This window comes from Trachurus japonicus, chromosome 2, assembly GCF_045865225.1.
Source record: "Trachurus japonicus isolate A0001 chromosome 2, Traja_1.0".
Taxonomy (NCBI): Eukaryota; Metazoa; Chordata; class Actinopteri; order Carangiformes; family Carangidae; genus Trachurus; species Trachurus japonicus.
In genome coordinates, this window is record NC_140908.1 from 561,708 (window position 1) to 704,635 (window position 142,928).

The window sequence follows — 142,928 nt, forward strand, 5'->3', positions numbered from 1 at the left end:
AAAAGTAGGAAGGAAGGAAGGAAGGCAGGAAGGACAAAGGAAAAGTAGGAAGGAAGGAAGGAAGGAAGGAAGGCAGGAAGGACAAAGGAAAAGAGGAAGAAGGGGAGGAAGAAAGGACAAAGGGAGAGATGGGAGGAAAGCAGGAAGGAAAGATAAATGGAGGGTCAACTGGATCAAAAGAGGAAGGAAGAAGAAGTAAGGACGAAGCGAAGGAAGGAAGGAAGGAAGGAAGGAAACAGATTGGGTCAATTTGACCCAGAAAGACAACAGGAGGGTTAAAACACAAAAATCTAGACATTTTGTCTCTGAAGAACTTTCTAATGTGCTGCTGGATTTAAACTAGAGCTGCAACTAATGATTATTAACATTATTGACTGATCTATTGATTATTTAAAGAATTAATCGATTATTATTTGGTCAATAAAATGTTGAAAAATGTTAAAAACATCAACCAGTGTTTCTCAAACCACCAGACGACGTCCTCAAATGTCGTTTTGTCCACAAACCAAAGAGAGACTCAGTTTATTGTCATAAAGGAACAAAGAAACCAGAAATATTCACATTAAAGAAGCTGGAATCAGAGAATCTGGACTTTAAAAACGACTCAGACTGATTATTAGAATTATTAGAAATTAATTTAATAATCTATTATTGTTCAATTAACTGATTAATTGTTGCAGCTCTTAAAAGCGTTGTGTCTTTTAAAGGGGACCTATTATGCTTTTCCAGCTTTTTCCCTGCATGTTGTAGCGCTGTAGCGTCACTTTACTACGTTTTATTTAGAAGTTTACGCCGACGTTTCATGTAAGTGAAGCTCTGAGCAGCGACGTACCGCCGGAACGCTGGATCGACGTAATGGTACAGACACACCAACTCCGGCAGCGACGGATCCCGACGCAACGAATCGCCGAGCGCACCGGCGAGTGGGCGGTTCTGTGTGACGTGATGCGGAGCTTGAGCTTCGCTGCCGTTTCCAACATGGCGGCCGGGTCACAAACAATCTCATTTTACAGTTAAACAACCCACTAAAGTATGTTTCTGAAAACATTTGAGGTGGGAAATGTGTAGTGCAGTAACAGAATCTGGATTCATATTTGATCAACACTGCCTAGTTTGATAGTTTGAACAGAGTTTCTGAGCCGGCCGCATTGCGTTGGACGGACGTCATTTGCATAAAGTTCAATCTATCGAACTTTATGCAAATTCACATACGGCGCAGGCAGAGCCCGTCTGCAGGCCTCCTTGGCCGGGCAGACGTCCGTGCTCATCGCGGTAGAGAAAACGGTCGCTAATAAACATACCCGCAGGTTTTTTAGACGTTTACCACCGTGTGGTTATTCTTTTTAGGAGATAAATGTTGGTCTCATTGATGAAATCTTACAGTTGAATTAGTTTGAATGAAAAGTGAAGCTGTGAGAAGGAGGACGTCACAGACATGTCTTTAAGACACCCAGGAACTATTTTAGTTTGTGGAAAAAGGAGCATAATAGGTCCCCTTTAATAAAAAGCAATGTCTTCTGTATTTTTATGGAACCGATTAATAAAACAGTTTTTCAGGTCTTTTTTAGTTTAGTTTAGTTTTCTGGACTAAAGTAAATGAGACTTGAAGACGTCAGAGTTCTAGACCTGGGGGGTCTGGACCCCCCCCCCCCCACACACACACACACACACCTGGTGGAGTAATATGAAAACACTGAAAACATCCCATCTCACTGGAGCTGTATGTGTGTGTGTGTGTGTGTTACATTATGGGATGTTATGTAATAGGTGGTTGGTTTCCTGTGTGGAGTCTGGATCCGATCCGATCCTCTGACTGGATCCAGATGTTCCAGTGGTTTCACTGACTTCATCGGTCCTGGTCGGGGGTTTTCCCCTCGCCGCTCGCCGCTGGGGGGGTCCAGGCTGATCTGGTCCTCCTGGTCCCAGTCCAGGATCCAGGATCCAGGATCCAGAACCAGAACCAGAACCAGAACCAGGACCAGGTCCAGGTCTAGATCCAGGTCTAGCTGATGGGGGGAAACAGTTTGAGCTCCTCAGAGCGTCGTGTTTACGGCTCAGTGGAGTTTTATTGTGAAGGGCTGAGGGACAGGAAGTCTCTGCTCTGTGTGGAAATCTACATGCATGTTCCCGTGTGTGTGTGTGTGTGTGTGTGTGTGTGTATGTGTGTGTGTGTGTGTGTGTGTGTGTGTGTGTGTGTGTGTGTGTGTGTGTGTGTGTGTGTGTGTGTGTGTGTGTGCGTGTGTCCTAACTGGACTCTGAACTCTCAGCCAATCAGCAGCCGCGGCTCCGACCTGCCAGGACCAATCAGGAGCGGCGTTGTCCAGGCAGCAGCGGCGGTCCGGTGGCGGTTTGGAGCCGGGCCTCTAATCTAATAGTCTCCGTAACCACGGCGATGAGAGCCACGGATTGGAAACACGTGGAGAGAGAGAGAGAGAGAGAGAGAGAGGGAGAGGCTGCGTTCACTGACCCGCTGCAGAGGAGGAAACCACAGCGTCACAACAACACCAGGGAGTCGATGTGATGACGTGAGGCATTCAGGGGAGCTGGGACGTTTCTAAACTCAGTCTTCAACAGGGGCCATGAACGCACCATGCCGCCGCCGCCTCCACAGCGCCTGAGTCCCTGTGGTGGACGTTAAAGGGATAGTTCACCCAAAATTGAAATTTCCCTCATTATCTCCTCCCCCTCATGTGGACTAAGGGCTGGGAGAAGTTTCAGAGTCCTCCGTGGCTTCTCTGAGTTACAGCGGGGCTCCGTGCAGCACTGCATGTCCATGTGACGGTTGAGAACGGAGCTCACTTTTTTTCGTCCAAAAAGACACACCAAAAAACATCCAAATACCTCCATGCTGCTCGTCTGTAATGTCCCTCTTGTATTGAAGCCCCGACATGAGAAATTGTTCCGCCGGTGACACAAGCAAAGCAGTGAACTGAGACACTGGGAACTTCTGCTACAGACAAGCTTAAAACATAGACTTATTTAATGTTTTTCGGAACAATTTCTCATGTCGGGGCTTCAATACAAGAGGGACATTACAGACGAGCAGCATGGAGGTATTTGGATGTTTTTTGGTGTGTCTTTTTGGACGAAGAAAAGTGAGCCCCGCTGTAACTCAGAGAAGGCACGGAGAACTAGATAATGAGTGAAATTTGAATTTTGGGTGAACTATCCCTTTAACGCTGCTGTATTTTCCAAGTGACCATGAACGCCTCATGTCAATCACTGTCATCACACCTCACAAGTCCCTGAACACATCACGATCAACTGACAATAAATAACGACGCTCTGATAATCTCCCCCTGTCCCTGAACGCATCACGATGATGAGCTGACGGTCCCTGAACGCCTCATGACTGTCACAGTGATTTATCGACGTGGCCCGCGGTCCCTGAACGCCTCACAGCTGAGTGAGAGGATGAAGTTTTATTTTCCGAGACTGGAGGCGATAAAAGGACGAGGACGTAAATCTCCTTCTTCTTCTTCTCTGTTCTCTAAATCTCCGTGGGAACCAGGCTCCGCCCCCTCGCCGGCTTCTCCAACGCGTCTGTGAAACACATCAACTCGTCACCGCGACGACAACATCATCAATCTGAGCTCCTCGCCGCTGGGGCCACGGTTTCCCTGGCAACCAGCCTCAAGAGACCAGAACCAGGACCAGAACCAGAACCAGAACCAAGACCATGTTTCAGATACTGACAGGAGATCTGAGACCAGATTCTGGTCCCACGGTCTGGGAGGCACCTGAACGCCTCACACCCACTGAGTCCTGGTCCAGGTCCAGATGAAGTCCAGACCCGCTACACACACACACACACACACACACTCACACACACACAGAATCTGGTTTTCATTTAGAACAAACAACAGAAACAGAACTCCCTCAGACCAGGACCAGGTCTTTCCTCCTGGGGGGTCCTGGTCTCAGCTCACGTGTTCCTGTGGTCATGTTATGTAAGCGTGTAGCGTGTTGCAGCGTGTAGCGTGTGGTAGCGTGTATGTGAGGTCACGGCCTCGCCGCCGCGCTCTTATTGTGACGTCACCGTTTCCTTTTCTCTTATTTTGTTAACTCTCCTCCGTCACTTTTTTTTCTTTTCCCCCTCGCTGCAGTTTATCCCCCGGTTACCGAGGCGACGGGACATACAGCCCATCATATCTGAGCCCTGCGGTTTGAGAGCGGCGTCGGGAAAAATGATGTCATCTGTCACATCACCAGGGAGATGAGGAGAGGGGGGGATTCCCTGGAATAACATAACACATTCACACGATGCGTTCAGGGACCGCTTATAATGCGGTGCATTCAGGGACAGTTTATAACGTGGTGCATTCAGGGACTGTTTATAAAGTGGTGCATTCAGGGACTGATTATTAAGTGGTGCATTCAGGGACCGATTACAACATGGTGCATTCAGGGACAGGTTATAACGCGGTGCATTCAGGGACAGTGACCAACATGGTGCATTCAGGGACAGTGACTAACGTGGTGCATTCAGGGACAGTGACTAACGTGGTGCATTCAGGGACAGTGACCAACACGGTGCATTCAGGGACAGTGACCAACACGGTGCATTCAGGGACAGTGATCAACACGGTGCATTCAAGGACAGTGATCAACACGGTGCATTCAGGGACAGTGACCAACATGGTGTATTCAGGGACAGTTTATAACTGTGCGTTCACACCAAAAGCTTCCAAAGCGTCCAAAGCGTCACCAGATGAGAAGTTGAGCCATGGTTAACTTTAGGGTAATTAGCTATGACGCGGTTCAGCGGCAACTGGCGGCAGCCTGTCAGAATAGAGATGTCCGTCGGCTGCCTTTTTTCCCCTTTTTTTGTATTTCGGCTCCCCAATGACCAGCGCGATCAAACTTTGACGTCAGTCACGTGACGAGCGGCCAAAGCGGCTGAAAATATTTGCCGTTTTGGGAGCTGTCTTGTCTGACGCCCACCCTCGAGCGTTTTCGACGCTTTGGAAGCTTTTGGTGTGAACGCACAGTAAGATGGTAGCCAAGGAAGAAAACCAGATCTCAGTGGATCTTTAACTTCTCTGTAAACGTGATGTAACTCATATAATTCAGGGCCAAAGTTAGATTTAATTTGCATATATATGTATATAGCCTATATATACGTCCTTATTTTGGTTTTAATAGAATATTTTCAAACCGTTTCTCTTCGTATTTCAATAGAAGCTTATTTTTAATGGGTTAGATAAAACAGAATGTCCACCTCCTCAAAAATGGAGTAAATCTCTTTTGACGAGGGGGAACTACGTCATTTGCTCCATGTAAATACTGTTTTATTTAGTCAGTTTATCTGTAGCTTTGGACTCAGTCCCGCAGCATAGTTCAGTAGCCTACTACATTACAAGAGAGATGTAGGAGGGGCGCTTGTTGCCATGGTGAATCATATGATCTTTTCATCTCCACGTGCTCAGGTTTTAACTTTCTGAAACGGAGCTGCAGCATCACGTTCAGGTCGTAACACGTTTTATTAAATACAGCACACGAATAAACAAACCAGTGTGTGTGTTCGTTTACCTGCTGTGTCGAGGCTACGGCAGTGTTAGCATGTTAGCTCCGGTTAGCTCCCTCTTCTTCCTCTGATGAGCGATTCAGCCGTAAACCGGAAGTCGCTGTGCGGCAGCCATGACACCGGAAGTAGTTTTTTGGTAACACTTTACAATAAGGTACACAAAATTAGAGTAGTTAATGAGGAACTAATGAGTAGTTAGTGAGGAATTGAGGTACACAAAATTACAGTAGTTACTGAGGAACTGAGATACACAAAATTACAGTAGTTACTGAGGAATTACTGATTAATTAACTATTAGTTGATGGTCAGTTCTTCAGGAACCCCTGATCACATTTCAGAGGAGTAGTTACTGAGGAACTAATGAGGAACCAAAATAATCATTTGCCTCCATGTGCACCAAAATTAGCCTCGTAAACCAGCCTCTCGCGGAAATGCATTTCATTTAATTTCTCGGGAGAGTCTGGCCTCATCCCCCCTGCAAGCGTTTGGGGTGGGCGGGAGCTGGGCGGGAGTAGTAGCAAAGACGGTTTAATATCTTTGGTAGTAGCGTTGACAGACAACCCCATTCAGCCAATCAGCAAGTTGGTGTAGTGACGGGCCTTTGCACCAGTCGGTCCCTGATTGGCCAACGTGCTGTGTCAATCACAGCGGGCGACGCTGATTGGCTCGGCCTTCTGAGGGTTTCAGTCCAAACGCTTAGAATGGGGATGAGGCCAGACTCTCCCTCGGAATGAAATGAAATGCACTTCCGCGAGAGGCTGGTTTACGAGGCTACACCAAAATGACATAGAATTTAAAACAACAACAACAACAACAACAAAAACCTTTGTAGCTTACTTGCTTAAGAAAAAAAAGTCATTTGTCTTTTATTTTGGAAACAAGATCTTCAATTCCGGTGGCTCACCTGTGCAGCTTTACTGTGAGGAGCAGTGAATTCATTTGACGACGATGAGAGAAGTAATGGACAGAGCAAGGAAGAGCAGAAGCTCCCGTCTCAACTATATCAGAGACGTTCTATATCTCGAGGATGAGGATGTGACCGTACAGTATAAGTACATTTTAATAGTATCTCTCTCTTTTTTTTTAATATATACAATTTCGGTAAGATTGCTCCTAAAATTTACTGTAAGATAACTTTGTCAAAAGTGAATTTAGCCCTCTAAAACCGACCGTAGTTTGGTTAACCGAACGTTACATCGATGCTACTGTCGTAATAAATAAGCTCGTCCTTTGGGCCGTGAACTTGTCCGACATTTACTTCAAAGACTCCAATTAAACGCTGACCAAAGATGGATCCGACATAGAGTTGTCTTTTATTTACTCTTGAACAGAAGTAAAGTAAAAGCATACACCCCGAGTCACTTACAAAATACAAAGTACAGGAAAAAGAGTTTCGACAGGAACAAACCAAACGAAGTGACTGACTTCATATCATCAAGGTGTGGTTTATATACTGGTGGGCAGGTGTTGATCTCAGCACTTTTCCATCCCACCTGTTTGAAGTCTGATCTGCTGACTGTGCACTTTATTCTGCGACCTTGGTTTCACCCTGATACTTTTCTCCGGATGTTTACCACTTTACTAGCCTTATTTGGACTGTTACCATAGACTTCCATACACTAGGCGCACCTTCTCGATCCTTGCCTGGTGGCCATTCCATGTAAGTGCGCCGGAAGCCAAAACTACTAGCTCAGCAGAAAGTATTATGAGGGTCATACATAGTTCACATCCATCCCTGTTCACCACTATCGCCTTGGCCTCCTTCAGATCCTGTCGAAGTACACACTCTCATTCATTAGGTGGTGCTAAGGAGCATGTTGTAATTTTGGAGATCAAAATGGCTGCCAGTAGTGATAATGCAATGTTGAAATGAAGCAATATAAGAACACAAAATAACTATACTTTAACTGTTCAAACCCACACAAAATGACATTAAATGTAATGTAGTCATTATTGAAATAATAACACAGTTCATACGTGATCTTTAAAGGTGGCATAACACTCTGTTCACTGGTCTTGTTGTTATCAAACTTTTATGTCATTTCTCATGAAAAAATACCACCACACTACGCTTGCACATGTTTTACAAAACATTAAATAACTTATGAACCGTTTATGATAGAGATGAGCTGTGAACAGCATCTGAATCTGGGGGTTATCTGCTTTCCGAAGGTCCTTGAATGGTGCCTCTACGACAACACGTGACACTGGAAGAGAAGCTAAACCGAGCATAGCATTGATGCTGAGGTTGCACATTTTTGACAAATATTAAATAACTTACGAACCGTATATGATAGAGACGAGTTGTGAACAGCATCTGAATCACGGGATTTTTCGAATGGTGCCTCTATGACAACAAGGGACGATATGCGTCATGTAACCACCAAGGGGGCAGTTGTCGGTCTGAGAAGTGAAGCTCACTTCCGCGTTCAAAAAACTGCAATCCCCTCGGTTGTCGCTGGGGGCTGGCTCCAGAAGGGAGCAACTCCAATTGAGCCCCATGTTAAAATAGCCGATTTTACAGCTTAAAAAAACATATTTACAGCCTGGTACATTTTATTTTTTTGGTCTCAACCGATAGTTTCTACCCCCGCACACAATCTGAGGGGGGTGAATTTTTTTTAAAAACTCTACCGTTTTACTATTATTAGGTTTAAAGTTCTGGCCAATTAGGGCGCAGAACCGTTGAGTGACAGGTCCGGAGACCACTGCTACGAGGCCAGTGGGCGGGCTCTCGGCCGGCCAACGGCCGCACCGCTCCAAATATGGCAAGTAGAATCCAACATGGCGTGGTTCAAACCCCCGTAGTAGCGGCACGAAACAGACTCCCCCAAACCAATGGGTGACGTCACGGGTGCTATGTCCATTCTTTTTACAGTCTATGGTAACCACATGGTAAGGAAACAGAGCTAAACCGAGCTAGCATCAATGCAACACTTGAGCATACTGTGATTCAGATGCAGTTAACAGGTTATTTAATGTTTTGTACAATGTGTGCAAGTGTAGCATCGATGCTACATTCTGTTAACCGACCATAGCATCGATGCTATGCTAGGTTTTAGAAGGCTACATTCACTTTGGAGAAAGTTAGCATAGGAGTCATCTTACACATCTTCCAAAAAAAAAAAAAAGACAGATATCATTAAAATATCACTGTACGGTCACACCCTCGTCCTCGAGATATCGTCGAAATGGGATTTTCTTTCTTTTGCTTTTCCCTGCATGGTCCATTGCTTCTCTTGTGCCAAGTGAATTCACTGCTCCTCACAGTAAAGGTGCACAGGAAATGATGATCTCGTTTCCAAAATAAAAGACAAATGACACTTTGTAAATGACCTTAAATATGATAAGAACATTACTTCATTTGTTGTTTTTATGTTTATTTATTTAGTTTCTGAACATTAGTCAAGGTCAGGGCTTTATTTCTTACATATTAAGCAGATGTTATATTCAATGCTTTTATTTTGAAAGCGTCTCGCCGAGACTTCATAAACTTCCAGTGCTACGGATTTTACCCGGCAGTGTGTCTGCAAGGCCAAGAGTGTCTTCAATGCTAAAAGTGTGGCTAACTTACATGAAACGCCCTAGCACCTTTTCATGCTATATTTATGTCCGGCTCGGGTTTAGTCGCCGTTGATAGTCTCATGTATGGAGCGTGTTGTGGTTAGCGCAACCTGATCTCACAGAAATGCGTGAAATGACCACGAACACCTAGTACCAGATTCCGTGCTCCTTTCACGTAATGTGTTATATTACGTGAAAGAAGCACGGAAACAGTCTCCACTGAAAGCCAATGAGTCCAAATTCCGTGAGATGGCCACGCAAACCGTGTCGTGGTGGATGCACGCATTTTCAGCTTCAAAGACAACACCCCCAGTGCGTCAACAGCCTGACGAACGGTCACTGTCCCTCCTCGTCACGTGCTTAGGTGCCCGTTTTTTGTTTTTGTTTTTTTTACTTTTCCTTAAAGCTTTATTGAACCTGATGCTGCTGTGTCTGTCGTAGTTTACAGCAAGGACGTCCTTTCGGTTATCTATTTATTTATTTATTTAGTGATCATGGTGTTTGGTGCAGAATAATCAATCAATAAATAAATAAATTAGGTCGGAAGCTACGTCAGACCGGGGGGGGGGGGGATTCTACAGGTGAAGACCACTTCCGCGTTCAAAAAGCTGCTCTGTTTAATCAATATTCTGAAGAAAGATCTGATTATTAGCCATAACGCTGTAACCATCCAAGGAAGACTGTGTAACAATATTATGTGCTTCTGCTGAGTCCAAAAGCCCTGTGTAATATCAACTTTATTTTAAGAAAACACGTTTTGTTTCCAATGTCATATCACGGAGAAGCACTACATTACCCATAATCCTCATATTTATCAGCGACGTGTCTGATTGGTTGAGCTTGCTGTTACCAGCAAATGAAAGAATAAAACAAATTGAGCTTATATTATTTTCTTAGTAACTAAAAGGTCTTAACATCTTTTTTGTTTTCAACATTGAATAAAAAAACGGTGCTATATTGTTAAAATTCAACAATAAAGTGCATACAAGTTGGCTTGACTTCTTTCTTTTTTTCTTTTTTTTCATAATTTTCACCAGCATCTTTCTGGTCCACATCACATCACATTTAATGTAATTTAATTCAATGAGTGACATTTTATTTTTTATCTGAAAAACATTATTATGAATTCAAGGGTCAGAGGTAACTGATTAGTGTTAAATTTAACCTTTTTGACCCTGTTTCCTTGAATAAATCACTAAGACTTTGATGCGGGAAGCTGAGATTTTGATTTGATTTTGTTCAGAGCACTAGGGACAAAGTTTCTGTAGAATTTCAGACCTGTCGGACGTCCAGAAGGGTCACAGCTGACCGCCCAGGCTCGTTTCTCGGCCTTCAAAGCCTAGATTTAGAAGCCTTTTGTCTAATAACGTTATACATCCTTGGGGTTATAAGGCTGAAAGTTTAATGCATTTGTCCGGGGGCCTAAGGCCATCCACCATGTGCAATTTCAAACCCGTGCGACCTTCACAAGTGTCAAAGGTCACTGATTTGTGACCTTTTTGACCCTGTTTCCTTGAATAAATCACTAAGACTTTGATGCGGGAAGCTGAGATTTTGATTTGATTTTGTTCAGAGCACTAGGGACAAAGTTTCTGTAGAATTTCAGACCTGTCGGACGTCCAGAAGGGTCACAGCTGACCGCCCAGGCTCGTTTCTCGGCCTTCAAAGCCTAGATTTAGAAGCCTTTTGTCTAATAACGTTATACATCCTTGGGGTTATAAGGCTGAAAGTTTAATGCATTTGTCCGGGGGCCTAAGGCCATCCACCATGTGCAATTTCAAACCCGTGCGACCTTCACAAGTGTCAAAGGTCACTGATTTGTGACCTTTTTGACCCCGTTTCCTTGAATAAAACACCAAGACTTTGATGCGGGAAGCTGAGATTTTGATAGGTTGTCCAGAATGTCTAGTAGATTGTGTGTGCAAAGATTCAGAGCTCTGTGACATTCAGAAGGGTCACAAATAGCCAAAAAGCAATGCTGCTTTCTCTGACCTCTTATTAAAGGAGAAATGTTGCAATTCTTTAATAGCTTCCAGGTGCTTTGGCCTATCAGGCTGAATTTTTAGCTAAAGGAGCTGGTGTACGATCAGGAAGTAGGGGAGCTGTGCATAAAGCCAATTGGTAAGTGTCAAAGGTCACAGGGGTCAAACATCAAAGTGAATCCAGCCATTCCTGCTTTTTCTCAACAAAACATACACGCTTTAAGTTATCATCATGAAATATTAATAGGTTGTATATCAGAGAGTCCTCTATCAGAATATTTTGGTCCCGTTGCTCTAGGGGCCCCGGGGGGCCACTTGGCTTTCCCATGCTCCCACAGAGTTGGGCCTCGGGGTGATGGATAAGGGCCTCACCATGAGTCCACAGACCAAGTTTCAAGTGATTTGGTCGGTTTCTATGGAAACGGCGGCCTCAAGGATACAGAGGAATGCGGCTGTTTGAAGCCCCGCCTCTCGAAAAGTAATGGCTCAATCAGGACCGAACACACATCTACGCGTTCGTCTTGGGCCCCCGAACCATATATTACGAAATCAGAACTGTACGACTTTTGGAAATGTGTTTTGTCTGTTTCGGCTTTTCTGACTCAGTGTCTGTCAGACTTATAGCGTGAGAGACCCTCTTAGTCAGAAAAGCCAAAATAGACAAAACACATTTCCAAAAGTCGTACAGTTCTGATTTCGTAATATATGGTTCGGGGGCCCAAGACGAACGCGTAGATGTGTGTTTGGTCCTGATTGAGCCATTACTTTTCGAGAGGCGGGGCTTCAAACAGCCGCATTCCTCTGTATCCTTGAGGCCGCCGTTTCCATAGAAACCGACCAAATCACTTGAAACTTGGCCTGTGGACTCATGGTGAGGCCCTTAACCATCACCCCGAGGCCCAACTCTGTGGGAGCATGGGAAAGCCAAGTGGCCCCCCGGGGCCCCTAGAGCAACGGGACCAAAATATTCTGATAGAGGACTCTCTGATATAGAACATATTTATATTTCATGATGATAACTTAAAGCGTGTATGTTTTGTTGAGAAAAAGCAGGAATGGCTGGATTCACTTTGATGTTTGACCCCTGTGACCTTTGACACTTACCAATTGGCTTTATGCACAGCTCCTCTACTTCCTGATCGTACACCAGCTCCTTTAGCTAAAAATTCAGCCTGATAGGCCAAAGCATCTGGAAGCTATTAAAGAATTGCAACATTTCTCCTTTAATAAGAGGTCAGAGAAAGCAGCATTGCTCTTTGGCTATTTGTGACCCTTCTGAATGTCACAGAGCTCTGAATCTTTTGCACACACAATCTACTAGACATTCTGGACCACATTTTAAAATCTCAGCTTCCCGCATCAAAGTCTTGGTGTTTTATTCAAGGAAACGGGGTCAAAAAGGTCACAAATCAGTGACCTTTGACACTTGTGAAGGTTGCACGGGTTTGAAATTGCACATGGTGGATGGCCTTAGGCCCCCGGACAAATACATGAAACTTTCAGCCTTATAACCCCAAGGATGTATAACGTTATTAGACAAAAGGCTTCTAAATCTAGGCTTTGAAGGCCGAGAAACGAGCCTGGACGGTCAGCTGTGACCCTTCTGGAGGTCCGACAGGTCTGAAATTCTACAGAAACTTTGTCCCTAGTGCTCTGAACAAAATCAAATCAAAATCTCAGCTTCCCGCATCAAAGTCTTAGTGATTTATTCAAGGAAACAGGGTCAAAAAGGTTAAATTTAACACTAATCAGTTACATCTGACCCTTGAATTCATAATAATGTTTTTCAGATAAAAAATAAAATGTCACTCATTGAATTAAATTACATTAAATGTGATGTGATGTGGACCAGAAAGATGCTGGTGAAAATTATGAAAAAAAAGAAAAAAAGAAAGAAGTCAAGCCAACTTGTATGCACTTTATTGTTGAATTTTAACAATATAGCACCGTTTTTTTATTCAATGTTGAAAACAAAAAAGATGTTAAGACCTTTTAGTTACTAAGAAAATAATATAAGCTCAATTTGTTTTATTTTTTTCATTTGCTGGTAACAGCAAGCTCAACCAATCAGACACGTCGCTGATAAATATGAGGATTATGGGTAATGTAGTGCTTCTCCGTGATATGACATTGGAAACAAAACGTGTTTTCTTAAAATAAAGTTGATATTACACAGGGCTTTTGGACTCAGCAGAAGCACATAATATTGTTACACAGTCTTCCTTGGATGGTTACAGCGTTATGGCTAATAATCAGATCTTTCTTCAGAATATTGATTAAACAGAGCAGCTTTTTGAACGCGGAAGTGGTCTTCACCTGTAGAATCCACCCCCCCCCCTGACGTAGCTTCCGACCTAATTTATTTATTTATTGATTGATTATTCTGCACCAAACACCATGATCACTAAATAAATAAATAAATAGATAACCGAAAGGACGTCCTTGCTGTAAACTACGTCAGACACAGCAGCATCAGGTTCAATAAAGCTTTAAGGAAAAGTAAAAAAAAAAAAAAAAAAAAAAAAACGGGCACCTAAGCATGTGACGAGGAGGGACAGTGACCGTTCGTCAGGCTGTTGACGCACTGGGGGTGTTGTCTTTGAAGCTGAAAATGCGTGCATCCACCACGACACGGTTTGCGTGGCCATCTCACGGAATTTGGACTCATTGGCTTTCAGTGGAGACTGTTTCCGTGCTTCTTTCACGTAATTTAACACATTACGTGAAAGGAGCACGGAATCTGGTACTAGGTGTTCGTGGTCATTTCACGCATTTCTGTGAGATCAGGTTGGGTTAGCGGTAGCTATTAGCATTGGCAGCTCGGCTTACTTAGCTTAGTTTATTTTAGCTCCATCTCACTTCAATACATTGAAGTGAGATGGAGCTAAGCTAACTCGTTGATTGTTTTATTAATGCAACAGGACGTATTCTGTCTGTTTGATGTGACGTCTGGTAAGGTTAAAAACAGTTTATTGGATTAAAAACAAATGGTTAAAAATATTTATTTCATGGTAATACAGCACTCCATTTGGATATTGTCTTTTGATTAAAATAGATAAAAAGGGAGTCAACTTCTGATTGTTTATGTGATAAAAGCAGTTAAAAATAATTTCATGTATGTAAAAGGAAAGGTAACTGTATTTTATTTTCTTCTTCTCATAGCTCTTACGGTGTGTCTGCAACTGAATACGGTCCAGGAATAAAGGAATGTGAACCATCAGTTTCATCATTTGTGACCATCATTTAGCTGGGGATGCTACACACTTGTTATTTTTTATTAGGCTATTATTAAAACAAGAAAGCTACAAAGGTTTTTCTTTTCTTTTCTTTCTCTTTTTTTTTTTTTACATTCTATGTCATTTTCTTATGTGTGGACATGAAAAAAAAATATTATTTTGGTGTACCTGTGCAGGTAAAATCTTATTTTGGTGCCTGTGAAGACAAAAGTTATTTTGGTGCACATGGAGGCAAATGATTATTTTGGTTCTTCATTAGTTCATCAGTAACTAACTACTGTAATGTTTGTGTACCTTACACAAAAATAGTAACTAATGACTAGGTAATGATTCAGTATTTATTACCTACTCATATTGATGTCTCACTTTACTATAAGGTACACAAAAAGAGTAACTAATGATTCAGTAATGATTCAGTACTCATTACCTACTCATTTTGATTTCTCACTTTAGGTACACAAAAACTTAAGGTACACAAAAAGGGTGACTAATGATTCAGTACTCATTACCTAGTCATTTTGATGTCTCACTTTACCTTAAGGTACACAAAAAGGGTAACTAATGATTCAGTACTCATTACCTACTCATTTTGATTTCTCACTTTACTATAAGGTACACAAAAAGAGTAACTAATGATTAAGTAATGATTCAGTACTCATTACCAACTCATTTTGATGTCTCACTTATCCTTAAGGTACACAAAAAGGGTAACTAATGATTCAGTACTCATTACCTACTCATTTTGATGTCTCACTTTACCTTAAGGTACACAAAAAGGGTAACTAATGATTAAGTAATAGTGCGTTCCTCATTCATTCCAAATTTGTTTCATAGATAACTACTCTAAATTTTGTGCACCTCAAACAACTTTACTGTGAACCACGGTGTGATCAGTATACAGTACTACACAGCCCCATGATACCTTCATTTAGCCTACCAAACATGTGACAAACTATCATATTTATTTCGAAGGCAACATGGATGGTCATATTGATGTGTATGTGGTCTGAAATGAATGAATAAAATCTTCTCAAGAATCCTGCTGTCTGTGATTTTTTTTAAGGAACTACTAATGTAAAGATGAAGATGAAGAAATGAAAAACCACTCATTATGTGTCACTTTAGGTCATAAAGGTTAACTACTGGACACGTTATTGAGTAATGATTCTGTACTGATGAAGTAACTAGTTCACTAATCATCAAGTTGTGATTAACTTTCTATGAAATTTGATCATGAGTTAATGAAGAACTGATCATTAATAGTTACTCATTAGTTCCTCAGTAACTACTCCTCTGAAATTTGATCAGGGGTTCCTGAAGAACTGACCATTAACTAATAGTTAATTAATCAGTAGTTCCTCAGTAACTACTGTAATTTTGTGTACCTCAATTCCTCACTAACTACTCATTAGTTCCTCATTAGTTCTTCATTAGTTACTCATTAACTACTCTAATGTTGTGTACCTTATTGTAAAGTATTATCCCTTGTGTTGTCCTCCCGACAGAGTTACAGAGTTGACCAACTTGTTTGACTGTTATATTATATTGCCTCCATTTGTTCTCCAGTTTAGTGAAACACAGTTACATGTTGTTGTGTTGTTCAAGAAATAATGGATTTTCTGTATTATCAAAGTAATCTGTTACTGGTGTAAATTACTTATTTATTGTGGAGTGTTACCAGTCATTCCAACACTGGTGAAAACAGAGTTTGATCTCAGTTTAATGTTAAATGATGAGTTTTCTACTGAGGGTGTTGTGTTGTGTTGTGTTGTGTTGAGGCCACGCCCCCTTTAGGAGACAGAAAGTGAAGAGAAACAGACTCAGGGTTTTAAAAAAGGAAACAAAACTTTATCTTTATTATGAAAACTCCATATAGAAACAACACCAGTATAAAACACCACCGGCCTGCAGCAGGCTGCAGCAGCCGGTGGGAAAATGCCCTGCATCGCCATAACAACGGAACGCCGTTCCATCCCAGCATCTGGTCGGCTCGCCAGATGTTCGATGGAGCTTTTAATGAAGACGTTATGAACCATGGGGAACAGCTGTTGCCACGGAAACAGTTACCCCATGCTAACCTGTAGCCAGCCATTTCTTTGATGGAGACTGACACGCCCACCAGGAAGTGGTGGTCAGAGGTCGTTTACGGTTTGGTTTAGAAGGAGAAGAAAAAGAAAAAGAAGATGAAAGGATGAAAAGAAGACGTTTGTGTGGAAACGTCTCGGTGACGTCGCTCTCTCTCCTTTTACACATAAATTTACATCTGTGTTGTGCAAACTGCAAGTGAAGAAAGAAGCCGGAGCTCTGAACATCTACCAACATCTGGTGGCTCCAGCTCCAGCTGCTCCGACAGAGTGAAGTCTCTGATGTTCCCATAGCAACGGACGAAGAGGATAATCAATAATCTATAATAACCACGATGATGATGATGATAATAATTATACAACAGGAAGAAGATCCAGCATGTGAAACAGGATGATGTCATCATCATCATCATCTTCATCTTCATCTTCGTCGCTCTGAGTCGCGGCAGAAACAGAATCAAGATCTTTGATAAATAAAATCTCACATGTAATGAACCGGTCGTCCAGGGAGCCAGCTTCCCTTCAGCGACACTAAAACATCTGGAGCGTGTGTGGTTAACCCCCCCCACCCACCCCCACCCCCATCCCTACCCCCCCTCACCCCCCCCTCCCCTCCAGCAGGTGTCTTGTAGCTCCGCCCCCTCGTGGCGTGATGCTCTTTACGTGTTTTAAATGTTCTCGTTACAGTTTTGTCCTGTACATGTTTTTACAGCGCCAGAAATAGGCTCCGCCCCCTCCTCCTCCTCCTCCTCCTCCTCCGGTCCGGTTCACCACTTCCCGGGGATCGGCGTCCCACACTCGTACCAGGAGACGTAGTTGACGTGTGAGTGTCCTCCGATCTGTCCGTAGTGGACCGGCTCCTGACGCACGGCGCGGTAGAAGCCTGCAGAGCACAAATTGACACAAATTAGACCACGGACCCCCATTGGACAAAATTTTGAAGCAAACACCAGAAATACACAAACATCAATGTAATGTACGTTTAAATTAGGCGTACATTTTTGAAAGATTATAGAGAAGTTTCTGGAAAAAAAGTGGTAGCCTACAATTTCTCAAAAAAAGTGGTAAAAATTCTCACAAAAAATTAACAAAAAAGTTTTTAAAAATTAAGAAAAAAGTGGTAAAAAATTTTTTTGTGAAAAATCTGGTAAAATTTCTCAGAAAAATTCTTGGAAAAGTGGTAAAATTAAAAAAAAAAAAAGTCAAACAATGTGGGTTAAAAAAAATAAAAATAGTATATAGTAAATAGTAGAAAGTTTTTTTTTTACTTGAGAAGAAACTGGTAAAATTAAGAATTCTAGAAAATGTGGTAAAATTTCTCAAAAAAAAGGGGGGGGCAAACAATAATACAAAAAGGGGTAAAATTTCTTTAAAAAATAGTAAAAAGTAGAACAGAAAAATTGAGAAGAAACGAGTAAAATTTAAAAAAAAAAAAAAAGAAAGAAAAAAGAAAAGAAAACAATAATTAAAAAAGTGCAAAAATTCTAGTAAAAAGTGGTAAAATGTCCAGAAAAAGTTGTGGACCCCCTTGAACCCTGTCAAGCCCTCCACTTTGAGAACCACTGACATTTACTTTAGTGAGGCCTAGATAGTTTTGTTGTACTGGGTATACTGAAGTATTTATACTGAGTATACCTGAGTATCACATACTACACACTACACCGCTGGTCGATTCTTTCGCTCCGTAGCAAAGTAATTTTTATTTTTATTTAGTTTTTATTTTTCACTACTAGTGAGACGTCTTGACGGTGATAGAGGATCTCTGGCGGTCTCACCTGGTCTGGCGGGAAGCTGGTCGGCGCTCAGCTGGCGTCCCGTCCTCCCGTCCAGGAACGAGTCCACGAACTGACAGTGGTCCTCGCCGAAGCCGCTCTGGTCGCCCAGGTTGTAGAATTTACCTGCACAGGAAGTCACATCATCATCATCATCATCATCATGACCTGTGAGGCTCTCTGGGCTCTGATTGGACGGTCGGCGTGGGCGTGTCCACTCACCGTTGAGCGAGTCGCTCAGGTAGATCTTGTACCTGAGCGAGTTGCAGAGCTGGACGCCGACGAACTTCCGGTACCAGGTTCTCTTCACAAACTGCTTCCCGTGGCAGTCCGAGTACGAGTCCGTCTTGAAGGGGAACTGCGTCCAGATGGCGTCCTTACCTGGGGACACACAGGACAGGTGAGACAGAGGACAGGTGAGACAGAGGACAGGTGAGACAGAGGACAGGTGAGACAGAGGACAGGTGAGACAGAGGACAGGTGAGACAGAGGACAGGTGAGACAGAGAACAGGTGAGACAGAGGACAGGTGAGACAGGAGAGGTGAGACAGGAGAGACAGGTGAGACAGGAGAGGTGAGACAGGAGAGGTGAGACAGGAGAGACAGGTGAGACAGGAGAGGTGAGACAGGAGAGGTGAGACAGGAGAGGTGAGACAGGAGAGGTGAGACAGGAGAGACAGGTGAGACAGGAGAGGTGAGACAGGAGAGGTGAGGACAGGTGAGACAGGACAGGTGAGACAGGACAGGTGAGACAGGAGAGACAGGACAGGGGAGACAGGACAGGTGAGACAGGAGAGACAGGTGAGACAGGAGAGGTGAGACAGGAGAGGTGAGACAGGAGAGACAGGTGAGACAGGAGAGGTGAGACAGGAGAGGTGAGACAGGAGAGACAGGTGAGACAGGAGAGGTGAGACAGGAGAGGTGAGACAGGACAGGTGAGGACAGGTGAGACAGGACAGGTGAGACAGGAGAGGTGAGACAGGAGAGACAGGACAGGGGAGACAGGACAGGTGAGACAGGAGAGACAGGTGAGACAGGAGAGGTGAGACAGGAGAGGTGAGACAGGAGAGACAGGTGAGACAGGAGAGGTGAGACAGGAGAGGTGAGACAGGAGAGACAGGTGAGACAGGAGAGGTGAGACAGGAGAGGTGAGACAGGAGAGACAGGTGAGACAGGAGAGGTGAGACAGGAGAGGTGAGACAGGAGAGACAGGTGAGACAGGAGAGGTGAGACAGGAGAGGTGAGACAGGAGAGGTGAGACAGGAGAGGTGAGACAGGAGAGACAGGTGAGACAGGAGAGGTGAGACAGGAGAGGTGAGACAGGACAGGTGAGGACAGGTGAGACAGGACAGGTGAGACAGGAGAGGTGAGACAGGAGAGACAGGACAGGGGAGACAGGACAGGTGAGACAGGAGAGACAGGTGAGACAGGAGAGGTGAGACAGGAGAGGTGAGACAGGAGAGACAGGTGAGACAGGAGAGACAGGTGAGACAGGAGAGGTGAGACAGGAGAGACAGGTGAGACAGGAGAGGTGAGACAGGAGAGACAGGACAGGGGAGACAGGACAGGTGAGACAGGAGAGACAGGTGAGACAGGAGAGGTGAGACAGGAGAGACAGGTGAGACAGGACAGGTGAGACAGGAGAGGTGAGACAGGACAGGGGAGACAGGAGAGGACAGATAAGGAGCTGTGGGATGACTTTGTTTTATTTCTGTCTCCAGACTGTTCCACAAAGTGCAAATATAAATCTGTTTAAAAAAAGGAAAAAAACATTTTTTTTTAAACAAGTACATGAAAGAGGAAGTATGTTAACAGGATGATGAGGGATACATCTATAAAGAATAGGGTTGATTCTTATATTGTAACTAACTTAGTATATGGTATGTATTTATTTATGGGGATAGTTTATATATATTTACAAGGATATGTGTGTAGTGTATATTTATTCTATAATTATATATTTATATAGATATTTATGAAGTGTATATATGGTATATATTTATATAGGTGTATTATGTAGTGATAAGGATATCTGTGTAGTTACAAACTGAAGAATAGTTAAAAAGGGGTGAGAAATTAAAAAAGTTTTGTACTTCTTCCCACTCCTTTTTCGAACAATGTGCAGTGTTTTGTTATGTCTTAGCTCTTTATTTTATTGTTTTTTTTCTTTCTTTCTTTCTTTTGTGTGTACAATAGCTACATATATTTTTATTTCTTTTTATACATGTTCGAAAATAAAATTCATTCATTCATTCATTCATTCATTCATTCAAGGACAGGTGAGGACAGGTGAAGACAGAGGATAGATGAGAAGAGGTGAGACAGGTGTGTGACTGACCTGAGACGTTCTCGCTGACTCGGGGGTCGGCTGGAGACAGAACAGACGCAACAACTTGTTAATGATAATACAAGTTTTATTGTGAAAATATTCAGGTGACTTCCTTCAGACGGCTCCTTTCAAAATAAAAGCTGTGTGTACCTGACTCGGTGTTGAAGGACACGGGCTCGCTGGGCGGCCCCTCCCCCAGCTCGTTCTTCGGCTTCACCTTGAACTCATAGCTACAACACACACACAACAGGGTCAACGGGCGCCATGGCAACTGCAACCGGGCATCACAGTGAGACTACTTCCTGTGGTCAGACTGTCACAATAAAAGAACTTCCTGTATTTAGTAGTTGTTTTAGTTTGACTTTTACTCAAGTACAGCAGGACGAGCACTCTGACTACTTCCTGTTGCCGCGGCTGTGTGGTTTCCACGGAGACATACCTGCTCTCCGGTTTGAGGTTCTCCACGGCCGTGTGCGTCTGGTTGGTGGTCAGGATGGAGACCTGCTCGCCGTCTGGACCCTTGGCGGTGGAGATGACCTCGTACTCTGAGGAGACAGCGTGAGGTCACACAGGGGGAGGGGGAGGAGCTTGTTCTCGGGTGGGGGAGCTGAAGCTGAAGCTCATGTATGAAGCTGAAGCTCGCATCTGAAGCTTACGTCTGAAGCTGAAGTTCTCGCCTGAAGCTGAAGCTTACGTCTGAAGCTGAAACTGCTCGCGATACTACACTAAAGTCAAGCGTGAAGTTCTCGTCTGAAGCTGAAGTTCTCGTCTAACGGGGTGGGGGAGAGAGGGGGGCGTGGCGTCTCCCTACCTGTGGTGTCGTTGTCCGTCTTCTCCCAGTCCAGGATGATGAAGGAGGGGCATCCCTCCACCGTCACCACGGTGAGGTTGGACGGCGCCGTCCTGGGCGGAGCCGTCACGTTGGCGTCGCCCGCTTCGTCCTCGGGGAAGTAGTTGAGGGAGGAGGTGATGGAGCACGGCTCGTCTGGCCCCTTCCCCGTCTGGTAGATCACATGGGGCGCTGTGGGGGGCAATTTTAATGTTTAAATATGTAAATGAGGCAATATCTAATTAAATATGCGCTAATTTGCATATATTTCCAGAACAGAAATCTGAACAATGGATAAAGCTACTTTGTTTTATCTTGTTGACATATTAGAGTCTTTAGTTTTTACAGAGGAGGATTGTGGATATCTCTTTTTATCACTCTGTAAATGAGAAAATACTGTCACCAGCCCTAAAACATCTAATGTCTCCATGTGGCAGTAATAAAATGTTGTATAAATGAGGCTGTGAATGATATATCAACAATCCCCTCTGTAAAAACCTTCAGAATATAGAAAGGGATTAAAGTGGAAGGTAGGGCTGGACGATTAATCAAATTTTGATCGTGATTACGATTTTGGCTTCTCATGATCATAAAAACACTGTAATCGAAGAAAAACGATTATTTTTTTGTCTATTGGTGTTTTATTCTGAAAAACACACATGCGCGCTTCTGCCCCCGCGCCTGCACTGCACTCCTCTGTGGACGAGTCCACTCGTGTGTTGACAGCGGCATTTAAAAATCAGCGCCAGTGAAGAGAGAGCAGCGGCCACCGTTCAGGACGAATGAACGAGAAATAATAATTTAAAACACTCGCTCGTCTTCTCAAAGCGGCCGCACAACAACACCCTCCTCCTCCTCCTCCTCCTCCTCCTCCTCCTCCTCCTCTTCCCCCGGCCCGTAGGCTACATGTGCATATGTTTACAAAGCTCTGTAGAGCGGCGGATAACGTTATACGATGTTAGGACGTGTATTTGTGTAGTTTAATCTGTCATAAACAACAGATCACTTATGGGGCGCGTCAAAAAAAAAAGAAAAAAAAAAGTTATGGGGTGCGTTTGTGACGAGAGCTGGGACAGCGCAGCGGGGCGGAGGCTCTGATCTTCCCAGGTTGGATTTCATCCCAGAGACGCAATAAGCGACACACACGGAAGCAGAGAGCCTCCATTCTCCCTCTTAATAAGTTAAACCATGACAATTACTCCAAATCTGTTTATTCAAGGTAAAAATGTAGAAAAGTTAAGCTAAACACCCTGCATAGTTTCTGCTGCTGGATCATAAAACTTAAAAAAAAAGTTTTAAATTAATTTTTAATAAATATTTAAAATTATAAACTTAAAAACCTTAAACACACATTGGCACTGTTTATTTAAGGTAATAATGTAGCATGGTCAAGCTATAAATCCTGCATAGTCCCCCCCCCGCATAATCGTGTAAATAATCGTGATTTCAATATTGACCAAAATAATCGTGATTATGATTTTTGCAATAATCGTCCAGCCCTAGTGGAAGGTTTGGTGTCTGGAAGTGCTGATAGCTACGACCTGAGAGAATCATTTTTTTAAAATGAAAAAGGTTGTTCATTGTTGATCTCTGTGCCTTTTACTTAAATTCTGTGATGTTCAATTTCCTTTTAGTTTTTATTCTCATATAACTATTGATCCATTCATGTCAGATCATTTCAACAGACATATTCTGCCCACGTTGTCATTTATTACTCGACTGTGCACGAAAAGGTTTAGATTATATTATTAATAGACAGAGACCAGGCGAGACCTGGTTTTTAAGGGTTCCCTTAGCGAAAAGTATTTTATTAAAGTGTACTACAAGTATACTCATTTTATACTAAAACTGAGGCAGTATACTTGGAAGTGTACTTTTGTAAACATAAAATGACCTTATGAAGTATACTTTAATAAACTAAAATGTGGACTAGAAGTATATACTGAGTACACTAGGAGTATATAGATGAGTGTACTTGTTGTATACTTGAAAGTGTACTTGTTGTATACTTGAAAGTGTACTTTTGTAAACTTAAAATGACCTTGTTAAGTATACTTTAATAAACTAAAATGCGGACTAGAGGTATATACTAGTACACTAGGAGTATATAGATGAGTGTACTTGTTGTATACTTGAAAGTGTACTTTTGTAAACTTGAAAGTGTACTTTTGTAAACTTAAAATGACCATATGAAGTATACTTTAATAAACTAAAATGCAGACTAGAGGTATATACTTAGCACACTAGGAGTATATAGATGAGTGTAGCCTACTTGTTGTAAACTTGAAAGTGTACTTTTGTAAACTTAAAATGACCTTATTAAGTATACTTTAATAAACTAAAATGCGCACTAGAAGTATATACTTAGTACACTAGAGGTATATAGATGAGTGTACTTGTTGTATACTTGAAAGTGTACTTTTGTAAACTTCAAATTACCTATAAAGTATACTTTTATAAACTTAAAATGTTCCAATTTAGTCTGAAGAAGTATTAAATTAGTATACCTTCTAGTACGCTACAAGTACATGGTCCATAGTATACTTGCTATACTTGTACTCGGCTGTACTCACCCACGAAGCGCTTCTTGCCCATGGCGTCGATGTCGGACGTGGGCTGGGACTTGAACAGGTCCGAGTCCTCCCAGGTCTCCTGTCGAGGAGCTGAGGACAGAGTCACATGTCAGACGGTCACATGACGCTCCACTACTTTCACCTGGAGGGGGGGGGGGGGGCTCCGTACCAGCGGTGGTGGGCGGCGGCGAGGTGGTGGTGGTGGTGGTCTGTCTCCGCTCCGGCTTGGTGGGCTTGGGCTTGGCTGGGGCCGAGGCCGGGGCCGGGGGGGCTCTGGGCTTCAGCACCGGCAGCTTGTCCGTCTGCTTCAGGTTGTTCACTTTGTCTGCAGGAGAAGTAAAGAACGGATGATGATGATGATGTCACCGGTCGCCACACTGCAAAAACTCTAACTCTTTCCAAGAATCTTTGTCTTATTTCTTGTCAAAATGTTTCATTTCTAGTCAAAACTAATCTCTTTACACTTAAAATAAGACTCATCACCTGAAAATGAACTTGTTTTTAGATCATTTTCACTTGTTTCAAACAAATTTTCACTTGAAAAATCTGCCAGTGAAAGCTAGTTTTTTGTGCTTGTAATAAGAAAGAAAAACTTGCTCCACAATCAGATTTTTCTACTTATTTCAAGTGGAAATCTGCTTGAAAGAAGTAAAGAGTGTCTTAAAACAAGCTCTTTTTTATGTGATTTTACATATAATGAGATTTGTTTTGACTAGAAATAAGACAAATATTCTTGGAAAGGCCGGTGCATATTCTCATTTGCCCAGGTCATAGTATTTCAAAGGAGGTTAAATCGAAAGCAACTGGACTTAGTTATTTGTCTAGGAAGACGTTTCACCTCTCATCCAAGAGGCTTCATCAGTTCATGTACGCATCTGACCAGGCTGCCTGGTCAGATGAGTTTTGCAGTGAGTCTGGAGGAGAACTCACTGCTGCACTGCAAAAACTCAAAATCTTTCATATTTCTAGTCAAAACTAATGTCTTTCCACTTTAAATAAGACTCACTTGAAATAAGTAGAAAAATCTGCCAGTGGAAGCAAGTGAAAATCTGCTTGAAAGAAGTAAAAATTGTCTAAAAACAAGCTGCTTTTAATGTGATGAGTCTTATTTTAATTATGAGATTAGTTTTGACTAGAAATAAGACAAATATTCTTGGTAAGATTTTGAGTTTTTGCAGTGCAGGCGGAGTGAGCAGCGCTGTGATTGGCCGGTCAGACGGACACTCACCTGTGTCTCCGGGCTTCGCCACCTGATTGGGTCTCTTGTTGAGGACGATGGACGGACGAGCCGGAGAACCTGCAGCACACACACCGACAAGACTCACACACCGGAAAAACACGAGATAACAACACACACACAGTCTCAATCAGGCCCCTGTGTGTGTGTGTGTGTGTGTGTGTGTGTGTGTGTGCGCGCAGGCTGTGGTTATCCTGTTGCCGTGGTTACACAAGGAGAAGCGACATTAACACTGAACAGTCCCGACGTAACAAGCTCAAGATGCTTCAAACAGCAGCAGGACAGGAAGCTGAAGCTCACGTCTGAAGCTGAAGCTCATGTCCAAAGCTGAAGTTCTTGTCTTAAGCGAAAGCTCACATCTGAAGCTCATGTCTGAAGCTCATGTCTTAAGCTGAAACTCTTCGCGATACTGCAGTCAAGCATGAAGCTCACGTCTGAAGCTGAAGCTCACGTCTGAAGCTGAAGTTCTCGTCTAAAGCTGAAGCTCACATCTAAAGCTGAAGCTCACGTCTGAAGCTGAAGTTCTCGTCTAAAGCTGAAGCTCATGTCTGAAGCTGAAACTGCTCACGATGCTGCAGTCGAGTGTGAAGCAGAAGCTGAAGCTTGTGGACCCGGAGGTCCGGTCCAGCTGGTGCAAAGCTGAGGAGCTAACGGTGGTGTTGAGCTGAAGCCTGAAGCCTGAAGCTGAAGCCTGAAGCTGAAGCTCGGCCTCAGGAGGTACCGACCGTAGAACCGGTCCCGGGCCGTGGAACCGGAGCGAGGGAACCCGTCGGGGCGGAGAGACGTCTGGTCATCTGGCAGGGAGTTGTTGACTGAAGTGGGAGAAGCAGCAGGTTAACGTCACCATGGTAACATCCTGGGACTAACGGCTGACCTATGTCCCTGGAGCCTGTTTCCACGGTAACGGCTGGTCAGTGTGGATGTGCAATGTGAAGTTAGCTCAGGAGCCTGATGTGAGGTTTAAGGTGACATCACCAACACAACACAATGACAACAGGTGAGGTCATGTGACCAGGGACGGACACCCCCCCCCCCCACCTCCACCACATGGACACAGTGATGTCACCAGGTCAAATAACCAATCTCCAGCTGGTTATTTGCAGAACCTGCAGAAGCGGAACCAGAGACCAGAGACAGATGTGGACACAGAGGACGGACACACCAACGACGGATGGACGGATGGACGGATGAACGGATGAACGTATTAATACACAGGATGGATAAGACAGAGACCAGCAGCAGCTGACGTGGGGGGGTTAATACACACAGAGACGTGTTTGTTTTTACCCAGTCGAGGTCTGGACCACAAGACGGGTCTGGGGGGGGCCAGGCCCCGCGGCCGCAGTCCGTCTGCTGTGGGGAGAGAGGCAGCGTTACGGCGGGAAGAGGACGCCACGGAGACACCGGGACAGAGACAGAGACCTATGACCTCATCAGGTCAGAGACCTGTGACCTCACAGAGCTGAGGAGCAGCTGAGTATCGTCCTAGGGCCACGCTGAGAACAAAACATTTTCCACAGACTCCCAGAATAAAGTCGTAGTTTTACAGGAAAAAGTCGTAATTTAATGAGAATTAAGGGGCAATTTTATGAGGAAAAAGTTGTAAAATTTACGAGGAAAAGTGGTAATTGTACCAGTAAGTGGATACAGTGCTGTTCTGGTTCTGTTCTGGTTATGTTCTGGTTCTTTCTGCAGAATAGATGCTTTTTCTTGCATATCTTTTCAAAGTCCTGATACTGACGACAATGTGCTGATGTATCTCCTTGTTTGGGAAACCTACACTGAAGCACAACTTCACCAAATGCTCCACGGCCTCATTTTAACAACTTCCCATAAAATTAGGACTTTATTCTTGTAAAATTATGACTTTTACTTGTAGAATTATGACTTTTTCTTGTAAAATTATGACTTTATTCTAGTAATGACTTTTTCTTGTAAAATTATGACTTTTTCTCGTAAAATTACGACTTTGTTCTTGTAAAATTATGACTTATTCTAATAATATGAATTTTTCTCATAGAATTATGACTTTATTCTTGTAAAATTATGACTTTATTCTAGTAATATGACTTTTTCTTGTAGAATTATGACTTTTTCTCGTAGAATTATGACTTTTTCTCATAAAATTACGACTTTATTCTAGTAATATGACTTTTTCTCGTAGAATAATTACTTTATTCTCTTAATATTATGACTTTTTTCTCATTAAACTATGACTATTTTCTTGTAAAACTATGACTTTATTCTCGTGCGTCTCTGTGAAAACCATTGTTTCTCAATGTGGCCCTAATACTCCATCATATCGTCCACAGAAAAACATGTGTGATTAATGAATGTGATTGATTGACAGCCCATAAATATTAATGAACTTAATGATGTGAATCTGAATCCACCAGAGATCATTGATCAATCATTGATCGATCAGCTGTGAACTGGAGACAAACCTGCTGTTAAACATGATGAGTAAAGGAATAAAAGACGGTGAGACAGGTGAGACAGGTGAGACAGGTGAGACAGGTGAGACAGACAGGTGAGAGACGGGCGAGGCAGGTACCAGGAGGAATTCCCCTGAGAATCCCGGCGGTGGGGGCGGAGGGGCGGGGCCTAGAGGAGGAGTGGGGGGGTCTGAAGCCGTTAGAGAGGGGGGGGAGGGGGAGTCTGGCGCCCGGCCTCATGGATCTGCCCAGCGGGGGGAGGAGGGGGGGCAGACTCCTGCTGCCTCCTCCGTGACCTGGAGGACGAGAGACAGTTATACTCTGTTTCCACGGCGACGGAGGAGGAGGAGGAGTGATGAAGCAGCAGCGCCGAGCGTGAGGTGGTGAGGTTAGTGATGGACGCTGATGGATGGAGGGGGGGGGGGGTCGAGGGGGGGTGATGGGTCAGCGCTCACACACTCACACACCACAGTCGTTCAAGCGGCTCAGACAGACTCTGTTCGCCGCCGCCACATGCAGACGCCATGTTGGATGTTGGATGGAATGAGAGCAGCCAATCAGGTGGCAGCTGCGTTCAACACACACACACACACACACACACACACACACAGATGGATAGAGTACTCAACCCCAGTACTTGAGTAACTAAGAGTACAAATACTACTGGTCAAAATTTACTCCGTTACAAGTAAAAGTAGCTCAGTCGACATTTTACTCGAGTAAGAGTAAAAAAGTACTTGCTTTTAAAGGTACTTAAGTATCCAAAAGTACATGCTTTTAAATGTACTTTAAGTAAAAGTAAGAGTCAGAGTAAATTTCTTATTCTTCACATCAATGAATGACTCTAATAGTTTCTAAATGAATGTAAGGAGCTTTTAACTCTTGTTAGTGAGAATGAACTCTTTGAAAGCAGCTGCACTGATGTGCTGCTTTTAGGGGTTAGGGTTTCCTTCACAGACAAACACAGCTTGTGTCCAATAGGATTTTAGAGAAAGACCTGAAAGTAACCAGTACTTTTCAGCCTTCCTACAAATTAACTCCAGTAAAAGTACAAATATTTGTCTTGGAAATGTATTCAAGTAAGAGTAATAAGTACCAAAGAAATCTAATACTCAAGTAAAGTACAAATCCTCTGGATATGTACTGAAGTACAGTACTCAAGTAAATTTACTCCGTCACTGTCCACCACTGCACACACACACACAGAGCAAGACCACAGAGGCGTCTTTACCCCAGCTGTTCGCTCTGGCCCTCTCATTGGCCAGAGCTGTTCTCAGCAGTGACCCGCCGTCCTGTGATTGGCCGACAGCTGTGAGGGAGAGAGAGGTTTAACATCACACGGTGCTGAACTACAACTCCCAGGATGCATTTCACTCTGTGAGACAGGAAGTTAAAGAAGAGAAACGGACGAGGTCGCAGTCAACTCTGCTGATCTGATCGCCTGTTCGATGCCAGGTGAGTGGTGGAGGCGTGGTGTGTGAGTGACAGGTGGGGGCGGGGCCTAAGAGAAGGAGGGAGGAGTTACCGGCAGGTTTCTCAGGAGCGTTAGTCGGCGCCTTCTGGCCCTGAAGTCTGTCGCCGTGGGAGACGAGCTTAGTCAGGAGGAGGGGGGAGGAGGAGGGGGAGGAGGAAGAGGAAGAGGAAGAGGAGGAGGGGGAAGAGGAAGAGGAGGAGGGGGAAGAGGAAGAGGAGGAGGAGAGGGAGGAGGAGGAGGAAGAGGAAGAGGAGGAGGGGGAAGAGGAAGAGGAGGAGGAGGAGGAGGAGGAGGAGGAGGAGGGGGGAGGAGGGGGAGGACGGTCCACCGAGGCGTCTCTAACAGAGTCTCCTTCATCTGGGACGAGAGAGGAAAGAGAGGGAGTCACACACACACACACACACACACAGACACACACTCCACCGTCTCCATGGCGATGGAGGAGGAGGAGTCACAACAGTCTCATGCACCTCAGGACTCTGCAGAACGACTTGTGTTGCCGAGACAACAACGTCTGCGTCTGGACCGACGACATGCAGACTGATGGAGGACGGACGGAGAGACAGAGAGGACAGAGACAGTGAGACAGCAGATGACTTCAGACATAGATATATATACTGACTAGACGCCGCCTTCTGCTTCTCAGCGTACGTCAACACGGTGGCCATCTTGGTCAGGGGTTTCTGACCATAGACATATAAACGTCTGACCAGCAGTCAGACCCTGTAAAACACATTTCAGTGTATTTATGCATGTGGGTGTGTGTCTGAGTATGTAAGTGTATGTTTAATCCACCACTTTATTTTCCCATGATCCATTGCGGCACACCACAACGGAAGTCGGTTTTAGTAGCGTTCTAGAGAGCGGCTAACTGGTAGCGTTAGCCACCGGTGTAGGTAGCCCACCAAATGTGGGGGCTCTGGGCCGCCAAAACCGTTTTGACTAAATCTGATGTTTGTTAAGTCTATAAAACTAATTATTGAACAAACATTACTATTTCTGTGTGCACGTTTTTGTAATTAGTCATGGTTATCGTAGTTGTTAGCTTTGCTGCTGCTGACAGCTAACAGCAGCAGCAAACTAACATCGACGTCAGCTGTTAAAACCCTCCCGTTGTCGGACACGACATGAAACTACTCCAGTTAGTCATGTTGGAACTAGGATATCCGCTGGAAAAAATATTTTTTTCATGGGCCGTTTATTGAGTTATTGTTTATTGACGGCTAACGGCTAACAGCTAACGGTTAGCCCAGCTAAAATGTTTGTTCAACAATTCGTTTTATAGACTTCATAAACATCAGAGTAGTCGCAACGGTGATATAGTGACGTGAACATGTGACATAAAGCTAAAAACTTACGTATTGTTCTCATTAAAATTACGTGATGATTATAAATAAAGTCATCACGGCCAATGTCTATCAACCAGTCTATGCTATCAACAATACAGGAACGGTGGAATGGAGTGTCATGGCGACACCCAGCGTCATTCTCCGGAAAGTGGTGGATACATTAAAAAAAGAAATTATTTTTCAAAAAAAAAATTTTTGTCGTTGTATTATAAATATCTGTCTGACATTTGTAATAAACCAAACGGCTTGAGAATCGATTGAATATTCGGAGAGTTCTGGTGATGTTAAAGGGATAGTTCAACATTTTGGCAAATTGGCCCATTGCCATAATTGCTATAGTCATAGCAGTAGGTTCGTTACCTTTAATTGTAAACTATTTTTAGTACAGCGGAGCGCAGCAGCAGGCTGCTCAGAGCTACGCTATGGAGGCTAAGGGATTTCTTGGTTTCCCTCATTAAACTCATCAAATACAAAATCCCAAAACTCCACAGCGCTTTTGTAGACAAGTTGTGAGCTGCACAACCACCACGCTATGAGATAATGACGGAACGATACGAAACGGAGCCGTTTTCGAGGTAAATTCATACAAAACCGCTGATGCGCGTTGCGTTCAGGGACAGTTTTTCAGCAAGCAGTCTCCGTATTTACCCTGTATTTACCTCGAAAACGGCTCCGTTTCGTATCGTTCCGTCATTATCTCATAGCGTGGTGGTTGTGCAGGTCACAACTTGTCTACAAAAGCGCTGTGGAGTTTTTGGATGTTGAATTTGATGAGTTTAATGAGGGAAACCAAGAAATTCCCTTAGCCTCCATAGCGTAGCTCTGAGCAGCCAGCTGCTGCGCTCCGCCGTACTGAAAATAGCTTACACCTACAATTAAAGGTAATGAACCTACTGCTATGACTATAGCGATTATGGCAATGGGCCAATTTGCCAAAATGTTGAACTATCCCTTTAATGGTTGATAGATGTCTAATGCAGGAAGTAGACACGGCTTCCCCCTGACCAAAATGGCCGCCATCAATAGAGCAGCCTGGGAACGCAGCATCTAGTCAGTATATCTATGGATTTCAGAGAGAAGAAAAAGAAGAAATAGAAAAAAAGAAGAAGAAAAGAAGAAAAAAAGAAAAAGAAAAGAAGAAGAGGAAGAAGAAGGAGAAGACGATGATGTCACAGGTGAAGCCTTGCGTTGCGGCCGCCAGGTGAGTTGTTGCTTTGTTGCTGCTGCAGCGTCTGTGGGCGGAGCTACGAGAACTTACTGTCACCTGACGTCACCTGAGAGACTTTCTAACCGTCGGAGCGTCATGCTGACATGCAGCCAATCAGGACAGCTGCCCCTCACAGGCCCCGCCCCCTCCCTCCCCCCCGCCGAGCTGAAGCAGGTAAACAGAGGTCAGTTACCCAGAGACACAGCGTCGTCATGGCGACCCTCAGGTGGCGCTGTGGGACAGAACACACCGTTTAGAAGAGCAGAAGAAGAAGAAGAAGAAACATAGACACGCCGCCGCCGCCGCCGCTTCTTCTTCTGTGGATCCTAGAGCTCAGGTTAGTGTGTGTGTGTGTGTGTGTGTGTGTGTGTGTGTGTGCAGGAGATAGTCACCGAATGGCGTGCGTCCAGCTCCGGGGAAACTGGGAGTTTTGAGTGGAGGGGGGAGTCGAGTCCGGTTGTGCAGAGCTGTGATTGGTCGACACAGGAAACACAGGAAGTGAGATCATCAGCATTGGGTCACATTGTGTGTGTGTGTGTGTGCATAGATATTAGTCATAGTAGTCATACAACTAATTTCAGTGTATGTATGTGGGTGTGAGTCTGAGTATGTGTAAGTGTATTTATGATAGAAATTAAAAATATATATATATAAAAAAGAAAAATTCAATCTATGTTGAATCATCAATATATGTCTGACATTAATAAACTAAATGGCTTGAAAATCTGTTGAATATTCAGAGAGTTATGGCAATTTTAATCTGCCTCTGTTGACTAAAGCAGGAAGTAGACACGGCTTCCCCTGACCAAGATGGCCGCCGCGTTGATGCATCGTTCCAATGGACAGCAGCGTCAGAGGAGCCATCTACGTGTATATTATATCTATGTCTGTGTGTCTGTGTGTGTGAGAGACGCAGGACTCACCTGGACGAGGCGGGAACAGAGCGTGAGGTCCGTGAGGTTTCTGCAAGACAGAATCGACCAATCAGAGCCAGTCACAGCTGCAAGGGCTCATGGGAAATGTAGTAGAAGACTGAACCAAGAGATGAATGAGTCCCTGAACCTACCATGGGCTTGGCCAGAGGGTTACGCAGCTTGAACGGCTTCTGTGGCGGTTTACCTGTGGATCAGACAAGGTGAGTCAGTCAGGGGTCAAGACCAGGACCAGGACCAGGACCAGGGCCAGGGCCAGGACCAGGACCAGGACCAGGACCAGGACTAGACCTCAGACTGAGTAGGCGTGGCCTTACTGCCCATGTTGGTGTTGTGGATGACCGGTTTGCTCCAGCTGCCGCTGCGCTCGTCCTTATTGGAGCGGACTCCGAACTCGTACGGCGTGTCAGGCTTCAGGTTGTCGATGACGGTGTCGCTGGTCGGGCAGGTCTGGTAGTTCCACTTCCTGTTCCTCTCCCTGTAGCGGATGGTGTAAAACCTGCACACACATGGATTATTAGAAAACTTCTAATTACACAGAACAACCCTAGATCCTAGAAATAAACCAATCAAACGATTAAATAAAGAAATAAAGAGCGTCCTACCCGTCCTCCAGACACTCGTTCATGATGTCGCCCTCGAACGGCGTCTTCAGGTAGTTCCCCCAGGACAGCAGCACGGCCGTGGGGCTGACGGAGCCGATCACCAGGTGCAGCGGCTTCTCCAGGTTCACTTTACCTGAAAACCAGGAAATATAGGAATACAACTATGGAATAAAAACTATCATCATCCTGACAGCTGTACTGTCAGATATTGCCCCCCCCCCCCTCCCTCTCTATTAAATATAAACGGAAGCTCCCACCTGCTGGAGTTTTACACACTGACTTGTATCATCAGAACAGACATGTGCTGTGTTGTTTCTATTATATTTAGCCTAAAACATTTACATCAGGGGGGGGGGCAACACCTGACAGCTGAGAGTAGCCTATCACTGTCAGATATTGCCCCCCCCTCTATTTAATATAAAAGGAGGCTGAAAATCACAGTTAATTATTATTTTATATATACATATCCACCTTTTACCGAACGTCAAAAACGTGTGCCGGTTTTGCTCTTCCGGTGGAATTTTATGTTTACGTTTCCATGGTTTCGGTAGTCGCGGTAAATGCATGGATTTTTTTTTTTTTTTTTCAATGAAAATCTGTAAAACGCATGGATCATCACGGATCAATCTGTGTGGTATCTATTGTTAAAAGCTGGTGTGATGATCCATGCGTTTTACAGATTTTCATTGAAAAAAAAAAAAAAGTCAATGCATTTACCACGACTACCGAAACCATGGAAACGTAAACATACGATTCCACCGGAAGAGCAAAACCAGCGTATGTTTTTGACGTTAAGAAAGAGGTGGTTAAACCAACCACATTGTTGCTGTTAACCCTCTAAGTGAGAGAAGAGTTCCAGGACTTTTCTCAAACTCTCGGAGCGTCTTGACGTTCCCAAGACGTAGCGTTGTCGTACCTGTGCAGTGCTTCTTGACGTCGTTGGCCGGGATCGGCTGCACGGCAACCAGGTACTTGGGTTCAGCGTCTGGAAGGAAGGAAGGAAAACAAACGTGTTGGAATCAAGGTGAGTGATGATGATCGTGTGTTCGATTCCCTCCTGGATGAAGGCTTTGACCTTCGTCCTCCTCTGCTGCCGTGTTTACAGTCAACAGAGGCCCGGGGCGATGATGGACGGCAGGTAACAACAGGTCGACTCTTCATCTCCACGGTGACACAAGCCCCGCCCCCTGAGCCTCTCACCTGTCAATCAACCCCCCCTCTGTGTTTACCTGAACCTCCGCTCTGCACTGTGACAGAGACAGACTGAACTGAACCGGAGAGCAGAGGGTTAAAGATAGATGGTTAACCTTTAGAGTAAACACCACATCAGTGTTGACAGCTGGCCCCGCCCCCTCCGGCCTGTGATTGGCAGACGGCCTCGGGGCAGAAGCAGCAGCGGCGGCGGCGGCGAGGGAAGGAGGGAAACGTGATTAGATTAAAGTGAAGCTGGAGCTGAACTTCTCCTGAAACCAACTGTTTACATCTGTTTGTCATTTCTCACCGGGGGGGGGGGGGTTAATTTAAACCCTCCCAGTGTAAACGCTGCATTTCCCAGCAGCATTTGAACACAGCACCAAATAAGGAAGTGGTGCCGGGGAAGGAAGTCGTGTTTGTGTTATAAAGTCAAATGAGCAGCAGACGTTCAGCTCTGGCCTCGTTAACATCCAAACAAACCTACGTTGTCCTACGCTCTCCGGAGGCAAGTGAAGCTCTCACGGCTGTAACGTTTAACGCTGCGTTCAAGACAAATCAGACCTTCTACTGGAAAAACTGCAACTCAACACATAAAACACGATTAAAATGTATTTTAAGGGGCGCCGAGTGGCGCAGTGGGTTAAGCAGGCGCCCCATATATTGAGGCTGTAGTCCTCGTGCAGGCGGCCCCGGTTCGAATCCCGCATCGGACGGCCCTTTCCTGCGTGTCATTCCCCCTTTCTCTCCTGTCTCTCTCAACTGTACTGTCAATAAAGGCATGAAAAAGCCAACAAAAAAAAAAACTATAAAATGTATTTCAATACTAAAATGCATTAAAACTTTGGTAACACTTTACAATAAGGGTCCCTTAATTAAGGTTAGTTAGTACATTATTAAGCATTAATAAACTAATGTGTTAATTAATGCAGAGTAATGCATACATAATGATAACTGATTACATTATTCAAGTTTTATTATTACTTAATTTATTAACTAACTTTGAGTAGTAAGCATTAATTAACTGCTTACTAATAGGCTACATTAATTAATGTCTTAATTAATCTGTAAACAGTTAATTAATGCTTAATAATGTACTAACTAACGTTAATTAAGGGACTCTTATTGTAAAGTGTTACCAAAACTTTATGAAATATACAACATAGTAACTTACAGTTAGAGATGTTGTGGAGTCAATTCATGTCTTTGATTAATTTGAAGATGTTTCTTTTTTAATTGTTTTTATGCCTTAGAATGCAAACTTTGTAATGTAGTTCCACATTTTCCTGCAGTAATGTAACAGATTACAATGATGTAACTGTTGTAATTAAATTGTGTAAGGCCGTTACATGGAATAGTTTCCTCCCCAACCCTGCAGATGTGCCATCCAGATGTTTCTCCTCCTCTTATCAGCTTCACACTTCTCACATTAAACACTGAAGTGTTGTCGTGGTGATGACGGACGGCTCTCGGCAGGTTTCCTGATGTCACGCTGCCTTTGAACGCACCGCGGTCTCAGGCTTCCCTCGAGGTGACGGGATCAAGATTCCTGGCCGAGCTTCAGAACCGGATCAGAGCCACCTGCTGCTGGTTTCCCCCCAAAACCACGTCTGCTGGTTCCCACGCCTCAGAGCCGTGTGTGTGGTTGTGTGTGTGTGTGTGTGTGTGTGTGTCTCCTCACCCATCTCGGCCTGGTAGGGCCGCCCGTCCTCGGGCAGTGTGATGAGTTGTCTGGAGAAGACGCTGCCTCCGTATCCCAGCACGTAGCCTTCCAGACGCACATCTGGACTGGGACGCACAAACTGCAGCACGATGGTGTCGCCGGTGGCGTTGATACGCACACGCAGGTTGCCACGGCGACCTGGGGAGGAGGAGGGGGGAGTAGAGGAGGAGGAGAGAGGAGAGGAGGAGAGGAGAGGAGGAGGAGGAGAGGAAGAGGAGAGGAGGAGGAGAGGAGGAGAGAGGAAGAGGAGGAGAAAAGAGGAAGAGGAGGAGAGAGGAGAGGAGGAAGAGGAGGAGAGAGGAAGAGGAGGAGGAGAGGAGGAGGAGGAGGAGGAGGAGGAGAGGAGGAGGAGGAAGAGGAAGAGGAGAGGAGGAGGAGGAGAAGAAGGAGGAGACGTTCAGTCAACAACATGAATCAACAGCTTCTTGTTTGTTCAGTAAAGTTCAGTCCTGTTGCAACATGAACAAGTTTTAGTGTGTCCACACACACACACACACACACACACACAACCAGCTCTGATTAAAGCAGTGTGTGCGTGTGTGTGTGTGTGTGTGTGTGTAGTTGTGAACATGTGTAGTCCTGTAGCTGCTCCAGTGTTTCCAGCAGCAGTTTGATTGACAGGAGGATAAACACCAGAACTACACACACACACACACACACACACACACACACACACACAAACACACACACACACACAGAGGAAGTGAGTGTGACAGCTGCTGCATAACGATTATTGATTATTGATCACTGACTCCACTCAGTCTGAACAACTGAACAACGGCTCCTTGTTTGGAGAGAACAGTGTGTGTGTGGTTGTGTGTCGGTGTCAGAGTGTGTGTGTCAGTGTGTGTAGGTTGTGTGAGTCTCATTACGTGTGTAACTGTAAAACTCTGTGATGGAAACTAAACACAAGAGCTGAGAGGCATTCAGGGACACACTGCACAGTGGGACAACACAGTACCGCACACACACAGACACACAACCACAGACACACACACACACCCAGGCACCTACACACACACACACACACACACACACACACACACACACACACCCTGGCACCTACACACACACACACACACACAGACACACACCTCCACAGGTAACAGCTGTTTGTGCAGCAGATGACTGTGATTAGCTGCTGTGTGGACACTCAGCACCTCCTCTCTCCTCCTCTTTCTCCTCCTCTCCCCCCTCTCTCCTCTTTCCCGCTCTCCTCCCCCCTCCCCCTCCCCCCCTGTTGTTCTTGGCTGCCCCCCCCCCCCCTCACCTGCAGCAGCTTTTATCACCTTTACATAACTTCACTCTCAGTGAAGCCCGACCACCGCAGGTCGCTTCATGAATAAGCCCCGCCCCTTTACCTGTAGCCCCGCCCCTTCAGGTGTAGCTCCGCCCCCAACACCCACCTGTAGCCCCGCCCCTCCACCTGTGGGCGGGGGCCACACACGTCCAGCCCGACGGGAATCGAACATCAAACCCCGACGAGAACAAAGAGCTGAGTCAGAGACGTGACACACACACACACACACACACACACACACACACACATACGTGTGTACACACACACACACACACACACACACGCATATACATGTGCATGTGTGTGTGTACACACGTGTGTGTGTGTGTGTGTGTGTACACACGTGTGTGTGTGTCTCTGATGTTTGAATGTTTCAGTTTTTCCTTTTTTCTTCTTTTTCCTCACGTTTCTTCTTCTGCTGCTGCAACGTTTTCATGACCAGAGTACTCTGTAGTACTTTGTTGGAGTACTCTGTTACACTGCTCTGTTTGGAGGACTTTGCAGTATCCAACAGCATTTTTTCCAGTACTCTGCCATATCTAACAGCAGTATTTTTGCAGGACTTTGCAGTATCTAACAGCAGTATTTTTGCAGGACTTTGCAGTATTTTTGCAAGACTTTGCAGTATTTGACAGCAGTATTTTTGCAGGACTTCACAGTATTTAACAGCATGTTTTGCAGGACTTTGCAGTATTTAATAGTCAGTATATTTTTGCAGGACTTTGCAGTAGTTTTGCAGGACTTTGTAGTATCTAACAGCATTTTTTGCAGGACTTTGCAGTCTTTTACAGCAGTATTTTTGCAGGACTTTGCAGTATTTAACAGCAGTATTTTTGCAGTATCTAACAGCATTTTTTTGCAGGACTTTGCAGTATTTTCGCAGGACTTTGCAGTATTTTACAGCAGTATTTTTGCAGTAGGCCTACCTAACATCATTTTTTGCGGGACTTTGCAGTATTTAACAGCAATATTTTTGCAGTATTTAACAACATTTTTTTGCAGAACTTTGCAGTATTTTTGCAGGAGTCAGTAGTACTGTACCCTGCAGTAGTAGTAAAGTAGTGTAGTACCTCTGAGGTTCTGACAGCTGCTTCCCTGCAGCAGAGCAGCAGCTCCCAGCAGCAGCAGCACCACGACGTCCATCACCTCACTCTGGACACCAGGACCAAGATGATGAAGACAGAGGAGGAAGATGATGAAGATGATGAAGATAGAGGAGTCAAGAGGAGCAGGAGTCAGCAGGAGCAGGAGTCAGCAGGAGTTGGAGGAGTCAGAGGAGTCAGCAGGAGTTGGAGGAGTCAGAGGTGTCAGCAGGAGCAGGACAACTTCCCGGAGCGTCTCCGTCTCAGGACTTGTCCTTGCTGTGAGACGCCGACCACAAACTCTCCATCTATAGCCTGGCAGGGGGGCGGGGCCTGATGACATCACAGCCCCCGACAGCCAACCAGAGCCTGAGGAGAGCAGCGTACTGTACACTCCCCCCCACCCTCCTCTCCTCTTTTCCTCCTCCACCTCCTCCTCCTCTCCTCCCTCTGGACCTCAAACATGGTGTTCTCTCCCTCCCTGCTTTCTTCATCACCCCCCCAGCCCCCCCCCCTCCTCTTCTCTCCTCCTCCTCCTCTCCTGCAGAAACAACAGAACAAGTCGAGTCTCAACATCTGTTCATGTTTATCAGTTTGACCTCAGTCACAGAGACGTGTTCACACTGGGACAGAGGAGGACGTCTCTGTGTCCCTCTATGTCTCTATGTGTCCCTCTATGTCTCCATGTGTCCCTCTATGTCTCCATGTGTCCCTCTATGTCTGTCTCTCACTTTATGTCTATGTCTTTCTCTCAATCTCTATGTCTCTCTCTGTGTCTCTATGTGTCTCTATGTCTTTCTCTACGCTTCTACGTCTCTCTATGTCTCTCTGTTTGTCTCTATGTCTCTCTGTCTCACTCGCTAAGCATGTGTCTTTATGTCTCTCTATGTCTATGTATTTGTTTCTATGTGTCTCTCTATGTCTCACTCGCTACGTCTCTATGTGTCTATGTCTCTCTATGTGTTTCTATGTGTTATAGTCTCTCCGGGGTCGAGATGTTTTACTGTAACTCAGTAAACATACATGTGTGTCTGTGTGTGTGTGTGTGTGTGTGTGTGTGTGTGTGTGTGTGTGTGTGTGTCTAGGTGTGTGTGTGTGTGTGTGTCTGTGTGTTGTGCAGTAGTTTGAAGGACGAGCAGCAGCTGCACACACACACACACAGCTGGGTAATCATAGTGTGTGTGTGTGTGTGTGTGTGTGTGTGTGTCACAGTGTTTGGGTCGTTGAGGTTTTTCCACATTTTTCCAGAAACATGAAATCAGAGCCCCCCCCCCCCCCCAACACACACACACACACTGCTGCTGGAGAATAACACACCATAACATCACACACACACACACACACACACACACACACACACACGTGCTGGGAGCTGCACCAGAGCCAGAACCACTGACATGTTTTCTCCAGGATGAAGAGGAGGGGGAGGAGGAGGAGGAGAGAGGGAGAGAAGGAGGAGAAGAAGGAGGAGAGAAGAGGAGGAGGAGGAGGAGAGAGGAAGAGGAGGAGGAGGAAGAGAGAAGAGGAGGAGGAGAAGGAGGAAGAGAGAGGAAGAGGTGGAAGAGGAGGAGAGAGGAAGAGAAGGAGGAGGAGAAGAGAAGAGGAGGATGAGGGAGAGGAGGAGGAGAGAAGGAGGAGGAGGAGGAGAAGGGAAGAGGAGAGAGGAAGAGAAGGAGGAGGAGGAGGAAGAGACAGGAAGAGGAGGAGGAGGTGGAAGAGGAGTAGGAGAGAGGGAGAGAAGAAGGAGGAGGAGTGATGATGATGATGACGGCGGTGATGAAGAGGAGGACGCCGTCACATGCGACAGGAAGACGACGAAGCCCTGCGTCCACGGTAACCATGGTAACGAGCTGAGTGTGACCTCTGACCTTCACCCCCCCCCGACCCCGTCGTTCTGCGGTCCAGGTGATGTCAGAGGCAGCAGCCAATGAGGAGCAGGCGTGTGTTGGCGTGCGTGAACGCCGCCACATCAAAGGAGCGACCGACTAATAAAGTTTTTACAGACCCACTGCTCGCTCTGCTAATGAGACTAACGAGGGGTAACCATGGTAACTACCATGAGGTCTCATGAGCCAATCAGAGGAGTGGGAGGTTACCACGGTGACGCAGCTGCGATCACTTCCTGGGAGAGGAGGAGGCTTTTATTTTGAAATCTCACCTCCTCCCTCTTGTTTTTACAGTGCGTCTCTCTCCGAGGCCTCTGATTGGTCCAGCTGTTCCCAGCTCTTCACCCTCCTGTTGTCCTCATGGGTCCAGGAAGGAAGGAAGGAAGGAAGGAAGGAAGGAAAGAAAAAGGGAGGGAACAGATCAGAAGGAACGAAGAAGGACGAAGGGAAGGGAAGGGAAAAGGGAAGGGACAAAGGAAGGAAGGAAAGGAAGGAAGGAAAGAAAGATGGAGGGAGGGAACAGATTAGGTCAAGGAAGGAAGCAGAAGGATGGACGAAGGGAGGAAGGAAGGAAGGAAGGAAGGAAGGAAGGAAGGAAAGATGGAGGGAGGGAACAGATTGGGTCAATTGGGTCAAAAAGGAAGGAAGAAGTAAGGACGAAGGGAAGGAAGGAAGGAAGGAAGGAAGGAAAGAAGGAAGGAAGGAAGGAAGGAAGGAAGGAAGGAAGGAAGGAAGGAAGGAAGGAAGGAAGGAAAAAAGGATTGTGGAAAGAAGGAAGAGAGAAAGGAAGGAAAGAGGGAAGGATGGAGGAATGGAACAGATTGGGTCAAGGAAGAAAGCAGAAGGATGGACAAAGGAAGGAAAGAAGGAAGGAAGGAAGGAAGGAAGGAAGGAAAGAAGGAAAGAAGGAAGGAAGGAAGGAAAGATGGAGGGAGGGAACAGATTGGGTCAATTGGGTCAAAAAGGAAGGAAGAAGTAAGGACGAAGGAAGGAAGGAAGGAAGGATGGGTGCCGGTGTCCTCGTTGCCGTGCCGCCGGCACCTGCATCACATCAGGGTGATGAGCTGCTTATGTAACTACTCCTCCTCCTCCTCTTCCTCCTCCTCCTTTTCCTCCTCCTCTTCCTCCCCCTTCACCTCCTCCTCTTTTCCTCTTCCTCCTCCTCCTTTTCCTCTTCCTCCTCCTCCACCTCCTCCACCTCCTCCTCCTGCTCCTCTTCCTCCTCCTCCTGCTGCTGCACAGAGCTGCCTTTGTCTGCCCCCCCCCCCCCCCCCCCCGGGGTGACAGGGTAACAGTAGAGAACCACTGGGGGCAGATTGTCCTGAGGGAGGGGGGGGGGCAACAACAACAACAACAGCAGTAACAGTTAAAGGTTCAGTTCACGGGGCTTTTAATGTGAAAAGAGCCGTTAAATCGGTGCATTTAATGACCGTGGGACTGATGAGCTTCATCTGGACTCAATGGAAACTCAATGAGCTGAGATGAGTTTCTGTTTTCTGTTTTTTTTTTCACGTCTTTAAACACAACACGACTCACGTTCAACAGCTCGTCTCATTAATGGTTTAAACATAACAACGACTTCTCTCCACCTGCTGAAAACAACTCCTTCATTCCTCTCCATGACTAAACTGTCAGGAAGTATCATCTTCCTCCTCCTCCTCCTCCCCCCCTCCCCCTCCGGCTCTCAGGTGGCTGCTGGGTAATGAGGTAATTACCACAGTGATTGTTTGGTATTTCTTTCCGAACACCTTGAACGAATTCCCAGAGACTTGTGTGGAGTCTGAGGCGGGAAGAGAGCCAGCGCGTGTGTGTGTGTGTCTCTATGTGTGTGTGTGTGTGTGTGTGTGTGTGTGTGAGTGTGTGTGTGTCTCTGTGTGTGTGTTTGTGTGTAGCTGGCACACACACACACACAGAAAGAGGAAAGTTTAAAAACACAAAGAGGCTTTAAGTTCTCGAAAATGGTGCAACCTTCAGGAGCTGCTGGGAAAACTGGACGACAGGCTACTCCTCCTCCTCCTCTTCCTCCTCCAGAGGAGGAGGAGGAGGAGGAGGGAGGGGGGCTGTCACAGTTTGACCTTTGACCTCCAGCTCAGAGGCAATGTTCACATCAACGTCACAGTCATTAAAAGTGTGTAAGTGTGTGTGTCAGTAGGTTCACACGTCGCTTCAAAATAAAAATCCTGGATGAATAAATAAAGGCCGAGCCTCCTCCTCCTCTTCTCCTTTCCTTCTCCTTCTCTCCTCCTCTTCTCTCCTCTTCCTCCTTCTCTTCTCTTCTCATCCTCCTCCTTCTCTTCTTCTTCTCCTCCTCTCCTCTTTTCCTCCTCCTTCTCTTCTCCTCTCCTGCTCCTCTCCTCTTTTCCTCCTCCTTCTCTTCTCCTCCTCTTCAGCCCTTCCAGTCCCGGACCAGAGGAAATCCCCCAGAACTCCACAGACCTAGAAACTCCCTCCAGCACCAACAGAACAAGCTCCGCCCACTACCTGCACGCACACACACACACTGACACACACACACACACAGCTGGTGTGACTGTTCACATTCGGGCCTGTCAAGCGCGTCAACAAGGCCGCCATCTTGGGCATTAAAAGTTCTAAATTCAGTGAGTTCTGGTGATGTTGAAGGGACAACGAGGAGTTTTAGAAAAGCGAAGTGTTTTCACACTACATTTATGAGCCTCCGCGCGCACCGTAGAAGTCTTCGACCGGCGCAAGACAGACTCATGTTTTCATTCATCAAGAATTAAAGTCAGAGGTTCAAAGAGGTTCAGTTACCGTTGTAGTCCCGACCATAAACGGCAATACGGCGGCGTTATTCTCATGAGCGTCCGCGAAACTGAAAGTAAGGAAACGCTGGTCGGCTTTTTATAACCAAATAGAAACTCCTCGTTGTCCCTTTAATGGTTGATAGACCTCTAATGCAGGAAGTAGACACGGCTTCCCCCTGACCAAGATGGCCGCCGCGTTGACGCATCGTTCCAATGGACAGCAGCGTCAGAGGAGACATCTACGTAGATATATCTATACTATATCTATAGGTGCAGTGATGTAACAGTGTGACCTCTGACCTCAGTCTGAGGAGACGTCAGAGGAGGAGAAGGAGGAGTCCTCTGTCCTCCTCTCCTCTCCTCTGTCCTCTGTCTCCTCTCTCCTCATGTCCTCCTCTCCTGTCTCCTCCTCTCCTCTCCTCTCTCCTCTCCTCTGTCTCCTCCTCTCCTCTCCTCTCTCCTCTCCTTTCCTCTTCTCTGTCTCCTCCTCTCCTCTCCTCTCTTCTCCTGGTCTCGTGGACCCGGTTGCGTAACAGAACCGGTCCTGTCTCTCTGTCTTCCTGTCTCTCTCTCTGAGCTCTGACAGGAAGCAGGAACCAATCAGAGGGCACCGCTGTGTTTCCCATTAGCGCTGCTCGGGGCCAGAACCAGATACTTTCCACTGGCTGTCAGACCGGATCAGACCGGGCCCAGAGGCACCTGTCCTCCAGAACCAGAACCAGAACCAGAACCAGGACCACGCCTCCTCCTGGAAATGATGCATAGAAGACAGTAACCCTACGTCATACGCTAATACAAAAAACCACAATGCCAAAGAGTTGTTGTGTGGTATATTGTTGGTTAAACAACTTAAAAAAACCTAACATCAGATTTTCTCTACTCTCCATAAAAGAGTGGGACAGGAAAAGAAGAGATTTATGGCTTCAGGCTACGAAGAATGGACAGAAATGGCCTGAAGCCGTGGGACCGGCTAGTCCACATGTGCTTGTGTGGTAAACCATTCAGGGGGGGCGACCGCTATTCCTAAGGTCCACTAACGTTATTCCGAAAATTTCCGAAGGACCGTTCTAAAATTGTACATAATGTGTGGGCTAATATACAAGGGGGAAAAAATTCAAATGTTACGAGTTTCGATCCCTGGCTGCCCACACCAGAGGTAACTGCTCTAACCACTGCACTACGGCAACAGTTGATTGACATGTGTCACTCAGCGTTATATACCTCACCTCTCCCCGTGGGCTCATTCTCCAGTAGGATTTATGGACATACATTCCATAAATCTTTATTTTTGGGGGTAAAACGAGGTGATACAGCTGTCTGCCTGACAGACAGTAGCTATTGCAGGAGGTTTCCAGGCCAAATCAAGACGGATTACAGCGGGATTTGTATTTACCGCCAGTCAAACCAGCGGTTTGTTTTCACCGGAATGGGGGCGTGGCCTCAGTTGTTACTCTCTTCTATTATCACATCGTTAGCTGGACCAGAACCTGGACCGGACCAGACCGGACTGGACTGGACCGGACCAGAACCTTCACACTGTGATTCACTTTTAATTTGAAAGGACTCGGAGGAGGAGCCCCGGTGCATTCTGGGAGCTGTAGTAGACCAGACGGGTCCAAAGGTCGAGGGACCTGCTGACTCTGTGACATCACTCCTGCTCCGATGATGTCATCGCCTGCGGTGTCCCTCCACAATAAAAGCTCCAGATGATGTCATCGCCTGTGGTGTCCCTCCACAATAAAAGCTCCAGATGATGTCATGGCCTCCGGTGTCCCTCCAGAGGAACTCCTCTCAGCTGATCGTTTCCTGTCCGATCAGCTGCCAATCATCTGGTCGCCACGGCGTCCAGCTCTGATCTTACATAACCGTCTCCATGGCGAGGACCCCAAACAGCAGCTGAGCATTGTGGGTAATAAAAGCGCTTCAGTGGAAAGGTGACGAAGCCAAACTGCAGTTACATAACAGACATGATAACGTTTCCCACAATGCCTCAGTGTCTGAGCCAGGATGCCACCTCAGCTCCCAGAACCAGAACCAGAACCAGAACCAGAACCAGAACCAGAACCAGAACCAGAACCAGAACCAGAACCAGGACCAGCACCAGGACCAGGACCAGAACCAGGCTGACGGGGCTTTTATTTTTGACTTCCTGTCAGGTGCTGAAGGAGGAGGAGGAGGAAGAGGAAAAGGAAGAAAGAGAAGAAGGAGGAAGAGGGAGAGGGAGAGGGATAAGACAGAGGAGGAGGAAGAAAGAGAAGAAGGAGGAGGAGGGAGAGGGAGAAGACAGAGGAGGAGGAGGAGGAAGAGGAGGAGGAAGAAGGAGAAGGAAGAGGAAGAGGGAGAAGATGGAGGAAGAGGAGGAGGAGGAAAAGGAAGAAAGAGAAGAAGGAGGAAGAGGAAGAGGAGAAGGTGGAAGAGGGAGAGGGAGCAGACAGAGGAGGATGAAGAGGAGGAGGAAGAGGAGGAGGATGAAGAGTGAGTTTCCTCCTCTGGAAAAAGTGAAAACATCAAAAGGAGTTTTGATGTTTTCACACGTCAGACTGGAAACATCATCATCATCATCATCTTCATCGCTATGGAAACAAACAGGACGAGGTAACATGACGACCTGTCATCACCGTTACATAACGACCACACACACACACACACACACACACACACACACAATGAACCTGCTCTTTGCTCTTGTTGTTCTAAACTCTTAGTTTGAAAAAAAGCAGCTTCATCGTTTCCTGTCGTGTGTGTGTGTGTGTGTGTGTGTGTGTGTGTGTGTGTGTGTCAGGTACACACACACACATTCCTTCCTGCGTCTCCGTCGTCACTTTAACTTTTGTCTCCGTGTCGGTCGACGGATCAGATCCTTCATCGCCACGGAGACGTTACACAACACACCTCTGAGCCACCACCAGAAGGAGGAGGAGGAGGAGAAGTGGGGAGAAGAGGAGGAGAAAGAAAAAGAAGAAGAAGAAGGAGGAGAAGTGGGGAGAGGAGGAGGAGAAAGGAGGAGAAGAAGAAGTATAAGGAGGAGAAGTGGGGAGAAGAGGAGTAGAAAGGAGGAGAATAAGGAGGAGGAGAAGAGGGGAGAGGAGGAAGAGAAAGGAGGAGAATCAGGAGGAGGAGGAGAAGAGGGGAGAGGAGGAAGAGAAAGGAGGAGAATAAGGAGGAGGAGGAGAAGAGGGGAGAGGAGGGGGAGAAAGGAGGAGAATAAGGAGGAGGAGAAGAGGGGAGAGGAGGAAGAGAAAGGAGGAGAATAAGGAGGAGGAGGAGAAGAGGGGAGAGGAGGGGGAGAAAGGAGGAGAATAAGGAGGAGGAGGAGGAGAAGAGGGGAGAGGAGGAAGAGAAAGGAGGAGAATAAGGAGGAGGAGGAGGAGGAGAAGAAGTGGGGGGAGAGGAGAAGAAGGAGGAGGAGGAGAAAGGAGAAGGAGGAGAAGAAGGAGGAGGAGGAGGAGACACTGACCTCAGATCGACCACTTCCTGTCGTCATCTCCAACAGCAACAGATCCATTCACATCAATCAATACAAAATCAATACGATCAATACAATAGTTAGAGACTGGTTAAATGAGATGAAGGTGTAGATGAAGATGAAGATGAAGATGAAGATGAAGATGAAGATGAAGATGAAGATGAAGATGAGGGGGGGTCGACCTCCGTCTGACACCTGAGTGATGAAACGTCGTCGTTTTAAACCTTTATTTACACTCACTCTGCTGTCGACAGGTCGTCATGACGATGGGCGATGATGACTGACAGCTGCAGAGACGCAGCTCACATTCCTCACTAAGTAGCTACTAGACCCCCCCCACCACCACCACCTCCCCTTTTACAGCACAATGAGTTGACACCGAGTTAAATGAGGAAGAAGAAGAGGAAGAGGAGGAGGATGAAGGAGATGTTGAGTGACAGCTACAGGGACAAAATCCGTGTTTATTTATTTTTATTTTAATGTTTATTTAAAGTTCCTTCATTCTTTGGTTTTTCCGCTTCAAACCAAAATACTGAGTTTTTCTGTTCATGAATTAAAAATGTGAAAACGGAAAATGAAAATATTTAAAATTTGGTTTCTGCAAATTCCTTTTCTCATTTGTCATTCAGGAATATAATGGCAGACAGAACGGACTAACTGCGATAGCCGACTGTAACTGATCATATCAAACCTTATTCATACACACACCCTCACTTTCACTAAAACACACACTCACATTCTGTAGTCTAACTTTCATCAGTAAATAACATGGAAACCATATAAAACAAGAGACAAAGCTGAGAGAGACGGAACAAGTTGATCTCCAGCAGTGAACTCTGACACCGAGGCTTCAGGTTTAGTTGAACCGGATCATGAACAGAGGATCTGTTGAGCTCCTCCTAGTGAAGCCCTCAGCTCTACTCTTCATCTAACAACAGCGCCACCTTGTGGTTGAACATTAACTGCACTGAAGTCGTCATTCCATCATCAGTTCTCATTTTGATTCTAAATAACGAACTATTGTTGTTATGTGAAGCCGTGTCCGTCTTCACTGTGGTGATGACGGGATCTCTGTCGGTGATGCTCTTTATCTAATTAGGGTAAAGGTTTTCCACAACATGCATTCAGCCATGAAAAGTTTTATATAAATGATGACATTACAATTAAAGTAGCCTAATCAAAGAGCTTCTTCACCGGAGAGTCGTCTGAATCCGCCATCTTGGTTTGGTGCAACAGAAGAAGGAGGGATGTTTAATCCTATCCACCACTTTCCGGAGAATGACGCTGGGTGTCGCCATGACACTCCATTCCACCGTTCCTGTATTGTTGATAGCATAGACTGGTTGATAGACATTGGCCGTGATGACTTTATTTATAATCATCACGTAATTTTAATGAGAACAATACGGACGAGGTTTTAGCTTTATGTCACATGTTCACGTCACTATATCACCGTTGTGACTACTCTGATGTCTATGAAGTCTATAAAACTAATTGTTGAACAAACATTTTAGATTAGCTGGGCTAACCGTTAGCTGTTAGCCGTTAGCAGTGTCAATAAACAATAACTCAATAAACGGCCCATGAAAAAAATATTTTCTCCAGCGGATATCCTAGTTACAACATGACTGAGCTAACTGGTTTTAACAGCTGACGTCCTGTTTGCTGCTGCTGTTAGCTGTCAGCAGCAGCAAAACTAACAACTACGATAACCATGACTAATTACAAAAACGTGCACACAGAAATAGTAATGTTTGTTCAATAATTAGTTTTATAGACTTAACAAACATCAGATTTAGTCAAAACGGTTTTGGCAGCCCGGAGCCCCCACATTTGGTGGGCTACCTACACCGGTGGCTAACGCTACCAGTTAGCCGCTCGCTAGAACGCTACTAAAACCCACTTCCGTTGTTGTGTGACGCAATGGATCATGGGAAAATAAAGTGGTGGATAGTACGGTACTTTATTTTATTGTTACACTTCACGTCCACTTCCCGTCCGTCTGCCGTCATTTTCATAAATGAGAACAAGGAATTTGCAGAAACCAAATTTGAAATATTTTAATTCTTCGTTTTCTCATTTTTAATTCCTAAACCAAAAAACGTTGATTTTATGTTTTCAGTTTTTGTTTCAAAACAGAAAAACCTAAACCCAGAGAGTGAAGTGAAGGCGGGTTGAGACACGCCTGTTCATTGGTTCAACTCACATTCCTCAGTAAACAAGACCCCCCCCCTCCCTCCCGTTGCCATGACACAGACACTGAGTTAAAAAAACACTGTGATTTTATTTTAGAAAAATGTGAGCGTGCACGTGTCATCACGTGCACGCTCACACACAGCTCCGTTTTTCTTTCTTCTGTCTCTAATTAAACGCACAGTTTAGAAAACACAATACAAAACACCACATGTCAAACGGCTGCTGGGGGGCGGGGCTAAAGGGGGCGGGGCCAGAGGGGCGAAGGGGGCGGAGCTACACATAACAACAACAACGAATCAGCTGTTTCTACAAAAACAAAGACGACGAGTTATTGATCACTGAGTTCTGACGAGTCATTGACGAATCAGAGTGTGACGTCGCTGTGACGTCACTGTGATGTCACTGTGATGTCAGAGCCGGCGGAGGAATGTAAACATTGGTGGTGGAGTGAGTGGGCGGAGTCACGGTTCTACGCAGCAGAGAGCGGCGAAGGCACTGATGGGGGCGGAGTCACGGCTGCAGCAGGAAGTGAGTGAGCAGAAGGGGGGGGTGGGGGGGGGGGGTGAGTGAAGTGGGCGGGGCTTCCATGACGAGCTCCGGGATTGGTCCGTACGGCGGCGAGCAGGAGGGGGCGGAGGCTACAGGTGAAGCCATGAGATCCATCAGTGTGAGAGAGACAGCAGAGAGACGGGAGGAAACCATGGCGACAGGAGGAAAACCACGGCGACAGGAGGAAACCATGGCGACAGGAGGACACCATGGCGACAGGAGGAAAACCACGGCGACAGGAGGAAACCACGGCGACAGGAGGAAACCACGGCGACAGGAGGAAAACCATGGCGACAGGAGGAAACCATGGCGACAGGAGGAAAACCACGGCGGCAGGAGGAAAACCACGGCAACAGGAAGAAAGGAAACCATGGCGACAGGAGGAAACCATGGTGACAGAAGGAAAGGAAACCGTGGCGACAGGAGGAAACCACGGCGACGGAGCAGGAAGTGTACCAGCAGCCTTAGCTTCTCCGCAGCAGCCAATCAGACGCAGGCTCCTCCCTCCTCCAGGCGGAGACGAAGGCAGGTTTCTATGGCAACACACAGACACAGTCAGACAAACGTCCGATCGATCGGCTGGTATTGATCGATCGGTGATGGATTTGGCTCCTACCTGGACGTTTCCATGGCGACTACGTGGTGGAGCTGCCCCGCCTCTCCAGGAACCTGCAACACACACACACACACACACGATGATGTCACAGTGAGGTCATGCTGCAGCATTTATCACCTCATCATCAACTCTGTCCTCTGCTTGTATCCATGGAAACAGCTACAACCTGCTGTTGTTAAGAACTCACCGACTCAGGAGGTTCAACTCATTCACAGATTCAGATTCAGAGCGTGTTTTAGCCCTTTATTCAAAGTATTTTGACCTTTTCATTCATCAGCCAATGTCTGCACATTTACTCGGGGGCATTTTATCAAAGGCGCCACATAAATCTCTGATTTCTGCACAAACTGCACGATATATGCGGGGCTCACAGGAGTTCAAAATCTCCGCATTTTCGTTGCAAAAAAGTCAGATATATCGTCACATAAAGTTGAAAAATGTTACGTTTACTTCACATGAGAGCAGCCATTTTCCCCCTGTTGCCTTGGGAACGTTATGAAGTGACGTCATTCATGAGTTGATGCAACTTTACAGTTGGAAGATTGAACTTGTTTGTTACCAGTTGGTTAAATCATACTAGTTACAGTTGTAAGTATATTAGTAGTTATGTACATGTACGTCACCACAACAATCACAAAAACACTGCATTTTTCTGGAAGGACTGGTTAAAGGCAAACATTGTCTGAACAACATTGTGAAGGTGTGGTGAGGAGGAGGAGCTGTGTTCCTTTTGGGATGGACATGTGTTTAAAAAACCAAAGGTCATCATGAATCAGAGCGACTACATTGTGCTGATTCCCTCAGCGTCGTCTCAAAGCTCCACCATGGAAAACCAACCGTTATCAGACTCTTAACTCGGGACACTAACTTGTGGAAATGAATCTTTTTTTCTTTCTTTCTTTTACAATTTATTGTGTGTTATTTATCAATTTATTTATAAATGTACCCAAATAAAATAAAAGTTCATGTGTATGTGCACTCACACTTGAGTCTGTCGCACAAAGTCGGCAAAGTGTTGATCCTTGGAACACAAATCTAGTATCCTGAGACGCTCCTGGATCTCCTGCAGGAGAGGAGGAGGAGAAGGAGAAGGAGAAGGAGAAGGAGAAGGAGAAGGAGGAAGGAGACAGAAGAGGAGGAGGAAGAGGAAGAGGAGGAGGAGGAGGAGGAGGAAGGAGACAGAAGAGGAAGAGGAGGAGGAAGAGGAGGAGGAGGAGGAAGGAGACAGAAGAGGAAGAGGAAGAGGAAGAGGAGGAGGAGGAGGGGGACAGAAGAGGAGGAGGAGGAGGAGGAGGAGGAGGAAGGAGACAGAAGAGGAAGAGGAGGAGGAAGAGGAGGAGGAGGAAGGAGACAGAAGAGGAAGAGGAAGAGGAGGAGGAGGAGGAGGAGGAGGAGGAGGAGGAAGGAGACAGAAGAGGAAGAGGAGGAGGAAGAAGAGGAGAAGAGGAAGAGGAAGAGGAGGAGGAGGAGGAGGAAGGAGACAGAAGAGGAAGAGGAGGAGGAGGAGGAGGAAGGAGACAGAAGAGGAAGAGGAAGAGGAGGAGGAGGAAGGAGACAGAAGAGGAAGAGGAGGAGGAGGAGAGACGAGGAGGAGGAAGAGGAAGGAGACAGAAGAGGAAGAAGAAGAGGAGTTTTAACATTTTAAACCAACTTCATCAATAACCATTGAACAGCCTGTTGCTGTGGCATCAGGATGGTGGTGGTCATGGTAACAGTGTGTGGGCGGGGCTTCACCTCCTTGCTGAGGGAGGTGCTGTGGTAGAGATGAGGCTGCAGCTCCTCGCCGCCGCCGCCGCCGCCCAGCGAGCTGCTGTACTCCGGCAGGTCGGGGTCGCGGCGCCGGTAGAACTGGGGCGCCTCGTCGTCGTCGTGGTCGTCGTAGCGACGGTAGTACTGGGCGGTCACCGGGTCGCTCTCGAACATGGGGTTGAACTTGGTGGCGCGCTCCAGCGTCGGAACGCTCTCGCCGCGTCTGGAGGCGAGGAGACGGGAAGAGGAAGGAAACTGGTTAGTTAAATCAAACATTTTATATACATATAATATATATATTATATATTATACATAATTACATCCAAACATTTTAAAATAAAAAGACCAAAACAATCATTACTGTTATTCATAGTTATTCATTATTCTACATTTTAAAGCTTCTGAACCACATGAGCAACTCCTCACTGAGCTGCTTCCATTGTTTATGTATTCATGTATTTTACATTAGTTTTTACATAAATTATAGTTAGTTTCCTTTTCTTAATTTAAATAACTGAAGAATACAAACCAGAGGGCTGATATTCTTATTTCCATTGTTGTTAAAAACTCAATATCTGAACATTTTAATACAGATGAACTTATAAATAGTGTGTTAAAGGTTCATTATAACACACTTTGCACACTTTTATTATTCTAATGACTCTTAATTATAGGCTTTGTGTTGGTTTTATATACATTTCTCCAGACCTCAACACAATATGTCATATAGAGCAATAGAAGAGAAGAATATAGAATATACAATAACATTTATTATTCTATAAGTTGTTTTATAAAGAACAGAGGTTGGGTATTTTATTCTATAATTTATCAATTAATTTCATATAATCTATCAAGGAGGAAGAAGAAGGGGGAGGAGGAGAAGGAGGAAGAAAAAGAGGAGCAAGAGGGAGGAGGAGGAAGATGAAGTGACAGAAGAGGAGGAAGAAGAGACAGAAGAGGAGAAGGAGAGAGGAGGAGGAAGAAGAGACAGAAGAGGAGGAGGAGGAGGAAGAGGAAGAAGAGGAGACAGAAGAGAAGGAGGAGGAAGAAACTGAAGAGGAGGAGGAGGAAGAAGAGGAAGAAGAGGAGACAGAAGAAGAAGAGGAGAAGGAGGAGGAAGAATAGACAGAAAAGGAGGAAGAAGAGGAGACAGAAGAGAAGGAGGAGGAAGAGACAGAAGAGGAGGAGGAGGAAGAAGAGGAAGAATAGGAGATAGAAGAAGAAGAGGAGAAGGAGGAGGAAGAATAGACAGAAAAGGAGGAAGAAGAGGAGTAAAGAAGAAGGAGGGAGAAAGAGGAGGAGGAAGGGGAAAGAGGAGGAGGAAGAGGAGGAAAGAAGAAGGAGGAGGAGGAAGAGGAGGAGGAGGAAGAAGAAGAAGAAGAGGAGGAGGAGGAGAGAGGAGGAGGAAGAATAGACAGAAAAGGAGGAAGAAGAGGAGTAAAGAAGAAGGAGGGGGAAAGAGGAGGAGGAGGAAGAGGAGGAAAGAAGAAGGAGGAGGAGAGAGGAGGAAGGAGAGACAGAAGAAGAGGAGGAGGAAAGAGGAGGAGGAGGAGGGAGAGGGAGAGGAAGAGGAGGAAGGAGAGACAGAAGAAGAGGAGGAGGAAAGAGGAGGAGGAGGCGGAGAGAGGAGGAGGAAGAAGAGGAGAAGAAGGAAGAGGAAGAAGAAGAAGAAGAGACAGAAGAAGAGGAGGAGGAAAGAGGAGGAGGAAGAGGAGAGAGAAGGAGGAGGAGAAGGAAGAGGAAAAAGAAGAGACAGAAGAGGAGGAGGAAGAGTAGGAGGAGGAGGGAGAGACAGAAGAGGAGAAGAAGAAGAGAAAGAAGAAGAGGAGAAGTGGAGAGGAGGAAGGAGGGACAGAAGGAGAGGAGGAGAGAGAAGGAGGAGGAGGAAGAGGAAGAAGAGACAGAAGAGGAGGAGGAGGAGGAGAGAGATGGAGGAAGAGCAAGAAGAGGAGGAAAGAAGAAGGAGGGAGAAGAGGAGGAGTAGGAGAGAGAAGAAGAGGAGGAGAAGGAAGAGGAGGAAGGAGGAGGAGAAAGAAAAGGAGGAAGAAGAGGAAGAGGAGATGCGTGTCCCTCACCGTAGCGGGTCCTCTGAGTCCTCGGCGTCGTACTGCTCCCTCAGCGTTCTGGCCAGGAAGAAGATGATGGCGGCCGCCACCAGGAGGAATCCTGCTACCGAGGCGATGGCGATGCCCACCACCAGCGGCTCTGACACGTACTCCTCACAGTGCTCACCTCGGTACCACCAGTTCTCCCCCACACGGCACCTGCAGCACAGAATCGCAGGTTCAACTCCCACAGCAACGTTCACACAAGTGCCTTAACCCTATTGTTCACTTCTTCCATCCTTCCTTCTTTCTCTCCTTTCTCCCTTCCTTCTTTCCACAATCCTTTTCCCTTCCTTCCTTCCACAATCCCTTTTCCCTTCCTTCTTTCCTTCCTTCCCTCTTCTTCCTTCCTTGAATGAATCTGTTCCTCCCTCCATCTTTCTTTCCTTCCTTTTCCCTTCTTTCTTTCCACAATCCTTTTTCCCTTCCTTCTTTCCTTCCTTCCCTCTTCTTCCATCCTTGAACGAATCTGTTCCTCCCTCCCTCCATCTTTCTTTCTTTCCTTCCTTCTTTCCACAATCCCTTTCCACAATCCTTTTTCCCTTCCTTCTTTCCACAATCCCTTTTCCCTTCCTTCTTTCCTTCCTTCCTTCCTTGAATGAATCTGTTCCCTCCCTCCCTCCATCTTTCTTTCCTTCCTTTTCCCTTCCTTCTTTCCACAATCCTTTTTCCCTTCCTTCTTTCCTTCCTTCTTCCCTCGTATTCCTTCCTTGAACGAATCTGTTCCCTCCCTCCATCTTTCTTTCCTTCCCTTCCCTTTTCCCTTCCTTCTTTCCACAATCCCTTTTTCCTTCTTTCCTTCCCTTTGTCCTTACTTCTTCCATCCTTTTTGACCCAATTGACCTAATCTCTTCCCTCCCTCTTTCTATCTCTTCTTCCTTTTCCCTTCCTTCTTTTTTCCCATCTTTCCCTTTGTCCTTCCTTCCTTCTTTCCCTTCGTCCTTCCTTCCTTCCTTCCTTGACGCAGGAGGACAACAGGAGGGTTAAACCATCTACTTGAGGCTTTTATTTTGAAGTGGTGGTTGTGAGGCCCCTCCCACCTGCAGATGGCGCCCTTCCCGGGGACGATGTCACAGCGGCCGTCGTTGAGGCAGAAGTCGTGTCTGACGTCACACACGCTCTGACACGGCAGCCCGTCCACGCTCAGGTAGCCGGCGTCGCACACACACTCGGCCTCGCCAGACCAGCGGTTCACCATGCAGTGAGAGAACTCGTTACACGCCTGGAACTTACACGGGTCGGCGCGCTCACCTGGAGGAGAGAGGAGGAGGTGATGTCATCACACACAGAGAGGGACAGGAGGTGATGAGGTCATCAAGAAACAGAGCAGCTGGTACACAGACAGGTGGGAGGTGGAGGAGGAGACAGAAAAAAGAGGAAGACAAGGGAGGAGGAGGAAGAAGAGTAGGAAGAAGGAGGAGGAGGAAGACGAAAAGGAAGAGACAGAAGAGGAGGAGGAAGAAAAAGAGGATGAGGAGGAGGAGGAAGAAGAAGAAAAAGAGGAAGAGGAGGAAGAAAAGGAGGAGGAAGAAGAAGAGGAGGAGAAAGAAGAGGAAGAGGAGGAAGAAGAAGAGGAAGAAGGAGGAGGAGGAAGAGGAGGAAGAAGTAGAAGAAGGGGAAGAAGAAAAAGAAAAAGAGGAAGAGGAGGAAGAAAAGGAGGAGGAAGAAGAAGAGGAGGAGAAAGAAGAGGAAGAGGAGGAGGAAGAAGAAGAGGAAGAAGGAGGAGGAGGAAGAGGAAGAAGAGGAGGAGGAGGAGGAAGAAGAAGAAGAAGGGGAAGAAGAAAAAGAAAAACAAGAGGAGAAGACAGAAGAAGAGGAAGAAGAGGAAGAGGAAGAGGAGGAAGGAGAAAGAGGAAGAAGAGGAGGAGGAACAGGAAGAGGAGGAAGAGAAGGAGAAGGAGGAAGGAGAAGGAGGAAGAAGAGGAGGAGGAAGGAGAAAGAAGGAGGAGGAGACAGAAAAGGAGGAAGAGGAGGGAGGAGGAGGAAGAAGAAGAGGAAGAGACAGAAGAGGAGGAAGAAGGACGAAGAGCAGGAAGAGGAAGAGGAGAAAGAAGAAGAAGAGACAGAGGAGGAGGAAGAGGAGGAAAGGGGCAGGAGGAGAAGTAAGAAGAAGAGGAAGAGCAGGAAGAGGAAGAAGAAAAGGAGGAAGAAGAGGAAGAGGAGGAGGAGGAAGAGGAGGAGCTCAGCAGCGGTGTTGCTCCACGTGCGTCCGGCTCGATGGAGAAGGTCGTCTGAGTGACGCGGCGGTGAGTCAGAGCGGGGATTAGGTGGCGAGGCGGTCGGTCACGAGCCGCTCTGATTGGCTCAGACAGATTTACAGCTCACCACTTCCTGCCAGCACCTGTCACAATAAAAGCCCTGGCTGCAGGCGTCACAACACCTGGAACAGCTGTCTGAACACCTGTCTGCGTCGCTGTCGTCTTCACCTGGACATCAGCACATGGTCGTCATGGTGACTTCAGTTATTATGGGATTAATAACGTGATAGCATGTTCTCAGGTGCAGCGATAAAACCTCCACTGAGCTGGTGGTGGTGTGAGTCACAGTGAGTCAGTGTGTGTGTGTGTGTGTGTGTGTGTGTGTGTGTGAGTCACAGTATGTGTGTGTGTGTGTGTGTGCTCACGTTCCTCTCAGACAGATTACCTGGGTATTAGAAGAAGCCAAGGATTCACCTGAGCTGCAACAGGAAGTCTCATCAACACAACCACAACAACAGGTCAAACATCTGGATATGACCTCATCGTGACCTCACCATGACCTCATCCTGACCTCACCATGACCTCATGGCGACCAGGGGTGGGAATCGCTGATCGATTCCCACTGGGCGAGGGAATAAAAGGGAAACGGGAACCGGTTCTGAAGAGGAAGGTTCCTGAACGCATCGTATGTCAAGCCATTTTAACATTTAAAAGCCAGACTGGATATGTGTTGCAGTCAGATATCTGTCATTCAGTTTTGCCGAGTCAAAAAGAATATTCCCGATATCTGCAACTACATTCTTCCTATCCACAATTGTTATTTCAGACATCCACAGCTACGTTCTTCCTAGGACAAATGACGTCACTGTAACCATTCATGTGTATGGGGTTTGTCATTACAGATATCTACAATTCAGTTGCAGATATCCATTATGTGAATTACAGATATCTATAACTGAATTACCACTAGTACTAATTCCAGTTTGCGATATCTACAATTTGATTCTGACTAGTCATAATTCCAGTTCAAGATATCTTTAATTCACCTCAATTAAAGATATCTACATGTCCCTGTTCAGATATCTGTAATTAAGTTTTGACTAGGTGAAATGACGTTGAAGATATCTCAAACTGGAATTAGTATTAGTCATAATTCAGTTACAGATATCTGTAATTCACATAGTGGATATCTGCAACTGAATTATAGATATCTGTAATGACAAACCCCATACACATGAATGGTTACAGTGACGTCATTTGTCCTAGGAAGAACGTAGTTGTAGATATCTAAAAAGTTCTTTTTGACTAGAGGCAAAACTGAATTACAGATATCTGGAATGAAAACTCCAACTATTCAAAATGTGGTTACAACAAGTCAGAAAGACGTTGTTGATATCTACAACGTTAATTCCGGAGAGTCAAACTTAGCTTTTAAATGTTAAATCCGCTTGCCATATCGGAACAGGTTCCTGATTCCCACCCCTAATGATGACCTCATGATGATGTCATGATGCCGTGTCATGTAACCGGGGCAACAACAGAGGACGAGCTTCACCTGACTCCACGTCCAGCGAGTACTTGTCGATGGCCAGGTTCATGGTCTGGTAGGCGGTGTTGGCGAAGTCCTCCAGGATCAGGTAGACCACGTTGTCCACGCCTCTGGGAACCGGCTTCCCGAACCGCATCCGGCTGTTGACCACGATGCTGCCGTTCCGGAAGTTCAGGATCTCCAGGTTCTGGAAGTTGTTGAGGTTGGACTGCAGGTAGGGGACGAGCTGGAGGAGGAGACAAACACAAGGACGGCTGTGAAGGAGGATCTGGGATCTGGGATCTGGACTCGGTGTGGAGGTCTGGGTCTCAGTCCCAGAACTTTATACTACAGTACTACTACAGTACTATATTCAAACTAAGTATTTAGAGTCTGTGAGTTCGTCTCAGTTCACAAGTCAACACGCAGTGAACTGGAAGAACCTGGATGGTTTACACAGAACGGTCCACATTCTTCTGGAAACTGGGAAAATTGGGAATTTTTTAACTTTTTTTTGAGGTTTTAAGACCTATTATTATTTCTTTTTTTGGGGGGGGGGATTTGTAGAATTTCTTTAAAAAAAAGTTTTTAGAGAAATTGTACCATTTTTTTCCAGAAATTTTAAACTTTTTTTTTTTAAATGGAGAAATTTCTTACCACTTTTTTCTAGAATTGTTTTTTTTTTTCGATGAAATTTTACCAGTTTCTTCTAGAATTTTTCAAAGAAAAAAGAAAAAACTTTTTTCTAGAAATATTTAAATGTTTTTAGAGAAATTGCATCTTTTTCCAGAAATGTTACACTTTTTTTGTGGAGAAATTTTTTACCACTTTTTTCTAGAATTTTTTTTTTTGACGATTTTTACCACTTTTCTCTAGAAATGTTTAAACGTTTTTGAAGAAATTATACCACTTTTTTCCAGAATTTTTTTAAAATGAAATTTTACCAGTTTCTTCTAGATTTTTTTTAAAACCTTTTTTTTTTTTTGACAATTTTTACCACTTTTTTCTAGAAATCTTTAAACGATTTTGGAGAAATTGTACCAGTTTTTTCCAGAAATGTCTCTACAATATTTCCAAAAGTTCACGCCGTTGGCCCTAATTTGAACGTACATTGACTAAAAAAGTAACGTTCTTCAGTCTCAGAACAAATATTTGTGTATTTCTGGTGTTTGCTTGGTGGTCCGTGGTCTAATTGTGTCTATTTAGGCTCCTTGATGTAAAAACTGGTCTCCATGACAGTGAAGTGATAGTAGTTATTAGTATCTGATCGGTCCTGAGTCCTCACCAGCTGCAGGAAGCGCTGCTCCAGGGCCTTGTATTCCGGGGAGCTCTTGTTGAAGAGGTCCATGGAGAAGGCCATGTTGGTCACCCTCAGGCTGAAGAATACGGTGAGGGCGCGGCCCGGTCGCGTCGGCAGCGCGAAGCCGTCCAAGTCGGATCCCTGGACGCCGCCGCTGGAGAAGCCGCTGGTGTCTCCCTCCGTCGCCATGCCGCCGTACTGGAACACGTCGAAGCTGACGTCGATGCTCGGCACGTCGGAGAAGATCTGGATCTCTGTGGATGGACTGTCGTCTCCGACCTCCTCTGGAATACCGTCTGTCGGTACCGGATCTGCTCCGTCTGTCGGTACCGGATCTGCTCCGTCTGTCGGTACCGGATCTGCTCCGTCTGTCGGTTCTGGATCTGCGCCGTCCATCTGGTCGGTTGCCGGAGGAACGTCATCACCGTCGTCGTCATGGTGAACCGGCTCCTCGTCCTCCGGCTCAGAGTCCGATACCCGAGTGAACGGCGAGTCCTTCTCCGGGGAGAGCGCGATGCCGCCACCGGGGTCGGAGTCCACGGAGGAGGAGGAAGGAGAAGGAGGAGGAGCAGCGGTCGTCATGGTAACCACCATGACCTCGTCCACCACTAAGTCCGAGTCCTCCTCCTCCGTTCCCGCTGCGGTGGGATCAGTGGAGCCGATGTGCTGCTCTTCTAGAACCTCCACCTCCTCGTCCTCATCCTGACCTGCAGGTTCTCCGTCCGTAGGAACCTCTGGTTGCCACGGCGATGGAGGCGGCGGCTCTGTGATTGGACCGTGGCCCGGTTCTTCCACCGTGACCTCCACCGACGCCGGCAGCTCTGGCGCTGAGGAGGCGTCGGTGACGGTGTCGGTCTCCAACGTCTCCACCTCCTCCGTCTCCACCTCCGTCTCCACCTCCGTCTCCACCTCCGTCTCCACCTCCTCTACATCCACAGCCGGAGGGGAAGCGGTCGGATCTGGAACGCCGGGAGGTTTGGTCAGGGAGGCGTCGTCATAGATACCAGAGGCTTCCACCGTCTGCACCGACAGCTCCACCGTCAGCGTGGCTCTGGGGGAGAAGACGGGCGGCGGCGTGGTGGTGGAGCGCCGTGGGTCGGTGCTGATGTGCGGCGTGACCAGGACCTGATCCAGGAACGGTTCCTCAACGCCGCCGCCGCCGGTCGGAGCGCCGTCGGTCGGAGCGCCGTCGGAGGCGGTGAACTCTACTCCCATGGCAACCAGCTCCTGTCTCTCAGCGGTCGGCGGTTCGATAACAGCAACAACCTCATCGTCTTCAGCGTCTTCATCCGTGTCCTCCAGGTCCGGCGGCGGCAGCACCTCCAGGCCGCCGTCTGCCCGGCCGTAGGAGCCGTCGCCGTAGGAACCAGCGCCGTCATGAGTGGCGCCCGGCGGCCAGGACCACGGATCAGCTCCCTGGTCGTCTCCAGAGGAACCGGAGCCAGATCCTTCATCCCGGTCGCTCTCCGGGCCCGGCCGAGGCCTCAGGGGGGGAGGGGGGCCGGCGTGGTCGCCACGGAGGCCGGTGTCTTCATCTGCGGCGTTGTTGAGGAGAAACCCCTCGTCCTCAATGTTTCCACCGTCTGGACAACAGAAAACACACAGAGGTTAAATCCCTCATGTCCCTCCTCCAACTCCAGTAATACCACCTTAACTCCAGGAATACCACCTTAACTCCAGGAATACCACCTTAACTCTCCAGTAATACCTTCTTAAAGGGACAGTTCAACATTTAGTCAAACTGGCCCATTGCCATAATCCCTATAGTCATAGCAGTAGGTTTGTTACCTTTAATTGTCGGTGCAAGCTATTTTTAGAACGGCGGAGCAGAGCCGCGAGCTGCTCAGAGCTACGCTATGAGATAATAACACAGAGTTGTTGTAGAGGGAAATACAGAGACTGATGATGAAAAACTGTCCCTGAAGGCAACACGCATCAGTGGTTTTACATGAATTTCCCTCTAAAACAACTCTGTGTGGTAACGTTGTGTTATTATCTCATAGCGTGGTGAATGTGCAGGTCACAACTTGTCCACCAGAGCGTTGTGGAGTTGTTGGATTGTGTATTTGATGAGTTTGATGAGGGAAACCAAGAAATCCCATGAGCCTCTGTAGCGTAGCTCTGAGCTGCTCACGGCTCTGCTCCGCCGTTCTAAAAATAGCTTGCACCGACAATTAAAAGTAACGAACCTACTGCTATGACTAAAGGGATTATGGTAATGGGCCAATTTGACTAAATGTTGAACTATCCCTTTAAAAACTGCATTTTATATATTTCTACGATCTCAGGTCATCCACTCACTGCTGGGCTCCAGGTCTAGTGGCGGCGGCGCCGGCGCCGTGCTCTCGTCAAACATGAAGACGTCGTTCTCGCTGACGCCGGCGCTCTGAGGACCTTTCCACGGGTCGAAGGGGTCGAACAGGAAGTCGTCCTTCTTCAGGAAGACGTTGTCGCTGCTGGTGTCGCTGGCCTCCTGACTCGGAGCGTCGGGAGGTTTCTCCGCCGCCAGCACGTTGTCCTGGAAACAGAGTTACGCGTTGACATGAGACGTTTAAAATGTTGCTTTAGGAGGAAAACGGAACGTCACGGGAGCCAATCACAGGCCGGCGCCACTCACCATGTTGTCGTAGGCGGCGTCCAGCGGGCGGCTGGTGGCTCTCACCGGAGGCAGCAGGTGGCGAGCTGCAGAGGAGGAAGAGGAGGAAGAGGAAGAGGAAGAGGAAGAGGAAGAGGGTTAGAGTCGGGACAAGACTGGAAAAACCCTGAGCTCGGAGAAAGGAAAGAGGCAGAAGAATCAAAGGACAAAGGGAAAGGGACGAAACTACTGCAACTAGTAGTGCAACTATCGATTATGTTCATTATCGATTAATCTGTTGATTATTTAAACGATTAATCGATTAGTTGTTTGGTCAATAAAATGTTAAATAATGTTAAAAACATCAATCAGTGTTTCTCAAACCACCAGACGACGTCCTCAGATGTCTTGTTTTGTCCACAAACCAAAGAGAGACTCAGTTTATTGTCATAACGGAACAAAGAAACCAGAAATATTCACATTGAAGAAGCTGAAATCAGAGAATCTGGACTTTTTTTCTTTAAAAAAACGACTCAAACTGATTATTAGATTATCAAGATAGTTGATGATTAATTTAATAATCGATTATTGTTGGATTAGTTGTTGCAGCTCTAGTTGTCTTAAGTAAGTACTGAAGGATTAACACAGTATCAGGTCTGTCAACAGTTGAGAGCATTGATTCAAAATTAAGAAAAGTCATCAAAATGTAATGAAATGCAGTTAGTTCCATTACTATATATTTTTTTAATGGAGAAATAAATTTTACCACTTTTTTCTAGAATTGTTTTTTTTTTTTTTTATGAAATTTGACCAGTTTCTTCTAGAATTTTTTTAAAAAACTTTTATTTTTTGATGATTTTTACAATTTTTTTCTAGAAATATTTAAATGTTTTTAGAGAAATTGTACTAGTTATCTTTTTCCAGAAATGTTACACTTTTTTTGTGGAGACATTTTTTACCACTTTTTTCTAGAATTTATATATTTTTTAAATAAATTGTACCAGTTTCTTCTAGAAGTTTTCAAAAACTGTTTTTTTTTTTTACCACTTTTTGGAGAAATTGTACCGTTTTTTTCCAAAAATGTCTCTACAATATTTCCAAAAGTTCAGGCCGTTGGCCCTAATTTGAACGTACATTGACTAAAAAAGTAAGGTTCTTCAGTCTAGGAACAAATATTTGTGTATTTCTGGTTTGCTTCATAATTTTGGGGGTCCGTGATGTAATGTCTGTGTCTATTTAGGCTCCTTGATGTAAAACAGTTGGAGAACCTCTGAGCTCCATGACAGTGAAGTTTGAGAAACTTCACTTTTACTTTGAGAAAGTAATTGAAATAGTTACACAAAGAAGCTGAAATCAGAGAATTTGGACTTTTTAAAAAACGTAATTGTTGCGGTTCTAGACAAAACTTCACTACTTTACATGAAACATTGTGAAATAAAAGAGCAGTAGAGCAGCTCAGTCTGGTCTAGAACAGAGGGGCAATGAGGAGTTTTAGAAAGCAAAGTGTTTTTACTACATTTCCCATGAGCCTCAGCGTGCACGGTGAAATTCTTGGACCGGCGCAAGACGGACAAAAGCCAAAGCATTTGCCAAAAATGTTTTCATTGATCAAGAATGAAAGTCGGAGGTTGGAAGACGATCAGATAGCGTCGTAGTTCCGACCATAAACGATGCCAACTAGCGATCCGGCGGCGTTATTCCCATGACCCACCGGGCAGCGTCCGGGAAACCAAAACTAGGAAACGCTGGGCGTAACTATAAAGATAAAACATTATATTTATCTAAATGGAGCCATTAACAAGTGGTAACGTAGATTCATCCACATTAATATGAGACTCTGTTACAACCAAATACAAACTCCTGGTTGTCCCTTTAACTATTCTGACACTTTGATTATATTTTTGGAGACTTTATGAGACGCTTTATGTTATTTTGTACTATAAATGTTGTAAATAAAGTTCCGTGTCCCGTACCGTTGTCCAGCTGCAGCTGGCCGATGGCGTCCAGGCTGCTGTTGGTCATGAAGTTGTCTTTGTGCAGCGCCTCGGTGATGTAGTTGCGGTAGTCGGTGATGGTGTAGAGGACGGTGGGTGGCTCGGGCCCCCCGGACCCTCCGGGCCCCCCGGGGAAGCTGCGCTCCACCACGCTGTTCTGCAGAGAGATGAGGTCCAGCGTGTCGTTGGCCAGGCCGCCGCTGTCCACCTCCATCGTGACGGCGTAGTGGACCAGCACCACCAGACCCCTAAAGGGACAACGACCAATCAGAGAGCTCGCTTTAAATACATTATCTTTCTCATATATCAATATTTTTCATATATTCTACCTGCATTGTTTTTGTTGTATAACTTATTTTATCTTATGATGTTATTATTATATTATTTTTTATTCTAGGTATATGTTTGCACTGAAGGAGAGCTCTTAACCCTCCTGTTGTCCACCTGGGTCAAGGAAGGAAGGCAGGAAGGAAGGAAGGACAAAGGGAAAGAAGAAAGGAGGGAGGGAAGGAGAAAGGGAGGGAAGGAAGGAAGGAAGGAGGGACAAAGGGAAAGATGGGAGGAAAGAAGGAAGGGAAAAGGGAAGGAAAGATAAAGGGAAGGAGGGAGGGAACAGATTGGGTCAAAAAGGAAGGAAGGAAGGAAGGAAGGAGGGACAAAGGGAAAGATGGGAGGAAAGAAGGAAGGGAAAAAGGAAGCAAAGATAAAGGGAAGGAGGGAGGGAACAGATTGGGTCAGGAAGGAAGGAAGGAAGGAAGGAGGGACAAGGGGAAAGATGGGAGGAAAGAAACCCAGAAGGACGACATGAGGGTTAATCTCATTCTGTTCTGTTCTGTATCATTTTGGTATTATTATGAAATACTTTTGTAGTGTGTTGTGTACTTGTACTATTTGATGGATGTACTGGATTAGATCCTGTGTTCCCTGACGGTTGATATAAACATGCATCCAAGGAGAATTCAATCAAAACTGTTATGATGAGTTACTTTCCCCAAAAAGTAACTGAGTTACTACATGATAAAAGTAATTAATTACAAGTAAAGTAACTATTTCCCCAACTCACTCAGTATCCCTCCACACAGACACTGTATCCCTCCACCTCTTCCACACACCGCTGAACTAACCAGCGGAGGGATACAGCGTCTGAGTGGAGGGATACTGAGTGAGTTGGTTAGTTCCTGATTAACAGCTTTCTTCCAACCAGTTGATGAACTGATAATAAAGTGTTTATAAAGTATAACTACACTTCAACAAGTGTTTTATAATGGGGGAAACAGGAACTTCACTTTACTGATAAAAGTAGTTCCAGTAGTATCAGCTCTCTGGCCCATCCAGAACTAGAACTGCAGCCTGACTCCTCCAGATCACAAAGCCAGGCTAACCTGTGGTGTGGTGTAGTGTAGTGTAGTGTAGTGTAGTGTAGTGTAGTGGGGGGTGGGGAGGGGGCAGTAATCCCGGGACAGCTGCAGGTGAAGCAGCAGAGACTGATCCCTTTAAGAGCTGAGAGACGATTGTTAAAGACATTAGAGGAAAGTAGAGCAGAGCTGAGGACACCAGCGGAGGACGTGGTCACACCCCCGGGACCGGCTACACATCCCCCCCCCCACCACTCAGCTCTACACCAGCATTAGGGAGACTTAGGAGACAGACAGAACTACTGCAGAACAGGAGAGATCTACACATTCATTCTGTCAGAGCTGAAACATTAGAAACTAAAGCCTCAGGTTGGATTTGAGTGGAATCGTCCTTTAAACTCCACATAGTTGAACTACAGAGCTTCACTACAATCTGCTGTAACCTGCTGGTAGTTAAACTACAATCAGATTTTGTGCTGCGTCGAGTATTTCAACTACTTTCTGGGTCATTCTTTGTAGTTTAAAGGACAATTCCGGGCAAATTCAACTAAAAGAAGGAATCTGAAGATGTTCAGTTTAATGTCTCCTGTTTTGCGGTAGTTGTGTCTGTCCCCGCATCGCCACGGCAGCGATGAATGGGAGCGGATTGAAGTTCTGCTGCTTAGGCTGTTTCCATCCCTCAAAGCCACAGACAGCGTCAGATGGAGACTCAAACATGCACCCAGAAGTTTATTTACTTCAAGCCGACATGTTTGTAAAACTAGATCTAATTCAAAGTCTTGTTGACGCTCGGTGTGTTCAGGTGCAGTGGGAAGCTCCCGTTTGTGTCATAAACACAGGAATATCAACTCTTGGCTTGCTTGAAGTAAATAAACTTCTGGGTGCATGTTTGAGTCTCCATCTGACGCTGTCTGTGGCTTTGAGGGATGGAAACAGCCTAAGCAGCAGAACTTACATCCACTCCCATTCATCGCTGCCGTGGCGATGCGGGGACAGACACAACTACCGCAAAACAGGATTAAACTGGAAATCTTCAGATTCCTTCTTTTAGACCTAAAATGTTAGGAACATACAGCCCCCAGTTGAATTTGCCTGGAACTGTCCTTTAACGTCTCAATTTACAAACAACAATTTTGGCCAAAAACATGAAATATTCTTTGTAAGAAACCTCCAGGATGTTGAGCAACAATGTCAACTACACAACTGAGTATAGCGCCATATTCCTACAGCAGGTGGATGTTTAGTAGACTATTATATTTAGTTTCATATCCACCACATGTTGATTTAATAATAAGAATAATAATGTATTATATTATTCTTATTATTACATGTTGATTTCTGTAACTCTGAGTGAATGAGTAGAAGGAGTTACTAACTGCTACTAACTACATGGAGCTACATCGCTGCTCTACACACACACTGAGGTCCAGACTTACCGCTCCAGGTCTTTCTGAGGCCTGAGGACACACACACACAGAGACACACACACACACACACACACACAGGTACAGAGTGTTAGTATTGGTCAGCTGACCGGTGACTGGACCATGTGGCGGTCGGTTTTGGTTCTGACCTGAACTCGATGATGTCGACGCCTTTGAAGCCCGGCAGCCGCTGGAAGGCTTCTTCCACCTGACGGACACACGGGACAGAGACACACAGGTGAGGACAGACAGGTGAGGACAGACAGGTGAGGACAGACAGGACAGACAGGACAGACAGGTGAGGACACACAGGTGAGGACAGACAGGACAGACAGGTGAGGACAGACAGGTGAGGACAGACAGGTGAGGACAGACAGGTGAGGACAGACAGGTGAGGACAGACAGGTGAGGACAGACAGGTGAGGACAGACAGGACAGACAGGTGAGGACAGACAGGTGAGGACAGACAGGTGAGGACAGACAGGACAGACAGGACAGACAGGTGAGGACAGACAGGTGAGGACAGACAGGTGAGGACAGACAGGACAGACAGGTGAGGACATACAGGTGAGGACATACAGGTGAGGACAGACAGGACAGACAGGACAGACAGGTGAGGACAGACAGGTGAGGACATACAGGTGAGGACAGACAGGACAGACAGGTGAGGACAGACAGGTGAGGACATACAGGTGAGGACAGACAGGTGAGGACATACAGGTGAGGACAGACAGGTGAGGACAGACAGGACAGACAGGACAGACAGGTGAGGACAGACAGGACAGACAGGACAGACAGGTGAGGACAGACAGGTGAGGACAGACAGGACAGACAGGTTAGGACAGACAGGTGAGGACAGACAGGTGAGGACAGGACAGGTGAGGACAGACAGGTGAGGACAGACAGGACAGACAGGTTAGGACAGACAGGTGAGGACAGACAGGACAGACAGGACAGGACAGGTGAGGACAGACAGGTGAGGACATACAGGTGAGGACAGACAGGACAGACAGGTGAGGACAGACAGGACAGACAGGTGAGGACAGACAGGTGAGGACATACAGGTGAGGACAGACAGGACAGACAGGACAGACAGGTGAGGACAGACAGGTGAGGACAGACAGGACAGACAGGACAGGACAGGTGAGGACAGACAGGTGAGGACAGACAGGACAGACAGGACAGACAGGTGAGGACAGACAGGTGAGGACAGGACAGGTGAGGACAGACAGGTGAGGACAGACAGGACAGACAGGTTAGGACAGACAGGTGAGGACAGACAGGTGAGGACAGACAGGACAGACAGGACAGGACAGGTGAGGACAGACAGGTGAGGACATACAGGTGAGGACAGACAGGACAGACAGGTGAGGACAGACAGGACAGACAGGTGAGGACAGACAGGTGAGGACATACAGGTGAGGACAGACAGGACAGACAGGACAGACAGGTGAGGACAGACAGGACAGACAGGTGAGGACAGACAGGTGAGGACAGACAGGACAGACAGGTTAGGACAGACAGGTGAGGACAGACAGGTGAGGACAGACAGGACAGACAGGACAGGACAGGTGAGGACAGACAGGTGAGGACATACAGGTGAGGACAGACAGGACAGACAGGTGAGGACAGACAGGTGAGGACATACAGGTGAGGACAGACAGGACAGACAGGACAGACAGGTGAGGACAGACAGGTGAGGACAGACAGGACAGACAGGACAGGACAGGTGAGGACAGACAGGTGAGGACAGACAGGTGAGGACAGACAGGACAGACAGGACAGACAGGTGAGGACAGACAGGTGAGGACAGGACAGGTGAGGACAGACAGGTGAGGACAGACAGGACAGACAGGTTAGGACAGACAGGTGAGGACAGACAGGTGAGGACAGACAGGACAGACAGGTGAGGACAGACAGGTGAGGACATACAGGTGAGGACAGACAGGACAGACAGGTGAGGACAGACAGGACAGACAGGTGAGGACAGACAGGTGAGGACATACAGGTGAGGACAGACAGGACAGACAGGACAGACAGGTGAGGACAGACAGGACAGACAGGTGAGGACAGACAGGACAGACAGGACAGACAGGTGAGGACAGACAGGTGAGGACAGACAGGACAGACAGGTGAGGACATACAGGTGAGGACATACAGGTGAGGACAGACAGGACAGACAGGACAGACAGGTGAGGACAGACAGGTGAGGACATACAGGTGAGGACAGACAGGACAGACAGGTGAGGACAGACAGGTGAGGACATACAGGTGAGGACAGACAGGTGAGGACATACAGGTGAGGACAGACAGGTGAGGACAGACAGGACAGACAGGACAGACAGGTGAGGACAGACAGGACAGACAGGACAGACAGGTGAGGACAGACAGGTGAGGACAGACAGGACAGACAGGTTAGGACAGACAGGTGAGGACAGACAGGTGAGGACAGGACAGGTGAGGACAGACAGGTGAGGACAGACAGGACAGACAGGTTAGGACAGACAGGTGAGGACAGACAGGACAGACAGGACAGGACAGGTGAGGACAGACAGGTGAGGACATACAGGTGAGGACAGACAGGACAGACAGGTGAGGACAGACAGGACAGACAGGTGAGGACAGACAGGTGAGGACATACAGGTGAGGACAGACAGGACAGACAGGACAGACAGGTGAGGACAGACAGGTGAGGACAGACAGGACAGACAGGACAGGACAGGTGAGGACAGACAGGTGAGGACAGACAGGACAGACAGGACAGACAGGTGAGGACAGACAGGTGAGGACAGGACAGGTGAGGACAGACAGGTGAGGACAGACAGGACAGACAGGTTAGGACAGACAGGTGAGGACAGACAGGTGAGGACAGACAGGACAGGACAGGTGAGGACAGACAGGTGAGGACATACAGGTGAGGACAGACAGGACAGACAGGTGAGGACAGACAGGACAGACAGGTGAGGACAGACAGGTGAGGACATACAGGTGAGGACAGACAGGACAGACAGGACAGACAGGTGAGGACAGACAGGACAGACAGGTGAGGACAGACAGGTGAGGACAGACAGGACAGACAGGTTAGGACAGACAGGTGAGGACAGACAGGTGAGGACAGACAGGACAGACAGGACAGGACAGGTGAGGACAGACAGGTGAGGACATACAGGTGAGGACAGACAGGACAGACAGGACAGACAGGTGAGGACAGACAGGTGAGGACAGACAGGACAGACAGGACAGGACAGGTGAGGACAGACAGGTGAGGACAGACAGGTGAGGACAGACAGGACAGACAGGACAGACAGGTGAGGACAGACAGGTGAGGACAGGACAGGTGAGGACAGACAGGTGAGGACAGACAGGACAGACAGGTTAGGACAGACAGGTGAGGACAGACAGGTGAGGACAGACAGGACAGACAGGTGAGGACAGACAGGTGAGGACATACAGGTGAGGACAGACAGGACAGACAGGTGAGGACAGACAGGACAGACAGGTGAGGACAGACAGGTGAGGACATACAGGTGAGGACAGACAGGACAGACAGGACAGACAGGTGAGGACAGACAGGACAGACAGGTGAGGACAGACAGGTGAGGACAGACAGGACAGACAGGACAGACAGGTGAGGACAGACAGGTGAGGACAGACAGGTGAGGACAGACAGGACAGACAGGACAGACAGGTGAGGACAGACAGGTGAGGACATACAGGTGAGGACAGACAGGACAGACAGGACAGGACAGGTGAGGACAGACAGGTGAGGACATACAGGTGAGGACAGACAGGACAGACAGGTGAGGACAGGTGAGGACAGACAGGTGAGGACAGACAGGACAGACAGGTGAGGACAGACAGGTGAGGACAGACAGGACAGACAGGTGAGGACAGACAGGTGAGGACATACAGGTGAGGACAGACAGGACAGACAGGTGAGGACAGACAGGACAGACAGGTGAGGACAGACAGGTGAGGACAGACAGGTGAGGACAGACAGGTGAGGACAGACAGGACAGACAGGTGAGGACAGACAGGTGAGGACATACAGGTGAGGACAGACAGGACAGACAGGTGAGGACAGACAGGACAGACAGGTGAGGACAGACAGGTGAGGACAGGTGAGGACAGACAGGTGTGTGATGATGTCACTGTGACATCACCAGCGTAGGGGAGATTACTTTGGAAATGTAGCTGGTTACAGTTACAAGTCCCTAGCCCTAACCCTGTTGACAATATGATAGTAGTGTAACTATTCCAATTACTCTCTCAAAGTAATGGAACTAACTGCATTTCATTACTTTTCTTAAAGGACAATTCCAGGCGAATTCAACTCGGGGCTGTATGTTCCTATCATTTCAGGTCTAACAGAAGGAATCTGAAGATTTCCAGTTTAATGTCTCCTGTTTTGCGGTAGTTGTGTCTGTCCCCGCATCGCCACGGCAGCGATGAATGGGAGCGGATGTGAGTTCCGCTGTTTAGGCTGTTTCCATCCCTCAAAGCCACAGACAGCGTCAGATGGCGACTCAAACATGCACCCAGAAGTTTATTTACTTCAAGCAAGCCGACATGTTTGTAAAACTAGATCTAATTCAAAGTCTCAAAGCACGAGACCCAAGTTGACGCTCGGTGTGTTCAGGTGCAGTCGGAAGCTCCCGTTTGTGTCATAAACACAGGAATATCAACTCTTGACTTGCTTCAAGTAAACAAAACTTCTCGGCGCATGTTTGAGTCTCCACCTGACGCTGTCTGTGGAAAAAAGTTAACACTTGAAGCAAGTCGAGAGTTGATATTCCTGTGTTTATGACACAAACGGTAGCTCCCACTGTGCCTGAATACACCGAGCACGGCAACTTGGGTCTCGCGCGAGACTCCGGGAGACTTTAGATCTAGTTTTACAAACATGTCGGCTTGCTTGAAGTAAATAAACTTCTGGGTGCATGTTTGAGTCTCCATCTGACGCTGTCTGTGGCTTTGAGGGATGGAAACAGCCTAAACAGCGGAACTTACATCCACTCCCATTCATTGCTGCCGTGGCGATGTGGGGACAGACACAACTACCGCTAAACAGGAGACATTAAACTGGAAATCTTCAGATTCCTTCTGTTAGACCTAAAATGATATGAACATACACCCCCGAGTTGAATTCGCCTGGAATTGTCCTTTAATGTTGAATAAATGCTCTCAACTGTTTTAACCCTCATGTCGTCCTTCTGGGTCAAATTGACCCAATCTGCTCCCTTCCTTCCTTCTTTCCTTCCTTTCTCTCTTCCTTCTTTCCACAATCTTTTTTCCCTTCCTTCCTTCTTACTTCTTCTTACTTCCTCTTTTGATCCAATTGACCCTCCATCTTCCTTTCCTTCCTTTTTCCCTTCCTTCTTTCCTCCCATCTTTCCCTTTGTCCTTCCTTCCTTCCTTCCCTTTCTCCTTCCCTCCCTTCTTCCTTCTTTCCCTTTGTCCTTCCTTCCTTCCTTGACCCAGGTGGACAACAGGAGGGTTAACCATTTTACCACATCTAATAATCAGCTTTTTAAGAAAAAAAGTCCAAATTCGCTGATTCCAGCTTCTTCAATGTGAATATTTCTGGTTTCTTTGTTCCTATATGACAATAAACTGAGTCTCTCTTTGGTTTGTGGACAAAACAAGATGGTTTTTCTTTTTAGATTGTCTTTGAATCGCTGCACAGTATTTTGTGTATTACAGTATTTTTATCAAAACCAATCAGATTTTGTAATTAAATCCGTCCTGTGACAGGAGAACAGCTGTTCACATGTAAACATAACAGCAGCAGCAGGACAGAGACAACATCAGTGCTGAGTCCTGGTTCAGACTGTAAACCAGGTCCCTGGTCGTGGGGCCGATCAGGATCAGTTTCCTGGCGGCGGTGGTGGTGACTCACAGCTCGTATCCCGGAGGTCACTCCAGTTTTCCAGGCTCCAGGAAACTGAGCTGCAGCAGCGTAAAGAAGCGGAGCCAGAGAACTGAGTCTGCACTTCTCCAAACCACAGGGGGAGTCGTTAGCTAACGAGAACTCCTGGACGTCACTCAGCACCAACCACGGCTCAGTGTCTCATCACCATGACGACAGCAGCCTCAACATCTGGCCGCGATTCAGGACTCAGGAAAACATGTTTTCTTCAGCTGGGAATTCCTCAATATCAGTAAAAAACAAACCGTTGCATCAAGCAGTGAGTTTACAGCTCAGCTCAGAGTTCTGTCCTGTCCCACTTCACACACACAACAGGGACAATCATTGTCCCTGGTGGAAGGCAGAGAGCCTCCATTCTCCCTGGAACTAGTTACAAGGCATTGTTTAACCAGAACTAGGACTCTGGAGCTGGAGACAAGGGACACATGGAGCTGAGCTAACTCTTTAAAGGATAATTACCATTTTTTACAATCTGGACCTTATTTCTAGTATAAAATCCGATCATTTCCTCACCCAGATAACTTTGGTGTCGTTATAAGTGGTTGTGATGAAATGAGCTCCAGCCGAGAGCCGCGTATATCCGTATAATGGAGTCTACAGGGCAACAGAATGCAGCCTCTAAATAACACATTATCTGCAGAGAAACTCCTTCATTTCACCAATATTTAGTTCTGATAGGCTAGTGCTATTCCCCTCTGAGTCCGGGGTTAGCTGTTATCAACATCCGGGGTCTGTAGGTTGACCTACTGACCTCTGACCTGGATGATGTCATCTCTGAGCGCTGCCCGGCGCGGCATGTTGCTACCGCTAATGCTATGGTTTGTTTCTGTGTGTTTCCAACTTGTCAGAACAAAATGAGCAGCTGGATGAAGTTCAGCTTCCACAGGCTTCCTCTCCTCAACCTGGACTCACTAAAGCTCCGGCTAGTTGAGATAAAAATGGACCTGAATGCCGAAGTGGAATGATTATTATCAGAATGAACCGGGCGGCGCTCAGAGATGACATCATCCGGGCTTATGTATGTTTTTTTTGCATTGTGACTTTTTTAATTATTTATTTATCACTTTTATTTATTTATTTTTTCCACAAAGCCTTTAAATCCTCTTACTGAATCGAATGTTTGTACCCCATGTTCAATTCGATGTCATTTGTTTGTCATTGATGATGAATTTCAATAAAGATTGAAGTAAAAAAAACAAACAAAAAAAAAAACCTACAGACCCCGGATGTTGATAACAGCTAACCCCGGACTCAGAGGGGAATAGCACTAGCCTATCAGAACTAAATATTGGTGAAATGAAGGAGTTTCTCTGCAGATAATGTGTTATTTAGAGGCTGCATTCTGCTGCCCTGTAGACTCCATTATACGGATATACGCGGCTCTCGGCTGGAGCTCATTTCATCACAACGACTTGTAATGACACCAAAGTTATCTGGGTGAGGAAATTATCGGATTTTATGCTAGAAATATGGTCCAGATTGTAAGAAATGCTAATTATCCTTTAATACAGACTCCGCCTCCTTTTCAGTCGACTCTTTTGTTACCTAGTAAAAAACTGGGTATCAAGACTGTAGCTGAGAACTCAAGGTATTACGATTACGAAAAAAATCGTAATCATAATCATAATACCTTGAGTTCTCAACTACAGTTCCCAACCGGATGAAAACAGGCCGGTCGGTCCACAGCTTCCTGTTTGTAATTAAACCAGCTCGGATGCTCCACTTTGTGCTGTCTCTACTGTTGTGAATCATGTGCTCATGCATTGTCCAGGTTCAGTCAGATGAAGGTGAACTCATGCAGAAGAAAACCAGTTCTGAATCATTACATCATCTGGGTGTTTCAGTCGGATCTGGTTCAGTCCGGTATCAGTCAGACTAACGTGTTTACGTACACTTCAGTCGTCCAGTTCTAGTCGTATTAAAGCCGTGATTCATTCTTTTAAACGTCCTGAGTGTGAGTGTGAGTACAGAGAACATGATGTACCTTGTGTGTGAAGAGCCAGGCCAGCTGCTGGTAGTGGAAGCTGCTGGGGTCTCTCAGCTCGTCGTTGTAGGTTTCTCCTCTCAGCCGGACGCTCAGCTCCACGGCCTGGTCCCTCAGGGGCCGGGGGGGCCGCAGCAGCGTGTCGTCGATCTCGTTCCCAAACTGACATCACACACACACAGACGCGTCACGTGACAATTCAATAAGGATTCATAAATGTTCAGAAATGGACCAGGTGAAGATGGCGGCAGCTAACTCTTCAACTTCAGAGGACGCATCCTACGGCGTCTACGGAGGCAACGGCTTCGGAGGTTAACTAACCTTAATGAACATAACGGTGAGTTAGATAGATAGACTTGAACAGTTTTCCTTCTTTTACTTCCTTAAACCAATTGTCAGCTATTCTGATAATGGAATAATAGGCTTTTTAAGAAAGAAAAGTCCAGATTCTCTGATTCCAGCTTCTTCAATGTGAATATTTCTGGTTTCTTTGTTCCTTTATGACAATAAACTGAGTCTCTCTTTGGTTTGTGGACAAAACAAGACATTTGAAGACGTTGTCTGGTGGTTTGAGAAACACTGATTGATATTTTTTAAACATCTTTTAACATTTTATTGACCAAACAACTAATCGATTAATCGTTTAAATAATCAACAGATTAATCGATAATGAAAATAATGGTTAGTTGCAGCCCTAATCCTGATAATCGTTGATTAATCGATTAATCGAAGCTGTTGTGGAGGAACTCACCGAGTTCTCCTGCTCGTCCTCGAAGCTGAAGCCGTTGTTTCCCAGCCGATTGTCGTCCACGTCGTGCTGCCGCTCCGTGGGCTCGGGGAAGTTGCCGTTGTTGTACTCCACGACGTACTTGGTGGTGAGCTCCACGGGGGTCGTGGGGTCAGCGGAGACACCTTCATCTGGTCCTTGAGGACCGTCTTCATCCTCCTCAGGTGCAGCCTCAGGTAGGAGCTCTTCCTCTGGACCAGGACCAGGTGTTTCATCCACCTCGGTCCCTGGTGCTAATCCCTCGGTGTCTTCTGGAACAACGACCACAACGGGAGTGGCCTCCTCATCCGGCTCATCCAGAACCTCTGGTTCAGATCCATCTGGTTCTGGTTCTCCAAAACCGTCTCCTTCCTCTTCCGTTCCTTCCTCCTCAGATGTTTCATCTCCAACACCTTTGACTGTCTCACCTCCCTCTGTGACGTCATCGTCAGCTTCATCCTCATCAGGCACAACGTCATGTTCTCCTGCTGGTTCCTCTGCTGGTTCTGACTCTTCAGCAGGTTCCGACTCTTCAGCTGGTTCCAACTCTTCAGCTGGTTCTGACTCTTCAGCTGGTTCTTCTGCAGGTTCCGACTCTTCAGCTGGTTCTGATTCTTCAGCAGGTTCCGACTCTTCAGCAGGTTCCAACTCTTCAGCTGGTTCTTCAGCTGGTTCCAACTCTTCAGCAGGTTCTTCAGCAGGTTCCAACTCTTCAGCAGGTTCTGACTTTTCAGCTGGTTCTGACTCTTCAGCTGGTTCTTCTGCAGGTTCTGAGTCTTCAGCAGGTTCCGACTCTTCAGCTGGTTCTTCTGCAGATTCTGACTCTTCAGCAGGTTCTGACTCTTCAGCTGGTTCCGACTCTTCAGCTGGTTCTTCTGCAGGTTCCGACTCTTCAGCAGGTTCTGACTCTTCAGCAGGTTCCAACTCTTCAGCTGGTTCTTCTGCTGGTTCTAACTCTTCAGCTGGTTCCTCTGCAGGTTCCAACTCTTCAGCAGGTTCCGACTCTTCAGCTGGTTCTGACTCTTCAGCACGTTCTGACTCTTCAGCTGGTTCTTCTGCAGGTTCCGACTCTTCTGCAGGTTCTGACTCTTCAGCAGGTTCAGACTCTTCAGCTGGTTCTGACTCTTCAGCTGGTTCTTCAGCAGGTTCCGACTCTTCAGCAGGTTCTGACTCTTCAGCTGGTTCTTCAGCAGGTTCCGACTCTTCAGCAGTTTCCGACTCTTCAGTTGGTTCTGGTTCTTCAGCTGGTTCTGACTCTTCAGCTGGTTCTTCTGCAGGTTCTGACTCTTCAGCTGGTTCTTCAGCAGGTTCTGAGTCTTCAGCTGATTCGTCTGCAGGTTCTGACTCTTCAGCTGGTTCTTCAGCAGGTTCTGACTCTTCAGCAGGTTCCAACTCTTCAGCTGGTTCTTCTGCAGGTTCCAACTCTTCAGCTGGTTCCTCTGCTGGTTCCAACTCTTCAGCTAGTTCTTCAGCAGGTTCCGACTCTTCAGCTGGTTCTTCTGCTGGTTCCGACTCTTCAGCTGGTTCTGAGTCTTCAGCTGGTTCTGATTCTTCTGCTGGTTCCGACTCTTCAGCTGGTTCTTCTGCTGGTTCTGACTCTTCAGCTGGTTCTGACTCTTCAGCTGGTTCTGACTCTTCAGCTGGTTCTTCTGCAGGTTCTGACTCTTCAGCAGGTTCTGACTCTTCAGCTGGTTCTGACTCTTCTGCTGGTTCCTCTGCAGGTTCTGAGTCTTCAGCTGGTTCTGATTCTTCTGCTGGTTCCGACTCTTCAGCTGGTTCTTCTGCTGGTTCTGACTCTTCAGCTGGTTCTGACTCTTCAGCTGGTTCTTCTGCAGGTTCTGACTCTTCAGCAGGTTCTGACTCTTCAGCTGGTTCTGACTCTTCAGCTGGTTCCTCTGCAGGTTCTGAGTCTTCAGCTGGTTCCGACTCTTCAGCAGGTTCCGACTCTTCAGCAGGTTCTGGCTCTTCAGCTGGTTCTTCAGCAGGTTCTGAGTCTTCAGCTGGTTCTTCAGCTGGTTCTGACTCTTCAGCTGTTTCCTCTGCAGGTTCTGATTCTTCAGCAGGTTCTGAGTCTTCAGCTGGTTCTTCAGCAGGTTCTGAGTCTTCAGCTGGTTCTGACTCTTCAGCTGGTTCTTCAGCAGGTTCTGAGTCTTCAGCTGGTTCTGACTCTTCAGCTGGTTCTTCAGCAGGTTCTGAGTCTTCAGCTGGTTCTTCAGCAGGTTCTGAGTCTTCAGCAGGTTCCTCTGCAGGTTCCGACTCTTCAGCTGGTTCTGGTTCTTCAGCAGGTTCTGAATCTTCAGCTGGTTCCGACTCTTCAGCTGGTTCCGACTCTTCAGCAGGTTCTGACTCTTCAGCAGGTTCCTCTGCAGGTTCCGACTCTTCAGCTGGTTCCGACTCTTCAGCTGGTTCCGACTCTTCAGCAGGTTCTGACTCTTCAGCAGGTTCCTCTGCAGGTTCCGACTCTTCAGCTGGTTCCGACTCTTCAGCTGGTTCCGACTCTTCAGCAGGTTCTGACTCTTCAGCTGGTTCTTCAGCAGGTTCTGAGTCTTCAGCAGGTTCCTCTGCAGGTTCCGACTCCTCAGCTGGTTCTGGTTCTTCAGCAGGTTCTGAATCCTCAGCAGGTTCCGACTCTTCAGCTGTTTCCGACTCTTCAGCTGGTTCTGGTTCTACAGCTGGTTCTGGTTCTTCAGCAGGTTCTGAGTCTTCAGCAGGTTCTGAGTCTTCAGCAGGTTCTTCAGCTGGTTCCGACTCTTCAGCAGGTTCTGAATCTTCAGCTGGTTCCGACTCTTCAGCAGGTTCTGAATCTTCAGCTGGTTCCGACTCTTCAGCTGGTTCTGGTTCAGCTTCTTCTGTTGTTCCCATTGTGTCCACAGTTTCTTCTTCCTGTTCTGTGACACTTTGTTCAGCTGTGTCTGGATTTATCTCCTCCGTGTCTTCATCCTGGTCGTCCGGTCGGACCGCCGGCTCAGCAGGAACCTGGACTTCTGTCTCATCCGTCGTCAGCAGAACAGAAGCCTGGGACGGAACTTCTGGTTCTGGTCCTGGAGACACATTTATGAATATCATATCTTCTTCTTCCTCCTCTTCCTCTTCTTTAGTCGGTTCTGTCTCCGAGCCGTCGACAGGTTCTTTAGCAGCTGCGTCCGTTGCGTCCGGAGCATCTGGTTCTGGGATCGGCTCAGAGGGTTCCTCTAAATCCCCATCAGTCAGTTCTAGTTCTGGGACCACGTTTGAAGAAAAGTCCAGAGCGTCTTCAGCGTCTTCAGCGTCTCGGCCCTCTGAGACTTCATCGGGTCCAGGTTCTGGCTCTTCAGTAGCAGGAGCTGTGGTTGTCTCTGTAAAAACCACAACAGCAGCTTCTGTGCTCGTCTGTTCAGCTACAGCTTCCGAAGGCGGCTCCTCGCCCTGCGGAGTCACATGAACCTCCTCCAAATCAACATCCTCAGTTTCCTCTTCAGTTTCCTCCTCTTCCCCATCCAGAGGCTTGTGGGTAATAGAGTCTCCAACATCTCCATCCTCATCCTCAGTCGCAGCACCTCCAGTGTCCTGGACGTCTTCAGCGTCAGACGTCAAATCCACGGCCAACGACGTAACGGTGGCTTCTTCTTCGGCCGGACCTTCAGCGGCCAAGAGCGGAGGAGCCCAAGCTGTGACCTCGAAGTCTGGAGGGAGAAGATCCTCAGAGCCGAAGTTGAAAACGTCTTCTCCTGTGGAACAATAGAAGAAGGAGAAGAGAAACTGAGGTCGAGGTCCGTTATCTGATTCTAACAAACACAAGGATGAGACATCGCTGAAATTTTTCTATTGGTCTGGTTTGCGTTCACAAAGGCCAAACTCAAATGGTACAAATACTGTTAATAAAAAGTAGTAATTAAATCATTTATTGTCATGTTGGTGCCGATCTAGACTGTATATCAGCAGACTGTAATGGACTGTGCATATGAACGGTCATTCAATAATGTATGTAACACATTTAGTTTAAGACGCTCAGCACAGTGGCCACCAACTTCAAATTTTAGGAGCACAAACAGAAAATCTAGGGGCACAAATCAACTTGCGAAGCAAATATTCACATTTCCTTTTCATTCATGAGCCTCATACACCTTGGCCTGCCACCTGTTAGGACAGATTTCATATTCTTTGAGTGTTTAAAACAAAACAAAACAAAACAAAAAAACAGCAAAGTAGATGAAAAATGTACTTGCACTGTCTCAGATTTTAGGGGCAAAATGCCTCCATTTAGGGGCAGACTGGAGCCCTGGTGGTTAGGTTGAACCGGACTAAAACAACAAGGCTGGTGTGAGCGCGACCCAACATGGAGACTGGGCCTGTAGAGTAGGGTTGTGCCAAAAAATCAATTCACATAAGAATCGCAATTCTTACGATTCAGAATTGATATAAAATGTCCCAAAATCGATTTTAAAAAATAAAATAATGAAACAAATCTTCTGGCTGTCGGCGCCTGTTTCCTTAGAATTTAAAAGGTGGCATGTTTAACTGCACTACTTTTTTAATAAAGAGGCACTTTTAATTTTGTTAATTAAGCAATAGGCCTATGTGATATTGTTTTTATGCAACAGTTTCAACAATTCCATATAAGCATGGAAAAATTGTTTTAACTCAATAAATGTGAAAAAGACACTTTAGTCATTCTGTCTTGCAAAGCAGACTGGAGTAGATCATGAGGATCCTTTGCACCAATAGACTGAAGCAGAAATCAATCGTTCTGAATCGAAAATCCATTTTGAATCGAATCGTAGCCCCAAAAACCAGAATCTAATCGAATCACGAGATAGTGAAAGATTCCCAACCCTAATGTAGCAGTACGGTGGCCCTGAGGGAGGCCAGTCCAGCTGTGTTTGTTGGGTGTTGTGTGTGTTGTGAAGCTGCTGTAGTGAGTTTGAGCCCTCGGGGCCACCGTCCCTAGAGCTCAGAATAAAGAGCTGTGATTGATGGGTAAGGTGTTGTTGTTGTGGCTGTGACAGGTCTAAACTCACCTCTGTGATCTCCCTGACCCTGACGCTCGCTCTGCTCCCTCCATTGACCAGACTGCTGCCTGTAAATAGGCTTACTGGTCTATTCTGAGCAGAGCGGAGCAGAGCAGAGCGTGTGACGGGAATCAGCCTCCTCCACCCACCCCCCACCCCCACCAGACACACAGACAGACACACAGACAGACAGGGGGGGGAGTAAGGGTAAGGTGAGAGACACTTAAAGACCTGGGCAGGGTGAGGGCTTCATCCATAAGAAGCTGTTAGGCTGTCTTTACACTGCAGGCCTTGATGCCACACTGTCTATTTACATGTTCTATCAGAAGTGACCCATATTTGATATCTGCATTTACACCTGCTGTGCTTGCATGAAACAACTCGCTGGAAATAAACTAGTGATTTATTTATTTTATTTTTTTAAATACGGGAGATTATGATTCCATAATATTTCTAAACGAAAGTGAGTCTGGTGTTCAGAGTTTATATCCAACACGCCACTTACGAAGTGAACGTCTGTCCTTGCTAAATAAAGTTAGTGACGTGGCTGCGTGGAGCGGAGCTGCTGTGAGATGAGCAGCTGACAGTGACGGTGACAGTTGTGCCACCGTTCGATCCTCCGTCGCTCACGTAGTGAGGACGGGACAAAGCCTCTTGGACACAAATGTGTATTGTTTTTCCTCTCTTGATTTCTTATTGGCTCAGTTCAGTTTTTGCCGGTAGGAAAACCTGAAATCTGGTGTTTATCGCGCACTCCCTTTTCACACTCCTGCCCTCGATCTGCATAGAAATTAATATTAGGCCTACTGTATATGAAAACAAGAACTAGTGAGGGGGGACCATACAGGGGACCATACAGTCTATGGAAAAAACAGACGCGCGGACACCACGAAAATGAAACACTGTAACTCAGCTGGCCATAGTAGTCCAGGTCAACCCCACATGTCAATCACAGGCTACAGAGGTTCAGCGAGACGTGTGGGAACGTGAATTAATATTATCATTGATGAGGTATGACACGCATTGCCAGGAGAGATCCGATCTGTCTGTTTAGACTACACACGTATTGGCAGATGTCCGATTTGTATCTGATTTATTTCCACATATAACGGGGGCCTGAATCTGATCTGACAATATCCGATTCTATGCACATTTGTCCCGTTTACACATTCATGTTACAGATCCGATCTGAGCCACTTGAGAGGAAAAAAATCAGAATTGGGCCACTTGAACCGTGCAGTGTAAAGACAGCCTTAATCCCTCAGTAAAAACATCCTCCATCTGAATCTGGAGCTTCATGCTTTTATTGTGGCGGGCTCAGGGCAGGAAGTGCTCACCTGTGTGTGTCACCTGGTCTCCGGCCGGGACGGTCGAAGCTTCAGAGCTGCAGGACAGAGAGAGACACACACCCAGTCACACTCCAGTCCAGTTATTGATCAGTCCATTGACAGGTTATTGGTAAAAGCTGATTGATCCTGTTTCTGAAAAGTGAAACTGTTCTGTTTCCGATCGATCAATCAATTAGTTGACTGATGGAAACAACCATCAATCTGAGGTTTCAGCAGTGACAGAGACTTAAAGTTAACCATGTTTCCATGATCATGTTTGATGTGGATTCCTCTGCGTGTTGCAGCTGTTAGAGACTCGGTGGAGTAAACACAGACAGACAGACTGGCTTCATGTGAAGAGTCTCCAAAACAGAACAGTTTGAAGAGCTGACGTTCACAAACCTCCTCCGCTGTCTGGAGGATGTAACACAGTGGTGTTTACACGCCGCTGTCTGATGACAGGAGTGTCGCATTAAAACTTGTGCAACAGCCTGTTTACCAACTTAACTTGGCTGGCGTACGTGTGGCTCAGTGGTTTCCAGATAATCAGTTAAAGATGAAGGATGGACGTCCTTCTGTTTTATGATTTAGTACAAGAATGAATGGAAACATCTTACATTTCTAGAAAACGATTCGATACAATCCCAGAACAGCTCATGATGTCATTACGCACGGCTTTTTACTGGATTTAAAGGTCTGAGATGGAAACGCTCTGGAACTGGCGTTATTCACATTCATATTTTTATCGATCTTCAGATAAATCGATCGACAGGTGGATGGAGACACGGTTTTGCTGCGTTCGATTGCACTTGGAACTCGGAAAGATCTGGGTCGGAAATTCCAACTTCCGAGGTAAATGCGTTTCATTGCAACCTTGGAAAACATGGCCGGCCACAGTAAGCTGTCGTCTTTCGAGCATCAAAAAGTAGCTACTGCTGGGGAAGAACATTAGCTGCTTGGGGGAGAGAGAGAAAGAGAAACGCCACTTCTGCAACACACAGTCTTGAACACACCAGCAAGGGGAATCCTGCAGCGTCATAGTGAGCTGTGCAGATTCAACTCTTGCTGCAGTAGCGTGGAACTAGGCGATATTCCCTTTTCCATAACTTCTCCCTTGCTTAAATGTCTAGGTTGGAAAATAAATAGCCTAAATAAATAAATACCTCTTGCGGTGTGCGACGCCATATTGCTTTGACGTAATTCCGACCGACTGCTGCTTGGATCCTACCCGAGGTCCCGAGTCGGAGTTCCGACTTCAAGGGCCGTTCTATTGCATTTTTCCGATTCGGAGGTCGGATCTTTCCGAGTTCCGAGTGCAATTGAACGCAGCATTAGAGACACAGATTGATTGATTGATCGATCGTTACCAGCTCTGAATGAGTGGAGCTGGAAACTACAAACATGGCTGCCGCGTCTCTCAGGCGACATCGCTCCCCCCATCACCATGGAAACACACATGTGATGGAGGGGGCGTGTCCTTGGCGTCGTACCTGCAGGGGGGCGGGTCTGAGGCGGCGGCCGCACTGCAGCAGGTGAAACACAACACAGTGTCAGTACACACACACACACACACACAGTTACATCACAGGTACATCAACGTAGAGTCTGGTCACCACGACAACGCCTCACACACTCACCTGTTCACCACCGCCGTCATGGCAACCCTCTGAAAGAGAAGAGAGACAACAGACTGATGATGTGACCTCTGTTGCCGTGGTAATGTAGACGGAGGAGAAGGAGAAGAAGGGGGCGGAGACTCACGCTCCTGATGAGGTCATCGTGCTCCTCTGATTGGCTGAAGAAGCGGCCGATCTCCATGACGCCCACGGAGCCGTCCATGCAGCGGCCGACCCAGTCCTGGTACTCGTCCCCCTCCGGGAGCCGGTCCCAGAAGATCTTGAAGGCCTCCCACACCGTCTCCTGGCAAACTGGGACACACAGGACCACATAATAAAAATAACACATGGAAGACCACCGAACCACTAGTCCACCTAACCACTAGTCCACCAAACCACCAGACTACTAGACCACCAAACCACCAGCCTACTAGACTACTAGACCAATAGACCCCCGACTACCAAACTATTAGACTACGAGACCACCAAACCACTACACCACCAGCCTACTAGACTATGAGACCACCAAACCACCAAACCACTAAACCACCAGCCTACTAGACTACTAGACCAATAGACCCCCAACTACCAAACTATTAGACTACGAGACCATCAAACCACGAAACCACCAGCCTACTAGACCAATAGACCCCAAACTACCAAACTATTGGACTACGAGACCACCAAACCACTAAACCACCAGCCTACTAGACCAATAGACCCCCAACGACCAAACTATTGGACTACGAGACCATCAAACCACTAAACCACCAGCCTACTAGACTACGAGACCACCAAACCACTAAACCACCAGCCTACTAGACCAAGAGACCCCCAACTACCAAACTATTAGACTACTAGACCATCAAACCACTACGCCACCAGCCTACTACACTACTAGACCACCAAACCACCAGCCTAATAGACTACTAGACCAATAGACCCCCAACTACCAAACTATTTGACTACGAGACCACCAAACCACTACACCACCAGCCTACTAGACTACTAGACCACCAAACCACTAAACCACCAGCTTACTAGACTACTAGACCAATAGACGCCCCAACTACCAAACTATTAGACTACGAGACCTCCAAACCACTACACCACCAGCCCACTAGACTACTAGACCAATAGACCCCCAACTACTAAACTATTGGACTACTAGACCACCAAACCACTAAACCACCAGCCTGCTAGACTACTAGACCAATAGACGCCCCAACTACCAAACTATTAGACTACGAGACCACCAAACCACTACACCACCAGCCTACTAGACTACTAGACCAATAGACCCCCAACTACCAAACTATTGGACTACGAGACCACCAAACCACTACACCACCAGCCTACTAGACTACTAGACCAATAGACTCCCAACTACCAAACTATTGGACTACGAGACCATCAAACCACTAAACCACCAGACTACTAGACTACGAGACCAATAGCCCCCCAGCTACCAAACCACCAGACTATGAGACCACCAAACCACCAGACTACTAGACTATGAGACCATCAAACCACCAGACTATGAGACCACCAAACCACCAGACTTCTAGACCACAAAACTACCAGACTACTAGACCACTAGAGCAAAGGTCACGTGATGAAGTGGTCTCTGTGGTGAGGTCATTGAGTTTGATTAGAGTCAGAAGGAGCGATCAGTGGTTGATCAGCGATATATCTCCAGACAGAGGTTCTGCCCGGCGGCCTGTTATCCCGGCAGCCTCTGAGCCCAGCGGCCTGTTACCCCGGCGGCCTCTGAGCCCTGAAGCCAGGCGGCGTAAGCCTGTAAGTCTGGTGGATCAGGTGTTGAGTGAAATGGCTCGGTGTTAAAGATAGACCTGATCTCACCTCTCAGGTGGAAGTAGCTCAGGTGGTTGGCGGCCGCCTGGTCCAGCGTGTCCTGGCTGCACAGCTTCACGCCGCTGGGAAACAGGATGTTGCGTCTCCTCCTGGTCACGGCGCCGTGGTGTCGGTACAGGAGCTGGTCCGAGGCCCAGTCCTGGTCCTGGTCCCGGTCCCGGTCCGAGTCCAGCTCGGCCAAGCGTCCGGCGCGCTGCTGCTCCACCGCCCAGTCGGCAGCCACATCTACAGACAGGGAGCAGTCACTGACCTCTGACCTCTGATGCTAACACTGAGTCTAAAACAGTCACAACACGACCAAATTGTCCTTTTTTATTTTATCTGTTATATCTGTTTATTGATTGTCTTATTAACAAAAATGTTGTCTTTTGTCCTAAGTGTTCCTATTTGAGCTCTTGCAAATCCCTTTCCAATGTGGTCTCTTTCCACAAATGGCAAATAAACTGACTCTGACTCTGACTCTGACCCAGGTTCGAGTCCCCAGGGACCCCTGACCCCCCCCCAGAGTCCGCTACAGCTTCTCTGTGACATCAACTCAACTACTGATGACTGACTGATAACCTGTCCTCTCTGTGTTGCTGCATCAGCTGCTTTTAAAACTTAAACTTAAAAAGAAATACTTTTTAAAGGGTTGTTCTGACAGTTTTTAACTGTTGTTTCTGCATCTTAAACACATTTATTCTCAACTTTTTTTTCTTTAAAGGGATAGTTCAACTCACCCTCATGTCGACTAAGAGCTGTGAGAATTTTCAGAGTCCTCCGTGCCTTCTCTGAGTTACGGGGGGGTCCGCGCAGCAGTATTTGTCCATATAATGGTTGTGAATGGATACCAACTTTCTTCGTCCAAAAAGACACACCAAAAAACATCCAAATACCTCTATACTGCTCGTCTGTAATGTCCCTCTTGTATTGAAGCCCCAACATGAGAAATTGTTCTGCCGGTCAGTGCAAATCACGCGAGATTTGCACGGACACAGGAAGAGCAGTGAACCGAGACACTGGGAGCTTCCGCTACAAACAAGCTTAAAATATAGACTTATTTAATTTTTTTCTGAACAATTTCTCATGTCGGGGCTTCAATACAAGAGGGACATTACAGACGAGCAGTATGGAGGTATTTGGATGTTTTTTGGTGTGTCTTTTTGGACGAAGAAAGTTGGTATCCATTCACAACCATTATATGGACAAATACTGTTGGACAGACCCCCCTCGTAACTCAGAGAAGGAACGGAGGACTCTGAAAATTCTCACAGCTCTTAGTCCACATGAGGATGAGTAGATAATGAGTGAAATTTTAATTTTGGGTGAACTATTCCTTTAATGTAAAATTCTGCTCTTTTTAGTGGGTCCTTCTGCTTCTGCTACCACTTTAAATAAATCAAATCAAAGATATTGACTGATATCTGGATCCTCACCACCACATGTCTGAAAGTAGAAAGCTCCTCTGACATGTGTCACTGACCTGTCCGTGAGCAGCACACGGTCCCTGAAAGCATCACGGCCCCCAGCGTCCACAGCACCCACCACCGCCGCGTTCCGCTCTGAGCCCCCATTCGTCCTGTTCGTCTCCCAGAACCAGTTCCAGAAATGGAACCGGACTCCTGTAGTCAGCTGGTCGGCGGCCTGCGGCTCGCTGCGCTCCGTCCGCCGCTCGGCATCAGTCGGGGAAGTCAGGTGAGCAGATGGGACTTTGCTGCTCGGACGTTTAATCCTATAAGAGATCTAAGCTGCTGCTGGGGGGGGGGGGGTGAGTGTCTGTCAGCGCGCAGGAAGTCACTCTGACACCGCGAGACGCTGCGCTGCTGCAGGTGACCCCCCCCTTCAGCCACCTGTGAGCCAATCAATAACCAAACCATCTCAACTAGTGGTGATCAATGATTCAGGGGCGTTTCTAGACACTCTGGAGGCCCCAGCCCCAACCAGGACCATAAACATCAACTGTTAAAGAGATAGTTCAACATTTAGTCAAATTGGCCCATTGCCATAATCCCTATAGTCATAGTAGTAGGTTCTATACCTTTATTTGTCGGTGCAAGCTGTTTTTAGAACGGCGGAGCAGAGCCGCGAGCTGCTCAGAGCTACGCTATGGAGGCTAATGGGATTTCTTGGTTTCCCTCATCAAACTCATCAAATACACAATCCAACAACTCCACAACGCTCTGGTGGACAAGTTGTGAGCTGCACATTCACCACACTATGAGATAATAACACAACGTTACCAGACAGAGTTGTTTTAGAGGGAAATACAGAGACTGATGATGAAAAACTGTCCCTGAAGGCAACGTGCATCAGCGGTTTTGCATGAATTTCCCTCTAAAACAACTCTGTGTGGTAACGTTGTGTTATTATCTCATAGCGTGGTGAATGTGCAGCTCACAACTTGTCCACCAGAGCGTTGTGGAGTTGTTGGATTGTGTATTTGATGAGTTTGATGAGGGAAACCAAGAAATCCCATGAGCCTCTGTAGCGTAGCTCTGAGCAGCTTGTGCCTCTGCTCCGCTGTTCTAAAAATAGCTTGCACCGACAATTGAAGGTAACGAACCTACTGCTTTGACTATAGTGGTTATGGCAATGGGCCAATTTGGCAAAAAGTTGAACTATCCCTTTAATGAATCCAAAAATCCCAAACTATTAATGATTCAATTCTCCATACTATGCCAACCCAGTCTCATATAAAACTTACCTTGGCTACATTGTATCCAAAGTACAAAAACATAGAGGGTTTTACAATAACGGCTCTTAAATTGTACGACTGTTACATTTTTTCGGACTATCTTTTTTGCGTCCAAGTCAAGTTTCTGGCTGTGAGAACAAAAAACATAGCAAATATTTCTATCATTTTTCGTGGAAAAATCAATATTTTGAGGTAGTTTCTGCATAAGAGATGCCCTTTGATTATATTTCTAGCGAGAAATATGTATTTTATTTTCAACGGCTGTCTCTATATTGAATAATGATCAATTATCAATAATCAATAACAAAGACGACTGGTGTTAATGGTTCAAACCAGGACCCAGTGGATCTGGATCCGGACTGGACCAGGTGGTGGTCTGGTCTCAGAGTGGATTAGACTCACTGACAGGTCACATGACGCATTAAAGGGTCAAAAGGTCACGGCCGAGAGTTTCACCTGGTTTCACTTCCTCAGTCCAGATCGACAGGAAACCAGGACCAGGTCCAGACTAGTCTTAGATTATTTTGGGAGACTGTAAACGTCTGATCTGAACCCACCACCCAGATTAGTCTGATACACCACAAGACCAGGACCAGGACCAAGACCAGGACCAGAACCAGGACCAGGACCAGAACCAGAACCAGAACCAGAACCAGAACCAAGACCAAGACCAGAATCAGGACCAGGACCAGCTTTAAACAGATGAACATCCTGTACTCTGTGTGTATGTGTGTGTGTGTACATGGACTCTTGATGTTTGTGTTCTCTGTGATTCTGTTGTTGTTGCCGTTGACGACCCCCCTCTCCCTCCCCGTCGCCCCCCACCAGTCTGATCCAGTTAATGAGCTGTAAGCTGATTGGTCCTCAGCGGGGGGCGCTCAATAAAACCCCCAGATTACCAGAGCAACACACACACACACACACACAGAGCGACCCGGTGACCTTTGACCTGGACTCCGATCCATCGACACCGATCAACTATTGATGATCTATAATAATAATGATAAAGCGCTGCGGGCCGTGAGGCGTTCAGGGACGCTCCGACAGCAGAGCGCCGCTGCTGCAGCTGTTGATGAAGAAATCCACATAAAGTCAAGTTTTCTAGGACACATCTGGAATCCATCGTCCAGCTGCTTGTTAAACTCTTTATTTACTCCTTTATTTCTCTTCCTCCACGTTCTGTCTTCATTCCTCCTCTCTTTATTCTTTCATTATTTCTTTCTCTCACTCTGTTTCCTTTGACGTCCTCTCATCACCCTTTTCTTTCTTTCTTTCCTTGTGTCTTTATTTTAGTTTCTTTCCTTTTGTCTTTATTCTTTCTGTCTCTCTTTCTGTTTCCTTTGAAGTCCTGTCCTCCCTCTTCTTTCCTTCCTTGTGTCTTTATTCTTTCTTTCCTTGTGTCTTTATTCTGTTTCTTTTTTTCTCTCCTTGTGTCTTTATTCTTTCATTCTTTCTCTCACTCTGTGTCCTTTGACATCCTCTCCTCACTCTCTTTCTTTCCTTGTGTCTTTATTCTTTCTTTCTCTCCCTGTTTTTTGATGTCCTGTCTTCACTTTTTACTTTTCTCTTTATTTTTGTTTCTTTCCTTGTGTCTTTATTCTTTCTCTCTGTTTCCTTTGAAGTCCTGTCTTTACTCTTTTCTTCCTTGTGTCTTTGTCTCTGTTTCTTTCTTTGTCTTTATTCTTTCCGTGTGTCTTTATTATTTGTTTCTTTTCTTGTCTTTATTTATTCTTTGTTTCTTTCTTTATTTGTGTTTTTACTCTTTCTTTGTGTCTTTATTATCTGTTTATTTGTTTGTTTCTTTTCTTGTCTTTATTTGTTTCTTTGTTTCTTTCTTCCCTCCCTCCATCTCACTCGTTTATTTCCAGTTCTCTCTTGAAGTTGTTTTCTCTCCTCAACCACAACATTTGTTTTTCTTGGACGAGCTCCTCGTCTTAGTTTTTGCCAGCCTTTCAAAATAAGAGCCTGCTGCTGTGCCCATGAAGCTTTTAGCCTTTCAAAATAAGAGCCTGCTGCTGTTCCCGTGAAGGTTTAACACTGACACGGTGAAGCAGTTTACACTTTTATTTTGACGGTTTGACTGTTGATTGATCAGTTTGTTGGTTATTGATGATTTCACAATAAGAGCCCGACACAAACATTATCAATAAATAACTTTTATTTTACAAAAACAGGAACAGGAAGTAGACAGGAAGTAGAAATGGCTTATTGCACGTCGTTCTGGTTCTTCTGGCTCTCGTACATCTTCAGGATCAGACCTCGGATCTCCTCGCGCTTCCGACGGACACGTTGCCGCGGAAACCAGTTGTCCAGACACACCGGGAGGTCGAAGTGCACGACGGGATTCTGGGGAGCCAATCAGAGAGCTCCGTTTACTCGATTGATCGGCTGAGGCCTGAGGCGATTGATTACCTGATCGTTGTTCAGATTTACAGTTTCATTGTGTATGTATCTGACCCTGTTACCATAACGACCCCCCCCCCTCCCAGGTCTGAGTGGTTGCCGTGGTTACCTGCAGGAAGCTCTCGGCGTACTGCAGCAGGTAAACGCCACAGTCGCTGCTGTTGTCCTGCTGAGGGACTCGAACCCGGCAGCTCGGCACCGACTCGCCCGTAAAGAGCCGCGGCGTCCGGCGCCGCACCTCCCACTCCACCTGCAGGTAGCTGCACAGGAAGGGGCGGGGCTTAGTGACGGACAGGTGTTACAGGTGTTATAGGTGGAGGAGGAGAGGAGAGGAGAGAGGAGGAGGAAAGTGTGTGTGTGTGTGTGTGTGTGTGTGTGTCTCACTCTCTGATGAGCCTGCAGACGTTGTCGTGGTACGACAGCTTCAGAGAATCCATGACCAGGACACACGGCCTAGACAGGAAACACCAGCTCTCGTCAAAATAAAAGCCCCCACCGTTCACCTTCAAAATAAAAGCCCTGACAGCTCACCTTCAAAATAAAAACACTGACAGCTCACCTTCAAAATAAAAGCCCTGACAGCTCACCGTCAAAATAAAAGCCCTGACAGCTCACCTTCAAAATAAAAACACTGACAGCTCACCTTCAAAATAAAAGCCCTGACACTCACCTCTTGGTCCGCCTGGCGCTGCGGCAGCCGAGCTCCGTGCACGCCGGCGGTCTGAGGCTCAGAGGAGGTTTTCCTGCTGCTCGCTCCGATGCACCTGAAACACACAGACACACCTGAGAACCTCCTCCTCCTCTCCTCTTGCTCCTCCTCTCTACTTCTCTCTCCTCTCTCTTCCTCTTTCTCCTCTTTCTTTCTCCTCCTCATCTTCCTCTTCTCTCCTCCTCCTCTCCTTTCATCTTCCTCTCCTCCTCCTCATCTCTCCTCCTCCTAATCTTTCTCTCCTCCTCCTCCTCTCCTTTCCTCTTCTCCTCATCCTCTCTTCCTCTTCATCCTCCTCATCCTCCTCTCCTCTCTTCCTCCTCCACTTCCTGCAGCTGTCCCTCCACAATAAAAGCCTGAGCTTCCTCTAACTGGAACCAGACGCTGAGTTTTTACGAGTCCAATTAGAGAAACGACGGAGCAGAACGTTTCATCTGTCACACACACACTTTTAATAATCAGGACTGGAGGAACACACTGACCCACATACCACACACACACACACACACACACTCGCTCCATACCCCCCCCCCACCTCCTCCTCCTCCTCCTCCTCCTCACCTGTTGACTCCTCGTACTGAAGCTTCTCCAGACCAGGAAAACACACGACCACCAGGAACCAGTGAGATCTACAACACAAGGACAGCATGAGAGGAGGAGGAGGAGGAAGAGGAGGAGGAGGAGGAGAGAGGGAGAGAGGAGAAGGAGAGATATGGGTGAGACAGGACAGGACAGAGAAGGAGGAGATGAGAGGAGAGAGTAGGAGAGAGAAGGAGGATAAGAAGGAGAAAGGAGCAGAGATGAGAAAGGAGGAGGAGGAGAGGAGATGAAGGAGGGAGAAGGAGAAAGGAGGAGAGAGATGGGGGAGAGAGGGGGAGGAGGACAGAGGAAAGAGGAGAAGGAGGAGAGGAGAGAGAATGAGGAGGAAAAGAAGGAGAAAGGAGGAGAGATGACAGGAGGAGGACAGAGGAGGAGAAGGAGGAAAAGAGGGAGAGGGGAAGAGGAGGAAAAGAAGGAGAAGGAGCAGATATGTTGAAGGAGGAGGAGAAGAGAGGAGGGAGAAGGAGGAAAAGGAGAGAGGAGGTGCGTGCGTCTTACTCTTGATTGACAGGCACAAACAGGAAGTCTTTGGTGAAGATGTCAACGTGGCGAGTCCAGGTCTTCACCCTCTGATGCCTCATGTGGCGGTCGCTAGGAGACAACAGGTCAGAGGTCACAGTGAGGTCACTTGACCGGGGTCAGAGGTCACCGGCTACGTTATGTCTAGACTGGCTGTCACAGCTACTAACTGTCCCTTTAGTGTTTTCTGTTCACACCAGAGTGGCAGGGACAGAAGGGGAGAAGCACCTGGAACCGGTTTGTTCCAGGTATCCATCGGTTACCGTCATGAGGTCACGAGGTCATGTGACTTACGGTACGGAGGGGGCGTGGTCTTCTCCGGCCGCTCGCCGTCTGCTCAGCTGTTTGAAGAAGAAGCTGCTGAAGACGTGACAGCGCTCAGACACCGGACCAGACGCTCCCTCCAGGAGGAGGAACCTGCAGGAGGAGGAGGAGGAGAGGAGGAGGAGGAGGAGGATGAGGAGGAGGAGGAGGAGGAGGAGGAGAGGAGGAGGAGGAGGAGGAGAGAGAGGAGGAGGGAGGAGGAGGAGGAGAGAGGAGGAGAGGAGGAGGAGGAGGAGGAGGAGGAGGAGGAGGAGGAGGAGAGGAGGAGGAGGAGGAGGAGGAGGAGGAGGAGGAGGAGGAGGAGGAGAGAGGAGGAGGAGGAGGAGGAGAGGTTAGGGTGTGTTTGTCTGTGTGTCTGCATACTTGCGAATGCGTAGTATGCGAGTTTGAGTATGCGAGAAGTTCCCGGATGGCAACTACACGAGATTCGCCAGAATGTTGAGTATACATGAGGAGCTTGCTACTCACACTCAAATTACCCAAGATGCAACGTAACGTGACGTCACGGATCGTATTTTCTTTACCGCGAACAAGAAAAAAAAAAAACTAAACAGGAAAGCACAAAAATGTTCCTGCTGAAGCCTGTTATTATGTGACTATATTAGGTTTTCATATTTTTTCATGCGAGAAAGTAACTGTTTAGATCCCCAATGTGCGGTTAGTTTATCCAAACGACGGCTGTTTAGAAGTTTGCCCCGATGATTTTCGGAGAAGTGAAGGGGGTAAATGTTGGTCTCATTGGGGTAAATCTAACAATTGTGGCAGTAGCAGAAGTTTGTTTGAATAAAAACCCACGGTTGGACAGAAGAGCAGCGCTGCCTTGGGGTCTGTAGCCTACGTTATGCACAGATAACACCACATTTACACCAATAAATAAATGTTTTACAATGAACCGGGCCGATCTCAGAGCTGACACAACTCTCCGGTAAGGCATCTTGAGCGGTCAAATGCCGCTAACGGGACGAGATCGGTCAAAACGGAGGGTTCAAGCAAAGACGCTTTATTTTGGTTCAAGCTAGCTACATCGAGGGTAGGTTAGCTTCCTATTTCAAAGTAAAAGCACGAATTCTATCGTCATGGTTTTCTCTATGTAAAGGGCAGCGGGTGTTTTATTTTGTGAAAGTAACCTGAAGTGCGTTGGTCACAACGGCTAGCTTGAGTAGCGCCGAATTCGTCTGAAGAAAATTGTAAACAGCTGGTATTTAGACAAATTAACGACACACTGCTGATCTAAACGGCTACTTTCTCGCCTAAACATGTTTGAAATGTTGATAAAGTGATATATTTACAGAGGTTAGAGCTAAAATGAAATCAGCTTCTGACTGCTGATTCAGCGCAGTGCATTATGGGTTATTATGTAGTAGCCTATGCTGCAGTGTAAACGCTCTGCATACTGTCTGATCGATGAGTATGCAGTATGGAGTATGGACAGTATGCAGTATGGAAGTATATAGTATGCGGTTTCGAACACAGCCTCCGCGTGTGTGTGTGTGTGTGTGTGACTGACTTGAGGTAGAAGTCGATGATGACGTCGTTGAGGAACTCTCCGGCATCCAGACAGGACAGATCCTCCTGGGTCACAGAGATCCTTCCTCTGGAGGGAGGAGCCGGGAACTGGATCAACCTGAGACGGGGACAGGGATCAGGACCAGGGTGGGGTTGCACCAGGTTGGCGTATCTCTCTACTAAATTCAGGATTTAGTCATTACTAAACCGCTACTAAACCCTTAGTAATTACTAGCTAGTTTGCAACTAGTTGTTTACTAATTTCGGTTGCACCAGACCAGTTTATGCAATCCCGTATCTAGTAAATTTTTGTATTTATTTGTATTTATTTATTTGCACCATAAAAAACGACAATTACAAAAAACAGAAATGAAAGAAGAATAGTAAGTGCAGGAGAGGTTAAAAAACCCTACATGGGCTTATAAGAAGCACCTCCCCAAGAAATATACACATTCAGAGGATAAATCAACAACAGCAATATGAGAAAGCAACAACAAATAACAACAAAAAAGGAAGCAATACAAGTGCCATTTTATAGCACACACTCAAAGAAGTCAGAAATAAAAACATGGGTATGTATAAATATAAAATAATTGTATTTAACTGAGTGTATGAGCATGTAAAGAGATAATGATCCAATGACAAATATACTCGAAAAGAAACCATTAGGAACTTTGATTTAACAGGTAAGCTTTCAGTCTTAACTTAAAAGTATTGAGGGATTAAGATAATTTAACAACATGTAGATGGGAATTCCAAAGTATGGAGCCTCTGTAAGCAAAAGAAAACTGAGTATGAGTAGTGCGGCAAAAAGGGGGATGAAGTTTATCAGTGTGTCTTGTGTTATAAGAATGGACCTGAGAGTTAACTGTAAAGAATTCATGAAAGGATTTGGGCAGCAAGTGGGAAAGATGGATATATTTATAAATAAATACACATGATTGAAGTATATTAATATCGTAGACTGACATTATCTGAAGATTCTTAAACAGAGGGGCAGATGGAGACAAATAATTAGAGAAGGTGGCTAATCTAACAAATTTCTTTTGCGCGATTAATAATTTCTGTAAATTAGAAGGATAAATGCTAGCCCAATATTACCGTAACTGAGATGTGGATGAATTAAGCTATAATACAGTATATTTAAAACTTTCTGAGATATGAAATCACGAATTTTTCTGATGATACCAATGGATTTCAACACTTTATTATTAACAAGTTTAATATGTTCGGACCATGACAACCTCTCATCAATTATTACCCCTAAAAATTTGGTGGAGGAAACCTGAATTATATCATTATCCCCAATAGTGATCTTAGCGCTGGATTTACAATATTTTTTATTTTTTCCCGTAAATATAATAAAATTAGTTTTTTTTACATTTAATGTCAACTTATTTATCTGGAAACCATTCAGAAAATTTAATAATGCCAGAATTGGCTTCACTAATTAAAGAATCAAAGTGACTGTGAGTCAAAATCAGATTAGTATCATCAGCAAAAAGTATTGGTAGCATCGTGGAAGAAACAGTTGCAAGGTCATTAATGTAAACAAGGAACAATAACGGACCAAGTATGGAACCCTGGGGGACACCATATGTTAACTGGGCTCTGGAGGAAGTACAACCATTGACATAAACAAACTGTTCTCGGTTTGAAACATAATTAACAAGCCAAATATATGAATAATCATGAAAACCATAACGATGTAACTTGGAAAGTAAAATAGTGTGGTCAACAGAATCAAAGGCTTTCGATAAATCTAAAAAAATACCCAAGGCATATTTATTGTTATTCATGGCTGTATAGATTTTTTCAACCAGCTGTAAGAGGGCCATATCTGTAGAATGATTTTCCCGGAAACCATATTGGTGCTCGTGTAAAATGCTGTGTTTATTTAAATGAGATAAGATTCTTTTTTGTACCAGTTTTTCTAAAATTTTTGAAAAACATGGTAAAATAGAAATTGGTCGATAGTTATTAAATGATCTTGTATCCCCAGTTTTATGAAGTGGGATAACTTTAGCAATTTTTAGATCTTTAGGCACACATCCCGTCTGCAAAGATAGATTGAAAATATACGTTAATGGTTCAACAATAGATGAAGACACAGATTTAATCAATGAGGCACAGATATCGTCATGGCCCGCAGCAGATATTTTCAATCTGCCAATGATTTCCATCACCTCTGCTATGTCTGTATTTTCAAACTGTAAAAGAGGGGGGAAGTTACCCTTTATGTAATCCAATGGATTTCTGTTAGAAGGTTTAATGTTCTTTGACAAAGCGGAACCCACTTGTGCAAAGAAATTATTAAATTCACAAGAAATTACATAAGGATCAGTAAATGTTACACCACCTTCATTGAACTCTGAAGGATGAGAAACAGAAGACTTTTGTTTATTCATAAGTTGATTGATAACCTTCCAAGTAGACCTGATATCGGTGGAATATTCTTTGAATGCGTAAGTGGTTACTAGCAGGTTACTAGTCGCATGAAGTGATGACAACAACTTGGCTACCCAATCAGCGTGCGGAGCAGAATGTACACAGGAACAGCTGGGCGCTTTTATTTTGAAGTGCGTCCCACATTGACACATGCCACCACATCCGGAAAGCCGGTGTAGGTACCAAATGTGTCCGGGCTGCCAGATGTGTCCGGGCCGCGACTGGCGATGACGTGGCACATCATGATTGGTCGTGGTGGCGTAATGCATTACTTAGATGCTACCGCGGATGTTGGCGAAGTTAGTCACTTTGCCCCAGACTAAATCATCTGTCACAAGCCACATCTCTTCTCAACAGTTTGACAGGCAATTTTCAGACAGACAATTCAGGAGAAAATGAACTTTGTTCCAGACCTGTCTCTGGCTCAACAACACACTCTCGGCAGATTTGGCACAGATCTCCTAGGCAACGCTAAACAAACGTTCGTGAACGCCCGCGCTAATTACAGTATTTTAATCATTTTCGTCTCTGTTAGCTGTGTAAATGTTTAATGTTATCATAAGAAAATATAAATAGCTCACATTCGTCTACCTACAACTTTTATAAATCCTCATGACCAATCACGATGCGCCACGTCATCGCCAGTCGCGGCCCCGGACAAATCTGGCAGCGCGGACACGTTTGGTACCTACACCGGCAATGTTGTGGTATTTCTATTTCACAGTACCGTTGTACTTGACCTGTGTCCCCAACCACATTCTGCATCGACCCCGTAGCGAAGTATAGTAACGTAGCAACGTAGGTAGAGCCACGTTCGGACCCGTGCTTAATTGCCACAGCTAACGTTAGCATGTCCGTGATCCACATTATGTGGTCGCGTATTTAAACGATACCGACAGTAAATATCTCTGGAGGATGTGGCGAAGTTAAGCGTGGCAAAAGCTGCAGAAGAGACGGATGAATAAAAGAAAAATGGCATAAAAGGGCTCTCACACCATCCCAACAAATAATCAGTACACTGGACTTTTGCTCTCTGTCGATTGGACCACTTTGTGATTTTGTGACATGCCAGGCTACAAGACGAGACTGTTGTTCACTCATGACGGACAAATATGGACACATGTGCAGACACACACGTAATCTGTATGTACTGTCTAGAGCTAAACTTCAGCTCTGTATACTACCTACTGCTGGAACATGTTATGTCAAAATGTCATAAGTAAAAGAAAAGAAAAGATCACGATAAAGATTTTATTCTGTGGGTAATGGGGGTGGGACTAGATAAGCTTTAGCTTCTCCCACTTTCCCTTTCGACCATGTGTATTGTATTATTTGAACTAAGATGAAGTGTGATGATGATGATTTAAAGCAGAAGTAAGTGGTCCGGTCGTTTTCGCTAATGCTGCGTTCCAGGCAGGCTTTTGAAATCGTAAATTACAGCTTCAAGTCACAACTTACGACTTTGTAGCGTTCCAGGCAACCCACTCGTGTTTTTCCGACCTGTTTTACCGGTGAAAGTCACTATAACGGCCACTCGTAACTTCCGACCGGTGAACTCGTACCAGATCGAACTGGTACCACTTCACGGTCGGAAAAATACGAGTTTCCTTGAACGCACCATAACAGTCCTCGTCCCTACGTCGCCACATTCACGGCGTTCCTTGGCTGCACACACAGCCCTGCATGCCGTTCTCTCTCCTCATTGGATAAAAACTGTAGGATACGATAAATGTTTTCTCCTCGGCTCAGAGCAGAGCAGAGTGACTGACAGACCCGTGTTTCAGTCCAAACACTCTATGTAAGTGATTGCTGTCGGAAGATATAACTATTTAAGACTTATATTAACACAAATATATCACTTACTTCTGCTTTAATTGACATGCCCGAAATAAACAAATAAATAAATAAATAATTATCAAAGTCCTCATATACATCTAAAGGTGGATTCTGTCTCTAAAAAGCCTTTTCCTAACGGCAGGTTCTCTGTTTTGTAAAGCAAGCCTCTCTAAACGAGCCGTTATAAGCTAGTTGTTGTTTTTTTTCAGTTGGTTTGATCCTGTGTGGACAAACTAACGTTAGGTAACTATAGGTCAGTCAGCCATGTGGAAACACTGGTATGACTGTCTCTTTTAAATGTTTGTGTGTTTGTCTTTATGGACCTGTGGAGTCTAATAATAAAGTCTTGATTGATTGATTGATTGATTGATTGATATAGGCTACTAGTAAACAGTTCCACAACCCCTAGGGTAGGTGTGAATATTTATTAAACACTTAGTTAATAGTTAGTTAATACTTAGTTAATAGTTAAAACTAGTTAGTTAATAGTTAAAACTAGCTCTACGTGATTCCTAGTAAAACTGGTGCAACCCATTTTAATTTATCTTGATTTAGTAAACACTTACACATTTACTAAGGTTAGTAAACACTTAGTGAGAGGTGGTGCAACCGGCTCCTGGACCTGGACCAGGACTAAAGGGATAGTCCAGCTTTTTTGAAGTGGGGTTGTATGAGGTACAAATTCTGACCAGGAGTTAGTCTGAGCCATGTCATGTCATTGTAAAGCTCTCTCTCTCCTGAACAATGATGTCATTTCCTTTGTCTCATAGCAACAAATCCTAAAAGTAGGATTGACAATAACAATCTCTGTAATTTTACAGTCCAAGTCTTTAAAGGTTGTTTTCTCAGTTTTTTCAGAGTTTTTCAGACTCTGAGCTAGAAATCTCCACTTCAGCAGCACTTCCAGACACCAAACCTTCCACTTTGATCCCTTTCTATATTCTGAAGGTTTTTACAGAGGGGATTGTTGATATATCATTCACAGCCTCATTTATACAACATTTTATTACTAAAAACATGGAGACATTAGATGTTTTAGGGCTGGTGACAGTATTTTCTCATTTACAGAGTGATAAAAAGAGATATCCACAATCCTCCTCTGTAAAAACTAAAGACTCTAATATGTCGACAAGATAAAACAAAGTAGCTTTATCCATTGTTCAGATTTCTGTTCTGGAAATATGCAAATTAGTGCATATTTAATGAGCCATTGTCTCATTTACATATTTAAACATGAGGTTTGGAACAGAAAATAAAAACTCTTTCATGTCGCTGCTCTGACCTGGTGGGAAGCTGCTGCAGACCGGAGGAGCTCAGACTGCACCTCCTCCTCCTCTGACTCCTCCTCACCGGGCTGGACTCCTCTGACTGGCCCAGCAGGGAGAGGAGGTGCTGGTCCAGAGGAGGAGGACAGGTTTTGAGGAGCAGCAGCCCGTCATTCCACTTCAGAGGGGAGGTCAGGCCACCGCAGGAGGAGGAGGAGGAGGAGGAGCAGCGTCCCCTCTTGTACTCCTCCATGTCCAAGATGGAGGCCAACAGAGCAGCCTGGAGCTCCTCCAGCTGCTCCTTCAACACCAGGAGGAGGAAGGAGCAGGGAGGACCTGGAGAGGAGGAGAAAGGAGAGGAGGGGGAGGAGGAGGAGGAGGAGGAGGAGGAGGAGGATGAGGAGGAGGAGGAGGAGGAGGAGGAGGAGGAGAAAGGAGAGGAGAAGAGAAGGAGGAGGAAAAGAGAGGAGGAGAAAGGAGAGGGGAAGAGGAGGAGAAGAGAGGAGGAGAAAGGAGAGGAAGAGGAGGAGGAGGGAAAGAGGAGGAGAAGAAAGGAGAAAGGAGAGGAAGAAGAGGAGGAGAAGAAGAGAGGAGGAGAAGAGAGGGGGAGGAGGAGAAGGAGGAGAGGAGAGGGGGTGAACAAGTGGAGGAGGAGAGGAGGATGAGGAGAAGAGAGAGAAGGATAAGAGGAGGAGAGGGGAGGAAGAGGGGAGAAGAGAGGAGGAGGAAGATGAGGGAGAGAGGGGAAGAGGAGGAGGAGAACAGGAAGAGAAAGAGGAGAAGGAGAGGAGGAAGAGGAGAAGAGGAGGAGAAGAGGAGCAGGAGAGGAGAAGAGAAGAGGAGGAAAAGAGGAGGAAGAGGAGGAGGAGGAGGAGAGAAGAAGAAGAGGAGGAGGAGGAGGAGAGAAGAAGAAGAGGAGGAGGAGGAGGAGAGAAGAAGGGGAGGAAAAGAGGAGAAAAGGAGGAGAAATATTCCAGATTGAGAAACAACAGAGCAACTACCCTCTTAGTTTAGTTTCCGACTGCAGCTTCAATGAGTTCAGCTGATTATTATTATGGGATGTCCATGAAACTGAGCGGTGGGCGTGGTCTGACCTGGGGGGGCGGGGCTCTGCAGCGCCGCCACTTCTCTCTGCAGCAGTCTGGCCTGAGCGTCCGTCACCCAGAGGAACAGCAGCGAGGGGGCGGGGCCTGTCCATCCGTCCAGCAGAGCTCCGCCCCTCGCCACCTCGCCGCCGTCCCACACGCCGTAACCTCTGACCTGGGACGCCACCACCGTCACCTCCACTGGCTCCTCCTCCTCCTCCTCCCCAGACACTGAGAGGAGACGCAACAGAGAGGAGTCATGTGACCTGGTGTAGAGGAGGAGAAGGAGGAGGAGACAGAGAGGAGGGGGAGGAAGAGGAGGAGGAGGGGACAGAGAGGAGGGGGAGGAGGGGGGGAGGAAGAGGAGGAGGAGGAGACAGAGAGGAGGGGGGGAGGAAGAGGAGGAGGAGGAGACAGAGAGGAGGGGGAGGAGGAGGAGGAGGAGATAGAGGAGGAGGAGGAGGAGGAGGAGATAGAGGAGGAGGAGGAGGAGACAGAGAGGAGGGGGAGGAGGAAGAGGAGGAGGAGGAGATAGAGGAGGAGGAGGAGGAGACAGAGAGGAGGGGGAGGAGGAGAAGGAGGAGACAGAGGAGGAGGAGGAAACAGAGAGGAGGGGGAGGAGAAAGAGGAGGAGGAGATAGAGGAGGAGGAGGAGACAGAGAGGAGGGGGAGGAGGAAGAGGAGAGGAGAGGAGGAAGGAGGGGGAGGAAGAGGAGGAGAGAGAAGAGAAGAGGAGGAGGAAGAGAGAGTAGAAGGAAGAGGAGGAGGAAGAAGAGAGAGGAGCAGGAAGAGGAGAGAGACGAGGAAGGAAAGAGGAGGAGAAGGGGAGGAGAAAGGAGGAGAGAGAGAGGAGGAGGAAGAGGAGAGAGGAGGAGGAGCAGTAGTAGAGGAGGTGTAGAGTAGAGAAAGAGGAGTAGTGCAGGAGTAGAGGAGGAATAGAGGAGGATTGGAAGAGGAGGAGAAGAGGAGGAGGTGTATAGAAGGAGTAGAGGAGGAGTAGAGGTGTAGAGGAGGAGTAGAGGAGGAGAAGGAGAGGAGGAGTAGAGGAGGAGCAGAGGTGTAGAGGAGGAGCAGGAGGAGGAGGTGTAGAGGAGGAGTAGAGGAGTAGAGGAGGAGGAGGAGGAGGAGTAGAGGAGGAGCAGGAGGAGGAATAGAGGAGTAGAGGAGGAGGAGGAGTTGTAGAGGAGGAGCAGGAGGTGTAGAGGAGGAATAGAGGAGTAGAGGAGGAGGTGTAGAGGAGGAGGAGGAGGTGTAGAGGAGGAGTAGAGGAGGAGGTGTAGAGGAGGAATAGAGTAGAGGAGGAATAGAGGAGTAGAGGAATAGAGGAGTAGAGGAGGAGGAGGAGGTGTAGAGGAGGAATAGAGGAGTAGAGGAGGAGGAGGAGGTGTAGAGGAGGAATAGAGGAGTAGAGGAGTAGAGGAGGAGGAGGAGGAGGAGGTGTAGAGGAGGAATAGAGGAATAGAGGAGTAGAGGAGGAGGAGTAGAGGAGGTGTAGAGGAGGAATAGAGGAATAGAGGAGTAGAGGAGGAGGAGTAGAGGAGGAGTAGAGGAGGAATAGAGGAGTAGAGGAGTAGAGGAGTAGAGGAGGAGGAGTAGAAGAGGTGTAGAGGAGGAATAGAGGAATAGAGGAGTAGAGGAGGAGGAGTAGAGGAGGTGTAGGGGAGGAATAGAGGAATAGAGGAGTAGAGGAGGTGTAGAGGAATAGAGGAGTAGAGGAGGAGGAGTAGAGGAGGAATAGAGGAATAGAGGAGTAGAGGAGGAGGAGTAGAGGAGGAGTAGAGGAGGAATAGAGGAATAGAGGAGTAGAGGAGGAGGAGTAGAGGAGGTGTAGAGGAGTAGAGGAGGAGGAGGAGGTGTAGAAGAGGAATAGAGGAGGAATAGAGTAGAGGAGGAGGAGTAGAGGAGGAGAGGAGGAGGTGTAGAGGAGGAATAGAGTAGAGGAGGAGTAGAGGAGGAGGAGTAGAGGAGGAGGTGTGTACCTGTCAGAGGGAGGATGATTCCGTCCTCAGTGACCTACAACAGTCAGAGAGTGAGAGTTAACACACATTGTGTTGTTTGTGTTGTTTTTATGGTGCAGATGTTGACCAGCTGCTGAAGCTCCGCCCCCTGTGACACGCTGACCCACTAACCTCCTCCTGCCTCCTGCCCCCCCACCTCCTCCTCCCCCCACCTCCTCCTCCTCCTCCTCCTCCTCCTGCACCTCCTGCTGAGTCTCCTCCATCGCTCGTTAACGACTCGTTAAGAACTTTATAACCATTTACAGCGGCTCTGGTGACGTTGCCATGACGACAGCTTGGCGTCTCTAAGGCCAAAACCGACCGAGGTGTTTTCCAGTGACACACACACACACACTCACTCACACACACACACGTACAAACACACACAATGAAACAAACAAAAGCTGGAAAACACATGTGAGTTATTAAAACCACAAGCAACACAATACAAGTGTGTGTGTGTCTGGATCAGGACGTGGAAAAACAGGAAGAGTTTAGAAACGCTGTGAAGTCCCACAGCAGCTGCCTGACAGTGAACGCACCACGGTTACACACACACAGACACACACACACACACACACACAGACACAGACACACACCTTCATGGCCGCCGCGGCGAGGGCGTGCGTCAGGCCGGCGTGCAGCGAGGAGAAGTGGAGCTGCAGGAACGAGGGCGGCGCCGTGTGGACGCTGGGCTCTGATTGGTCGGTTGGAACGGCGCTCTGTGATGCGTCTCCTCCTCCCTGCTCCTCCTGCTCCTCCTCTTCCTCCTCTTCCTCGCTCGACAACACAACTGGAGGTGGAAACAGATCACAGATCAATATCTATCTGATCATCATCTGATTGATTGATTGATTGATTGATTGATTGATTGATTGATTGATTGATTGATTGATTGATTGATTCAGGGATGCAAACGGGTCAGGACCAAAAAAGAGAGGAATTGTCTGGCGGGGGGGGTTCCAGTAGTTCAACCCCAACCAAGTATTGGGCGCATATAGATGGACATAGTTTTCAGAGGGCCAACATTTCTATATTAAAAATGCTTTAAAAAAAAAAAAAAAAAAAAAAGAGATACTGATTTTTAGGTCTTCACTGAATGTTAGTCATTATTATTACTATAAACTGAATAAATAAAGACATGGGATGTTTCATTCAGTGTGTAATGGACATATAGGCCTATATAATGTGTTAGTTTCACTTTTTGAATTGAACACATTCTACATCGCGGAGGCGACGTCTTTCCACTCCCTGCACCTCTGAAACGGGGCAGAGCTCCGTGGGAGACACCTGCCTGACACAGCAACGTAGGGAACCGTGCATGTCCGCGGCTCACAGCTCCACGGACATGCACGGGGGGAAAAAACGCCATCGCACCGACTGCACGCGGCTACGCGCCGCTTTGGGTAACGAGCGCGCATGTCGCGCGTCAACATCGGAGGTCGGCTGTTATCAGTATAATCAGAGACCATGAATGAGTTTGCCTCAGTTTCACGTGATTGTCACTGTCAGCCTGTTAGAAAAACATTTTACTGACCCGAGCTGAGACGCTGAGACCCCCCCTCCCCTCAAAAACAAAAACTCTTCGGATCTGAACGATTCACACAAGTCACCTAATTGGTCATGAAAAAAGCGAGTTTCGCTTTTCGGCGCGCTGTTTGCATCCCTGTTGATTGATTGATTGATTGATTGATTGATTGATTGATTGATTGATTGATTGATTGATTGATTGAAGAGGAGGAGGAGGAGGAAGAGGAGAAGAAAAGGAGGAAAAGAGGAGGAGGAAGAGGAGAAGAGCAGGAGAGAAGAAAAGGAGGAAGAAGAGAGGAGGAAGAGGAGAAAAGGAGGAAAAGAGGAGGAGAGGAGGAAAAGAGGAGGAGGGAGAGAGGGGTTAGAGGAGGAGGAGAGGAGGAAGAGGAGGAGGAAAGAGAGATGGGAAGAGGAGGAGGAGGAGAAGAAAGGAGGAAAAGAGGAGGAAGAGGTGAAGAGGAGGAAAAGAGGAGGAGGAAGAAGAGAGGAGAACAGGAGGAAAATAGGAGGAAGCGGAGAAGAGGAAGATGAGGAGGAGGGAGAGAGGGGAAGAGGAGGAGGAGAAGAGGAGAACAGGAGGAGAAGAGGAGGAGAGAAGAAAAGGAGGAAGAAGAGAGGAGGAAGAGGAGAAGAGGAAGATGAGGAGGAGGGAGAGGGGAAGAGGAGGAGAAGAGGATTATGAGGAGAAAAGGAGGAGGAGAAGAGGAGGAGGAGGAGGAGGGAGAGAGGGGAAGAGGAGGAGGAGGAAGAGGAGAAGAGGAAGATGAGGAGGAAGAGGAAAAGAGGAAAAGGAGGAAGAGGAGGAGGAGGAGGAGGAAGAGGAGGAGAGGATACAGATAAAAAGAAAGAGGAGGAGGAGAGGAGGAAGAGGAGAAAAGGAGGAAAAGAGGAGGAGGAGGAGAAGGAGGAAGAGGAGAAGAGGAAGATGAGGAGGAGGAGGGAGAGAGGGGAAGATCGATCGATCGATCGGTGATCGACTCACTGGGCTCCGTCGTCCTCGTCTGTCGAGGCGTCTGATTGGTCCTCCTCTCCTTGAACTCCCTCCACCTGCGTCTCTGCGCCTCCCTGGCCTCCTCCATGGCGGCGGCGATGGCGACGGCGCTGCTCCTCCACGCCGTCCGGTCCAGACTCCGCCTCCGGCCCGGCGACGCCTCGGGATCAATACGCCGTTAATCTACTGATCTATTGATCTATTGATCTATTGATCGATCAGTGTTTGCAGACAGACGGACAGACGGAGCGTTACCTTCTCCTCGCCGGCGTCCTGTTCAGGCTCCGCCCCCTTCCTCTGACTCCCAGCATGCTCCTCACCTCGGAGCTTCGCCAGGGAGTCCACGGTCGCCACGGAGATGATTTTAGACAACGGCGGCGACGACAACCCTGGAGGTGAAAACAAATCAATACATTATCAATAAAGTTTAAACTGCTGCTGCATTGATTATCATTCTGATCGACTAATAATCAATAACGCTCCAGTCGGACCTGATTGGTCCGTGCTCTTCTGCTGTGGCGGCGGCGGCGGGCACTGGACGCTGAGCTCAGGCTGCAGCAGCCGGTCTGACGCTCTCTTAGGACGCCACCTGGTGGACGGACAGAGGGACAGCGTCAGTCTCTCTCTATTCTATTATTATTATTCTTTCAATTATTTTACATGATTTAACTCTCTGTGAATTAAATATGTATTAAATATTAAACATTTCTTCTGTCTATGAGTTTCATCTTTTCATCTTTTTGATACCCTACGTTGTTTCTGTATTTTAATCGTGTTGTTTTTATATGTCAGCGTCTTTGAGCACTTGTAAAAGCACGTTATAAAGAAAATGTATATTATTATTATTACTACACAACAACCGTTTATTTAGAACCAATGATTATTGACTCTGAGTTGTTAATTATCACCTTCACTGTTAGAAAGTCTCTGTTTGATTTTAATTTCGGCTCTTGACTCTCAGTCAATTCAAATCAATTCAATTCAGCTTTATTGGCATGACTGTCACAAAGACTATGTTGCCTACGCACAAAGACACAATGAAACAAAACAATAAACATCAGAGTTATAAAGAACTACAAAGTATATACAGAATAAAAAACTTAAGAGAAAATAAATAAATAAATCTTTCTCTCTGTGTCTGTGTTTCTGTAGTTCATCGATCTCCAGGTTCCAGTTGTTCAACTGGTTTAATCTGGATCTAAATGATCCGGATGTTTAAATCCCGTGTTTTTCTATCCAGGATCAATAATCAATAATCCGTCTTTACTTTGATCCCAGTTGTTCAAAGCTCAGTTGGATTGGATCAGTCTGATACAGATACCGAGTGTTAAATTTGGGGAAAATAATTCAAAGTTAACTCAGAGTCAGAGCAGTAAAGGTCAGTTTACAGCACCAGGAACTTGTTGTTGGTGCAAACATAAAGGTACCAAAAATAGAATAGAATAAGAATTTAGAGAATTAAGAATTTAAATAAAATAAAATAAAATAGAATGAATTCAAATATTCTGGTGCAAAAGATACGCATATACTATATACAAAAAGCAAATATGCAGATACTATAAATACACATATACTATATAAAAGAATAGAATAAAGAATAAAGATTAGGGCCGGGACTCGATTAAAAAAATTAATCGCAATTAATTAGAGGCTTTGTAATTAATTAATCGCAATTAATCGCATTTTAATCGCATATAAATATTTGACCTGAGAACAGTGAGAAGCATTTTTTTTTTTCACATGGATTTTAGTATACCATTGAATGACTGAATACATAAGCTTAAGCATTCAAGGTGGTACTTAACCAAGACCAACAGACTAGGGATGCAAATTATCGATTAATTCATTAATCGATATTTGATACAGATTTTGGTCTTTCCTGCCAATACAATATGATGATTACTGTAGTATTTAACTAGGCTACTTAAATCACAGTAGCATAAACTGATTTGTTGAACTAAGCCTGATGTAAACATTAATAAAACTCAGTAACCAATCACACAGGCAGCTCCATGTTGTCCCTGTGTGATGTTCAGGGACAGGTCAGGACAGTCTGAAGAAAGAGCTCTGGGGTTGAAGTCTTATGCACCATGAGACACTGACAGGTCTGTAGCTACGTCTTGACCACATATCAGCTGTTCAGCTGCAGCAGCGGAAACGCTTTTTTTTTTTTTTTTTAAACACACCCCCCCCCCCTCCCCTCCCCTCCCAGAGCGGAGCAAGCAACAAGCCTGCTGCTGCCTGCAGAAACCGAATGCGGAGTAAAATGTCATATTCACAGTCACAACTTCCACAATAAAACCAAAGATTACCTGTTCAACATAAACTCAGCACCGCTGCTGCAGCAGCCTGACCGGGGGCTCTCTCTGAACCGCGGCGCTCCAGGCCCCGACTCTTCCTGCTCCTCTCCCCTAGACACAGGACCCTGTCCTGGGTCACCCAGCGCCAAGAGTCTCCCTGTAGCATGAGGCTGTGCTCGGCGCTAGCCTACTAATGGCGGCGGCGCCAGTCCCGATGCCGCCGCTGTGCACCAGCTGCCGGTAATGAGGCGGTGCCAGTTGCCGTCGTCGCCGTCCCCGGCAACGGGACCGCGGCGACCGCTGGTACGAGCAGCGCCACCATTAGCAGCCGTTAGCACAGCCTCATGCTACAGGGAGACTCCTCGCGCCGGGTGACCGGGCACATGGTGCTGTGTCTGGGGAAGAGGAGCAGGAAGACCGGGGCCTGGAGCTCCGCGGCGCCGCGGTGCAGAGACCCGCTCAGGCTGCGGCTGCGGCTGGAAGCGGCTGTGTGACAGGGAGAGGAGGAAGACCAGCAGCTCAGCAGGGCCGCGTGTATATCGGACCACAGGTAGACCATAGCTTTAACTCGTTACTCACTGGTTTCTTAGCGATGGTACAGCCTGAGGCCAGTATACAACAGGTAACAGTGTTGTTGTCTCTTTTCACCTCCTCTCTCCCTTGCAGTGATCAGTGCATGGATGTATTATATTAACAGTGTCAGCAGCTTGTTAGATGATTGTGCTCCAGTGTAATCAGTACGCCTGAAACTCATCCAGTCAGAAACGTTCCGCGGTGCAAAATAAGTGCGATTAAATGCGTTAATTTCTTTAACGCGTTAAAGCAGAAGTAAGTGGTCCGGTCGTTTTCGCTAATGCTGCGTTCCAGGCAGGCTTTTGAAATCGTAAATTACAGCTTCAAGTCACAACTTACGACTTTGTAGCGTTCCAGGCAACCCACTAGTGTTTTTCCGACCTGTTTTACCGGTGAAAGTCACTATAACGGCCACTCGTAACTTCCGACCGGTGAGCTCGTACCAGATCGAACTGGTACGACTTCACGGTCGGAAAAATACGAGTTTCCTTGAACGCACCATAACAGTCCTCGTCCCTACGTCACCACATTCACGGCGTTCCTTGGCTGCACACACAGCCCTGCATGCCGTTCTCTCTCCTCATTGGATAAAAACTGTAGGATACGATAAATGTTTTCTCTTCGGCTCAGAGCAGAGCAGAGTGACTGACAGACCCGTGTTTCAGACCAAACACTCTATGTAAGTGATTGCTGTTGGAAGATATAACTATTTAAGACTTATATTAACACAAATATATCACTTACTTCTGCTTTAATGTTTGTGTAATTAATTAATCGTAATTAACGCGTTAAAGTCCCGGCCCTAATAAAGATATATACAAAAAACTTGATTTACTTTATCCGGCGCCCTGCGTTTCTCTGGAGGAACTCACTCACCCGTTGGCTGTCGACCACGGCTCCGCCCTCTGCCCCGCCGCCTGTGATTGGCTCGTGGAGCGCCCTAGTCCCGGAGCTCTGTGATTGGCTGTCGTGGCGGCGGCGGCTGTGTTGAGTCCCAGCAGCGTCTTCACCTCGTCCCTGAACGAAAGTTTACATGATGGCGCTCTGAACAACAATAACAACACGGTGTCACATTCAGGGCAGCTGGGAAACCTCAGCGCTGTTTCTCTGTGTGTCTGTGTCTGTGTGTGTGTGTGTGTGTGTGTGTGTGTGTGTGTGTGTGTCACAAACCTCTGTCTGTCCGTGGCGGAGCCGTGAGAGTTCCCAGCATGCATCCTGCTGCCCCCCCCTCTGCTGGACTCGGCCCCATAACCCTGTTCACACAGAACCACACACATGAACGACTCAGTGAGTTCACATGGACTTGAGTTTCCCAACGGGAAGAGAGAGCGACAACATCTCACCTCTGACCAAGAGCTGCAACTAACCATTATCTTCATTATAAATTAATCTATCAATTATTCATTTAAACGATTAATCGATCAGTTGTTTGGTCAATAACATGTTAAAAGCACCAATCAGTGTTTCTCAAACCACCAGACGACGTCCTCAAATGTCTTGTTTTGTCCACAAACCAAAGAGAGACTCAGTTTATTGTCATAAAGGAACAAAGAAACCAGAAATATTCACATTGAAGAAGCTGGAATCAGAGAATCTGGACTTTTTTTCTTTAAAAAACTACTCGAAGTGATTATTAACCCTAACTGATTATTAGATTATCAGAATAGTTGAAGATTAATTTAATAATCGATTATTGTTCGATTAATCGATGAATTGTTGCAGCTCTACTCTGAAGTTTACATGCACAAACTCACAAACCGGATCCTCAAGTCCATGTAAACACACGGACTGACAGATCAGTCATTCCACCTTAACACCACCTTAAGACACTGACGGTGAATCATAATAATACTGTACCACCTTAAACTGTGGCGGCGTGCTGTGGAGGCGGGACAGCGGTGACCGCAGGTGGACGTGGGCAGAGTCGCCATCTGATGGCTGTTTCCTCTTCGGGATTTTGAATGGAGACGCCATCCTGTCCACACACACACACACACACACACACACACACACACACACACACAATCAAACACATATACTGTCATGAATTTTGGTCCATTCTTCTTCCTTAGCATCTCTTCTTTCAGAATAGTGGAAAGAAAAGGTAGAAATATTTAATTTTACTTCATTTTGTCTATAACTTTCCTAAATTCAAAGCTCTCTCTCTCCTCAACAATGATGTCATTTCCTTTGTATCAACAACAAATCCTAAAAGTAGGATTGACAATAACAATCTCTGTAGTTTTACAGTCCAAGTCTTTAAAGGGCGTTTTCTCAGAAAGAGTTTTTCAGACTCAGACTCTGAGCTAGAAATCTCCACTTCAGCAGCACTTTCAGACACCAAACCTTCCACTTTGATCCCTTTCTATATTCTGAAGGTTTTTACAGAGGGGATTGTTGATATATCATTCACAGCCTCATTTATACAACATTTTATTACTAAAAACATGGAGACAGTAGATGTTTTAGGGCTGCTGACAGTATTTTCTCATTTACAGAGTGATAAAAAGAGATATCCACAATCCTCCTCTATAAAAACTAAAGACTCTAATGTGTCAACAAAATAAAACAAAGTCGCTTTATCCATTGTTCAGGTTTCAGTTCTGTAATTTCCCAGTTTGGGAATCAATAAAGTATATTTATGGAAATGTATGCTAATTAGTGCATATTTCATTAAATATTCCCACGTTTTTTATACATTTAAACATTAAATTTGACAAAACGTGTAATACAGAAAACAATTGTCTTAATGTGAGAGATAAACCTGTTCAGTTTCATGGTGAAATCTGTTAGTTTAACCTATTAAAATCCAGAGTCCCCTACTGTTTTCAATCTTATTCACCTGCAGTGTCTCAGCTTAGCCCCGGTGAGCTAAGCTAAGCTAAGCTAGCTGCTGTTGGACTTCTTCTTCTTCTTCCGGTTAAACGGTCCTAAACTCTTCGGCGGGATCATGTGGCGGGAAGCAACGCGCTGTCTGCTCGATGACAAGTGAAGAAAATAATTTTAAAAATGAACTTTAAAACCACATTTGTCTCGTTTCTGTGGCTGCAGCTGCTGCTGTGGACGAAAACACTCCAGAGAAGCCAGACGACAACATCCGCTGCGTCACAGAGCGTGGTTACGTCATCAAACAACGTGCGCTTTGTTTAACTTTATAAACACTCCAACCGTTTACAAAAGACAAAAGGCGGCAAAATGGCGGGTCAGTTAAATTTTATTGACAAATTAACATGAGTTCCTTGGATAAAAACAAAAGAAAACAGTACGAATTTTAACAAATACAAGTCACCAGCACATTTAATAACAAGAACTTCATCTATAAACGAAAACAAGTTTACAAGAATCTGTTAGAAGAGTTTAAAATTTACTGATTTAATTCAAGCACTGTGTTAGCCTACTTTTTAATATTGCCTATCCACCTTATTCCTGGGGTCGTTACTGTAGAAACGGTTATGGGTGGAACTTCCGGTCAGCACCGGAAGTAGCGGTGAGCCATTGGCTAACAGCAGTGGTTGCTAGCGGTCTTCATTACTGTTAGCGGTTTATTTGAAAGTTTTCACATTGTTTTCTGTTTTCTTAGTTAATTCGGTAGATGAGGTAATTCATGTGGTGATAATAGATCGGTTATTGATCCATGGTGGTGAGCGCTCGTAATGAAAAAATCAGCTTGAGTGAAGAGAGGGAGTAGCGCTGTTTGGTTGATCCGTCTGCAGCTTCTGGGGGCTGCGGGTGGAGGACTGGACTGTGTTGGACGAGTCAGACCAACAGGTCCACTTGGACCGTGGCCACTCGGACCAACAGGTCCGCTCGTACAACGTAATCTGGGCAGGAGACCGAGAAGTGGACGGGGCTGAACCATACTTGCCAACATTGGGTTGTGAAAAATAGGGAGATTTTTTTTCATCAGTGTATCAGGGTTCATTCGCCAGGTGTGGCTATAAATTGCCATCATTTCTTGCCTTGTATTTTAAACCTGAAGGAAACTTGTTCTGAAACTGTTTCTTTGATAGCCTATTCAATAAATGATTCTGTTTACCAATCAGGACAATGGGAAAAAAAGCAGTTGTAATTGTTGAAATGAAAACCATAAGGCTGACCAAAGGTGGCCCTGTCCAGTAAGCCTACCTGAAGATGCATAGAATCTGTCAGTAAAGTCAGAAGGGTTGAAAAAGTTGAGTCACTAGACCCCTGTTGGGGGGTCTGGGGGCATTCCCCCCCACAAAAAAATGTAATTTTTAACACATAAATGAAGCATTCTAGTGTACTCTGAGAACATAAAGGGAACAGACTAAAAAAAAGAAAAAAGAAAAAAAGAAGCACATTAGGTAGTAGCTACCATAGACTGTAAAAAGAATGGACGTAGCGTCCGTGACGTCACCCATTGGTTTGGGGGAGTCTGTTTTGTGCCGCTACTACGGGGGTTTGAGCCGCGCCATGTTGAATTCTACTTGCCATATTTGGAGAGGTGCGGCCGTTGGCCGGCCGAGGGCCCGCCCACTGGCCTCGTAGCAGCGGTCGCCGGACCTGTCACTCAACGGTTCTGCGCCCTAATTGGCCAGAACTTTAAACCTAATAACAGTAAAACAGTAGAGTTTAAAAAAAATTCACCCCCCTCAGAGTGTGTGCGGGGGTAGAAACTATCGGTTGAGACCAAAAAAATGAAATGTACCAGGCTGTAAATATGTTTTTTTAAGCTGTAAAATCGGCTATTTTAACATGGGGCTCAATTGGAGTTGCTCCCTTCTGGAGCCAGCCCCCAGCGACAGCCGAGGGGATTGCAGTTTTTTGAACGCGGAAGTGAGCTTCACTTCTCAGACCGACAACTGCCCCCTTGGTAGCTACTGACTGAAGGCAAGAATGGCTGGAGTGACACTTAACATGAACTCAGAGCTGGTCTGGTGGGGGGCAGTGGCTGGTGGGCAAAAACTGAACTCGTATTTTAAATCTAGGGGTCTGGATCAGCCATTCAAGGGCCCGTTTCCTCTGCTGTGCGGGGGGACACGTCTGTGGAGCGGTGCATCGCGGACATGCACGGAGGGGGAGTACGGAAAAAAAAAAAAAACGAATGTGCGCCGCCGCATCCGCTCGGACCAGCGGGTCCGCTCGTGCCGACGTCGACAGCGGCAGGCAACCGCAGTATCAATGCTACTGGTATCACTGACTCCAGTCAGTGACATGTCACCGGCTGGCCTCATACGTGCAGGCAGGCCAGGGTTGCCAGATACGGCAACAATTATCCCCCACAATCTCACTTGTTTCCTTCACTGTAAAATCGGGAGATTAGCGGGAGAAATTACTAACCGGGAGCATCGCGGGAAATAGGGTTAAAAGTCGGGAGTCTCCCGCGTAAATCGGGAGTGTTGGCAAGTATGGGCTGAACCGGGAGAGAGGCAGCCACTGGGCGTGTGTGTGTGTGTGTGTGTGTGTGTGTGTGTGTGTGTGTTGTGACGGGAGTGAGGGGGCGCGCCGCCCGTCACCGAGGAGAAATGCATTGTAATGAATGTAACAGCCCCCCCCCCCTCGAGATTATTGTTATTCTGACACATGAGTTAAATAACAGCTGTGTTTGAAACCATGCTGCGGTTCGTAATCGCGGTGCAGAAGAGTGAGTTTGGAGCTGACGAAAGGAGAGAAAAAAGAGAGTCGGTGGGAAATGCTCATTGATTAGAGAGACAGCAATCAGCTCCGCGGTGCTGACGAACCCGCTTCAATATGACAAACTATGACTGTGATTAAAGAACCTAAACAAGTCGAGTAGAGCTGAGCTGTAACTGTGTAGTGGAGAAGGGGCAACAACACACGCTATGCGCACACACGCACACGCGCCATCGTCCCCTCAGATGCGGCTGCATCTCTCCAGGACACTGGTGTGTGTGAGTGTGAGAGAAATAAAAGCTGTGACTTGCTTGGGCAGACGTTGTTTGGTGTCACCTCACCCGCTGATTTGCATAGGTACATAAATATCTAGACCCCGAATCTATAAGACTATATGTATAAAAATATGTATAAAAAATTGCGTGTAACCTTTAGGGGTTTTTATATCCCTAAATGATACACGCAATTTTATGTTTACTGTTTCATTCCGTGTAAACGTTGTGTACACTGACACACCCCTCTGTATCAAAAGTATAGGTCTTTATGATTAAAATAAACTAAATGGATTTTTTTTTTTACTACAACGTTGTTGGTTGGACACTCGGATGTGTCTGTGTGTGGTCTTATAATAGATCCATGGTGAGAACCTACAGTAAAATACTCCGCCCCCACCACCACCACCACACACACACAATCCCTGAGAGCAGACAGTAAAGAGGTGAGTGAGAGAGACCCCCCACACACACACACATATGCATTTCTTTATAAAAGAGGAATGTGTTTTAAAATAAAATTATTCCAACTTATATGAGGCAACTTTCCAGAGCTAGCAGATAGCTGAGCTCGTTGCCTCAACAACTGAAGCAACCAAGTTAACAAGTAGCTAAATATGCTACTGTACGTTATATTTTTATCTTTGGACACTTTTTTAAGGCGTCCTCACACCTCACAATATTAGTAGGCAGCGGTATTATGATATTGTCTCGTTTGAGTTGTAAAAGGTGGTGTTTTATGTCTCTAACGCTCGCAGAAAGTGGATTAGCGCGTACTGTTAGCATGTAAACAAACGCTACTTCCGGTTCGCACTGGAAGCTGCGCCCATAATTCCCGCAAAGCATCATGGGGGCTAGGAATAAGGTGGATAGAGAATGTGAAGTTACGTCACGCCGTGGGACGTTGGGCGCCATCTTTGGAGGATCGCGGATGTAAACACTTGCTAGTCCCCCTAAAAAAAGTTCCCCAAAGTCGCTTCAAAGTAATCATTGTGGGACAGTACTGCTGCGTAAAAAAATGCCACAGTAGTATATGCACTAATACCAAAAACGAGATAGTTCACGATGTCTGGATAAGTCAGTGGAGGGAGTAAATCTGGGTCTTAATAAGTTGTAGTTTTTCTGTGTACCTTGTTTCTCGTTAAATTTGAGTTTATCACGATACGTTCCTCCTTCGTTTCCTTTCCCCTTCTCCATTTCTTTTTTTTATTTTATTTTTGTCCATCTTCCTCATCTCTTTTTCTTTCTCTTTTACTTCTTGCTCGTTTTCCTCCGTTTTCCCCACTCTGTTTACGTTTGCGTTCCTCCAAAGATGGCGCCGACGTCCCACAACGCCAAAGCGGCGTGACGCAGCTTCACATTCTCTATTAAAGAGCAACTAAACCCCTCAGTTTTGGATGACGTGCTCTAAGCTTGAAATTCAAAAAAAAAATGTGTTTTCTCTCCAGCCAATGACAGAGCTCAGGGTGGGGCTGGACAGGTTTGGCCTATCTCTCTACTAAATTCAGGATTTAGTCATTACTACCCTTAGGAGCTCAGGTGAAGCTGCGTGCAGCGGAGTAGGAGGCTCAGAGCTGCTAGCTGCACAAAGAAAAAAAAACACAGTCTGAGTGAAGTGCTGGAGCCACGGACGGATACCCAGACGTCACCGACAACTAAAGTCTTGAGTGGTAACAGTAGCATTGTGGTGAGCTAGCTCGATGCTAACTTCGGCTAGCGGTAGCGGTTAGCATCCACAGCTCCAGCTCTTCACTTGGTATTTTCCTATGTGGTCCTGAACAGTGTTGGGGCTGGGTAATATATTACACTTTATTACTACTTGATCTTTTCACTAAACTTAACCAACTCCTTTCCACATTGCCTAAACCCAACCAAAGCACCTGGACATTTCTTGGGGGGGGGGGTCTGCAGTGTTGCCAACTCCTCAGTAAGCAAAGTCGCTATTGGCTGTCGTAAAAGTCGCAAGAAGTCGCTAAATGACGTCATTACCTCAGCGGGGGGGGGGGTCTGTGGCGTGGAGCAGTGCATCTCTGAATGCAGCGGAGACACCTCCGTGACACTACTGTGTAGGCTGACTACCAGTGAGTGCTCGCTGCTCGTTGAAAACAGCTGTGATAACAGTGATTTCAGGTCCAGAGACGTTTGTAATATCACTGGAAAAAGTCGCTAGATTTGTCGCTAGTCGCTTTTGACAAAAAAAGTCGCCAAGAGGGTTTGGAAAGTCGCCAGATTTAGCGAGAAAGTCACCAAGTTGGCAACACTGGCGGTCTGGTCTATGTGCCGCGGGCGATCGTGTCGGGCAGGAAGGCAAACACAACACGGAGGTATGTATATTATACATTTAAATTTAGTAAAATTTGATTTTCTATCATTGCCATGTTTAAATACCCGTTAAGGTTTACGTTTTCTGCACAGAACTGGTAGCCGACTAACCTTTGCACAGATAGTAGCTAATTTAGCTAGCAACAGTCATTCCTTTAGCCTACAGTGAATGTCTGCTGAAAGCAGCATAGCCTACCATTTAGCACTGAGAGTATATCCACCAAAAAAGCATTGCTTACGTTGCTGTGCTTTTTAGCAACAATCTAGTGAGCTGCCAGGCAGGAAAACACAAAGAAAACTCCAAACTTAAGCCAAATGAGTGTAGCAAGAAGCTCTAACTGCCACTAGGTGGTGTTGTGATAGTGCTGCCGCCAATTTTGACTGAAAAGGCCTACTGCTGTGAAACTTTCTGTTATATTAAACCCACGTTATTCTCTGCCATATGTACTTCTAGTGAGAAATCTAATTATCAGTGATTTAATTGCTTCTTTGCTTTTCTCATGCCTACTTAAAATATTTTGCATGGAAAAAAAACGTTTTAAAGTAACGAAAAAGTTACTTTTTCAGTAACGCATTACTTTTTGGTTTAAGTAACTGAGTTACTTTTTTAATGAAGTAACTAGTAACTGTAACTAGTTACTATTTTTCAGTAACTAGCACAACACTGGTCGTTACTGACAAAAGTAATCTGATTACAGTAATGTGTTACTTTGTAGCGCGTTACACCCAACACTGGTCCTGACAACTGCTTCTGCTGCTGCTGATAGGGGCAGGAGGCTACACAGTTGAGCCCGAGAGGAGGGGCCCAGTTTTAATGTTTTGTTAACAAACTGAAACGAACAGAGTCTGGAGTTTCAGACTCTACCTTTAACAAAAATCAATTATTTCGTTCAAAAGTATGTCTTGCATTAATGAGTAGCCTAATTAACCCTATCTACAATCTGAAGTGCTCTACCAAACCCTAATCCTAAGCTTTGAATTTGGCATTCATATTTACATAGAACTGGTAAGATCAATGCTGGCTGCCGTGCCACCATCTCTGACGTTAGGATTTCTATATACAGTCAACGGAGATACCAGAGTGTTGGCTCTGGGAGAAATGATCACTGCGGGGTAGAGAGAGAAAGGATGGAGGGTCACACTGATGCTGCATTCAGGTGGAATCAGGCAGACAGCAAAGAAACCAGATGTCATTTTAGTTGTCGAGAGAGGGCCGTTAAAACGTGGGTGAGGTAAACAATACAACATCACCATGACAACATATTGTCAAAGTGTGTTTCATTTTGGACCACTTCCGTTCCATTGGACCACTTGTTTGTTTATCCAGCTCCATGCAGCGGCTGTCGTACCTCTGCCATCTGCCCGATTCCATGTGAATGCAGCATAAAGAATACTATTCAGTTGGAACCTCACCGTGACATGGAAGAAAACTTTACACATTAGATGTGTCCCAATTCAGTGGCTGCAGCCTTCAGAGACGGCATTTGAAGGCCAGTTACAGCGTGACAACTAGGCCTGTCCCAATTCAACTCAATTCAATTCGAAGGCTCCTCCTTACTTTACCGGTTCTAGGAGGACACTGAATCGGGACACAGCAAGTGTGTCTTTAATGAATCTGAATGTGACTGACAGATGTGTAACAGACTGAACTGTCTGTTCAACACAGAGTCAAGGAGGAACCAGACCAGAACCCAAACCCAGGATACAGAGGCTCAGTGGAGGTGGTGTTGAAGGTGTAGAGGTGGATCAGTGAGTCAGAGGAGACTCTGTAGAAGGACAGAGTGCCAGCAGGACAGTCCACATACACTGCTACTCTGTTAGAGACAGAGGAAGTGGTGGAGGAGGAGGAAGAGATGGCTGTTTCTATGTTGTTGTGCCAGACGTTGTAACGACCTCTGTAGAAGTTCAGTCTCCAGGACTGATCGTTCCTTCCAAACTCACTGTCTTCACTGTTTCCCTTCCTTCTGATTCCTCTGTAACTCACTGATACATCCACATCTCCACTCCACTCCACCTCCCAGTAGCAGCGACCAGTCAGACCAGTTGAACACAGCAGCTGAGGTCGAAGGTCAAATCTGTCTAGATGATCAGGATATGACTGATCCTCCTCCACATGTGTCGCCTTCCTGTTGTCTTCAGACAGTTTGATCCACTTGTTCACTGTGTTTGTGTCGATTGTGAGTCGACAGGAATCTGATGGAGAGAACAAGACACAGCTGCAGTTATTGATCATCTGATCAGTTATTGGCAGTTTGATGAAGACTCATGATGTCAGTGATGTGACTGTGTGAACAGCGGCAGGACTTGTGAAGTGTGAAGATGGTTGAATGAAGTCCAAGCACACTTACACTTCCTCAGACCTGGTGTCAACCATTGGACTCCAACAGGTTCCACCCTGAAAGAAGAAGAGAAGAAAGAGCTGGAGACTTCCTGTTGTGATGATACAGAGCAGGAGGAGACGAGGAGGAAACATCTCATCACCTTGTCTAATAGTAAAGTGTGCACCTGCATGAAGCTCCTCCTCCTCTATCAGACAGTGTGTGTGGCTGCAACAGCCTCTCCATACCTGAGAGTCTCCACTCTGGCCAACAGCCTCTCTATTCCTGAGTCTCCTGGATGGTTGTAGCTCAGGTCCAGCTCTCTCAGATGGTCTGGGTTGGAGTTCAGAGCTGAGACCAGAGAAGCACAGCCTTCCTCTGTGACCAGACATCCTGACAGACTGAACACACACAACAACACACAGGAACCTTCTGTCAATACCTGCTGCTGTGTTCAAATGTCATAAAATAAAAAAGCTTGATGGATCCTCACCTGAGAGTCTCCAGTCTACAGTGTGGACTCTCCAGTCCACCAGACAGGACCTTAACTCCGGAGTCCTGCAGGTTGTTGTTACTCAGGTCCAGGTGTCTGAGACTAGAGGACTGGGAGCTGAGGACTGAGGACAGAGCTTCACAGCTTCTCTCTGAGAGGTTACAGTAGTTCAGTCTGAGGAAACAGCAACAAATAATCACCATGATTGTGTCACACAGCTTGGACCAAACTATCCTGAATCAATTGAACTCTTTCTACACTCACAGAACTTTCTTAGAGGCTTTGACCACTGGCATCAGCCTCAGAAGAACCTCCTCTGAAGGAGAGTATTTCTTCAGATCAAACGCGTCCAGATCTCCTGATGACAGTAAGATGAAGGCCAGAGCCGACCACTGAGCAGGAGACAGTTTGTCTGTGGAGAGACGTCCAGAACTCAGGGACTGTTGGATCTCCTCCACTAGAGAACGATCATTCAGTTCATTCAGACAGTGGAGCAGGTTGATGGTTTTCTCTGGAGAGGGAGTCTCTTCAATCTTCTCCTTGATGTACTTGACCGTCTCCTGTGAGTCACTTTTTGTCTGTGTCATCAGTCCTTGTAGAAGGTTCTGATTGGTCGACAGGGAAAGACCCAGGAGGAAGCGGAGGAACAAGTCCAGGTGTCCATTTGGACTCTGTAAGGCCTCATCCACAGCGCTCTGGTAGAAAGAGGTCAGTATAGATGTGACTCCTGTTGTTTCAGACTCCATGGATGGATGGATCAGGTTGAGTCCAGAGTTGATGAAGGTCAGATGGACATGAAGAGCAGCCAGAAACTCCTGAACACTCAGATGGATGAAGCAGAACACCTTGTACTGGAACAGGCCTCTCTCCTCTTTAAAGATCTGTGTGAACACTCCTGAGTACACTGAGGCTGCTCTGATATCGATGCCACACTCTGTCAGGTCGGATTCATAGAAGATCAGGTTTCCCTTTTGCTGCTGCTCAAAAGCCAGTTTTCCCAGAGACTCAATCATCTTCCTGCTCTTTCGATTCCAGTATTGATCTGTCTCAGCTCCTCCATCATACTTGAAGTTCTTCAGTTTTAGATGAACCACCAGGAAGTGGATGTACATCTCAGTCAGGGTGGTTGGCAGCTCTCCTCCCTCTCTGGTCTTCAACAGCTCCTCCAGAACTGTAGCAGTGATCCAGCAGAAGACTGGGATGTGGCACATGATGTGGAGGCTTCGTGATCTCTTGATGTGGGAGATGATCTCTCTGGCCTGCTGCTCATCTCTGAACCTCTTCCTGAAGTACTCCTCCTTCTGTGGGTCAGTGAACCCTCTGACCTCTGTCACCATGTCAACACACTCAGGAGGGATCTGATTGGCCGCTGCAGGTCTTGTGGTTATCCAGAGGCGAGCAGAGGGAAGCAGTTTCCCCCTGATGAGGTTGGTCAACAGCACGTCCACTGAGGTGGACTCTGTCACATCAGTCAGGATCTCAGTGTTGTGGAAGTCCAGAGGAAGTCGACACTCGTCCAGACCGTCAAAGATAAAGACAACCTGGAACTGATCAAACCTGCAGATTCCTGCTTCTTTGGTTTCAGAGAAGAAGTGATGAACAAGTTCCACCAAGCTCAACTTTTTCTCCTTCAGCACATTCAGCTCTCTGAAGGTGAAGGGAAATGTGAAGTGTATGTCCTGGTTGGTTTTGTCTTCAGCCCAGTCCAGAGTGAACTTCTGTGTTAAGACTGTTTTCCCAATGCCAGCCACTCCCTTTGTCATCACTCTTCTGATTGGTCGGTCTCTTCCAGGTGGGGCTTTAAAGATGTCTTCTTGTCTGAGGGTTGTTTCTGGTCTGTCTGGTTTCCTGGATGCTGTTTCAATCCATCTGACCTCATGTTCATCATTGACCTCTCCAGCCCCTCCCTCTGTGATGTAGAGCTCTGTGTAGATCTGGTTCAGGAGGGTTGAGTTTCCTGCTTTAGCAATGCCCTCAAACACACACTGGAACTTCTCCTTCAGGGCAGATTTGAGATTACGTCGACAAACTGCATCAATATGTCCTGAAAGAAAAACACAACAAAAAAGATCAACGAAAAATATAAAGGTGTACAGAAAATAAAATTGAATTTAAGCCCACTCTGGGTCATAAAATTAGTGTAATAACTCATCTATCAGACGATGTGGGCCAAATTTTGTGCAAAATTCTATTTTTGAGTAAATCCGGGATGAAAGTGTGTATTTTTTTTTCGCTTTGGATAATGCAGGCGCACGGATTATACGTCAGCCTGTACACGATTCACCAGCCACTGATATTGGATCCGTCATCCGTCATTCAAACATCTGAGACACGCACACACGGAGCTCGGGCTCACCCCAAGCTTTGAATATCCCGCCCCCTCGATAACGACCAATCAAATTCGTTTTCCTTACTCGGGTAAACTCGTGTTGCAGCTTGTGACAACTCGGCGCGGCAAAAAGGACAAACGGCCATTTCTGTACACCTTTAATTCCTCTAAATAACGACTATATGAACATGTTTCCCTCCTTGTGTTGATGCCAGTAAATGTCTCATTTGTTCATGTTGAATCTTTAGAGAAATCCTCTTACTGCTTTGCAGACGCTCAGCCAACTCCTCCTCGTTCATCCTCCTTAGGAAGTTCACTGTGATCTTCAGGAATGCCTCTCTGCTGCTCTTCCTCTGCTCTTCATCCTCACCGTCCAACACCTCCTCATCGTCCCTCTGGCTCCCTGAGCTTTCTGGGTAATCTGGACTCAGAGACTCATGGATCTTCTTCAACTCATTCTTCACATAAGTGACCATGTTCTCCTCCAGCAGCTGGAACAGAAACTCTATGAGTGACAAAAATCAGATCCATGTTGGACAGACTGACAATCCACTGGTGTCAAAGTGCAGCATGGAGATGATTGTGAACACAACAGATGTGACAGCAGCTGTTGGGCATGTCCTCACCATAAATATAGAGTCCAGCTGTGTTGGATGCTGCTGGACAGACTGACCACTGGGAACCTCTGAGCTCTTCTGGTCCACTCTGTGGAGGAATCATGGAGAATGAGCTCACATCATGTCTGTCCACACAGAGACACACAAGCTGAAGGTCCATCAAGTCAGGTTTGATGTGACAGCCAATCATAAGCCTCCCTGTAGAGGTGAAGGTTGACTAGTCCTGCTGATCCCACTGAGAATCAACAGCTCAGTCTGCAGCTGTTTCTATCTTCAGCTCAGTGTTTGGTTCAGTCCCTACCAAGGTTATTATCGTTAACGAAAACGAACGAAATGACGAAAACTAGAATTGAAAAAACATTTTCGTTAACTGAAATAAATAAAAACTATAATCAAATGAAAAAACGATAACTAACTAAAACTGTATTGTGTGTTTACAAAACTAACTAAAACATACTGAAATTATAGATAAAATTCCCTTAGTTTTCGTCTTTGTCAATTTCGGATTGATATGACATCGATTCAGGCATAGGCATAGAAGTACAAATACTTCGTTACTGTACTTAAGTAGATTTTTCAGGTATCTGTACTTTACTTGAGTATTTATTTTTCTGACGACTTTTTACTTTTACTCCCTACATTTATACGCAAAAATATGTACTTTCTACTCCTTACATTGTAAAAACAGGCTCGTTACTTTTTTTTTTTGACACGACGTAAAAGCACCGGTAAAAGACGTGACGAACTAGAGAGGGAAAGAGGGAGAAGAAGAGGGAGGGAGGAGGGAGGGGGGGCGGTAGAGAGAGAACCGAGTTACCAACTTGTACTGTAGCAGCGACATGGAGGCAGCAGCACGGAGGAAGGAAGCGATGGTGGTCGGACTATCCGACGGGGGGGTTGAACACTGTACAATCTGCGCAATATAGCGCATTTACCGTTTACGAGCGGCAAAGCACAACCTGTCCATGCGCCCGTGTCTGTGTGCGCGTGTGTGCGCGTACGTGTACGTGTGGTGCGAGAGAGACGGCAGGTGGACTGACTGGCAGAGATGAGAGGTGGTGAAACGCTGTTTAAAAATTCTTATTGTTATTATTTTGTGAGGTCTGTGGAAGGCCCAAACGTTGGGAAACACTGCCTCTGGTCAGTTCAATCTTGATAATTCTGTCTGAACTTTTTTTGTTTAACAAAATTATCAAATGATGTAGGTTTCATTAACGGCAAAAATTCATTTTTACTTTTTACTTTTACTTTGAAAGTACATTTCAGAGCCTGTACTTTCTTACTTTTACTTAAAGCAGAAGTAAGCGATATTTTTGTGTTAATATAAGTCTTAAATAGTTGTATCTTCCGACAGCAATCACTTACATAGAGTGTTTGGATCGAAACACGGGTCTCTCAGTCACTCTGCTCTGAGCCGAGGAGAAAACTTTTCTCGTATCCTACAAGTTTTATCCAATGAGGAGAGAGAACGGCATGCAGGGCTGTGTGTGCAGCCAAGGGATGCGCCTGAATGTGGTGACGTAGGGACGAGGACCAATAGATCCATGACGAGGGCGGGGGCTGCTAACTCCATCGGCTGACAAGACGTTATGGTGCGTTCAAGGCAACTCGTAACTCGTGTTTTTCCGACCTGTGAAGTCGTACCAGTTCGATCTGGTACGAGTTCACGGGTCAGAAGTTACGAGTGGCCGTTATAGTGACTTTCACAGGTAAAACAGGTCGGAAAAACACGAGTGGGTTGCCTGGTGTTGTTTCAAAAGCCTGCCTGGAACGCAGCATTAGCCAAAACGACCGGATCGCTTACTTCTGCTTTAAGTACAGAATATGAGTACTTTTGCCACCTCTGTGTACAATACAAATGCCTACGATTCACCATAGTGAAGTACATTAGGATACATTTTGTGTCCGGCAGGTAAACTTAGGCTATGTGAACAATAACATTGATGAAATGGATTCAAGATGAATTATCGTGTGGTTATTTGCTTTGCAGTGAATCGTGCAATGGAAATACTTTTTACTTTTAATAATACTTTTGAGTAAATTTCAGAGCCTGTACTTTTTACTTTTACTTGAGTAGATATTTGGATCAGTACTTTCACTTTTACTTAAGTCGTTTTTTACACAGGTACTTTTACTTCTACTCGAGTAAAGAATCTGGGTACTTTTGCCATCTCTGGCTATGTGTAGCCCGTATGTGTGTGTAGCCTGTGTGAATGTGTGTGTTTTAATCTCTCTTTCGCTCATGAATAAACACACGAGCCTGGCACAGAGGCGCACGCTCTGGCGCATCTGGCACAATCTGTTAACGGCACCGAAAGGAAACTGGCTCCGCTCCGCGGCTATTTCGCGTCTGACGTCTATGTTAAGCACACGTTGTTATTGATATTGTAGCGTCCGACCCGATGTAACTACAACAACATAACACAAACTTATCTGACAGCTCTCACTTCTTCCTCTGCTCCTCCTCACTCACTCACCTACACGCGCACACACACACAGCTGTCTTCCTCACACTCACCCTGGCCCCTCAGCTTCTCATCCAACCTGCCTGGCCCGTACCGTACACATACTCAGTCAGAAATCACACAACTTAAACATCATAACAAAAACAGTACTGCGGGGTCGTTACAATATTATCAGCTGTGCAGTAGGCTACTGAGTCCCATTGCTACGTGGCATGATATGCGCAGCAGTGTAGAGCCCGGTTCAGGTGTGCTGTGTTCACTTTATGCTACTTTATGTTAAATACAATACAACATGCGAGGTAGGCTACTGTAAGCCTATTGTTACTTTACTGTACTGGTACTGTATGTAAAAAAAACTGCAGTAACTGAACACATTTGTTAAATGGTATCTTTTGAATTTTATTACACAATAATTGCTCTGATCTTTTTGAATCCTTCAACTAACAAATAACCCAAAGTATGAAAAAACTAAAACTAATACTAAAACTAATAAAAACTAAACTAAAACTAAGTGTTTAGAAAAAAATAAAAACTAACTAAAACTAGCAAACCCGCTCTAAAAACGAATTAAAACTAACTGAATTAGAGAAAAATAAGTAAAAACTAAATAAAACTAAACTATAATTAAAAATCCAAAACTATTATAACCTTGGTCCCTACAGCTCTCACCACCCCTCACTGTTTGACCTCCACCTTCCAGTGTGGACGTTCACAACACAGAGACACTTTGACCTCTGACCTGGTCCAACAACACCTCATACAACTGATTGTTTTCTACATTAAAGGGATATTGGTATCTGTGTAAATTTAACCCATGGTCCAACGCACCGTGACATCGAGTTAGACCCCCCCTCAAAAGATGAAGTCTGCTAACCGCTAGCTTCTCTAGTTGTAGCAACTTTAGCAAGACTATCTGTGACAGCGTCACCTTGACATGAAATAAAAGGTACCGTGCAACGAGTGTGTAAACAAAGGTTTAAGTGCACTTGGTTTCCTAATGTGTGATTTAGCCTGTAAATAAAATGTGTAGTGTGGGTGCCTTGAAATTATTATTATTATTATTAATAATAATAATAATAATAATAATAATAATAATAACAAAATTGATGGGCCGAGGGAATAAAGGGTGGATGTGACGTGGACCGGGGGAAGGAGGACACCTGGTTAGGGTCGGAGGAGATGGTGGACGGCTGGCGGTAGGCGGGGGAGAGCGGTGTAAAACTAAAACTGCGTTGTATCGGACGGAGCCGAAACACGGACTAAGCAAACGGAGCCGCCAGTTGAGTTTCCCTCCTGGTTGAGTCTGTTCCTGGTGGACTGACACAAAGGACCGCTGGTAAACGGGGTGAGATTGACTCCTTTTGTTTTGTTTTTACCTCCAGCGTACCTATACGCTCGGCGTTGTATTGTTTCGGAGTATCGGAATTGCGTTTATAACTTGTGGACGTATTAACCGTGAAACACTTGGTTCAATAGGTGATATTTCGTTCGGGTTTTTTGCGATTCTTGTGTGTAATTAATTAATTTTGTTGATTAATTTTGCGCTCAGAGTGGCGAGGCTGGGAAAAGTCCGTCTGAATTAAAAGAGACGTGAATCTTTACGTTTATCAGCTCCAAGGTGGCGTTTCGTTTGTTTAATGGTTGTTTTATATGAAATCTATTTTTCCATGAACCCCTTGGAGAGTTAAAGCTGGGGTATGTAATCCTGGAAAACTAGCAAGAGAGCGAGCAAGATTTGAAAAAGCACCTCCTCTAAGTTCCTCCCCCTTGCTCCCCCTCCCGTCAGTGAGTCCGTCCAAGCCACGCCCCCACACACTAGAACGCGCACAGAAGCAGCACGGAGGAGAGGACAGCTACGAGCTACGGGCTACGAGCTAACGAGCTACGAGTATTTTTGGAGGACAACAAACAGAGCCATGTCTCACTTACCGTACCTGTAAGTAAACTATATTATTATTATTATTATTATTATTATTAGTGTTTGTTTTATAGCACATCAGTCTGTGCAGACCCAGGGGCAGGTCGGGTCTGAATCTGCTGACTCTTCCCGAGGATCCGGCTGGATTCAGACCCATCAGCTAAACTACATTGTAGCCTGATTGTGACGTGTTTTTCACTGACAAACGTGTATTTAGTGTTTTTATTAGTCACATAGCATATCTGCCTAACTCAGTTTTTCATTGAAAATTATGCAGGGTGATGCAGAAGTGTTAGGAAAGTAAATTTAGGCCAATATCTCAATTTGGCTACATAAGCAACATGTATGCTATATATATAACATGAGCTACTGGACTAACTTGAATTTCCCTGCTAGGGATGAATAAAGTATTCTCTATTCTATTCTATTCTATTCTAAATTAGTTAGGCAGATATGCTAATAGGCTAACGATATCTTTGTTGTTTGATTGTTAGAGTTTACACGATGACAGCACTGGCTCAGATCCCAGCTACAGGCTGAGCCCTTTTTTTCTCCTGATCTCAACATAATCAAGAACTGTAAACAACTGTAAACAATGACATGCCATTTACTGTGAACACAACATTTCTGTTAGAGAGTTCATTGTCATTCATAAACTGTAAAAGGAAAAATATAAACATACTAGGGCTGACCTCCAAAAGTCGACTATTCGACGATTCGATTCGGAGGGGTCTGATTCGACTATGAACCTCGTAGTCGAATCTAACCAAGACCGTACCATTCTGACTATATGGGGGTGCCCACGGCTGCTGAGCATAAATTGTTACATAGAATGTCTTTTTTCGTTATAAAAAGACTATTTTGATACAAAATCTGCCTACTTTCTGTTAATGAAGAGTTCAAAATTATGTGTGCGTTTAAACGGTAGTCTTAGCTTCTTACTACGTATTAATAAATCACCCACTGCAGTTGCACAATCAAATGAGCGGAGGTTTTTTTTTTTTTTTTCAAATGAGCGGAGGTGAGCATTAGGACCGTCAAAGTCACGGTACTCAGAAGTCACTGCAGAACACTCACGGAACATAAGTGTCGGGAGTCACAACTGTGATCTCGTCCCTCTGCAGCCTGCCTGTCTCTCTGCCGGTGCCGCGGTCACACTGTGTGTGTTACAGGATTGATTAACGTAATGTACGGATTGTCGAGTCCTTCTGACCTCAGTTTGTTTTGATACTACATGTTTTACCCGGTTTCTCTGTGTCCACGACCACCGCTATCCTTCATCACGTTGAGGGATGTTTGATTTGCCACTCACAGTCCGAGCAAAAGGAGCGTTGTCCAGGGCAACGTAACATAAACGCATACCCTGGCTCACAATGGCTACTAAAAATCATCCAAAGTGTGGAAAATAAATAAAGGTATTTGTTTTACACCTACCATATTTTTGGGGTGTTTTAGCTCTTTTGTTTGAAACGGGAAAAAGTCGCAAATTTGCTGCTATCTAAAAAAAAAAAAAAAAAAAAAAAAAAAAAAGGTTCGACGATCAGTCGACTACGGCAAAATCTGACAAATCAGATTCGACTATGAAAATCCTTAGTCGAAAACAGCCCTAAAACATACAAAAAATAATAAATGAAATTCCAGTAATATTAGTAATAATAAAGGACAACATGATGAGAAAGCCTAATCTTCTTGATGAACTATTCTCTTTACAGGCTAGAAATGAACGACTTGAGCTTGGAAGAATCTCATCAACCCAAACCTCCTGTTTGATACCTGCAGATGTCAGCATCAGGAGATGCTCCTCCGCCAGGCCCTCCAGCTCCACGTCTACCTAGTTCCTGTGTCTGGAAAATAAAGAGACCACTACCCAGATCCTCATGGACAGTATAAAGGTTTTGTCCCTTGTAGAGTGTAAACACACTGTAAGATTTACTGGAGCCCTGCCGTTTATACTGTGTTCTACATTACAGATTCCTGTCAAATTTGCACTGAGGTTTACAGTCTGTACATTCCAAAGTTATTTTATTATTCTTATTTATATTTTGACTTGTATTTAAATTTGGTCTTTTGTTATTTATATTGTCAGATTTTTAATAAAAATTTGAAAGTGATGAATGCCTTTCATTTTAGTATTTCTGCAAAAGAAGGGTCAGTGTATCTTTTGGTCATTGGATTTAATTTTGATGAATGGGAATTAAATCAAAAATCACTGCTTTATTCTATTTTCGTTTTGAAATACAAAAAATAAAATTGAAACACAAAGTGTTCTTGTTTTTGAGTGTCAAAGAACAATTAACTAAAATTTAAAAACAGTTTGATTTTCAAATCATGTCACATAACAAAAAATAAAATCAGCAGTCAACAGACCAAATATATATATTATATATATATTTTGACACCAGATGTTGTCATTTTCAAGGAAAGAGCGCCAATGAGCACTACGGTACCTGTGTGTCTGTGGTTCTGTAGGCCAAAATCTACTCGGATATGATTTCAGACAGTAAAACAAGGCCTGACATCTACAGAAATCTGTACGCTTATCAGATGAAAATGAGGGCAGAAAGGAGATTTTAAGATGAAAATGGCAGAAGCTTGAGTCCCCAACGTACATCACAGGTGGCAAAAGTTATAACCAAAGTATGGACTTGCTATATCTCCCTTTTCCCTTCTTCTACTCTGTATGCTGTGAGCATGTGCGTGTGAAGACTTTGTCCCCCGCCAATAGGGGGGGGGGAAACGGGTCTGTTGTCCTGGCCCAGGGCATTAAAGACCCACTCCCGTGAAAATCGTGTTTTTTGAGCTTTTCACATGTTCCTGTGGCATTTTTCTTGTGTTAGAGCACTTATCAGCAGAGAAGGAAGTGCAAAATTGCATTTCAGAGTTTTTCTGCCTTCAAACTGCTGTGAACCAATGGCAGACTCAAACTGGCAGTTTCAGGAAGACTGGAGTTGAGGGTGTCACAGCTCCAGGGGAGGGCACTAGTGCTACAAGCTCCCACCCCGCTCTGCATCTGGCTCAGAGGTGAAAGCCTTCACAGCTCGGTGTAGCTGTTAAGGTATAATAGGTATAGCTCACCTGGTAGAGCAGCTTGCACTGTGAGCAAGGACTATGCACCAGTCTGGGATCGAATCCCAGTGTGGAGTTTTACGTTAAACGCGCTGAATCTGTAATTGTACAATGTCCAGCTGTCAGCAAGCGGGGGGGTGGGGTGCGAGGAGGTGGCTGGGCGGGTGCAGAGCAGCGCAGTCTCCGCCCACCCCCCAGAGGTGCATTGCTAATGTGCATGGCTAATGAGCTGGTTTTAAAATGGCCGAAAAGGGTCGCGGGAGTGGGACTTTAAATTACAGAATACTGTTTCAGAATAGGCCTATTTGTGGAAAAAAAATAGTTATGTAATATTTGAGTTGGGGGTGGGGGTCCTAAGACTGTCTCGTTCCAACCCGGGCCCAGGCAAGACTATCAACTGGCCTGATAGACCAGTCCGAATCCGGCCCATTGCTTTGCCTTGTAAATGACAACTTCCAGTGTCCAGTGTCAGTGAATATGAAAAAAAAGTTTGTTTTTTTGTTTCTGTAGTCTAGTGATTTTATTTTTGTTATATGAAATAGAACATGAAAATCAAACTGTTATTAAATTTTAGTTAAAGCAGATATCAGTGGAATGTTTTTGTTAATATAAGTCCTAAATAGTCCTATTTTCCGTCAGCAATCACTTACATGAAGTATTTCAGCCTAAACACGAGTCTCGCCGTCACTCTGCTCTGCTGTAACCCGAGGAGAAAATTTTCCTTGTGGGATACAAGTGTTATCCAATGAGGGGAGAGAACGGCATGAAGGGCTGTGTGTGCAGCCAAGGGATGCGCGTGAATGTGGTGACGTAGCACGAGGACCAATTGATGCCTGACAAGGGCGGGGGCTGCTACCTCATGGTGCGTTCAAGGAAACTCGTACTTTGTGTTTTTCCTTCCTGTGAAGTCATACCAGTTCGATCTGGTACGAGTTCACGGGTCGGAAGTTACGAGTGGCCGTTATAGGGAACTTTCACAGACAACAGGACGGTAAAAACACGAGCTACGGGTTACCTGGAACGCTACCAAGTCGTAGTTGTGACTTGAAGCTGTAACTTACGGTTTCAAAAGCCTGCCTTGAACACAGCATTAGCCGAAACGGCCGTGCCGCTGTTATCTGCTTTAATTGTTCTTTGATACTCAAAAAGAAGAACGCTTTGTGTTTCAATTTTATTTTGTGTATTTCAAAACGAAAATAGAATGAAGCAGTGATTATTGATTTTTAATTCCCATTCATCAAAAGAAAATCCAATGACCAAAAGATACACTGACCAAGAAGCTATACATTTTCTCACCACCACAACAAAAATAAGTGATTACAGAATAATTACAACAAAGTTGGTATAACCCTTTATTGTTACATAAGTATCTGTACATTTTCAACATGAGTATATCTACACATTGGAGAAGGTGTTTACATGGAAAAGGTGTTTCCAGGGAAGGCAGACAGGTCAGGCTGTGTATGAGGAGTGTTTTGTCAGTTGTTAATCTGCTCCTTTGGCCTAAGGCTCCACTTCTTCGACTTTTTATTGTACACCTTGCCGTATCTGTAATAAGAGAAAAGATAATAAGCTTTGTGTGATACATTCATATTAGCTTACAGTTTACTCGGGGTGGAGTTGTATGCGTCAAGGTCTGAAGCATAAAGCTCTGCCCCAGTTGAACAATGTCTGAAAGGAGCAACATCATAAGGAGCAGGAGGTAACTCCTGTCAAGTGTGGTGGCTGTGATACAACCTATAACCTACACCCTTATGAAAAACATACGTTCTTACCATTTAGGGACAAAAGTGTCCTCTTCAAAAATGCCATAAAAAAGGATATATTAATATTTTTTGCAACTTTTTTTCCTGATTAAAAAGGATTGAAAAAGAACAAACTAAGCATGGCGTGTGTGGTCTGTAAGATCAGTAATGTAAGTGGGTGTATGGATGGAAGAGTATGTGTGTGTGGGGTGTTGTAGAGTGTAAAAACAGAACCAAAACATCAACCAAAGAGCAGGAGGTGTTGCAGGCAGGAGAGAGGGAGACCAGCTGACTCCAGGAGGGAGTTGTAGGCCACAGCCTCCCCAGAGCCCAGGTGCAGCTTCGGCCACTGACCACCCTGCTGCTGTGAGGAAAGAGAGAGCAAGGCAGCAGGGATGGTCGTCACAGTAACATACCTTGCATCCAATTGCTGAAGAGCTGTCTCCTCTGGGCAGCTAATGTCTGATTCCTGAACCCCAGCTACTGAGAAGTCATCATCTCTGTGAAGATTACAAAATTAGAGAATACTGTCAGTGCAGCATCAACATACATTTACCCTTTATTCATAGAGGACAAAACACAGAACTGTTTATATGTAGAAATAGAAGTCTTGGGTTTGGCAGTTGAAAGGAAGATGTTTTGACAGAACAAAAAGGCATAAAGATTTATATAAACTGTTGAGAAGATCCTCAGTTTTCCCTTATCCTCTCTGCATAGCAGCTAACAGAGTATAGTCCATAGACAAGCTTGTAACATTATCAATTACTCCACCAACACCACACAAAGTTAGAGGTACAACCTATGGTAGCTGTGTTTTATTTTAGTGTTGGTGGTTGTTGTAGTTCATGTTAACAACATGAACAGACATTTACTCAATGTCTGTATAATGATATGGCAGATATCACTTCCTGGGCCGTAAAGTATACCCCCGCAGTCCCCACGAGGCGGGGGGGCCCCCGCATGCCGTGGGGGCCCCGCCCCCGCCCGTTAAGCCGGGTTTCCACCGAATCAACGGCCTTTTTTTTTTTTTTTTTTTTTTTTACACCGCAACGGTTCACGTCATGATAACTTCTGTATTTTGGCCATTCAAGCTTCCACAGTCCATAGTTCTCCTCTTTGTTTGATATTTCAAGAGACTTTTGGTTAAGTAACTGTTATGTATTTAGTTGAGCTTTATAAGAGGGTTTGGGGGTGGCCCACTAGGGGGAGCTCCAGGCACAGGTCAGGGGGTTACTGCATAGTTTGGTCCTGCTGTTGTTGTTGTTGTTGTGCAGTCCTCAGAGAGTGAGCCCGTGTTCCCTGTACTGTATCACAAAGTGCTATTAAATGCTCATGCATTCTACAGTCTACTCTCCGGTCATGCTTATAGATAAGAAGATCTAATACTGGCGATGAGGCGGATGTGTACGCTCCAGAGACTTGGAGACATACAAGGACTCACGCAGACCGAGTTACGAGAACGAACGGCAACAGCTAACAAGCGGCTAACGGCTAACAAGCGGCTAACAGGACACGGTAAAGTCGGACTTTCACTAGAGAAGCTACTCACTGTCAGATCATGGCTACTTTCGGGAGGATTGAAGAATTCTCTGGGGATAAAGAGGCTTCGTGGGAGGAGTACTCAGAGCGGCTGGAATGTTTTCTTGTAGCAAATGAGATCGATGACGCCGAGAAGAAAAGAGCAGTGTTGTTGAGTGTATGCGGAGCAGCCACGTACTCCATGCTACGTTCCCTGGTGGCTCCAAAGAGACCGAGTGAGGTACCGTATGCTGAGCTGATTGGCAGTCTCCAGCGCCATTTCAGCCCAAGACCTTCTGAGATAGTGCAGCGCTTTCATTTTCACAACTGTAAGCAGCAGCCAGGTCAGTCCATTTCAGCATTCATTGCGGAGCTGAGGAAGCTATCAGTGCATTGCAATTTTGGAGACCAGCTTGAGAACATGCTCCGCGACCGGATTGTGTGTGGCGTGCGGGACCCAGCCCTGCAGAGACAGTTGTTATCGGAGCCGGCGCTGATCTTCAAATCGGCTGAGGAGAAGGCTATGGTAGCGGAGACAGCAGCTCTTAATGCTAGTATGTTGCGTATGGGACTATCTGCTCCCCAGTCAGAGGAAGTTCACAAGACAACTCACACAGCTGACATTAAAAAGGAGATGGGGGCTACGATGGAGGTGAAAAAAAATGTTTTCGCTGTGGAGCTTTTCATAGTCCCTCAGAGTGTAAATTCAGCATGGCAGTCTGCCACTTCTGCAAGAAGAGGGGACACATCGCACGGGTCTGCATGAAGAAAGCTCAAACCAATACTGCCTCCAAGCCTGAGGACCCGCCTCAGGCTCAGACACATGCTGTTACATTGGAAAGCCTGGGCCAGGAGGAGTACTTCCTGCATCATACCTCCGCACACCAGCTGACACACAAGAGGGCGCCGTACACGGCTAAGGTAATCCTGAACAAAGTACCCCTTACTATGGAAGTAGATTCTGGTTCAGCATGCTCACTGATCAGTGAAGAGACATATCACAGCCTATGGCCAGCAGACCCACCAGCCATTATGCAGGTCACAGGGGTGCTCAAACAGTGGTCACAAGCCCAGCTACAGGTGCTAGGAAAGATTCAAGTGGAAGTCGAGTATCATGTTTTCAAAGGCACACTCTCACTTTTCGTGGTGGGAGGGGAAGGAGCAAGCCTGCTCGGCAGAGACTGGTTTCAACTACTAGGCATCGATGTGACGGGAGTGCACGCGATCCAGCACCAGTCGATACAGTCCATGCTGGAGGATTACAATGAGGTGTTTGGGGAGCTGGCAGCTTGCCAGGGACCACCTGTCTCTGTGGCCGTGGACCCAGAGGTAGCACCTAAGTTTTTCAAAGCGCGCCCAGTCCCTTTCGCGCTGCGTCCAAAAGTGGATGAGGCTTTGGACAAGCTGGTGGAGCAAGGTGTCCTGGTTCCAGTGAAGTATTCCAAGTGGGCCACGCCCATTGTGCCAATCTCTAAGAAGGATGGGAGCCTCCGGATCTGTGGTGATTACAGATGCACGGTGAACACAGCTGTACTCCCAGATGTATACCCCCTACCAACTGTATCCGAACTGTTCTCCTCTCTGGCAGGGGGGATACTGTTCACAAAACTGGATCTCAAGCAGGCGTACCAACAGCTTGTCCTGGATGAAAACGCAGTGGAGCTACTGACCATGAACACACACAGGGGACTTTTTAGGCCAACAAGGCTGCAGTTTGGAGTATCAACGGCTGTGGCTATTTTCCAGAGGTTCATGGACACCCTGCTGGCAGGAATTCCAGGAGTACAACCATATCTAGATGATATCCTCATTACAGGGAAATCTCCAGAGGAACATGCAGGCAGGCTGCAGGCAGTGCTGAGTCAGGTAGCAGAGGCAGGACTCGGGCTGCAGAAAGAGAAATGTGTGTTTGCTGCAACAGAGGTGGAGTTCTTGGGATTCCGCGTGGACAAGGAGGGAGTGCACCCCACAACAGAGAAGGTGGAGGCCATCAGGAATGCACCCACACCCAAGACAAAAACTGAGTTACAGGCGTTCCTGGGACTTCTGAACTTTTACAGTTGTTTTTTAGAGGGCAAAACGACTGTTTTGGAACCATTGCACCGACTGCTGGACCATGATACAGCCTGGGACTGGACTGCAGCCCACGATGCGGCCTACAGACAGGCAAAGGAACTGCTTCAGGCGGACGGCGTGCTGGCCCATTATGATGTGCGAAAGCCCATGGTGTTGGTTTGTGATGCCTCGCCATATGGGGTTGGGGCTCTGCTGAGCCACGTGGAGCCAGATGGACGCGAAGCACCTGTATGTTTTGCCTCAAGAACCCTCACCCCAACGGAACGGAACTACGCGCAGATTGACAAGGAGGCGCTAGCTGTTGTCTTTGCTGTGAAGAAGTTCAACCAGTACGTGCTGGGGAGAGAGTTTGTTATCTACACAGACCACAAGCCGCTGTTGGGGCTAATGCATCACTCCAGGCCGGTACCACAGATGATATCACCTCGCATGCTGCGCTGGAGTTTGATGTTAGGTGCGTACCATTATGAGCTGCGTTACAGGCCCGGAAAGAAGCTTGTGCTGACGCCCTGAGCCGTCTGCCCCTGGCTCACGGAGGGGCTGAGGTCCCACCCCCGCTGGAGGTGTTGTTGCTGGAAATGGTCCCTCAGGCTCCACTCCACGCAGGACGGATCAGCAGCCTGACACAGAAGGATCCAGTGCTGTCTCGTGTGTTGCACTGGTTGCTCCATGGCTGGCCGACAGGGAGGCAGGAGGAGCGTTTCCAGCCTTTCACCCAGCGGCGTGACGAACTGTCTGCACACAAGAACTGTGTGCTCTGGGGGAGCAGGGTGGTGGTGCCCCTGGCAGCGAGAGCTGACGTCCTGAAAATGCTGCATGATGCTCACCCAGGGATCGTCCATATGAAGGCCCTGGCGAGGAGCTATGTCTGGTGGCCTGGCATGGATAAAGAGGTGGAGAGGGTCGTGAGAGCCTGTGAGGCCTGCCAGCTCACCCGTCATAACCCACCCAAGGCTCCGCTGCACCAGTGGGAGTGGACCACCAAGAAGTGGTCGAGAATCCACATCGATTTTGCAGGACCGTTTCAGGGGAAGACATTTCTGATCGTGGTTGGAGGTGTCTGTCATGCCATCTATGTCTTCTGGTGCTGTCATCAACATGCTGCGGCTGCTGTTTGCTACTCATGGTATCCCTGTTGTCCTGGTGTCGGACAACGGCACAGCTTTCACGTCTATCGAGTTCAAGGTTTTCACCCAGAGAAATGGAATCAGGCACGTGACAACGGCACCGTATCATCCCTCCTCTAATGGCCAAGCTGAGAGGATGGTGCAAACTACAAAGGATGCTCTGCGGAGGATAGCCGTCAGGGACTGGCAGACTCGGTTGGCCCGTTTCCTGCTGGCCCAACACATCACACCAAACTCAACGACCGGGAAGAGCCCCGCAGAAATGCTGATGGGTCGTCGGCTGATGACCGCACTGGATCGCCTGCACCCGGACTCGCAGGATGAGGTCCGCACAAAGCAAGAGGAGCAGGCCTGTAGCCAACAACGAGGGCCGAGGCTGTTTCAACCTAGGGACTCTGTGTTTGCCCGCAGTTACACAGGGGCAAGATGGATGCCTGCGGTGGTGGAGAGGGCCACGGGGCCAGTGTCATACAGTGTGAGAGCCCCTGATGGCCAGGTACATCGGCGCCATGTGGACCAGTTGAGAGGGCGCGAGCCAGAGGTAACTGAGGGGGATTCTCCCTAGCCCCCGCCAGCTAGTGAGTCTCTGCCCCGAGAAGGAGCCCAAGAGGGGGTAGAGTCACAGTCGGGGGGGAGAGAGACAAGGGCTCCAGTGGAAGTGGGGCATTCTTCAAGCAGCCCCACAAGCTCCTCTTCAGTGCCTGTTCGCCATCAGCCCTGCAGGCCCAGAGTTCGTCCCAAAGGGTGGGACGATTATGAACACTAACTAGGGGAAAGGAGTGTTATGTATTTAGTTGAGCTTTATAAGAGGGTTTGGGGGTGGCCCACTAGGGGGAGCTCCAGGCACAGGTCAGGGGGTTACTGCATAGTTTGGTCCTGCTGTTGTTGTTGTTGTTGTGCAGTCCTCAGAGAGTGAGCCCGTGTTCCCTGTACTGTATCACAAAGTGCTATTAAATGCTCATGCATTCTACAGTCTACTCTCCGGTCATGCTTATAGATAAGAAGATCTAATAGTAACCATGGATAGCTCCTAGGCAGGATTGTTCTGCTGTGTTGTCGCTGCCGTCACCCCCCCCGTCATCGCGGCCATCGCCTCGCCGCCGGACGGCTGCGGGGGGGCCCCGCACGGTTACGTTACGGCGCTGATCACTTAATATACTGTATATATGTATATATATATATATATATATATATACACTGTATGTGCAATAATACTTTTCTGAAGTACCTCAAATAGCACTTTGAGGCACATAAAACAGAAAAGGCTAGATATGAAAGACAGATTTTTACACCACACCAAAGACAACGTTGATCAAATTCATAAATTCATATGTATAGCAGCAGCAGCAAGTTGAACTCACCGTGGACAGAGACTTGGAAACAGTAGTTGAAGCTAGCGGGGGGCTAATCAATCCGTGTTTAGATGGCGTCGAGGTTGATCGATCCTTCTCATGTCTTGACTATGAAAACATAAATACGCCAACAGTTGTAAAACGTAAAAGCCAACATTTGTGCGTCTTTTATCACAATAATAATGCAGACACTGACGACTATGGTAGAATCTATTCAATACTAGAGTCACCGACCAGTTTTAAACCCACAGAGAAGCTAATATTAGCATTTGGCTAATACAAGCTACAATAGTAGCTACGTTAGCAAAAGTTAGCCTACATATTTCATGAAAATAAGAAATCCTCCCCGAAGCAAAACAAATAATTACCTGTCCAGCAGAAAGAGAGCAACCTCGGCGTCACTTTTCAGGCCCAGATCCCTCAGTTGTTTCCACCGATCTGAAGCTACACCGATGTTTACTGGTTTAGCCTCTTGCTGCATCCAGAGCATAGACTGATCCTGAGCCGTTTTGTCAGCAGCCAGCCTTTTCTTCCTCCGGCTTTCTCTTCCTTGCCTTTTTCTCGGGGCGAGTTGTTACAAGTAACCGTGGAAGTGGTGATTTGGGCTGCATTTTCTCAGCCGTTGCTCAGAAATGAGCATGAAATCCTTTCTTCTGCAGAGCAGTGCTGACTTTTTCCAGCCGGGCAACAACAGCAAGACGTGAAGACTGTGCACGCGCGCGTAGGAGGGGGGCGGATGCAGAACTAGACATGAAGGCATCTGATTGGTTCTTTACTCTCCGAGCAAACTTCGACCAATCCGTGCCCTTCGGTGCGAAGGATACAGATTGGGCGGAGTTTTCTCAGTCCTGCGGCTGTCACAGAGCTCTGTTTTTTTCCGTTCCTTTTCCTGATGACATAATGTACTGATTCCTCTGAAATTAGATGGACCATTTCCCCCAGTATAACAAAAAGTGCTTCTGAACAGGATTACATACCCCAGCTTTAATGTTCAGTCCAGAAAAAGGCTGCGCGTTACATATTTTCTCCACACACAAACCGCTATCAAAAAGCCACTCATAGCCACAAATGCTCAGAACAGCACCAAACGTCATCAACAGTACAAACAGGGTCCCAGCCCATAATACGAGGCATCAAACATCTGTTAGCTTAGCCTGGTTTCTACTGAAAAGAGACGACAACAACTCACCCACTCTCCTCCAGTTATACGCTATGCAGCAACTTTCCGCCAGAGTCCTGCATCGGGTCGGATCCCCGCGGGTATCCGACGGGTACCCCGCAAAAACGGTGTTCAACGGGTGGATAAGCTGTCTTGAAAATCCACGGGTCGGGCACAGGCGGAACTCAAATGAACACGGGTGGGTACGCGGGTGTATGTGTAGGCCTACAGAGGAAAACTCACGCGCAGCTGCATGAACCAGCGTAGCTAATCATTTTGTTTTATCACTCACGGCAACAACAGAGCAGCATCTTGATGTAAATAAACGATCTTTGGCCGCTCGTGTGACCGCTCACAGCTTTCCCTGGAGTTTAGCCTGTCATGGCTTGACTTCTCAGCTTCTGGGTAAGCTACAAACACACCGATGGGATCAATGTAAAGGCTGAAGTGTCCTGCTTTCATTAAAAAAAGAATTACGTCGCTATCATTCTCCGTTCCGGAAATAGCCGCGAAAGAGTACAGCTCCCCCCTCTCTCTTTTCTTTTCTTTTTTCTTTTTTCTAAAGAGTACGGCTGTACCCCCGTTATCGCCGGTGATGACGGCGATCTAACGGGCAGCGGGTCGGGCAGCGGGTCTTAATATTGACGGGCGGGTCGGATCCGGGTTGTATTCAGAAATAATCACGGGTGACGGGTCGGGACACGGGCTTAAAAACCAACGGGTCGGGCGGGCACGGGTTTCCAAAATTGGACCCGTGCAGGACTCTGCTTTCCGCGTCCAGGCACTGACAACACACATCGGAGTCCGACTGGCAGCACAAACATTCAGTTTCAGCGGCAGTGACCACACATGACCACTCGAACCCCCCAGGTCCAGCACATAGACTCCACCGGCAGATCTCCCTCTTTCACTTTTCTCCTCCATTTCCTTCAACTTGTCTTCGGTCTTAAACTAATAGTGGCGCCCATCAAAATGAAACCAGTCGTCGTTGTTCTCAAACTCCATAAATTCAGCCGTGTTGTCCCTTCTGTGATGTCTGCTTCGCCATGTTACAGTCTCTTCCTGAAACAAACGTCATCCTGATCTCGCGTGTGACGTTGCGTCTAATCTTGCACTTGTTTGCGTGATTTTCTCCCGCAAATATCTAAAGTGAGAAATGCCCAATTCCGTTCATTTCCCTGTGAACACTCGATAACAACTTTTAGAAACTGATAGAAAAGATACATAGGAACTTTGGCTGCATTATGGAGTATGTGTGTACATTCATCCTTGAGCTGCGGGACTCTACTTTACTCGGTAATCGCTTCCACGCCAGCGGACTACCTGTAACCATGACAGTAACAAGTAGACATCACAGAAGGGACAACACGGCTGAGTTTATGGAGTTTGAGAACGACGACGACTGGTTTCATTTCGATGGGCGCCACTATCAGTTTGAGACTGAGTTTACTGAAGACAAGCTGAAGGAAATGGAGGATAAAAGTGAAAGAGGGAGAGCTGCGGTGGAGTCTATGTGCTGGACCTGGGGGAATCAAGTGGTCAGTGTGGTGGTCACTGCCTGTCGGTGGCCGCTGAAACCAGATGTCTGTGCTGAAACCAGATGTTTGTGCTGAAACCAGATGTCTGTGCTGAAACCAGATGTTTGTGCTGAAACCAGATGTCTGTGCTGAAACCAGATGTCTGTGCTGAAACCAGATGTTTGCGCTGCCAGTCGGACTCCGACATGTGTTGTCAGTGCCTGGACTCTGTGCTGGACACGGAAAGTTGCTGCATAGCGTATAACTGGAGGAGAGTGGGTGAGTTGTTTTCGTCTCTTTTCAGTAGAAACCAGGCAAAGCTAACAGATGTTTGATGCCTTGTATTATGGGTTGGGACTCTGTACTGTTGATGACGTTTGGTGCTGTTCTGAGCATTATTTGTGGCTATGAGTGGCTAAAGTTGCTACAACTAGAGAAGCTAGCAGTTAGCAGACTTCATCTCTTGAGGGGGGGTCTAACTCAGTGTTACGGTGCGTTGGACAATGGGTTAAATTTACGCCAGAATATCCCTTTAACCTGTGTCTGAGTGTCAGTTACAGCTTACATCTGATCAGCTGATCCTCGTCCTCCATGAAAGTCAATGATCCAGTTCCTTGAGTAGTCGCTTTCTGGAGACAGAGGGCTGGGTTCAGGAGAGTCTGGTCTCTGCTGCTGGATCCTGAAACAACAACACAACTAATAAATGTACATGTTGGAGAAAACTGATGAGAAATGTCTTTAACTCATTCAGTGCCAGAGTTTTTTCCCCTCAGTGTGTACAGCCAATGCGCCAGCCAACTTGAGGATTTCTACTACTTTTCAAACAGCCACAGAATATGTTGTGCTATGACTAAAATGATGCAGAATATCTCAAATTTAAGGGGAAAATCTCTACTTTTACAAGAAAAAAATTAGTTAGCATGTTACACTTTTTAGTTATCCTCATTTGAATACAGCATGTTTTCTCCAAATTCAGCATGCTGGGAGGATAATTCTGAGAAAAACAGATTTAAAGTGAAGGAGACATTTTCAAGCAAAACTCTCCTTTGAACCTTTTTTTTTTTTTTGTCAGCAGCATGACTGATGATTCTCTGTCTCTGTCTCAAATGACCTGAATAGGCTATTATTTTTTTATTGGTGGTATGGCGGGTCTCTAACTGTAGCGGGGACTGTGAGGCTGACCGCCGGTGAGTGCTTTGGCACAGGGGCGGGGCTCACGGCTGCACTCGCTGCTCGTTGAAGACAGCGGTGATACGTGCTTTCACATCAAGTCTCCGCTAGATCTGTTGCTAGTCGCTTTTGACAAAATAAAGTCACCAAGAGGGGTTGGAAAGTCACCAGATTTAGTGAGAAAGTTGCCAAGTTGGCAATACTGTTTGATGCTGCTGGGCAGACTGACCACTGGGAACCTCTGAGCTCTCCTGGTCCACTCTGTGGAGGAATCATGGAGAATAAGCTCACATCATGTCTGTCCACACAGAGACACACAAGCTAAAGGTCCATGAAGTCAGGTTTGATGTGACAGCCAATCAGAAGCCTCCCTGTAGAGGTGAAGGTTGACTAGTCTATGGAGGTTATTTTCTATCATAAATCAAGAGCATATTATGTTGATTTGAGAGCATTACTTTTTGATTTGACGTTCAGAAAACTCTGCTCTCATATTCAAATTTACTCTGCTCGCGCTCAAACTATGTGCTCGATGTTTAAACCTGTGCTCTCGGATTCAAAGTTGCCCTGCTCGTGCTCAAACTTTGCTTTCGCATTCAAGTTTGCCCTGCTCGTGCTCAAACTGTGTGCTCGCACTTGGTCACAGCTGCCTGCGCAGAGTGTTTCCTCTTGCGCGGAGGAAAGTCCTGCTCTCGGATCTCTGCTCTGCTCACGGAGTTTCTGTCAACTGTCAACCAATAGAAGACCGGCTACTGTTGACCAATCAGATCATCCCTACTTCTATGCTTCTTTGTGGGTGCGTTCACTGTAATTCAAGGAGCGTCACATACGGGCGGGCACTCTTTCTACCGGGTTTATCTATTTCCGCCCCACAGGCTGTTAAATGTGGCGGCTCCCTTTATGTTTTGACAACTTTTGGAATAAAATATCAGTTAATTAATACACGAGCGCCCGTGCTTTTCATTACAATAGGTAGCTATATAAACATAAACTAGCAGTAGTAGCGGATGGGTGCCTTATGTATGTTTTTTCTTTTTATCCACGTTCATCGGTATATATGTTTTATAGTCTAAATGCCAAAAGTCACTTGTAAGTTCTGTGATGGTACAGTGGTTAAGGCAGATGACAGTAGCTCTTTTTGTTGATCATGGGACCGCTGGTTCGAATCCCGGCCCTGCCGGCACCCTCATGTTATGCTATTTGATTTTTATGATTTTTTTTTTTTTCATTGAAACGCTTAACAAGAGATGGTGGGTTACCATGCGTGATTAAAAACATGATGAAATGAAAATTAAAAATTATTTTTTTAATTTTCATTTTTCACATGTTCCTGTGGCATTTTTCTTGTGTTAGAGCACATATCAGCAGAGAAGGAAGTGCAAAATTGCATTTCAGAGTTTTTCTGCCTTCAAACTGCTGTGAACCAATGGCAGACGCGAACTGGCAGTTTCAGGAAGACTGGAGTTGAGGGTGTCACAGCTCCAGGGGAGGGCACTAGTGCTACAAGCTCCCGCCCCGCTCTGCATCTGGCTCAGAGGTGAAAGCCTTCACAGCTCGGTGTAGCTGTCTAGGTATAATAGGTATAGCTCACCTGGTAGAGCAGCTTGCACCATGAGCAAGGACTATGTTCCAGTCTGGGATCGAATCCCAGTGTGGAGTTTTACGCTAAACGCGCTGAATCTGTAATTGTACAATGTCCAGCTGTCAGCAAGCGGGGGGGTGGGGTGCGAGGAGGTGGCTGGGCGGGTGCAGAGCAGCGCAGTCTCCGCCCACCCCCCAGAGGTACATTGCTAATGTGCATGGCTAATGAGCTGGTTTTAAAATGGCCGAAAAGGGTCGCGGGAGTGGGACTTTAACCACTGTACCATCACAGCACTTACAATTGACTCTTGGCATTTAGACTATAAAACATACCGATGAACGTGGATAAAAAAAAAAAACATACATAAGGCACCCATCCGCTACTACTGCTAGTTTATGTTTATATAGCTACCTATTGTAATGAAAAGCACGGGCGCTCGTGTATTAATTAACTGATATTTTATTCCAAAAGTTGTCAAAACATAAAGGGAGCCGCCACATTTAACAGCCTGTGGGGCGGAAATAGATAAACCCGGTAGAAATAGTGCCCGCCCGTATGTGACGCTCCTTGAATTACAGTGAACGCACCCACAAAGAAGCATAGAAGTAGGGATGATCTGATTGGTCAACAGTAGCCGGTCTTCTATTGGTTGACAGTTGACAGAAACTCTGTGAGCAGAGCAGAGATCCGAGAGCAGGACTTTCCTCCGCGCAAGAGGAAACACTCTGCGCAGGCAGCTGTGACCAAGTGCGAGCACACAGTTTGAGCACGAGCAGGGCAAACTTGAATGCGAAAGCAAAGTTTGAGCACGAGCAGGGCAACTTTGAATCCGAGAGCACAGGTTTAAACATCGAGCACATAGTTTGAGCGCGAGCAGAGTAAATTTGAATATGAGAGCAGAGTTTTC

At 46.2% G+C, this 142,928-nt stretch overlaps 4 protein-coding genes across 4 annotated transcripts; all 4 read right to left on the reverse strand.

The window, feature by feature from the left end:
* Positions 1-16,999: 16,999 nt before the first annotated feature.
* Positions 17,000-36,173, reverse strand: LOC146990444 (target of Nesh-SH3-like). The gene is made up of 24 exons (XM_085803882.1): positions 36,008-36,173; positions 34,052-34,120; positions 33,136-33,268; positions 32,848-33,029; positions 32,665-32,717; positions 32,522-32,561; positions 31,991-32,065; positions 31,792-31,830; positions 29,314-29,399; positions 29,094-29,253; positions 28,800-28,877; positions 27,688-27,864; positions 26,421-26,486; positions 25,859-25,945; positions 25,125-25,193; positions 24,066-24,221; positions 23,897-23,986; positions 21,306-21,515; positions 20,934-21,039; positions 20,645-20,724; positions 20,504-20,533; positions 18,388-18,546; positions 18,169-18,291; positions 17,000-17,276 (listed from the first exon to the last, which is right to left on the reverse strand). Exons 1-24 carry the CDS (start codon positions 36,009-36,011, stop codon positions 17,161-17,163), a joined length of 2,388 nt encoding a protein of 795 aa, XP_085660008.1. The 5' UTR covers positions 36,012-36,173; the 3' UTR covers positions 17,000-17,160.
* Positions 36,174-49,727: 13,554 nt separating this feature from the next.
* Positions 49,728-86,271, reverse strand: LOC146990445 (uncharacterized). Its single transcript, XM_085803896.1, has 26 exons — positions 86,086-86,271; positions 84,612-84,848; positions 82,894-83,060; positions 82,770-82,798; positions 82,623-82,655; positions 81,142-81,188; positions 77,940-78,580; positions 77,487-77,665; positions 76,278-77,429; positions 75,848-76,190; positions 75,382-75,766; positions 74,802-75,328; positions 74,051-74,212; positions 66,287-66,345; positions 66,150-66,170; positions 63,338-63,606; positions 61,407-61,471; positions 61,091-61,307; positions 58,775-60,372; positions 57,517-57,736; positions 54,804-55,014; positions 53,734-53,922; positions 51,644-51,881; positions 50,893-50,972; positions 49,910-49,962; positions 49,728-49,826 (listed from the first exon to the last, which is right to left on the reverse strand). The coding sequence occupies exons 1-25, from the start codon at positions 86,174-86,176 to the stop codon at positions 49,929-49,931; spliced, it is 7,194 nt and encodes a 2,397-aa protein (XP_085660022.1). The 5' UTR covers positions 86,177-86,271; the 3' UTR covers positions 49,728-49,826; positions 49,910-49,928.
* Positions 86,272-89,435: 3,164 nt separating this feature from the next.
* On the reverse strand, positions 89,436-110,472 carry senp7b (SUMO specific peptidase 7b). Its single transcript, XM_085794282.1, has 19 exons — positions 110,226-110,472; positions 109,244-109,358; positions 108,554-108,636; positions 108,260-108,427; positions 105,002-105,099; positions 104,766-104,899; positions 104,502-104,670; positions 102,589-102,782; positions 101,972-102,005; positions 100,002-100,223; positions 98,925-99,243; positions 93,360-93,476; positions 91,823-91,945; positions 91,508-91,600; positions 90,971-91,038; positions 90,371-90,464; positions 90,085-90,153; positions 89,810-89,960; positions 89,436-89,643 (listed from the first exon to the last, which is right to left on the reverse strand). Exons 2-19 carry the CDS (start codon positions 109,355-109,357, stop codon positions 89,503-89,505), a joined length of 2,391 nt encoding a protein of 796 aa, XP_085650408.1. The 5' UTR covers position 109,358; positions 110,226-110,472; the 3' UTR covers positions 89,436-89,502.
* Positions 110,473-117,218: 6,746 nt separating this feature from the next.
* LOC146990447 (NLR family CARD domain-containing protein 3-like) lies at positions 117,219-121,496 on the reverse strand. The gene is made up of 6 exons (XM_085794556.1): positions 120,975-121,496; positions 118,648-120,427; positions 118,384-118,557; positions 118,153-118,291; positions 117,921-118,002; positions 117,219-117,765 (listed from the first exon to the last, which is right to left on the reverse strand). Exons 1-6 carry the CDS (start codon positions 121,186-121,188, stop codon positions 117,230-117,232), a joined length of 2,925 nt encoding a protein of 974 aa, XP_085650682.1. The 5' UTR covers positions 121,189-121,496; the 3' UTR covers positions 117,219-117,229.
* Positions 121,497-142,928: the final 21,432 nt, after the last annotated feature.

What these genes read in the sequence shown, in the direction of transcription:
- LOC146990445 (XM_085803896.1), bottom strand. Translation starts at nt 86,176, where the DNA reads ATGGGGGCTCAGAGCGGAACGCGGCGGTGGTGGGTGCTGTGGACGCTG. An exon ending in CCTCAGAAAGACCTGGAGCG is followed by an intron (nt 63,607 to 66,149) that starts GTAAGTCTGGAC and finishes TTGTCCCTTTAG; the next exon opens with GGGTCTGGTGGTGCTGGTCC. An exon ending in GCACCTCCCTCAGCAAGGAG is followed by an intron (nt 50,973 to 51,643) that starts GTGAAGCCCCGC and finishes CCTCTCCTGCAG; the next exon opens with GAGATCCAGGAGCGTCTCAG.
- LOC146990444 (XM_085803882.1), bottom strand. An exon ending in CCACAACACCAACATGGGCA is followed by an intron (nt 32,718 to 32,847) that starts GTAAGGCCACGC and finishes TCTGATCCACAG; the next exon opens with GTAAACCGCCACAGAAGCCG. An exon ending in TGACGACGCTGTGTCTCTGG is followed by an intron (nt 29,400 to 31,791) that starts GTAACTGACCTC and finishes CTCTCGTCCCAG; the next exon opens with ATGAAGGAGACTCTGTTAGA.
- LOC146990447 (XM_085794556.1), bottom strand. Translation starts at nt 121,188, where the DNA reads ATGGTCACTTATGTGAAGAATGAGTTGAAGAAGATCCATGAGTCTCTG. An exon ending in AAAGCCTCTAAGAAAGTTCT is followed by an intron (nt 118,558 to 118,647) that starts GTGAGTGTAGAA and finishes CTGTTTCCTCAG; the next exon opens with ACTGAACTACTGTAACCTCT. An exon ending in GACACCAGGTCTGAGGAAGT is followed by an intron (nt 117,766 to 117,920) that starts GTAAGTGTGCTT and finishes TCTCTCCATCAG; the next exon opens with ATTCCTGTCGACTCACAATC.
- senp7b (XM_085794282.1), bottom strand. Translation starts at nt 109,357, where the DNA reads ATGGCGTCTCCATTCAAAATCCCGAAGAGGAAACAGCCATCAGATGGC. An exon ending in CCGTGGTCGACAGCCAACGG is followed by an intron (nt 105,100 to 108,259) that starts GTGAGTGAGTTC and finishes TCCGTCCACCAG; the next exon opens with GTGGCGTCCTAAGAGAGCGT. An exon ending in GCAGAGCCCCGCCCCCCCAG is followed by an intron (nt 99,244 to 100,001) that starts GTCAGACCACGC and finishes CCTCCTCTCCAG; the next exon opens with GTCCTCCCTGCTCCTTCCTC.